The sequence below is a fragment of the Ahaetulla prasina genome, chromosome 9, assembly GCF_028640845.1.
Source record: "Ahaetulla prasina isolate Xishuangbanna chromosome 9, ASM2864084v1, whole genome shotgun sequence".
Classification (NCBI taxonomy): Eukaryota; Metazoa; Chordata; class Lepidosauria; order Squamata; family Colubridae; genus Ahaetulla; species Ahaetulla prasina.
This window is the reverse complement of record NC_080547.1, coordinates 19,270,264-19,414,442: the sequence shown is the minus strand read 5'-3', so window position 1 is coordinate 19,414,442 and position 144,179 is coordinate 19,270,264. Positions and strand designations below refer to the sequence as shown.

Genomic DNA, 144,179 nt, shown 5'->3' with positions numbered 1-144,179 from the left:
AAACAAGTTTGAAGCGGTTGACATTAAGTTTGAATCTATTGTTTGCTCTTGTTTTACGCTGTGCTCTATAGCATTGTTTTGAGGGTAAGAGTTGAAACATTTTATGTCCAGGATGTGAGAGGTCTGTAGATATTTTCACAGCCCTCTTTTTGATTCATGCAATATTCCATATACCAGCCTTCTTTAACTATTTATTACCTTCCTGGTGTTTTGGTTTTTTTAATGCCTTTGAGACAATGTTGACTGCTAGAAAATACCTGGACAAGTCCCTGCAGTTTAATTCTAGGTTGCTTCTCTCTTTGATTAGTTTTCAACCATTGTTTCTCGTACTGCAATCTGGTGCTTTGGAGAATAGCTTGACTCCCTCTTCTTTGTGGCAGCCCCTCAAGTACTGGAATCATGTCACCCCTAATTCTTCTTTTCTTTAGATTAGCCAAACCCAAATTCTGCAGCCGTTCATCGTATGTTTTAGTCTCCAGGCCTTTGATCATCTTAGTTGATCTTCTCTGAACTTTTTCCAAAACTCTCAACATCTTTTCTGTAGGATGGTGACCAAAATTGGTTGCAGTATTCCGGGTGTGGTTTTATTAGAGTTTTATAAAGCGGTACTAATACTTCACGGGATCTTGATTTTATGCCTCTGTTTATACAACCCAGGATTGTATTAGCTTTTTTGGCTGCTGCTGCACACTGCTGGCTCATATTCAAGTGATCATCCACTAAGACTCCAAGGTCCCTCTCACACTGTTTCTGAGCCAGGTCTCACCTAATCTGTACTTATACCTTTGATTTTTCCTGCCTAAAACTTTGCTTTTCTCTGCATTGAAATTCCTTTTGTTGGATAGGGTAATATTGTTCATGTTTGTCAAGATTTTTTTGGATCTTAAGCTTGTCTTCTGGAGTGTTGGCTCCATTCCTGCCAGTTTAGATGGCAGATGACCTGAATGAGTTTTACTGCAGGTTTGAAAGGAAACTACAGCCACCTATCTCCACAACCCCCATCTCAGACACACCAACAACAGCCAAACCTCCTACAACTGACCCCATTTCATTGGGTTCACAACCCCTAGTGATCACAGAAAAGGAAGTGCAGGACCTATTTCACAGACAAAAGCCAGGAAAAGCGCCAGGCCCAGACAAGATAACTCCTTCCTGCTTAAAAGTCTGTGCTGACCAATTGGCCCCCATCTTCACCCATATTTTCAATAAATCACTAGAGATGTGCTATGTTCCTTCTTGCTTCAAACGCTCTACCATCATCCCAGTGCCGAAGAAGCCCACCATCAAGGAACTGAATGACTACAGACCAGTTGCTCTAACATCTGTAGTCATGAAAACCTTTGAAAGGCTAGTGCTTTCCTACCTGAAAACCATCACGAATCCGCTTTTAGACCCCTTGCAATTTGCATACCGAGCAAATAGATCAACAGATGATGCTGTTAATATGGCTCTGCACTACATCCTACAACATCTTGAGTCTCCAAAGACCTATGCAAGGGTCCTTTTGTAGACTTTAGTTCAGCATTCAATACCATCATTCCAGACATTCTTCTAACTAAGCTAAACCAGCTACAGGTACCGGAACAGACTTGTAAGTGGATCACAAGCTTCCTAACAAACAGGAAGCAGCAGGTGAAGCTAAGCAAGATCACATCAAATACCTGTACAATTAGCACAGGGCCCCCAAGGCTGTGTGCTCTCCCACTTCTCTCTCTGTATACCAATGACTGCATCTCCAATGATCCATTTGTTAAGCTACTGAAGTTCGCAGATGACACAACAGTGATTGGTCTCATTCGAGACAATGACAAATCCGCATATAGACGAGAGGTCGAACGACTAGCCTTGTGGTGCAACCAAAACAATCTGGAACTGAACACACTCAAAACCGTAGAAATGGTGGTAGACTTTAGGAAAACCCTTCCATACTTCCACCTCTCACAATACTTGACAACACAGTATCAACAGTAGAAACCTTCAAATTTCTGGGTTCTATCATATCGCAAGATCTCAAATGGACAGCTAACATCAAAACATCATTAAAAAGGACAACAAAGAATGTTCTTTCTGCGCCAACTCAGTAAGCTCAAACTGCCCAAGGAGCTGCTGATCCAATTCTACAGAGGAATTATTGAGTCTGTCATTTGCACCTCTATAACTGTCTGGTTCGGTTCTGCAACCCAACAAGAAAACACAGACTTCAGAGGATAATTAGAACTGCAGAAAAAATAATTGCTACCAACTTGCCTTCCATTGAGGACCTGTATACTGCACGAATCAAGAAGAGGGCCGTGAAAATATTTGCAGATCCCTCGCATCCTGGACATAAACTGTTTCAACTCCTACCCTCAAAACGACGCTATAGAGCACTGCACACCAGAACAACTAGACACAAGAACAGTTTTTCCCGAAGGCCATCACTCTGCTAAACAAATAATTCCCTCAACACTGTCAGACTATTTACTGAATCTGCACTACTATTAATTGTTTCATAGTTCCCATCACCAATCTCTTTCCACTTATGACTGTATGACTATAACTTGTTGCTGGCAATCCTTATGATTTATATTGATATATTGATCATCAATTGTGTTGTAAATGTTGTACCTTGATGAACGTATCTTTTCTTTTATTTATTTATTTATTTTATTTATTATTTAAATTTATATACCGCCCTATCTCCCAAAGGACTCAGGGCGGTTCACAGGCATATAAAACATCGATACATAAAATTAAAATAATCTTTAAAAAACTTATTCCAATGCCCTATCATTAAAAATAGAAATATAAATATTAAAATCAATTAAAACCCCTATAGAATTTAAAATCTAAGCCAGTCCTGCACAGATGAATAAATGTGTCTTGAGCTCGCGACGGAAGGTACGAAGGTCCGGAAGTTGACGGAGTCCTGGGGAGCCTGCTCCAGAGGGCGGGAGCCCCACAGAGAAGGCCCTTCCTGGGCGCCGCCAGACGACACTGCCTAGCTGACGGCACCCTGAGGAGTCCCTCCTGTGAGAGCGCACGGGTCGGTGAGAGGTATCTGGTCGCAGGCGGTCCCAGAGATAACCCGGCCCTATGCCATGGAGCGCTTTAAAGGTGGTCACCAAAACCTTGAAGCGCACCGGAAGGCCACAGGTAGCCAGTGCAGCCTGCGCAGGATGGGTGTTATGCGGGAGCCACGAGGGCTCCATCTATCACCCGCAGCCGCATTCTGACTAACTGTAGCCTCCGGATGCCCTTCAAGGAGCCCCATGTAGAGAGCGTTGCAGTAATCCAGGCGAGACGTCACGAGGGCGTGAGTGACCGTGCATAGGGCCTCCCGGTCCAGAAAGGCGCAACTGGCGACCAGGCGAACCTGGTAGAACGCTCTCCTGGAGACGGCCGTCAAATGATCTTCTAGAGACAGCCGTTCATCCAGGAGGACGCTAAGTTGCGCACCCTCTCCATCGGGGCCAGTGACTCGCCACCGATGGTCAGCCGCGGATTTAGCTGACTGTACCGGGATGCCGCATCCACAGCCACTCCGTCTTGGAGGATTGAGCTTGAGCCTGTTTCTCCCCATCCAGACCCGACGGCCTCCAGACACCGGGACAGCACTGATAGCGCTTGGGGTGGTCCGTGTAGAAAAGTACAGCTGGGTGTCATCCGCATACAGCTGGTACTTCACACGAAACCACTGATGATCTCACCCAGCGGCTTCATGTAGATGTTAAACAGAAGGGCGAGAATCGACCCCTGCGGCACCCCACAAGTGAGGCGCCTCGGGGCCGACCTCTGCCCCCCTGTCAACACCGACTGCGGCCGGTCGGAGAGATAGGAGGAGAACCACCGATAAACGGTGCCTCCCACTCCCAATCCCTCCAATCGGCGCAGCAGGATACCATGGTCGATGGTATCGAAAGCCGCTGAGAGGTCTAATAGGACCAGGGCAGAGGAACAACCCCTATCCCTGGCCCTCCAGAGATCATCCACCAACGCGACCAAAGCCGTCTCCGTGCTGTACACTGAGAGCATATGCACCAAGACAAATTCCTTGTGTGTCCAATCACACTTGGCCAATAAAATTCTATTCTATTCTATTCTATTCTATTCTATTCTATTCTATTCTAGTGTCATCTGCATTTCTAATGGAATAAAGCAGGGATGAAATGCTCTGAAATCTGCTACCGATTTGCTGTGCGCGCACATGCGTGGTGCACACCAAATACATGCTTTGCACGCAGGTGCACCACAAGCGCTACCGTGCAGCGCTGAAAAAGGAGACTTAAAAAGCCTTTTCTTAGGTAAGTAGAACAGCGAGGGGAGGGGAACAGCTGTGCCGCGTGATGTAGATTTGCTAAAAAGCAGGATTTATATTTCCTGAATATAAATCATGTGGCACAGCTGATCATTGGAAACACCGGTTTGTCTGAACCGGTAGCATTTTTTTTCCTACCAGTTTGCACAAGCTTTTATTGCTATCGGTTCAGACGAACCGGTCCAAACCGGTAGCATTTCACCCCAGAATAAAGGATATTGGGCAGTTGCTTTGGAACTCTATCTTTCAGGCAGTAGTTGAGCGAGGCAGGTAGGGATAAGATGGGTGGGCGAAATACTTCAGTGGAGGCATCCCTTTGTCTGCTTCCTTTCCGTTTTATTGCTTCTCCACCTCTCCGTAATGTGCCATCCATCTGGCTTTCAAGCTAGGATTGCCAGACAGGTATTTTAATTAAAATATTTTTTTTAAAAAAAGTTTAATAGTGGCTTACGTTAGCTATTAGACTGATGGATTATGATGATTCTGTCTCAGCAAGCAGATGTTTCTCAGCCCAGCCACTGCATTCTTATTTCCAGCTACCAGCAAAACTGGAAGTCCTTTTTGTTTTTCTTCAAAAGCACTAAGAGGTGGAGAGGAGGGTGCGTGGATGGTGTGCATATATGTGTCGTTGTGTATCTTCTGGGGCTGGCTTTCCATTGCAACACTGCCAGGGTCTGGCCTTCGAAGAGGGGCATAAGGTATGCAGTGTGCAAATAGTACTTAGACACAATGGTGAAATGTAAAATTTGTTACTATCGGTTCTGGCTTGGTGGCTTGGTGGGGGTGGGGGTAATGTGACTGGGTGGGCGTGGCCAACTTTTTTTTTTTTACTTTTAAAAGCATTTTTCCTACAACCTCTTCGGACGAAGAGGTTGTAACAAACTGCCTTTAAAAGGCTCCTCTGACGATCCCAGCTAAGCTGCGTGATCATCAGAGGCTTTTTTTTTTACTTTTAAAAGCATTTTTTCGGCCGAAGAAAAAATGCTTTTAAAAGTAAAAAAATCAAAATCTCTGATGATTGCACGGCTCAGCTGGGCATGGGGGGGCCCAGGGATTTTTGCTACCGGTTCTCCGAACCACCCACCGCCATTGCTACTGGATGGAGGAATCCGGTCCAAACCGGGAGCATTTCACCCCTGCTTAGGTAGCAAAGTCCTAAACCAGCCTTTCTCTGTGAAAGAGACTAGCTTTCCTTTGTTCTATTTGTTACACTATAAAAATATAATCAGGAAATAGAAAGTTATAGAGAACAAAGGGCATTTTGCATATGAATGCATGGGGGGAAAAAATAGCTTTTCCTTTGTTACCATCACATTCCTCTATCTTTCAATCCCTGTATTCCAACTTGTAAGCTACTGGGGGGTAGTAGCCAGGGATGAAATATATATATATATATTTACTAACGGTTCTGTGGGCGTGGCTTGGTGGGTGTGGTGTGGCTTGGTGGGCACGGCAGAGGAAGGATACTGCAAAATCCCCATTCCCTCCCCATTCCTGGGGGAAGGATATTGCAAAATCTCCATTCCCTCCACACTCTGGGGCCAGCCAGAGGTGGTATTTGCCGGTTCTCCAAACTACTCAAAATTTCTGCTGCCGGTTCTCCGAATTGCTCAAAATTTCCACAACAGTTCTCCAGAACCTGTCAGGATTTCACCCCTGGTAATAGCCCATTGTGTTAGGAATGAGCAGATTGGGGGGCGGGGGGGGGGGTTGTTAGATGGTCCGCTGGGATCTGAAGCCAAAAAATAGGAAGGTAAAACGGAAGGTATTGTAGGAAGTTAGCACTCATCCCTCTCCTAGAAAAATGACATATTTTAGGAAATATTAAAAGGGCAGAATATTTCCCCTAAAGGGAGGTAGAAATTCACCTCCCCCATCTTTTGTTAATAGGCCATTAAAGCCTGGGCCAATCTATTCAATATAACAAAGATCAACCTCCTTCAGGCAGAGCCATAGTAGGAATTGCCCAAAGCCCTTTCATTACGTCATCACCCAGCAAGAGTCAACCAATTTTGGGACTCAAAAACATAACCTACAAAGTTACCCTTGCACGGTCCCATGGGAGTCTGACAACCAATCAGAATCCAAGCTCAAATTCAAAAGCCCAGAGAGGGTATAAAACTCAGGCACTCTCAGCATCTTTTCCCTTTTTTTCTCTTTACCCAGGATCTTAATACTGATACTAATACTAATACTAACAACAACAACAGAGTTGGAAGGGACCTTGGAGGTCTTCTAGTCCAACCCCCTGCTTAGGCAGGAAACCCTACACCACTTCAGACAAATGGTTATCCAACATCATCTTAAAAGCTTCCAGTGTTGGAGCATTCACAACTTCTGGAGGCAAGTTGTTCCACTGATTAATTGTTCTGTCAGGAAATTTCTCCTTAGTTCTAGGTTGCTTCTCTCCTTGATTAGTTTCCACCCATTGCTTCTTGTCCTGCCTTCAGGTGCTCTGGAGAATAGTTTGACTCCCTCTTCATTGTGGCAGTCCCTGAGATATTGGAACACTGCTATCATGTCTCCCCTAGTCCTTCTTTTCATTAAACTAGACATACCCAGTTCCTGCAACCGTTCTTCACATGTTTTAGCCCCCAATCCCCAAATCATCCTTGTTGCTCTTCTCTGCACTCTTTCTAGGCATCTTCAAGGCATGTGATCCTGTCCACCATTAAAACCATCTTTCCAAGCAGCCATCATGTTTCCAGTGTCTTTTTCTCCCCACTTGGAACTGAACCCTGAAGGATATTTCTTCCAACAGTACTAAAAATCACAATTTTCTTTTCTGTGTCAGAAGACCAGAGTAGAGATGGGATAGTCCAATCTCTTCCACTCCATTTCTTCATTTCAAGACTACAATCTTCAGGGAACCATTGCTGAATTCACATAAGTTATGAAGGCAAAATGGTTTCTTTGTTGATGGCTTCCAGCATTTCTTGAATCTTTTGTAGTTGGTAAACCATATCTGGAAGTTGAGACGTGCTAACTGGACTTCTTTCCTTTTTTGTTTGAAACATTTCACTGCTTATCCAAGTACTGTAGCTTCTTTAGACTGAGCGAGTTGAGTAGGAGGAACCCATGAAGCTATTTGGAAAAACACTGAAATATTTTGAAGCAACAAGTCATCCAAGAGTTCAATATTAGTATTGTAAAATTAGAGAAGTATTATTAATGTAGTGAATACTGTTGTAGATTTTGATTATTGCTGCACAAAGATGTACCCAGATGATACACTGTTTAATTGAAGATAGAACTATTATACTAAAAAGTAAAAAGTCATTCAAGCTATTTATTTATATATTTATTTATTTTCTTCAATAAAGTCTGCCCATAAAATGGGGAAGAAAAAGCTGAAAAAATGAGTCAGAGAGTAGAGGCTGAATTTGCATAACTTACTGAATTATACACTCTAGAAAAACAAAAGTTCAATTGCCCAACCAAGCATGACCAAGAACAGTTTTCAGTTTCAGCAGATGTAAACTCTGAAAATTGGAGTCATTCATGTATAGGTTAACTGTTGGAGTCTCACCCAGGGCATTGAGTAGATCTCTTTGTAGAAACCCAAACTTACATCAGGTACTAGGAAGAAAAGTTAAGGGCAAAGCTCAAATAGAGAAATTGATTTTATTCCTATCAGGGATTTCTCTCCCTATCAGGGGGAGAAAATATGAATGCCAAAAAAAAGGGAGGGAGGGAGGGAGGGAAGGAAGGAAGGAAGGAAGGAAGGATCTGTAAAAGAAGAACAACTTTTGTTTTTATATGAATATATATTTGATGGATGAACACAAAAAGATCAATGAATTTGTGGTGAGATGGAATTGAAAGCTCAGAAAGCTCAAACTGCCCATGGAGCCACTGATCCAGTTCTATACAGGAATGATTGAGTCTGTCATCTGCACCTCCATAACTGTCTGGTTTGGTTCTGCAACCAACAAGACAGACACAGACTTCAGAGGATAATTACAACTGCAGAAAAAACAATGGCTACTAACCTGCCTTCCATTGAGGACCTGTATACTGCACGAGTCAAAAAGGGGGCTGTGAAAATATTTATAGACCCCTCGCATTCTGGACATAAACTGTTTCAACTCCTACCCTCAAAATGAGGCTATAGAGCACTGAACACCAGAACAACTAGACACAAAAACATTTTTTTTCCGAATGCCATCACTCTGCTAAACAAATAACTCCCTCAACACAGTCAAACTAGTTACTAAGTCTGCATTACTATTAATCTTCCCATCACCCATCTCCTTCCACTTATGACTGCATGACTGTAACTTTATAATATAATATGACTATCATTAAGTGTTTTACATTATGATTCTTGATGAATGTATCTTTTCTTTTATGTACACTGAGATCATATGCACCAAAGACAAATTCCTTGTGTGTCCAATCACATTTGGCCAATAAAGAATTCTATTCTATTCTATTCTATTCTATTCTATGAAAAAGAAAATGAGATTGCCATGGGCTCGGGAGTAGAGATAATTGAAGAGTTAGGATTTTATGGGTTTCAGTGAAAGAGTTATGGTATGAAACTTGTAGAAGTCTCATGAAGATAGCATTATCTGACTCTGGATTTTATAATATAATTCCCAAAAGGGTTAGATCGCCATGGAGATAAGTTATCTATGTGTCCAGTAGTAGTTAAAAAAAAAGTCTCACTGGCTAATGCCTTTTCTTTTCCAGGAATGCAAATTAAGATGAGCATCCAATAAATTAATCTAATATTAAATTATTATTCAGTTAAAAAGACAAGAGGGACATTTATGAAATTGGAAACCCTCAAACACCAAAAAGATTTTAAAGAAGAAAAGCCAATGGATGAAGTGATGGACCAGGTGGAGGAAGCAAGGCGCCTTTTCAAAGATAGAAAAGTACACCGAGACATAATATTTCCTGCTATGAATTTAAAAAATTGGGCGGGGGCTTTACAATTTTTGCTCCTTTTCTGTGCTTTGCCTAAGGCCGCTCCCTTGACAAGCGGTAGCATGATGGATGTGCCTGTGCGCTTGTACATACATTTCCAAAATGCAGAAGCTGCAGATGACGGGGAGTTTTTGGGGCGTGGGGACTTTTCCCCGGAAGACACACAGACACAAAGACACACATATACAATGCTTTCTTGCCCTCCGGTTATGGGAAAGTTCCTCAAAAAGGCGAAGTGGCATGAATCATTTCAGCTTTCCCAAAGGAAACCGCAACACACCCACCTACCTGTGTGGGCGAAGTATTGTATTTTTTTTTTTAAAAAAAATATTGATGGTTTTCTTCTTGCTGGGTGTGAAGTCTTTTGTAGCTGGGAAGGCTAACAAAAAGGCCCCCTAAGCACAGCTAATTGTTGAAGAACCGTATCCTGGGAGGATGGTTTTTCAGGGACCACTTTTGCTACTACATAGATCGGTTGTTCTCAACCTGTGGGTCACGACCCCTTTGGGGGTCGAATGACGATTTGCCAGGGGTTGCCTAAGACCATCGGAAATATGGGAAGTATACTTGTGAGTCAAAGAATCGCGCTCCAATGGTTGACTCCACAAGCCAGCTGCAGGCTCTTCAAATCGCTAGCCGAATTCGGCTTCAGGCGCGATGAATTAAAAAAGAGAGAAATCTTTGCTCTGATGTCTCCCTCTCACTCCCAATCGCTAGCCTAATCTGGCTTCAGGTGCGATAAATTTAATAGGGGAGGAGTCTCCGCTTTAATGCCCCCGTCCTCAAGGCAATCACAAGCAGTTCAGATCGCTAGCCAATACAGCTTCAGGTGCAATAAATTCAAAACGAAAATAATTTTACGGTTTGGGTCGCCACATCATGGGGAATTGTATTAAAGGGGTCGCAGCACTATAAAGGTTGAACCACTGACATAGATGATGATAAGTGGTGATAAGAAATAGGTAACCGGGAGTAAGGTGGGAAGGGGTTAGTAGTAACCTCTTTTAGGAGAAAGAAGAGGGGAGGCGGCTCCATTTTTGAAAACAGGAATTGTAATAGGATATTAGACTGAGGAACTGGCTGTGGGGTAGGGTTGCTGTAAAAATGAATCTTGGTAAAACTCAAACCAGGGGTGAAATCCAGCAGGTTCTGACAGGTTCCGGAGAACCGGTAGCGGAAATTTTGAGCAGTTCAGAGAACCGGCAAATACCACCTCTGGCTGGCCCTAGAGTGGGGTGGGAATGGAGATTTTGCAATATCTTTCCACTGGAGTGGGTTGGAAAGGAGATTTTGCAGTATCCTTCTCCTGCGACGCCCACCAAGCCACGCCCACCAAGCCACACAACGCCCACCAAGCCACGCCCACAGAACCGGTAGCAAAAAATAATTGGATTTCACCACTGGCTCAACCCTTCTTCCCTAACCTGTTGACGTCTATAAGAACAGAACAGAACAGAACAGAATTAGATAGGGAAGGGAAAGGGAAGGGAAGGGAAGGGAATAGGGAAGGGACCTTGGATATAGATATAGAGATAGATGATAGATGATAAATGATAGAGATAGAGAAATAGAGATAGAAATAGAAATAGAAATAGAAATAGAAATAGAAATAGAAATAGAGATGTAGAGATGATATCGATATCGATAGATGATATGCGATAGAGATGATATAGAGATAGAGATAGAGATGATAGAGAGAGATAGAGATGATATAGAAATAGAGATAGAGACAGGGACAGAGATAGAGATGATAGAGATGATATAGAGATAGAGACAGAGATAGAAATGATATAGATATCGATATAACATAACATAATAACAGAGTTGGAAGGGACCTTGGAGATCTTCTAGTCCAACTCCCTGCCCAGGCAGGAAACCCTACACCATTTCAGACAAATTTCCACTGTTGGAGGATTCACAACTTCTGCAGGCAAGTTGCTCCACTTATTGATTGTTCTAACTGTCAGTAAATTTCTCCTTAGTTCTAAGTTGCTTCTCTCCTTGATTAGTTTCCACCCATTGCTTCTTGTTCTACCCTCAGGTGCTTTGGAGAATAGTTTTACTCCCTCTTGTTTGTGGCAACCCCTGAGATATTGGAAGACTGCTATCATGTCTCCCCTTGTCCTTCTTTTCATTAAACTAGACAGAACCAGTTCCTGCAACCATTTTTCATACGTTTTAGCCTCCAGTCCCCTAATCATCTTTGTTGCTCTTCTTTGCACTCTTTCTAGAGTTTCAACATCTTTTTTACATCGTGGCAACCAAAACTGAATGCAATATGCCAAATGTGGCCTTACCAAGGCATTATAAAGTGGTATTAACACTTCACATGATCTTGATTCTATCCCTCTGTTTATGCAGCCCAGAACTGTGTTGGCTTTTTTGGCAGCTGCTGCACACTGCTGGCTCATATCTAAATGGTTGTCCACTAGGACTCCAAGATCCCTCTCACAGTTACTACTATTGAGCAAGGTACCACATGTACGGTACCTGTGCATTTTGGTCTTTTTGCCTAAATGTAGAACCTTAGTTTTTTCACTGTTAAATTTCATTTTGTTAGATAGCGCCCAGTGTTATAGATGATAGAGACAGAGACAGAACGAGAGAGAGAGGTAGAGAGAGAGATAGAGAGAGATGATAGAGATAGAGATAGAGATGATAGATAGATGATAGATGATAGATAGAGATAGAGATAGAGACAGAGAGAGATAAAGATGATATCGAAATATAGATATCACTATAGAGATAGTTAGCTATGTCCTGGATACCTTATTTTTTGTAGAGGGTTCTGTTCATTTTACGCTATTTAGTTGAGCTCCATAACATCTGGCTGCAGAGGTCCTCTTAAGGCCCTAATGTCTTACGAAGATCGGGTTTCATAACAATCTATTTAAAAAACCGCTTTAAAAACATAATGAATTCCACATCTGCTGTGCAAATGAATGATTCACCGGAGGCCTTTTAGTTGCTGAGTATCAAATATTTTACGGCTATTTGCAAAGTATTCTTTGGGCGCCATTTATGAAAGATTGATTTCTACCAGGCAAACCATACGGAATAGATTCAGCACGTCAGAAGCCTACATCACTCACGCCCTCGTCACTTCTTGCCTGGACTACTGTAACGCTCTCTACATGGGGCTCCCCTTGAGGTGCACCCGGAGACTTCAGTTAGTTCAGAATGCAACTGCGCGGGTGATAGAGGGAGCCACTCGTGGCTCCCATATAACACCGATCCTGCGCAGGCTGCACTGGCTACCTGTGGTTTTCTGAGTGCACTTCAAGGTGTTGGTTACCACCTTTAAAGCGCTCCATGGCATAGGACCGGGATATCTTCGGGACCGCCTTCTGTTACCACATGCCTCCCACCGGCCAGTACGCTCCCATAGAGAGGGTCTTCTCAGGGTGCCATCAGCCAAACAGTGTAGGCTGGCAACCCCCAGGGGGAGAGCCTTCTTGGTGGGGGCACCTACCCTCTGGAATGAGCTTCCCCCAGGACTTCGACAACTTCCTGACCTCCGGACCTTTCGCCGCGAGCTTAAAACATATCTATTCTTCCGAGCAGGACTGGCTTAATAGGGTTTTTAAACATGGATTTTATTGGGGTTTATTTTATATTTTGTATTGCATTTTAAATTTAGGCTTTATTGAATAAGTTTTTTAAATAGTGTTTTTATTGTAATGTATTGTATTATTTTATTTGCCTGTTCACCGCCCTGAGTCCTTCGGGAGAAGGGCGGTATAAAAATTAAATTATTATTATTATTATTATTATTATTATTATTATTATTATTATTAATATTAATATTAATATTAATATTATTATTATTACATGCACCCTAACAGAGGTAGTCCTGGACTTATAACAGTTTGCTTAGTGACTGTTAAAGTTAGAACGGCACTGATAAAAATGAGTTATGACAGTTTTCATACTTACAACCTTTGCAGCATCCCCAGGGTCAACTTGATAAAAATTCAAACATTTGAAAACTGACTCATATTTATGACAGTTGCCGTTTCCTGGGTCATGTGATCACATTCTGTTATCTTCTGACAAGCAGTCAATGGGGAAGCCAGATTCATTGAACAACAGTGTCACTAATTCGGTTCTGTTCTGTGAATAGAATAGAATAGAATAGAATAGAATAGAATAGAATAGAATAGAATAGAATAGAATAGAATAGAAGGGACCTTGAAGGTCTTCTAGTCCAGCCCCCTGCTCAAGCAGGAGAACCTATACTATTTCATCTTATGTGACTGTCCAGTCTCTTCTTAAAAACCTCCAGTGATGAAGCGCCCATGATTTCTGGAGGCAAGCTGTTCCACTGGTTAATTGTCCTTACTGTTAGGAAGTTTCTCCTTAACTCCAGGTTGCTTCTCCCAGTATCAGTAATTTAACAACTGCAATGGTTCACTTAACAATCGTGGAGCGAAAAGTCGTAAAATGGAGCAAAATTCACTTAATAAATGTCTCACTTACCAACAAAAATTTGCAGCCCTATTGCAGTTGTAAATCAAGGACTACCCTCTTTATTATTGATTGGATTAGCTATCTTCTACTTTTAACCTACTTTTTAATCTACTTTTTACTGCAGGTTCCAGTCCCACCAGGCCCAAGGTTGACTCAGCCTTCCATCCTTTATAAGGTAGGTAAAATGAGGACCCAGATTGTTGGGGGCAATAAGTTGACTTTGTATATAAATATACAAATAGAATGAAGACTATTGCTAACATAGTGTAAGCCGCCCTGAGTCTTCGGAGAAGGGCGGGATATAAATGTAAATAAAATAAAAAATAAATAAAAATAACCAGTATTTATCGAGCTACAATGACCTAACCATAACACTAGACCAAAATAGCTTGAATTCAGCTAATTATTCCATAAACAATGATTAAACAAACTGTAGTTTAGAATGACATTTGACCCAGTCATGGTATACATCTATATTTAATTTAATGGCGCCTAGCTTCCTAGCCCCCTGGCCTCATTCATAAATAGTATACTTTTTATAGAATGTTTATTCACTTTCTTAATTTAGCATGAGGTGTGAATTCGTATATTGTGGCTTAGAACGAAATGCACACCACTCTTGTTCATAGAAGTGTTTACAAATCTTAGCTTAACGTTATATTGGCATGACATATATACATTTTAGAAATCGTAATGTTGGACTCAATTGTGTTGGTACCTTTTGTTACAAAGGGTAAATGCTTCAAGGAGGCATAAGTTTAAGCATTAATCATTAAGTAAATGATTTCTGAATGCTGCTGGCAGACTTAGGTTTACTGAGTTCAGGACAACTATTTAATAAGGCGATCAAACCGGTCAGTCCTAGAGGAGATCAACCCTGACTGCTCTTTAGAAGGCCAGAGCCTGAAGCTGAAACTCAAATCCTTTGGCCACCTAATGAGAAGGAAGGACTCACTGGAGAAGAGCCAAATGCTGGGAACGATTGAGGGCAATCTATCAATGACTACTTCAGCTTCAAGCACAACAATACAAGAGCAAACAATAGACACAAAGTCAAGGTAAACCGCTCCAAACTCGATTGCAGAAAATATGACTTCAGTAACAGAGTGGTCAATGCCTGGAATGCACTACCTGACTCTGTAGTTTCTTCCCCAAACCCCCAAAACTTTAAGCTTAAACTGTCTACTGTTGACCTCACCCCATTCCTAAGAGGTCTGTAAGGGGGCGTGCATAAGCGCACCAGCATGCCTACCGTCCCTGTCCTTATACTTTTACCTGTTATCTTATATATGATTGACAAATAAATAAATAAATAAATAAATAAATACATAAATAAATACATAAATAAATAAATAAATAAATAAGAAAAAGGGGACGACAGAGAATTCGGTGGTTGGGTGGAGTCACTGAAGCAGTCGGAGTGAGCTTAAATGGACTCCGGGGGATAGTCGAGGACAGGAAGGCCTGGAGGAATGGAGGAATATTGTCCATGGAATCACGACTTCGCAACTAATGACAGCAACAAAATTTAATAGTTCTTGAACTGACCCTCAAGAAGAGGACTGTGAAAATATTTACAGATCCCTCACATCCTGGACATAAACTGTTTCAACTCCTATCCTCAAAACTACGCTATAGATCACAGCACACCAGAACAACTAGACACAAGAACAGTTTTTTCCCGAAGGCCATCACTCTGCTAAACAAATAATTCCCTCAACGCTGTCAAACTATTTACTAAATCTGCACTACTATTAATCTTCTCATCGTTCCCATCACCCATCTCCTTCCACTTATGCCTGTACGACTGTAATTTTGTTGCTGGCAATCCTTATGATTTATATTGATATATTGACCATCATTTGTGTTGTAAATGTTGTATCTTTTTTTTTTTTTTTTTGCATTTATATCCCGCCCTTCTCCGAAGACTCAGGGCGGCTTACACTATGTCAAGCAATAGTCTTCATCCATTTGTATACTATATACAAAGTCAACTTATTGCCCCCCAACAATCTGGGTCCTCATTTTACCTACCTTATAAAGGATGGAAGGCTGAGTCAACCTTGGGCCTGGTGGGACTTGAACCTGCAATATTGCAAGCAGTTGCTGTTAATAATAGGCTGCATTAGCCTGTTGCACCACCAGAGGCCCTTGATACCTTGATGAACGTATCTTTTCTTTTATGTACACTGAGAGCATATGCACCAAGACAAATTCCTTTTGTGTCCAATCACACTTGGCCAATAAAAAATTCTATTCTATTCTATTCAAAGTAAAATCGGGAGTTTTCCAAGGTCATAAGAGAAAGTGATAAACCATTGAAAAGACTTCAGGAGTGGAATGGATTGATATATATTTGGTGTTAATTGATGAAGATTGGATATTAAAAACTATGTATTTTATTGATGAATTGGAAATACTAATTTAATTGGAAGATTCTGAAGATTTTAGGAGTGGAATGGACTGATATATAATGGACTGGAAGAAGAATGTACTTTTTTGTTTCTGGAAGGGGAGTTAAGATCTTAGAGAGAGGAGTGACTATGGATTATGACTTATGTTGTATTTTAATTTATGATTGTTAATCTTATACCCTGTACTTTGTTCTGGGAAGTCTCGGGGGGAGAGGGAGGGGGGGGAGGGGGGGGGAGATGAAGGATCAATGTAAAGGAATGATTGAAGATATGTAATTAAGAAATAGAAATAATTTGAAATGAAATCAGGCTGCTCAGCTGCCATTTCAGAAGGAATGGAAAGGAGAGGAGAGAGTGAAGGAAGAAAGTAGGTAGGAAGAGAGAGGTAGAAAAGGGGAAAGGAGAGGAAGGATGAAGAAAGTAGGTAGGAAGAGAGAGGTAGAAAAGGGGAAAGGAGAGGAAGGATGAAGAAAGTAGGTAGGAAGAGAGAGGTAGAAAAGGGGAAAGGAGAGGAGAGTGAAGGAAGAAAGTAGAGAAGGGAGGAGGAAAGGTTTCTTAAGGAAGGAAGTGGTAGCTGGGCAGGTCCGAATAAGTAACAAATGAAAGTTAATGACTAATGTTGAATAAGAGACTGTATATTGAATAGGTTGTTGGAAAATGGAAATAAAACTTTTTTACTAAGAAAAGAAACACAGAAAGTTTGCGTGCAGGTAGTCTTCGACTTACGGCTGCAACGGAGTACAACATTTCTCTTGCTAAGTGAGACTTTCGTTAAGTGAACTTTGCCCCATTTTATGACTTCTCTGGCCACCGTTGTTAAATGAATCATGGCCGTCGTTCAGTTAGCGACATGGTCGTTAGGTGACTCTGTCTTCCCCCTTGAATATTGCTGGTCAGAAGGTCGCGAAAGGGGATCGTGTGACCTTGGGACACTGCGTCTGTTATAAATATGAGTCAGTTGTCAAGCCTTCCAATGTAAATCTTGGGACCAGGGGGATACCGTAATGGTCATGCGTGTGAAAAAGGGTTATAGGCAGAGATTGTATTCAGCAGGTTCTGAAAGGTTCTGGAGAACCGGTAGCAGAAATTTTGAGTAGTTTGGGGAACCGGCAAATACCACCTCTGGCTGGCCCCAGAGTGGGCTGGGAATGGAGATTTTGCAGTATCCTTCCCCTGGGGTGGGGTGGGAATGGGGATTTTGCAGTATCCTTCCCCTGGGGTGGGGTGGGAATGGGGATTTTGCAGTATCCTTCCCCTGGGGTGGGGTGGGAATGGGGATTTTGCAGTATCCTTCCCCTGGGGTGGGAATGGGAATGGGGATTTTGCAGTATCCTTCCCCTGGGGTGGGGTGGGAATGGGGATTTTGCAGTATCCTTCCCCTGGGGTGGGGTGGGAATGGGGATTTTGCAGTATCCTTCCCCTGGGGTGGGAATGGGGATTTTGCAGTATCCTTCCCCTGGGGTGGGAATGGGGATTTTGCAGTATCCTTCCCCTGGGGTGGGGTGGAAATGGGGATTTTGCAGTATCCTTCCCAGTGGTGGGATTCAAGTAATTTAACAACCGGTTCTCTGCCCTAATGATTTCTTCCAACAACCAGTTTGCCAAACTGCTCAGAAAGTTAACAACCGGTTCTCCCGAAGTGGTGCGAACTGGCTGAATCCCACCACTCCCTTTCCCCCTCCCCCTCTACCCCTCCTCCCCCCTCTCTTCAAAACCCCCCTCCCCGTCCCCCCCCCACTTCCCGGAACAAACACAAGTTATAGTTAAGAATAAAACAAGCATATGCTAAAAATTTTCCCTCCTAACTCAGTTAATTCCTGCAATTCTCATCAAATCCTAACCTCCCCCAAGCAATCAAAAATAATACATCCTAATCATTCAAAGGCGGTCTGATATCTCTTAGTCTGATATCTGTTTTGAATATAGTCAATCAATTTTTTCCATTCCTTTAAGTATCTTTCTTGCATATTGTCTTTCAAAAAGGCTGAGATTTTTGCCATCTCAGCCAAATTGGCAACTTTCAATATCCATTCTTCTATTGTAGGTAGTTCTTTTTTTCTTCCAATACTGTCCTATCAGTAGTCTTGCCGCTGTTACTAAATTTAAAATCAATTTAGTCTAAGCAAAAGATTATTAAATGGAGGCAAAGCCATTTCCGAACCTGTTGATGCGTGGATGTTTTTGGGACTTGCACAACATTCACTCTCAAAACAATTTTTTAATGAATGTGTTATTAAGCCAACCGCTCCTTGTCTTCCTATTTAGAAATCTTCGCCATCTCTCCAAGCGTTTGTGGGTTATTCCGATTCAATAGGAATTTCAACAAAATATAACCCCAAACTGGCTGTACCGAAACGATGCTTTCGGTAGTTTTGATACATTCAGCTTCCTGGCTGGACGTATCCTGCAAAATCTCTTGACTTCTGCTTGAGCTACAGACCAGAAGAGCTTGTAGTTGTGGCTGAAAATACACTAGATTCAAAAGGATGGCGTTTAGAACGCAGCTTTTAAAAATACACCTCGGCGGTAGCCCGGTGTAAAATAATGCACCGCGTGGGATTTTACACTCATCATGTGCATGTTTTTATCCATGGAAGATTTATCTATGCACCTAATTAGAGATTTCTGCAGAGTGACGTTCTGCGCAGATCTAACCGAAAGGAAACCCTGCCGAGATCAAACCGCCGTGTGTGTTTGGCACATCACATTCCAGAGACGGAAAGCTTTGGGGAGAAGCTAGAAACCCACTTTGCCAAGTGAGACAACAAGCAGAACCTTATCTGCTTTCCCCCATAAAGTGACCCCCGCTTTGTAGCTTCAAAGAACTCCCAACCACGAGAAAACGTCAGAAAGATTTTCTTAATTCCGATTTGGTTTCTCCTTGGCGCTGCAGGAATTCCACAGCAGCCTTCCAATAAAAAAAAATTGTTTTAAAAAAAAAAGCAGGCTTGACTAAATACAAAGAACAGCAGTAAAACACTGTAATCTGAAAATAATAATAAATGAAAGCCCCCTAGTGAGAACCTAAAGCTGGGATTTGTAAAGCCCCCCATTAAGCCATTCTGAAGGACGTGTCTCCTTGGCTTTTTGAGGCACATCCATCTCAGGCAACTCTGCTTTGAAGGTGCAAGAAAGTCTTCTTAAATCAAGGTTGGCTCTTTAGGAGGTGAGATATTGGAAAAAGGAAAAAAATAACCCTGGCAAGTTGATTGTGTGTTCGTGGAGTGGGTCGTTCCATTTGTGCAACGTTAGTGGGGCGGGCCATACCAATGAAGGGTGGAAGGCTGCTGTTGAAGTTGTCTTTATCATCTTCCAGAAATTATTTGGAGAGTCTCCATCATCCAGATCGTGGTTGTCCCAAAGGTTCTTTTCCAAAAGGCAAACTGGACTTTCTTGTTTTGTTTTTGTTTTTTCCTTTGACGACTGAAGAACTGAAGAAGCTTCTTGGATAAGAAGCAACGTATTTTCAAAGGGGGGGGGGGAAAGAATGTCTACTTTGCCTTTTGGAAAAGAACCTTTGAAACCATCTTCTAGGAGTCTATCCAAGATGTAACCCTAACCCTAACCCCTCTGAGCCCGCAACCTGGGTCCTTGAGTGGCGCAGGCTGCTAAACAGCCTGTTATTAACAACAGCTGCCTGCAATTATTGCAGGTTCAAGTCCCACCAGGCTCAGCCTTCCATCCTTTATAAGGTAGGTAAAATGAGGACCCAGATTGTTGGGGGCAATAAGTTGACTTTGTATATAATATACAAATAGGATGAAGACTATTGCTTAACATAGTGTAAGCCGCCCTGAGTCTTCGGAGAAGGGCGGGGTATAAATGTAAATAAAAAAAATAAAAATAATAATAAAAAAAACCCTTTAATTGCCCACAACCTTTAATTGCCCAAGCGCTAGCTGTCAGGGTTCCAAGTAATAAATCCATTGCAAGCAAAAACTCTGAGGCAGATGAATTCAGGGGTGGGATTCAAAAATTCCAGTAACCGTTTCGCTGCCCGGTTGCTGGGTGGATGTGGCCATGGGGGCGTGGCCTACTTGGTCTCCTGCACCATGGTGGAGGGGGCGTTTTTGCCCTCCCCAGGCTATAGAGGCTTTCCTGGAGCCTCAAGGAGAGTGAAAATGGCCTCCCCCAGGCTCTGGAGGCCCTCCGGAGGCCCGATATGGGCCGTTTCCAGACTTTGGTAGGCCCATTTTTCTCTCTCCCAGAGCCTCCACACACACCCTGAGCTTACCTGGCATCCAAAATGGGCCGCGTGGAGACTCCTGGCAGGGGCGGAGTGGGGTGGGCAGGGTTAGCCAGTTCTTTGGAACAACCGGTTCGGCGAACCAGATTAAAATTAACATCCGGTTCGCCCGAACCGGCTGAATCCCACCCCTAGATAAATTCCTCAAAGAATAGCTTTATTGGAAATATCATATTGGCACATATTTGGTGAATACTAATTCTGAGAGGCCCTTTGGTTTTCATATAGTTAAAAGTAGAAGGTTTTTTCCTTCAACCCCAAACAATCAGTCACATGCCCCAACTATGGTAGCCTCCACAGGTCTGGTGACATCACTCCTCCTTCCTCTGGCCAGATGTGAGAACGTCCTTGATTCCCAGGAGAAAGTCTTGAGAAAGTATTTTGTTTTGACTACACAAGCCCAGCTATCTGCAGTCCCCCCTTCCTATCCCTCACTCCCGTATGAAGCTCCAAGACAGTTTTACCCAGGTCAGTTTCAGGGTTGACACTAGTCAGCTTTTAGTGCAGAAGAAGGTCTCGTGTTCAGGTCCTCGGTCCTTGTTGTTGGTAACCCCTGCTCTCATTGTGGTTTGTGCTTCTGCCAACCTGAGTGCGGATGTATCTCATGTTCAACCTTCCATGATTTTTGACTTACTGTTTGGTTGACAAGTCTCCCTGAGTTACCTAGAGAAACATTAGTGGAGGAACAATATTTCATCAAATCATCAACAATCCAGAACAGTAAGATAGCAATAGTTGTTTTCCTCTGCTCTTGAAGTACATGTATATACATGCATATGTATAAGCATATACATATACATATACATATACATATACATATACATATATGCAGTGGTGGGATTCAAATAATTTAACAACTGGTTTTCTGTCCTAATGATTTCTTCCAACAACCAGTTTGCCAGACTGCTCAGAAAGTTAACAACCGGTTCTCCCGAAGTGGTGCGAACTGGCTGAATCCCACCACTGCATATACGGTAAAGGTAAAGGTAAAGGTTCACCTCGCACATATGTGCTAGTCGTTCCTGACTCTAGGGGGTGGTGCTCATCTCCATTTCAAAGCAGAAGAGCCAGCGCTGTCCAAAGACGTCTCCGTGATCATGTGGCCGGCATGACTAAACACCAAAGGTGCACGGAAGGCTGTTACCTTCCCACCAAAGGTGGTCCCTATTTTTTCTACTTGCATTTTTTACATGCTTTTGAACTGCTAGGTTGGCAGAAGCTGGGACAAGTCACGGGAGCTCACCCCGTTATGCGGCAGCACTAGGGATTCGAACCACTGAACTGCCGACCTTTCAATTGACAAACTCAATATCTTAGCCACTGCGTCCCATACATATACATATACATATACATATACATATACATATACATATACATATACATATACATATACATATACATACTTGACAACACAGTATCAACAGTAGAAACCTTCAAATTTCTGGGTTCTATCATATCGCAAGATCTCAAATGGACAGCTAACATCAAAACATCATTAAAAAGGACAACAAAGAATGTTCTTTCTGCGCCAACTCAGTAAGCTCAAACTGCCCAAGGAGCTGCTGATCCAATTCTACAGAGGAATTATTGAGTCTGTCATTTGCACCTCTATAACTGTCTGGTTCGGTTCTGCAACCCAACAAGAAAAACACAGACTTCAGAGGATAATTAGAACTGCAGAAAAAATAATTGCTACCAACTTGCCTTCCATTGAGGACCTGTATACTGCACGAATCAAGAAGAGGGCCGTGAAAATATTTGCAGATCCCTCGCATCCTGGACATAAACTGTTTCAACTCCTACCCTCAAAACAACGCTATAGAGCACTGCACACCAGAACAACTAGACACAAGAACAGTTTTTTCCCGAAGGCCATCACTCTGCTAAACAAATAATTCCCTCAACACTGTCAGACTATTTACTGAATCTGCACTACTATTAATCGTTTCATAGTTCCCATCACCAATCTCTTTCCACTTATGACTGTATGACTATAACTTGTTGCTGGCAATCCTTATGATTTATATTGATATATTGATCATCAATTGTGTTGTAAATGTTGTACCTTGATGAACGTATCTTTTCTTTTATGTACACTGAGAGCATATGCACCAAGACAAATTCCTTGTGTGTCCAATCACACTTGGCCAATAAAAAATTCTATTCTATTCTATTCAAAGTAAAATCGGGAGTTTTCCAAGGTCATAAGAGAAAGTGATAAACCATTGAAAAGAGTGCACCAAGACAAATTCCTTGTGTGTCCAATCACACTTGGCCAATAAATTCTATTCTATATACATATACATATACATATACATCAGAGGTGGGTTTCAACAGGTTCTGACTAGTTCTGGGAAACTGGTAGCGGAAAATTTGAGTAGTTCATAGAACTGGTAGTAAAAATTCTGACTGGCCCCACCCCCATCTATTCCCTGCCTCCCAAGTCCCAGCTGATTGGGAAGAAATGGGGATTTTGCAGTAACCTTCCCCTGGATTGGGGACGGAAAGGAGATTTTACCGTATCCTTCCCCTGCCACGCCCACCAAGCCACACCCACAGAACTGGTAGTAAAAAAGTTTGAAATCCACCACTGATATACATATACATACACATATACATATACATATACATCAGTATTGGGAGGGCTGCAACAAAGAAGAGGGGGTCAAATTCATCTCCAAAGCACCGGAGGGCAGGTCAAGAAATAAAGGTTGGAAACTAATCAAAGAGAGAAGCAATTTGGAGTTAAGAAGAAACTTCCTAACAGTGAGGACAATTAACCAGTGGAACAGAAGCTGTCTTCAGAAGTCATTGGTGCTTCCATCACTGGAGGTTTTTAAGAAGAGATTAGAGAGTCACTAATCTGAAATATATATATATATCTATAAGAAGAAAAAAAGAAAAACAATAGGACAGGAACGGTAGGCACGTTTGTGCTCTTATGCACGCCCCTTATGGTCCCCTTAGGAATGGGGTGAGGTCAATAGTAGAAAGTTTTTGGTTAAAGCTTTTGGGATTATGGGAAGAGACCACAGAGTCAGGTAAAGTGTTCCAAGCACTGATGATTCTGTTACAGAAGTCATATTTCTGCAACCTAGATTAAAGCGGTTGACATTAAGTTTAAATCTCTTGGTTGCTCTTGTATTATTGCAATTAAAGCTGAAGTAGTCTTTAACAGGAAGGACATTACAGTAGATGATTCTGTGAGTTAAATTAGGTTCTTCTGCTTGAGTAGGGGGCTGGACTAGAAGACTACCAAGGTCCTTTCTAGCTTTATTCTATCCTAGATTCTAAATATACATATACAGGAATGGTACCAATTGGTCTCAATGATTCATTTTTAGCTGTTGAAAACATTGTTAATTCACTCACATTTTCATTCACTCACCATGCCGATTAATCAATCTACTCCCCTCCCCCACCCCGCCCCGCAACCTGGCTTCTGAACCAGAAGTCAAAATATTTAGCTGCCGAGAAGATTTTTAATTAGCTAACCGAACCGATTAATCAATCCACCCACCTTGCAACCCCACTGAAGTAGAAGTCAAAATATTCGCCTGTATTGTCTGTGCAACAGGAAGCAACGGATGTTAATGGTTTCCAGCCCTGCCCACGTTCCTTGAGTGTTTTTCTCCCCGCAAAAGGTCAGATGCAAATAGCTGCACCATCATCTACATACATACGTACATATAGCATCGACAAAATGAACGGGGAGAAAAAAATTCTGTCTAAAAGATATAAATATATGTGTGTATGTATGTATGTATGTATGTGTGTGTGGGAGTGTATATATATAGAGATATATGTATATATGCATGTGTGTGAGCCTGTATACACATGTATATATGTGTGTGCATATGCACACACATGAATATGTTTATATATATGTACATATATGTGTGTGTATATACACATACATATACATATACATATACACATACACATACATGTGTGTGTGTGTGTGTGTGTGTGTGTGTGTAGGTCTTTGGTTGTTTGGGTTTTCTCCCGCGTAAAATTGGAAGTGTCTTGGCAACGTTTCGACGAAATCCCATTCGTCATCTTCAGGCTAGGTGTTTACAGCTTCATGCTTCTAGGAGAAATGTGTGATCACAGCTGTTTCTTCCTTTTACCTGCTAGTGGAGGTTTGAACTGATTGGGTGGGAGCTTGGCTGTGCTCTGATTGGATGGGGGTTTTGCTCCCAGAAGCACGAAGCTGAAGCCTGAAGGTGACGAATGAGACTTCGTCGAAATGTCGCCAGGACACTTCCAATTTTACGCGGGAGAAAACCCAAATAACCAAACACACACACACACACACACACACACATATATTTGTTTTCGTAGGTTTTCACGGGTATATATATGCAGGTTTTGGTATGTTCGGGTCTTTTCCCGTGTAAGTTTGAAAGTATTTAGGCAACATTTTGACGAGGTCTCATTCGTCATCTTCTGAACATTTGCTCACATGTGAACATTTGCTCACATAAGAACAAAGCCAAAAACTCCAGCCTGAAAATGACGAGTAACATTGCCTAAATACTTTCAAACTTACACGGGAAAAGACCCGAACATACCAAAACCTGCATATCTATCTATCTATCTATCTATCTATCTATCTATCTATCTATCTATCTATCTATCTATCTATCTATCTATCTATCTATCAGGGGTGAAATCCAGCAGGTTCTTACAGGTTCTGGAGAACCGGTAGCAGAAATTTTGAGCAGTTCGGAGAACCGGCAAACACCACCTCTGGCTGACCCCAGAGTGGGGTGGGAATGGAGATTTTGCAGTATCCTTCCCCTGCCACGTCCACCAAGCCATGCCCACAGAACCAGTAGTCAAAAAATTTGGATTTCACCACTGATCTATATGTGTAGATATACACATACATATATATGTATACCTATACATATACATGCAAACACACACACAAATACACACACACACATACATGCACACACAGTCAGAAGTACTTTGGCTTATAAAACATAAAGGTTTCCCTTGCACATATGTGCTAGTCATTGCCGACTCTAGGGGGTGGTGTTCATCTCCGCTTCAAAGCTTATATATATATATAAAATCAATATTCATTCCGTGTTTCCCCGAAAATAAGACCTTGTCTTATATTTTTTTGAACCCCGAAATAAGCGCTTGGCCTTATTGCCATGTGCTCAAAAGCCCAATTGGGCTTATTATCAGGGGAGGTCTTATTTTGGGGAAAACCGACTGAATACATATTTATATATATTATTCATTCAGAAGTACTTTGGTTTAAGCAAGGTAAGAGTTTTCAGTGAATTAGCTGAGGACTATTAAAGCAGACTTTCAGCCGTAACTGCCTTAATGATGTTTTCTGATTGATAATGCTAATATAATTAATATTCTTTGCCAAGAGGAAAGATAAGTACTTGAATGAAAATTTGAGGCTGATCTAGGAGAAAAGCTTCATTTGCTTTTATAGCTCTTGTCCTAATGTTTTGTGGGGTGGGGTCGGGGGGGGGGAGAAAGAAGAAAGAAGGTTGAGCTATCTGCCAAATGAACTTCCCACTGCAGAGAGCATCGCAAGAGACTAGCAAGGTTTTTTAAATCTGCTGTGGATGGTTTACAACGAGCTCTTCTAATGGAGGAATTAGCAAACGGTTGGGAAAATTTATTTAGCCGCCTACTCGCTCACGGCGACTCTAGGTGACTGACAGAAAATACAAAACACAAAGGTAGAAGAAATAAAAATAATAATAAATAATAAAACAATAACTCTCCCTCCCCCTCGGAGACAACACGCATCCATATCAGGCATTTAATAGACTCCATCCCACTCTGGGTTCCCCAGGCCCACTGGCAGGACCACGTCTTCAGGGCCTTCCAAAGGAGTGGGGGGCCAGTCCAGGGGTGGGCTGCTGGGGGTTCGCAGGAGATCGGGAGAACCTCTAGCTAAGATTCTGTGCAGTTCGGAAAACCCCCAAATCCCACTCCTGGCTGGTCCTGCCCACCCCGCCCCTCCAAGCAGTCCCCACATGGCCCATTTTGGATGCAGGTAAGTGCAGGGTATGTGCGGAGGCTCGGGAAGGGAAAAAAATGAGCCTAATAGAAGTTCGGGAACTTCCAAAGGCCTCCAGAGCCTGTGGAGGCTGTTTTTGCCCTCCCGGAGGTTCGAGCAAACCCTTTGAAGCCCGTGGAGGGCAAAAACCACCACCGTGGTGCAGAAGGCTGACTAGGCCACGCCCAATATGGCCACACCCACCCAGCAACCGGGCAGAGAACCCCTTGCTAAAATTTTTGAAGCCCACCCCTGGGCCAGTTTAATTTCGAGTGAGATGATGTTCCAAGGGTGTTTTCATATAACGGGATGGTTGCTTCAAAAGGCACAACTCAGAAGACACACTGCTTAGACTGCCCTCCGCTATTCTTTCAATAATCCAAGAAGTTCTCTTTTTTTGGAACAAGTTGTGCCTCCTTCCAAGCAAAGCAAAATTCAACGTATTTTTATTATTTGTTGAATGACCACCGGATTGATTAACTACTGCAGTGAATCACGTTAACAACGGTGGTAAAAAAAATATTGGGTGTGACTCAACAACCGCCTTACTTAACAAGGGAAATTCTGGTTCACTGATAGTCATAAAACAAGGTCTACCCAAAACAGAAATGGCAGGTTCCCCTTCTTGAAAGAAGGGAGGAAAGCATTCGAAGCAGTGCTTCTTCTGAATTGGGTGTTATTTCCATGATTAATGGACTCATGGCTGGAATCAGGTAACGGACAAGAGACTTCTGAATGGTGAACGTCTCATTTATTATTATTATTTATTTATTTATTTACATTTTTATACCGCCCTTCTCCGAAGACTCAGGGCGGTGCATCATGCACAGGGCAGCTGTCTCAGTTCTGGTCTAGGATTATCATCCTAAAAGTGACTCATTTCCACATTGAACAGAATATGCTTTAGTAAGCCCAAAAGCATAGCCCCAGAAAATACCAAAAAGATGAGTGGTGTAGTATGCATTGATCTGAACTGAGATGCTGCTTGTTCTGTTTCTAAAGACCTACTACTTGATAAGTTAGAAAAATGTGGGCTAGACAGAATCCCCATCAGGTGGATTTATAACTGGCTGACCAACCGCACTCAACATGTGGTCCTTAATGGAACTATTTATTTATTTATTTATTTATTTATTTTGTCACAACAATATATGTAACTATCATACAGAAAGGTTATATAGTATATAAAGGTATAGAAGAAAAGAAAAACAATAGGACAGGAACGGTAGGCACGTTTGTGCGCTTATGCACGCCCCCTTATGGTCCTCTTAGGAATGGGGTGAGGTCAATAGTAGAAAGTTTTTGGTTCAAGCTTTTAGGATTATGAGAAGAGACCACAGAGTCAGGTAAAGTATTCCAAGCACTGATGATTCTGTTACAGAAGTCATATTTTCTGCAATCTAGATTAAAGCGGTTGACATTAAGTTTAAATCTATTGGTTGCTCTAGTATTATTGCAATTAAAGCTGAAGTAGTCTTTGACAGGAAGGACATTACAATAGATGATTCTATGAGTTAAACTTAGGTCTTGTCGAAGGCGACGGAGTTCTAAGTTTTCTAAGCCTAGGATTTCAAGTCTGGTGGGATAAGGTATTTTGTTGTTTTCAGAGGAATGGAGAACTCTTCTTGTAAAATATTTCTGGACACGTTCAATTGTATTGATGTCAGAGATATGGTGAGGGTTCCAAACAGGTGAGCTGTATTCTAGAATTGGTCTAGCAAATGTTTTTTATGCTCTGGTTACTAGTATAGTGTTTTTGGAAAAGAAGCTACGCAAGATTAGGTTTACAACTCTTAGAGCCTTTTTTGCTATGTATTTGCAGTGGGCTTTGGCATGGAGGGAACTACATGGAGGGAAGTATGCAGTGGGGTACCCCAAGGCTCTGCCCAGTTTTCTTCAACATCTTCATCAATGATTTAGATCAGTGGTTCTCAACCTGTGGGTCGCGACCCCTTTGGGCGTCGAATGACGATTTGCCAGGGGTCGCCTAAGACCATCGGAAATATGGGAAGTATACTTGCGAGTCGAAGAATCACGCTCCAATGGTTGACTCCACAAGCCAGCTGCAGGCTCTTCAAATCGCTAGCCGAATTCGGCTTCAGGAGCGATGAATTAAAAAAGAGATAAATCTTTGCTCTGATGTCTCCCTCTCAAGCCAGCTGCAATCATTCCCAATTGCTAGCCTAATCTGGCTTCAGGCGCGATAAATTTAATAGGGGAGGAGTCTCCGCTTAATGCCCCCGTCCTCAAGGCAATCACAAGCAGTTCAGATCGCTAGCCAATACAGCTTCAGGCGCAATAAATTCAAAACGAAAATAATTTTACGGTTGGGGTCGCCACATTGTGGGGAATTGTATTAAAGGGGCCGCCACATCGTGGGGAATTGTATTAAAGGGGTCGCAGCACTATAAAGGTTGAGAACCACTGATTTAGATGAAGGAATAGAAGGGGAACTCATCAGATTTGCAGATGACACCAAGCGGGCAGGAATAGCTAACACTCCAGAAGATAAGCTCAGGATACAGAAGGATCTTGACAGACCTGAACAAAATGTAAATTCAATGGTGAAAAAAGGAAGGTTCTACATTCAGGCAAGAAAAACCAAATGCACAGGTATTGAATAGATTATATCTGGCTCAGCAGTAGTAACTGAAAGACGGACCTTGGAGTCCTAGTGGACAATCACTTAAATATGAGCCAGCAGTGTGCTGCAGCCCCCAGAACAGCGAACGCAGTCCTAGGCTGCATTAACAGAGGGATAGAATCAAGTTCACATTAAGTGTTAACACCACTTTATGCTGCCTTGGTAAAACCATACTTGGAATCCTGCATCCAGTTTTGGTTACCACGATGTAAAAAAGATGTGGAGACTCTAGAAAGAGTGCAGAGAAGAGCAACAAAGATGATTAGGGGTGTTGTGACCGAGACCCAAGTAGTGATTACCAAACACAATTAGTCCTGAACAAATATATTTGATTAAAACAACTGAGAATTAATTCATTCTCAGCTTAGCCCAAAACAAATTCTTCATAAACAGTCCTTCGGCCTTATCACCAACCTCTGTTGTCTTTGGCAACCTGCCAAAGGCTTTTCTTGGCAAAACCCCCACAAAGATCAAGAGACACTGACAAGAAGCAATGGAATCAACGTTGCTTTTCTGTTGTGTCTCGCCCGCTTTCACTGCAGCCGGGGCCTTCTTATCTGCTTCCGAACGCTGAGGAATGTCCTAGTATGCCTCCCGGCCCCAGCCCTGGCTCCATGCCCAGACAGGCTGAGGAGGAAGAAGTACCTCCAGCCCCCAGCTCTGGCTCCATGCCCAGGCAACAGAGCAACTAGACCCCTCCCCCTCCTCCACAGCATGTGAGCCTGAGGAAGGTCAATTACCAACAGCTGCAGACTGGAGTGACCCTCGCTTCAGAAGAATTGATAGGCGGCGGCGACAGAAGGAAGGGAGGGGCAGGCCTGGATAAGTGCTGAGTCATGGAGCCACACCCCATGGCCTATATAAAGGATCTGCTTTCTGGCATTCTCTGAGTCAGGCAAAGTCTAACATATCTTGCTGAAGTCACTTTCTGGTCTCCTGCCTGCCTTGAGAACTTTGCTAGGACTTTGGCAGAGCTGCAGAGGCACGCCTGATTCGGATTTCCCTGACCCGGTCGTCAGCAAAGGAGTGGGACACGACATTTTCCACAAAGAACCCAACAGCTCATTGTTGCTCTTTTAAGCCTTATGGGAATGGCCAATCATCTTCTGGCCTTACTCTCGAGTCATCCTTTTTGTTTCAGCTGCTCTTGCCTTCTGGCAGCTCTATGCATGCGTGCATTAGGAACAGGCTCCTCCTGTTCCTCTGCCTCACTACTGTCAGCCTCTGGAAGCTCTAGAGTCTGTGCATGGCTCCCAGATGGCCCTGGCCTCCGACGCAGAGCCCTCATCCGGGCCTTCCCCTGATTCCAGGACTGGCCCATTGTCCTCCACAGCCTCCTCACTGGCCGACTCCACTGCCAAATCTGCAGGCTGCTGGTGGACCACAACAAGGTCTTTAGCTGGAGGCTAAAACATATAGAGGTTGCTGGAATTGGGTATGTCTAGTTTAATGAAAACAAGGACTAATGAAAGGTCTAGTTTAATGAAAACACAATAGGAGTGTTCTGATATCTCAGGGGTTGCCACAAAGAAGATGGAGTCAAGCTATATTCCAAAGCACCTGAAGGCAGGACAAGAAGCAATGGGTGGAAACTGATCAAGGAGAGAAGCAACCTAAAACAAAGGACAATCAGAGGACAATGAGAACAATTAGTCAGTGGAATGACTTGCCTCCAGAAGTTGTGGATGCTCCATCACTGAAGTTGTTTAAAAAGAGATTGGACAACTATTTATCTGAAGTGGGGTTGAACTCTAAGACCGCTTCCAACTCTTGTTATTCAGTTAAAATACATTGTGTTAAGAGCAGCAATATGGACACAGAGTAAGAAGTAAACAGATAAATAAGAGGGAAGGAGAGAGATTAAAAGCAAATTGCATCAGCGTCCCTTAAAACCTGGTAAATGAGATGTGTCTTTGGGTATTTTTTTTTCGAAGCAGAGAAAATTAAATGGATGCTCTTTCAAGGGTAAGATAATCAGACAGAAACAATAAGAAAATGACAAACAAGTGATAAATGGTATAGTTTTAAAGCTCATCCTCCAGAACTTCCTTCATCCAAATAACAATTACGTACAGTACATTAATAGCCCCAGTGAGCAGTTATTAAATGAAGAATTGGTAGAACCAAAGACCGCATTAGTTTCAAGAAACGCTTACCAATCATTTAAATGCAAGGCCTGGATCCTGGTAAACTGGAGACTGTGATGGCATGTAAAATCAATTTAAACAGAGAATTTAATTTGTATATCAAAGGGGTTTGCAAAGTATTTTTCTTTAGATGCTCGATTTCTGTTCAGTTTTCTTTCACTAATCAAGGAAGGGAGCACAATTCGGCTTGACATATTTAGCTGCTGATACACACTGAAAAATAATTTATTGGATGCTAGTAAATTCTGCTTATGTCTTCCTAGGAAAAGAAAATTATTTTGTCTCCTGAGAGGCATGTGTATCTCCAAAGCTGGTATGCAACTTTGAATGGATATTTTTCAGTGCAAATTTCATTCTATATTCAGGTTTTTTTAAAAAAAAATATTGCACACTTCGTGTTTGGAGCTCTTAATTGCTTAATTAAAGACACCCTCAAATTTTAAACACTGCAAGCACCATAGATATCAAATTTAATCAACCTATGAACTTTTATTTTTATATGCCAATTTACAATGTGCGTGTGTGAAAGATTAGAATTTCTAGGGAAAAAAATGCAACCATTCTTTTCATTTTAAACTCTTGTCTACGCCATCTCCACCAATTTCCCCATCTAGCAAATAATATGCACCAACCCACCTGCCTGCTAAGTTTTAGATTTTGGGTAGTGCAGAAAGATTCCAACAGTGCTCATACTGTACAATATGAAAACAATATTGTGGGGTTTTTTTCCAAATTGTACTTGCAGCTTTTTATCCGTTTGGTTTTGTCATAGCAATTTTCAGAAAAAGAATGGTTGGTTTTGTGTTTTCATGTAAATCACACACAATAAACTTCAAAGCTTTCATTCAGCTGGAAAGCAGCATCTGAGAATCAAAGCTGGAGATTGTATTCGACATAAGAAAAGTATTCAGTTCCTGGATTCATACAGTGGGTGAAGCCATGGATAGTTTTAATTATGGTTTGCGGGATAAGTTACATCAAACGTTAAATTTCTGCTGGCTTCACCCATTGCACCAAGTTCAAGTGAAAGAGAACACTGTCTCTCTTTCACTTGAAATTCTGGGTTTAGAAAATTTAGAACTACGCCGCCTTCGACGTGACCTGAGTTTAACTCATAGAATCATCTATTACAATGTCCTTCCTGTCAAAGACTACTTCAGCTTCAATTGCAATGATACACGAGCACACAATAGATTTAAGCTTAACGTGAACCGCTCCAATCTTGATTGCAGAAAATATGACTTCAGTAACAGAGTGGTTAATGCTTGGAATACACTACCTGACTCTGTGGTCTCTTTTCAAAATCCCCAAAGCTTCAATCAAAAACTGTCACTATTGACCTCACCCAGTGGTGGTATTCAAGTAATTTAACAACGGTTCTCTGCCTAATGATTTCTTCCAACAACTAGTTTGCCAAATTGCTCAGAAAGTTAACAACCGGTTCTCTCGAAGTGGTGCGAACTGGCTGAATCCCACCACTGACCTCACCCCATTCCTAAGAGGTCTGTAAGGGGCGTGCATAAGAGCACAAGCATGCCTACCGTTCCTGTCTTATTGTTTCCTTTCGTTATATCCAATTAATATAGTTATTACATACTCATGCTTATATATATGCTTATATATTGTATAGTTATTTCATGCTTATGCTTATATATACTGTGTGACAAAATAAATAAATAAATAAACTGTGGCTGGAAGAGATCTGGAAATGCAGCCACTTAGGGTTACTGAGCAGAAATGTAGAAAGTGTAAAATGAATTCCGTTTTATGTACAAGTTAAATGAAACAGAACGTACTCTTTATTACCACGTAAAGAGCAAACTCACACGAACAAAACAGGACAGTAATGAGAAATTTGCGGTGAAGAGGTTGAAGGGAGCGGAGAATCAATGCAGCTACAGCAAAAGGTGAGGTGATGAAGGGAATTTAATGAAACCATGTTTTAGCAAGCTATTTAACGGAATACTGGCCATCTGTCTAAAAGTGAAACAGCTAGACTTGCTTTCGTTTGTAAGGGAAAAAACTGGAAAGGCAGAGGTTTTGCCCCATAGCCCATTATTTTTCAACAACCAAGATATATGGAACAGGTTTCCTCCAGCAAATCGGTTTAGACAGAAAAAAAAATGGAAAGCTGGGTTAATAGGTCCACGCCCTGAGAAAGGGGTTCATTGGGGATTTAGCCTGTTGGATAAAATAATAAATTAGTGTCTTCTGATTGACATTTTTCATTTTCATTTTATTTTCTACAGTGGAATTATTGAGTCTGTCATCTGCACCTCTATAACTGTCCGGTCTGGTTCTGCAACCCAACAAGACAGACACAGACTTCAGAGGATAATTAGAACTGCAGAAAAAACAATGGCTACCAACCTGCCTTCCATTGAGGACCTGTATGCTGCATGAGTCAAAAAGAGGGCTATGAAAATATTCACATCCTGGACATAAACTGTTTCAACTCCTACCCTCAAAGTGATGCTATACAGCACTGAAAACCAGAACAACTAGACACAAGAAGTTTCTTCCCGAACACCATCACTCTGCTAAACAAATAATTCCCTCAAACTAGTCAAACTATTTACTAAGTCTGCACTACTATTAATCTTCTCATCGTTCCCATCACCCATCTCCTTCCTCTTATGACTGTATGACTGTAACTTTGTTGTTTGTATCCTTAGGATTTATATTGATATTGTTTCCTGATTGCTTATTTGTACCCTATGACTATCATTAAGTGTTGTACCTTAGAATTCTTGATGAACGTATCTTTTCTTTTATGTACACTGAGAGCCTATGCACCAAAGACAAATTCCTTGTGTATCCAATCACACTTGGCCAATAAAAAATTCTATTCTATTCTATTCTATTCTATTCTATTCTATTCTATTCTATTCTATTCTATTCTATTCTATCTTTTATGTATTCCATGCACCAAGACAAATTCCTTGTGTGTCCAATCACACTTGGCCAATAAAAAATTCTATTCTATTCTATTCTATTCTATTCTATTCTATTCTATTCTATTCTATTCTATTCTATTCTATTCTATTCTATTCTATTCTATTCTATTCCAGATAGTCCTCGACTTGCAGCCATTTGTTTAGTGAACATTTGAAGTTACAACAGCACTAAAAAAAGTAACTTATGATTGTTGATATGTTAGCAGTGTTCCAATATCTCAGGGGCTGCTACAGAGAAGAGGGGGTCAATCTATTCACCAAAGTACAGGTACCTGAAGGCAGGACAAGAAGCAATGGGTGGAAACTAATCAAGGAGCGAAGCAACCTAGAACTAAGGAGAAATTTCCCAACAGTGAAAACAATTAATCAGTGGAACAACTTGCCTCCAGAAGTTGTGAATGCTCCAACAGTGGAAGTTTTAAAGAAGAGATTAGACAACCATTTGTCTGGAATGGTGTAGGGTTTCCTGCTTGAGGAGGGACTAGAAGACCTCCAAGGTCCCTTCCAGCTCTGTTGTTATTCTGCAGCTTCCCCATAGTCACATGATCAGAATTTGGGCACTTGGCAACTGGCATGTATTTATGACAATTACAGTGTCTTGGTAGCCTTGTGATCACCATTAGTAACCTTCTCAACCAGCTCCCAACAAGCAGTCAAAGGGGCAGAGTGAGGGGAAGAGTCAGATTTGCTTAATGACCGCATGATTCGCTTAACTGCAGTAGTTTACTTAACAAATGTGGCAAAATGATGGTAAAATGGGGAAAAACTCAGTTAACAACTGCCTCGCTCAGCAACGGAATTGTTGGGCTCAATTTTAGTCGTACGTTGAGGACTATTCCTTTACACTGCGGAAACAGCTGAAGGGTAGATACATATTAGCCTTGCCCACCAGCTGGAGAAATGAGAATGACTGGTTGGTTGGTTCCCCCCTCCTCATAAATAACATCTTAAATAAATAAATAAATAACAACAGAGTTGGAAGGGACCTTGGAGGCCTTCTAGTCCACCCCCCTGCCCAGGCAGGAAACCCTACATCATCTCAGACAGATGGTTATCCAACATTTTCTTAAAAATTTCCAGTGTTGGAGCATTCACAACTTCTGCACTTATTAATTGTTCTAACTGTCAGGAAATTTCTCCTTAGTTCTAAGCTGCTTCTCTCCTTGATCAGTTTGCACCCGTTGCTTCTTGTTCTACCCTCAGGTGCTTTGGAGAACAGCCCGACTCCCTCTTCTTTGTGGCAGCCCCTGAGATATTGGAAGACTGCTATCATGTCTCCCCTAGTCCTTCTTTTCATTAGGCAATCTTGGCAAGGGGAAGGCTGATTAGCCTTTTAAGTCTGCCAAAGAATAAGTTTCTGCAAGGAAATGGCTTTGTCCACGTTCTAATATTTGCTACTGAGATAGCGTAGTGGTGGTAGAAGCCAGTTATTCTGGTCTGATGTTAGCCAAAGGTCCCACTCTTGCTATTTATGCAAGACCACCACCAAACCAGGATCCTCTAAGCCCAGGGCTTCCCAGACTCTGAGGTGGAGCTCCTTGGGGAAGGTACAAACAGTAGGAAGTTAGCACCCACCCCTCTCCTAGGAAAAGATATTTTAGGGAATATTAAAAGGGCAGAATATTTCCCCGAAAAGGGAGGCAGAAACTCAGCCCCACCACCTCTGTCAATGGGCCACTAAGGCCTGGGCCAGTCCGTTCTACATAACAAAAGATCAACCTCCTTCAGGCGGAGCCATAGTAGGAATTGCCCAAAGCCCTTTCATTCCGTCATCACCCAGCAAGAGTCAACCAAGCCTGGGACTCAAAAGACAACCTACACACTAGTTACCCCTGCGTGGCCCCATGGGAGTCTGACAACCAATACAAGCTCAAATTCAAAGCCCAGCTCTCTCTCTCTCACCCATGTGCTTTCATGCCCAGGATCTCAAAACCACATGGTCCTGTCCACCATTAAACCAACTTTCCAAGCAGTCTCCATGTTCCCAGTGTCTTTCCCCCCCCCCACTTGGAACTGAACCCAGATGGACATTTCTTCCAATAAGACAGAGGAAGGAAGAACCGTTCAGTTACGTTGCTACAGGAAAGCCACTTTTTCCAAAGTTTCACTGTATTGTTTTCATTGCTCATGTTTTAAGGGAGGTATGCACATTCAGGTTACAGGAAAGGGAGGCGTGATGGCAAAAAGTTTAGGAGTTCTTGCTCAAGTCCCAACTTTTAAGACCTGTGGCCTTCAACCTCACAGATGGAATCCTGGGAGTTGAAGTCCACAAGTCTGAAAGTTGCCAGGGTTGGACATCCCTGCTCTAGTCCCAAGCCGGACATCAATCTTTTCTTAAAACTTTATTTTTCTAGACCAGTTTCCTTCCTGTGCTTTTCTGAGCCGCGTTTACTTTGTCTCTTGTCCAAGCGCCAGCCTCTTTTCTCTCTCGCTCCCTTCTCTTTGCTTCTGCAGTATTTATTTAAGCTACTGTAGACAATTTTTTACCCTAAAATAAACTCCCTCTTTTGGCCTGCTGATACTATTTATTTTATTATTTATTTATTTATTATTCGAATTTATATACCGCCCTATCTCCCAAAGGACTCAGGGCGGTTCACAGGCATATAAAACATCAATATCAATATACAAATTAAAATAATCCTTAAAAAACTTATTCTAGCGCCCGAATTAATTAAAAATAGAAATATAAATATAAAATATAAATATTTAAAATCAATTTAAAACCCCTCTAAATTTAAAAATCTAAGCCAGTCCTGCACAGATGAATAAATGTGTCTTGAGCTCGCGACGGAAGGTTCGAAGGTCAGGAAGTTGACGGAGTCCTGGGGGGAGTTCGTTCCAGAGGGTGGGAGCCCCCACAGAGAAGGCCCTTCCTGGGCGTCGCCAAACGACACTGCCTAGCTGACGGCACCCTGAGGAGTCCCTCTGTGAGAGCGCACGGGTCGGTGAGAGGTATCTGGTCGCAGGCGGTCCCAGATAACCCGGCCCTATGCCATGGAGCGCTTTAAAGGTGGTCACCAAAACCTTGAAGCGCACCGGAGGCCACAGGTAGCCAGTGCAGCCTGCGCAGGATGGGTGTTATGCGGAGCCACGAGGGCTCCTCTATCACCCGCGCAGCCGCATTCTGAACTAACTGCAGCCTCCGGATGCCCTTCAAGGGAAGCCCCATGTAGAGAGCGTTGCAGTAATCCAGGCGAGACGTCACAAGGGCGTGAGTGACCGTGCATAGGGCCTCCCGGTCCAGAAAGGGGCGCAACTGGCGCACCAGGCGAACCTGGTAGAACGCTCTCCTGGAGACGGCCGTCAAATGATCTTCTAGAGACAGCCGTTCATCCAGGAGGACGCCTAAGTTGCGCACCCTCTCCATCGGGGCCAATGACTCGCCACCGATGGTCAGCCGCGGATTTAGCTGACTGTACCGGGATGCCGGCATCCACAGCCACTCTGTCTTGGAGGGATTGAGCTTGGGCCTGTTTCTCCCCATCCAGACCCGTACGGCCTCCAGGCACCGGGACAGCACTTCGATAGCTTCGTTGGGGTGGTCCGGTGTGGAAAAGTACAGCTGGGTGTCATCCGCGTACAGCTGGTACCTCACACCGAACCCACTGATGATCTCACCCAGCGGCTACTATTCCTCTTTTCTATCCTATTTGTATAGGAGTGGGTATGTGGGAGAGGGGAAATTAAATGTGCTGTTTAGCTGCTCCCTCCCTCCTGAAATGGCTGAGTGCTGGAAGGATTAGACACCTTTCTTTGAACTGCCAGCAGAAGCCAGCTCAGTGATAAGAATTGCAGAAAAATTAGCACTACCCTCATTTATTAAACACAGGTTTCGTTTTGCAGACAAAAACAGAAACAATCTGGATTTTTCTTTTCTTTTTTTTTAATCAGGAAAGATTTCTTATAGCTGAGATCACCCTCTTTCCATATGGTCCTGCAAATGGGAAATGAAGCTTCTGATAGAGAGGGTTGGCCCAGGGCCAATTCTTCTTCTTCTTCCTCCTCCTCCTCCTCCTTCCGCCACCGCTGCCTTCCAGCATTCCTGAAAGCAAAAGCCTGCAAAGATGGCTGAGTAGCACAGCCGCCCACAAACCAACATGGCTATCCTTCACCACCGCGAGAACGGTGCAATTCTGAATTACAGGATACAGATTTGAAAGTTGGGAAGCCTTTTATGTTCGCACCTTAATTGGTAGCACTTAAAAAAAAAAAAAAGACAGATCAGCGTGGTTGCCATGGGCTCATTCATACGGTTCCTAGCAAAATAAAAATAAAATATAAAAAATAAAAAATAAAAAAGGGCCTCTGGTGGCTCAACAGACTAATGCAGTCTGTTATTAACACAGCTGCTTGCAATTACTGCAGGTTCTAGTCCCACCAGGCCCAAGGTTGACTCAGCCTTCCATCCTTTATAAGGTAGGTAAAATGAGGACCCAGATTGTTGGGGGCAATATAAGTTGACTTTGTATATAAATATACAAATAGGATGAGACTATTGCGTTACACAATGTAAGCTGCCCTGAGTCTTCGGAGAAGGGCAGGATATAAATTCAAATAAAAAAAAATATATCCTTAGACATCTCTCAGATAACTTGAATTATCTGATGATGATCCCAAAGGTGCTTTTTTTCAAGAGGCTGTAGGAAGTTAGCACCCACCCGTCTCCTAGAAGAATGAGATATTCTAGGAAATATTAAAAAGGCAGAATATTATACCTCCCCGGATGAAAAATGGGGGAAACATGTTTTTTAGGCAGGAAGCAGACTCGCTCTTAATAGTCTCCACCTTCCTCAATAGCCCACAGCAGATGTCAGCACTTAAGAGATAAAGAGATAGACAGCTCTATTCATAAGCAAATGCCCTCAACGAAGATCCAACAAAGGTAGGATTAGCCCTCAGCCATAATAGGAATTGCCCCAAACCTTCTTCGTTACATCATCACCTGGCAAGATTCAACCAGGCCCGGGACTCAAAAGACAACCTATAAAGTTACCCCAGCATGGTCCCAAGGGAGTCTGACAACCAATCAGAATACAAGCTCAAATTCAAAGCCCAACAGAGGGTATAAATCTCTCACCCATGGGCTTTTTTGCCCAGGACTTCAAAACCATGTGATTCCTGTCCACCATTAAACCATCTTTTCAAGCAGTCTCCATGTTTCCAGTGTCTTTCTTCCCACTTAGAACTGAACCCAGATGGACATTTCTTCCAATAAGGCAACTGGACTTTCTGGTTTTTCTTTGAAGGCGTTTCGCTTATCATCCAAGAAGCTTCTTCAGCTCTGACTGGACGGTGGGGAATGAAACGTGTTCAAAGAAAAACCAGGAAGTCCAGCTGCCTCTTGAAAAAAACACCTTTGGGAATTCCATACTCTGGCAGGCAGAAGAATGAATTTAAAAAAGGAACCAGGAGCACTGCTCAGGTAATCCTGAGGACACAGATGAACCTCCAAGTGCTTCAACGACCCTCTAAAAGGATGCAGATGACCAGCTGTCTGCAAGGAATATAAATCCTTCATTCCCTACCATCCAGTCAGAGCTGAAGAAGCTTCTTGGATGAAAAGTGAAAGGTCTTCAAAGAAAAAAACAACCAGAAAGTCCAGTTGCCTCTCGGAAAAAAAAGCACCTTTGGGACAACCATGACCTGGATGACTGGGAATCTCCATTGACATTTAGCACCGATGATGTTACCTAATTGGAATAATCAATAATAATAATAATAACACCTAGCCTGGCTAGGTAGTTCAGTGGCTAAGAAGCTGAGCTTGTCGATCAGAAAGGTTGGCGATTTGGTGGTTCGAATCCAGAGGTGGGTTTCAGTAGATTCTGACCAGTTCTGAAGAACCGGTAGCGGAAATTTTGAGTAGTTCAAAGAACCGGTAGTAAAATTTCTGACCGGCCCCGCTTCCCTCTATTCTCTGCCTCCCAAGTCCCAGTTGATCAGGAGGAAACGGGGATTTTTGCAGTAACCTTCCCCTGGAGTGGGGTGGGAATGGAGATTTTGCAGTTTTCTTTCCCTGGAGTGGGGTGGGAATGGAGATTTTGCAGTATCCTTCCCCTGGAGTGGGGTGGGAATGGAGATTTTGCAGTAACCTTCCCCTGGAGTGGGGTGGGAATGGAGATTTTGCAGTAACCTTCCCCTGCCCAAGGAGCTGCTGAACTGCCCAAGGAGCTGCTGATCCAGTTCTACAGAGGAATTATTGAGTCTGTCATTTGCACCTCTATAACTGTCTGGTTCGGTTCTGCAACCCAACAAGAAAAACACAGACTTCAGAGGATAATTAGAACTGCAGAAAAAATAATTGCTACCAACCTGCCTTCCATTGAGGACCTGTATACTGCACGAATCAAGAAGAGGGCCGTGAAAATATTTGCAGATCCCTCACATCCTGGACATAAACTGTTTCAACTCCTACCCTCAAAACGATGCTATAGAGCACTGCACACCAGAACAACTAGACACAAGAACAGTTTTTTCCCCAAAGGCCATCACTCTGCTAAACAAATAATTCCCTCAACACTGTCAGACTATTTACTGAATCTGCACTACTATTAATCGTTTCATAGTTCCCATCACCAATCTCTTTCCACTTATGACTGTATGACTATAACTTGTTGCTGGCAATCCTTATGATTTATATTGATATATTGACCATCAATTGTGTTGTAAATGTTGTACCTTAATGAACGTATCTTTTCTTTTATGTACACTGAGAGCATATGCACCAAGACAAATTCCTTGTGTGTCCAATCACACTTGGCCAATAAAATTCTATTCTATTCTATTCTATTCTGGAGTGGGGTAGGAATGGAGATTTTACAGTTTCCTTCCCCTGCCACGCCCACCAAGCCATGCCACACCCACCAAACCACACCCACAGAACCGGTAGTTAAAAACTTTTTGAAACCCACCACTGTTGGAATCCCTAGTATAGGTCTCCTGCCTGAGCAGGGGGTTGGACTAGATGACCTCCAAGGTCCCTTTCAACTCTGTTACTGTAACGAAACGTCTGCAAGAAAACAGCCAAGCTCAGAGAGCATTCTTATCTGGTGGTGCGCTTGAATAACTGCAGGAAATGGAATGGGGATTAAAGCATGCATGTGGACTAGCCTCTTCCCCCAACGATGGAAATAAAATCCGGCCGAGCAACAGAGGACGCCAAAGAGCGAATTTCAGTTCTCTTTACAGCCACCTAGCGGCACTCTGAAGTTTTGCAGCCCAGCTCGGGGTCGCCCCACCCAATAGAGACGTTGCGGTGGAGGCATCCGCGCTAGGCATGCTGGGAGCTGTAGTCCAATTACGTCTAGCGGACATCAAGTCGAAGCGCTCGTCCCGACAGTCGTTTTTGCCGACAGGGGTCGCTAGTTTGTTTCACGTTTATTCAGCCTGCCAGGACGAGAGGACGCTCGGGATTGGTGGATGGCGCCAATGCAATGCGGCGACGGGATGAAAGCTGTGCTGCGATTGGTCGGGTTTGGTTCTCAAGCCACGGAGGCCCAAATCTAAGGCGTGTGCCTTCCCTCCACCCCCTATTTTTTTTCCCCCCTCTAAAGTTTCCGCTCAACGCTGTTAATGTGGCTTGCATGGAAATATTTTTGGAATCTTTCCTTTAGACAAGCTTGGAGTGTCGACCAATCATCTCATGACTTTGGTAGCTGTTGCTAAGCAGATTATTCTAATGACTCATGGGCGGTCTTTCTTTTCCCCCCTCCCCCCCCGTTCTGCAGCTACCATTGTGAGGTGAGGACAGGTGGGCGGGGATGGTCTGTGGTGAGGCCCTAGGAACCGGTCTGGACTCGAAACCGTCACCGAACCCCTTCAGGTAAAACGATGGACCGTCCCGGAGAATGAGTTTGGCTGAGGGTTTCGGCAAGGCCCCATGAAGGGTTTTTAGGGGTTGTTGTTTTAGTCGCACCCAAGATGGCGCCGGGATCGGGACAAACCGTTTGCTCCCGCGGGTGGGGAAAGAGGTGTAGGGCGCTGCCATACCCCCCCCTCCCTGCCGGAGAGGTACAGTCCGCTTCCCCCTCCCTGCCCTAATCGGGATACCCCATCCGCCCCAGACGGGGGGGGAGAAAGAGCTGCCCCAGCTGGCCCTCCCCCCTCCCTGCTTGGTATAGTCCGGACCCCGGCACCTCACTGGACTGGGGGGGGGTTGTTGAAGCCATTTTAATGCCCCCTCCCCAGCGCTGTGGGCCTTTCCCTCGTCGAGGGCTACTCTTCCTCTTTTCCGGCCTGCAACTTTCCCCCTCAGAGCGGCTGTCGGTTTCCCTTCCCCTTCGGCAACGTCGCGACCCGCGTCGGCCTGCGTTCTCCCCCCCTCACTCCCGTGGGCCCGAGTGGTTGGGGCGGCCGGGAGTGACCGTTTTGGACTCGGGCTCTCGGGACTCCTCGCGGCGTCTCCTTTTGATTGGCTGGCTGGTGGGGCGAGCGCGGCGGCGGGCGGGGGGGGGGGGAAAGTCCCGAGCGCCCTCTGGGTTCGCTGGCCCGGGTCGCGCTGCGCGTGCGCGTGAGCGCCCGGGTTGCGTTCCCACGTGCTAATGCGGGCATTGGCAGGTCAAGCCCTGGGATGGCAAGGAGCGCTTTGCAAACGGCCGGGTTAAGGGTTTTGGACAAGACCCGGGCATTAGGCGCCGTTCCTTCCCCGTGCAAAAGGATTGGGCGCGGGGTTCAAGTGGGAGACCCGTGTTTCTTTGCAGAAGGGGCCATGAGTTGAGTGCACGCGTGGCTTGCCTAGTGCAGGTAGTCCTCGACTTACAACAGCCCGCCTACGGACCCTCCAAAGTTACAAAACGGTGCTGGGGAAAAAAAGGGGGGGACTGATTACAGTTTTTCACACTTGTGACCGTTCCTCACACTTGTGACCGTGGCCACGCGATTGATATTCAGGTAGCAATAACACTTTAGACTTATATACCGCTTCGCAGTGCTTTTAGAGCCCTCGCTAAGCAGTTTTACAGAGTCGGCATATTGCCCTTCCCTGAACAACTGACTCGCATTTATGACCGTTGCAGTGTCGTGGGGCTGGGGGGGGGGGAATTAGGGTTTGTATGATCCCCTTTTGCAACCTTCTGATGTGAACCAGATTCACTTAACAAGCATGTGACTAATTGAAGGATTGCCAGTTAACAAAATGCGGCCTGGAAAATGGGGGGCAAAAGGTGCTTAACCGATTTCTCACTTAGCGACGTACATTTGGGGCTCGGTCGTAAGTCATGGACTACCTGTAATAAGATGCCCCAGTTGCAGGGAGCTTGAAAAGCTGAACGTGCTGCTCCTCCGGCCTATAATGATGGATTGTGCGGTTGTGTCATTGTGCATCGCTGTGTCTTTCCACCCGCGTGATTCCCAATGGCCAAGTTGGACGGTATTGGAAATCCAGTAGAGTTGCGGTTAGAAAATTAAAAGCTCTTTGCATTTTTTTGTTAACTTATGGGTTAATGTTAAAATTTGATCAACAAATGTTTTTTATGTCCTAATTGGGTTATTTATTTATATATATTTGTTTTCTGAGGTTTTCACGGGTGTTTGTATGTAGGTCTTTGGTTGTTCAGGTTTTCTCCCGCGTAAAATTGGAAGTGTCTTGGCGACGTTTCGACGAAGTCTCATTCGTCATCTTCAGGCTTCAGCTTCGTGCTTCTGGGACGAAGACCATATATAGACCATATATATATAAGTCTTTGGTTATTCGGGTTTTCTCCCACGTAAAATTGGAAGTGTCTTGGCGACGTTTCGACGAAGCCTCATTCGTCATCTTCAGGCTTCAGCTTCGTGCTATAACCAAAGACCTACATACAAACACCTGCGAAAACCTCAGAATATATATATATATATATATATATGTATGTATGTATATATGTATGTATGTATGTATATATTTGTTTGTTTTCGTAGATTTTCATGGGTATAGGTATGCAAGTCTTAGTGTATTTGGGTATTTTCCCGTGTAAGGTTGAGAGTATCGAAACGTCAAAACGTCACCAAGATACTCTCAACCTTCCATGGGAAAAGACCCGAATATGCCAAGACTTGCGCGCACACACACACACACACACACACACACACACACACATATGAGGTTTTTATATTTTATATATTGAGTCACCCCATGTGCGAATAGGCGATATAAACTTCCTAAAATAAATAAATATCTTGCCTTTTCACTACAGTGCTATAAAAATCAAGGGAACTTACATTAAAGGAAAAAAAAAGCACCCATTTCATAATCTGACACCTTCTTGGTGTTAAAGAGGATAGACCAAATACTGCCCGTCCATGCCCAAGTGGGAAGCACTATATAGCAGTTTCCTTTGTGGCTTATGTATTTTATGTATTGCTGTAATTTGCATAAGATTGTTAGCAATGTGCTAACGATTAAAACTATCGAAACGAAGACAACGATGCAATAATAATGTGCTGCCATTGATAGTCCTCCAACATCTCCCAAATGTTCTGCAAAAAATTATTTTATTAGCTTCTGAAAGGTCGTAGAAAGCTGGGGGGGGAGGGAGCTGATGTGAGCTGGAGGAAAGCCCACAACAGCATCTTGCACAAAAGCCCCTGCCCTCTTAACTTCTTGGCATTGGTGAGGAAGGGTCATTAAGAAATTTTGCCAGCAAACCTACCCCTGGATACATGGGGAAGGTTGTCCTGAGGAATCTTTGCCAGATACGACACTATAGGTTAGGCTCTTGGAGTTGCATTCAGAAAGCCATCACGGTTTCTAGCACAGAGTTACGTAGCTATGACAACCTCTTATTCTCCAGCAGACGAGCTATTATGTTTTATCCCAATTACAGTTCCCAGAGGTTTTCAAAGGCAATTCTTTGCAGCCTGCACTACAGTACAGGTTGTCCTCGACTTACGACCTTCATGGAGCCCAAAATTTATGTTGCTCAGCGAGTTAAGTCCCCCCTCCCCCATTTTGCGAACATTCTTCCCCCAGTTGCTAAATAAAACACTGAAGTTGTTAAATTGGTAACAACTTATTATGTGTTATGTGAATCTAGCTTTCCCTTTTGAAAAGGCGATCACATGACCCTGGAACTGTCATAAATAGGAGCCAGTGGCCAAGAGTCTGAATTTTGATCATGTGACCACAGGGAACGGTCATAAGTATGACCGTGACTTTTCAGTGTCGTCATAACTTCGGACAGTCATTAAATGAACTTGTAAATCGGGGACTACCTGGAGTTGAATCACTTGGCCATAAACATGGGCTTGCCAGGGTCTCCCATTCCAGGTAGGGCTACAGGAAGCACATCAGCCAAAGTTGAATGAAGGTTCTCTGGTCCAGCCTCCGTCTACTTATCAAGGGATAGCAACAGGGGTGAAATGCTACTGTTTTGCACCTGTTTGGGTGAACCGATAGTAATAAAAGCTATGTAACAGTAATAAAAATTCTACCGGTTTGTCCATACTGGTATTTCTGATGATAAGCTGTGCCGTGCAATTTATATTCGCTAGAAAGAAGGAAATCCTGCTTTCTAGCGAATCTAAATCATAGCGGTTCCCCCTCCCTCGCTTTTCTACTTACCTTCTTAAACCTCCTTTTTCCACGTGAAGTGTGCGTTTGATGTGCACTGTGCATGTGCACACGCACATCTTGTACTTGATGTGCATTACGCATACACTTGCAGAGTGGCGTGCACTGCGCATGTGCCACAGTGAACCAGTGGCAAACTCGGAGGATTTCACCGCTGGCTAGCAGTGAATCCAAGATGTCACTCAAATTGACAGACCTGCTTCACAGGGAATGCAGTCCTGTCCGGAGTTAACTGGCATCTTGCTTGGGTTCAGCTTCAGACTGATTTCTGCCATCCAGATCCTAACTGCTTCCTCTCAAGGTATCCGTGTTTTCATGACATCTACAGCTGGATGTAAAAAATTGTGTACAGGTGAACTTCAACTTAACAACCAGTCGTTAAGGAAATGAAGGAGCTACCTTGGGGCTAAGTACAGACTGCATTTGGAGTTCCCGCAGCCCCCACGCCACCCCACACCACCCTAAATTTCAGATGCTAAGCAATATGGCTGCATTTATGTCTGCAGCATCATGTGGTTGCACAACCATGTTTTATAACAGTTTTGTAGCAAACCAGATTTCAGGCAGAACTGCTTCTATAGCAAACCATTGGTTTGTTTAAAGATTGCCGCAAAAAAAAAGGGTAATACTTTACACAACCGTCATGATTTACAATTGATGGTCAGGCTCTGTTACGGTCGTTAAGTCGAAGGCTAACTATCATTAGCCAACAACTGTCCTTTAATGATGTAGGGTAGGGTAGGAGGAAGGAGATTATGCCTTGGGGTACACCTCAAGTGAGCCGCCATTGAGCTGAGTTCTACTCCCCTTAACACAATTGATGGAAACTACCAACTCAGTAAAGAGTAGAGCCACTTTAGCCTAACTTAGAGAACCGCAAAACGTAGGAAAAAAAACCTCTCAAAATAGCCAAATCTGAAATCGTACTGTGGGAAGAAATATCCATCTGGTTCAGTTCCAAGCTGGGAGAAAGACACTGGAAACATGGAGGCTGAGTGGAAAGACGGTTTAATGATGAAGCAGGACCACGGGCAGCTGACCACATGGAGTTGAGAGAGGGGGGTGCTATTTATACCTTCTCTTGGGTTTTGCACTTGAGCTTCCTATTCCTGTGCAAGAACATGTATTCTATTGGCTGTTGTAGGGGTCATAGCCGGTTCTGTAGGTCGTCTGAGCTCCCAGGTTTGATTGAAGTTTGGTCTGATACAATGTCCTTTGGAGATTGTGCAGTGTACTGAGCTCTGCTGCTAGATGGGTTAATCCTATTATGTCCTGAAGGGTCATGTCTTAATCCCATCTTCCTGGAGCTGAAGGTCTTTTGTAGATAGGATGGCCCAGTCTTTCTTAATGGGTACACAATATCTGCTGGAGGCTATTAAGGAAGGTGGGGGCTGCTTTCCAAGAGCATGTTTTTCCATTTCTCACCCAGGGAAATATAATAGTCTGTCTTCTTAATATTTCTCAAAGTATTTCATTCTTCTAGGATAGGGGGTCTTCCCTTAATACTGATTATAATAAATTCATTTATCAAATAATCCATTTTGCCACAGATGGAAGCGACAAAAGCTGTTTGCTCATACCACCCACCTTTTCTGTGGGTTGGGATGTATCAAGTGTCACTCAGCTAATCAAACCAACATTTTGTTCCAAGGTAACAGAAACTATGTGACAGGTAGCATCATCTCTGGCAAGCAGACCCTATTCCATGAATGGAACAAACGTGCCAAGATCGACAAAGAGTAGATTTAAAATCTGCCTTTCTAATAATATTTACCTTTCTTTTTCTTCTTCCTTGGCAAAGCCTGTGCAAATAAGATAGTTAGCCAACCAAATTAATTCTGGAGTAATTGAAAGCGTTTGACTCTTAAGAGATAAATTTCATTTTTCATTATTGCCAGTTCTAGAAATTCTAATAACCTGAGCAGTGTGGAGCCTTTCACAATCATGAACTCGCCTGAAACTAATTAAGGCTTTACGAACGTAGTAAGTAGTGCAATTGAACAGAACATAACCTAATCATGTATCACTTTAGTGGCTTAGAAGAGAGTGGTTTGTGTGTGTTTGAGTGTGTTTTGAATGGCTGAGTAGCTTGTTTTATAACTGGCAGTTATTTCATGTTGGTGACATAAAATAGTGGGCTTTTTTTCATGGTTCGTTTTGACAGAACCTCAGAACAATGACTCTACATTTGATTGCAGGTAGTCCGTGACATGACCACAATTGAGCCCAGAATTTAGGTTGCTGAGTGAGAAATTTGTTAAGTGAGTTTTGCTCTATTTTACGACTTTCCTTGCCACGTTTGTGGTTGGTTTTCACCGAATTGAAAGTAAAAGTTTGTCACTTTCTCAAAACAGTCACATGGTCCAATGACGGCGCTGTCTGGTTGCCGGATGACATCACTCCGCCTTCCCCCGACCAGGTGTGAGAATGTCCTTGGTTCCCAAGAGAAAGTATTTTGTTTTGGCTACAAGATCCCAGCTATCTATAATCTCCTCTCCCTGTCCCCCAGCTGCAGTGTGGCAACACTGAAGCTGTCAAAAATCGCTTTAGTCAGGTCAGCTTCAGGGTTCAGTAGGTCCGTGAAAATATTTTGGATCCCTCCCTCCCAAATGATTTTGCAAAATTTTAGTGCCGAACTAAAAACAAAAAACAAAAAAAATACCATCGTGATCAGAGGCACCTCGTGAGATGCTGAATATAATAGCTAAATTTAAAATAGAAACCCTCTGGGAGGGAGCTGTGTCATCGCTGCATTTCCTAACGTTTCCAGACTGATCCAGCAGTTGCTCTTTGTGGCCGCGTTTCGAACAAGTCTGCAATAATGTTGAAGCCAAAGACTGTAATGTTTTAGCGCATCTCTTTTTTTCCTGAACGCATTTCATTCCTCCACGGCTCTCTGCAGATTACAAATACCAACATTTGCAGAAGCCTAGCGTATATCACGAGGATGAGGATTTAGTGAGAGGACAACCCAAGCCTTTTGCATAGCAGTGTATTTAAACATACACACACACAAGGTTGATCTCCACTATCCATGGTTTATATATATTTCTACAGGCAGAAAATGTCTATTTCTACTGATTAGTGTTATGCAAGCCAGCAGCTTGCAAAGCTGGCAATGGAGTCAGACAGCGATGAGGCTGAGGAAGAACGTGCGCCAGTCCTGGAGGTTGGGGAAGGCCCAGATGAAGATTCTGCGTCAGAAGCAGAGGTGGGGCCAGGGCCATCGGGGAATGATGTGCAGACTCCAGAGCCCAGAGGCTGACAGTAGTGAGGCAGAGGAACAGGAGGAGCTTATTCCTAATGCACGCATGAGAAGAGCTGCCAGAAGGCAAGAGCAGCTCAAGCAAAGAGGACGACTCGGAAGTAGCGCCAAGGGATGATTGGCCCCTCCCATAAGGCTTAAAAGACCAGCAACGGCATTTGGGCTCTTTGCCGGAAAACAACATTGATAGCTTTGTTTGTTGCATTTGTTTCATATTGGTGTCTTCTGAACTTTTGCCAAGAAAGGCCTTTGGCAGTTTGCCTAATTGGATCAAGGTTGATGATAGGACTGAGGAATGGTGTTGGGAGGAATTTGCTTTAATTTAGTTGGGCAACGCTGAGAATGAAGTAATTCTCAGCTGTTCTAATAAAGTTTGTTTGTTTTTACACTGACTGAGTTTCCTACTACCTACTTGGGGCTGGGTCACAACAATTATCTATCTGCCACCATGCTTTTATTATGGCACACTTTTCTTCCTCTTTGTGTACAATTAATTACATTATAAAGCCTATGGTCATACACAGATGGTCCTTGACTTGCAACAATGCATTTTGTGACCCTTCAAAGTTACAAAGGCGCTAAAAAGCAATTTACAACCAATTCTTGCACTTATGACTGTTCCAGCATCCCCGTGGTCATGTGATCGAAATTTGGTGTGCATTGACAACAGTTGGAGCATTCTGGAGTCATGTGATTGCTATTTGCAATCTTCCAAAGTGGTTTCTGACAAGCTGGCAATAGGGAAGTCAGATTGATTCGTTTAGCAGTAATTTGCTTAAGAACCGTGGCTAAAGAAGTCCTAAAATTGGGTGTGACTTGCTTAGCCTCGCTTAGTGACAGAAATTTTGGGCTCAGTTGTGGTTGTAAATTGAGGACCAACTGTACCGACTACAGGTAGTCCTCAACATACAACCATAACTGAGCCCAAAACTTACGTTATTAAGCAAACTTGTTAAGTACGTTTTGCCCCATTTTATGACTTTTCTTGCCACAGTTGTTAAGTGAATCACTGCAGTTGTTCAATCAACAATGCAGTTGTTAAGTAAATCTGGTTTAGCTTGACAGAAGGTCGCAAAAGGGGACACTCCAACCATCATAAATGTGAGCATCAGTTGTCAAGCATCCGAATGTAAATAACGTGACCGTGGGGATGCTACAACCGTCGTAAGTGTGAAAAATTGTCATAACTCACTTTGTGCAGCGCCGTTGTAACTTTGAACGGTTGCTAAATGAACCTGTTGTAAGTCGAGGGTGTCCTGTATTACATGCAGCTGTCAGGGTTCCAAGTAACATACCCGCAGGAAACAAAACTCTGAGGCAGGTAGGGTCCTCAAAAGAATAAATTTATTGGATATGTCACATTGGCACAGGCTGGTGAAAACCGACTCTGATTATTCCCGCAGTTTTCACCTAATTAAAAGTAAAAGTTCTTCACTTTCTCAAAACGATCAGTCACATAGTCTAATTAGGATACTGTCCAGTTGCTAGATGACTTCGGTCCCCTCCTTCCGAGCACCTGCAAGAATGACCTTGGTTCCCAAGAGAAAGTATTTTGTTTTGGCTACAAACACCCCAACTATCTTTATTCCCTCCCTCCCTATCCCTCTTCTCCAGGGTGCCAGTGCTGAAGTCTCAAAACTGCCTCAGTCAGGCCAGCTTCAGGGCTGATAGCAGCCTTAAGCAACAACCCTGGAATTCCTTGAACCATATAAGCTTAATGAATGAATGAATGAGAATGTAGAGAAGAAGTGGGCCGGCATGAGCCAGCAGGCAGTGAGGTTTTAAAACCCGCCAGCAAGAGTTTTCAGCCCTTCTGCTGCTATGAGACATCATCTTGCCGAAAGCTCTCCCATACATAACACAATAATTAAATAAAACGTGGGATGTACCTCTTGTAAGCCATTTGTACAGCCGCCTCTAAACCCAATTAACCACTTTCGGCTGAAAGACTGAACGATAACCCACAATGTAATTCCACCTATGAAAATCATCCTATAATAAAATATGCTGTTGTTGCATCTGATCGCTCCCGGGGAGAGAAAATATTCTAGTCTCAGCAGAAGAAAATAAAATTAAAATAGTCATTTGCTATGGGGAGCCGTAATCTTTGTCGCTGCTCTTTGGCACCCCTGCGTTCCGACGGACGACCAACTATCTCGTGATGTGGTTGCTAACCACATGTGGAGCTGGTGCTTTGAGTATTGTAAACTTATTAAGAAAAAGAAATGGTTTTACTTAACAGGGCAAGTGGAGATAGTCCAAGTCATAGTATTTTTTGCAAAACCGATCAATCCAGTCTTCTGTTGCTTATTCTACCCCACATGTGTTACTCTGTTTGCTCTAAAAGTGCTCTAGGTACTTTTTTTAGCGACTTTTTTTTTAGCTTGTTCATCAAGCAAATGGGTCGCTAAGTGAAACGGCGACGGTGCTTATGATTTTACTTCAGCTTTCCTTCTCTTTACCGACCTGTGAAGGTCATAAAAGTGAGGATCGGGCATAAAATTACGTCGGCGTGGCATTCAAAACCTTGCGGTGTTTCACCTTTGACAGGTGTCCCAAATTCAATTTAAGAGGATCAAAGGCCTGGAGACTAAAACATACGAAGAATGGCTGCAGGATTGGGGTTTGGCTAGCCGAAAGAAAAGAAGAATTGGGGTGACATGATAGCAGTATTCCAGCATTTGAAGGGCTGCCACAAAAAAGAGGGGGTCCAATTCTCCAAAGCAGCAGAGGGCAGGAAAAGAAAGAATGGTTGGAAACTAATCAAAGAGAGAAGCAACCTGGAATTAAAGAAAAACTTCTTAACAGTGAGGACAATTAACCACTGGAACAGCTTGCCTCCAGAAATCATGGGTGCTCCATCACAGAAGGTTTTTAAGAACAGACTGGACAATCATTTATCTGAGATGGTATGGTGGCAAACCTTTTCCATACCGCATGCCCAAATCGAAATGTGCGCATGCATGACTGGCCACCTGGTCTTCGCATGGGCCGTACACAGTGGTGAAATCCAAATTTTTTTACTACCGGTTCTATGGGCGTGGCTTGGTGGGTGTGGCTTGGTGGGCGTGGCTTGGTGGGCATGGTGGGGGAAAGATACTGCAAAATCTCCATTTTGGGGCCAGCCAGAAGTGGAATTTGCCGGTTCTCCGAACTGCTCAAAATTTCTGCTACTGGTTCTCCAGAACCTGTCAGCACTTGCTGGATTTCATCCCTGGCCATATGCCAGAAACCTGAAAACCAGCTGTGCACCGGCTATCTGGTCTTTGGATTTCCAGTTGGTCTTGCACACTAGCCAGCTAGTCTTCGGGGTTTCTGGCACTCTGGCGTGCATGTGCACACTGGAAAACCAAAGACCAGGTGGCCGGTGTGCATGCCCACAGAGAGGGCTCCGTGTGCCACCTCTGGCACGTGTTCACCATCACGTGTATAGGCTCTCCGGCTTGAGTAGGGAGCTGGACTAGAAGACCTGCAAGGTCCCTTCTAGCTCTATTCTTGTTGTGGTCTGCCAGCAGCCTGCAGAGCTGGCAACAGAATCGGACAGCGATGAGGCTGAGGAAGAACATGCGCCAGTCCTGGAGGCTGGGGAAGGCCCGGATGAGGACTCTGAGTCGGAGGCAGAGGTGGGACCAGGGCCATCTGGGAGCGATGTGCGGACTCCGGAGCCTCCAGAGGCTGACAGTAGTGGGGCAGAGGAACAGGAGGAGCCTGTTCCTAATGTACGCATGAGAAGAGCTGCCAAAGGCAAGAGCAGGTAAAGCAAAGAGGACGACTCGGGAGTAGGGCCAAGAGATGATTGGCCCCTCCCATAAGGCTTAAAACACCAGGAACAGCATTTGGGCTCTTTGCTGGAAAACAACATTGATAGCCTTGTCTTGCTGCATTTATTTCTTGTCGGCGTCTTCCGCTTTTGCCAAGAAAAGCCTTTGGCAGTTTGCCTAATTAGACCAAGGTTAGTGATAAGACTGAAGAATAGTGTTATGAAGAATTTGTTTTGATTTAGTTTGGACTACGCTGAGAATGAGTTAATTCCCAGCTGTTCTAATAAAACGTTTGTTTTTGAACTGATTGCGTCTACTACTACCTACGTGGGCCTGGGTCACAACAATGCTACTCTAAATCCCAAAGTCTTACCACCCTTCAACCTCATCATATTGTTAAGTCCAAATGCCAGCCTCCTTGTAGGAAGGATTCCTCTAAACAATGCAGGATAAAGCTTCAAGGGCATCACGGCATTGAGTTTGGAACAGATGCTTCTCCACACAAGGCAGAGAAAGTGTGCTTTCTCTGGTGTCACAGAGGGTTATTTATGTTGCCTTCTGTCAGGTGTGAGTTGCTTTCCTCTCCACAGCGTGGACGTGAAGCATTCATATCCGCCAGTTCGCTTGCCTTTTTAGCCCTTCTTGATGGCATAGTTATATTTTCAAGCTGTCTTGCTCTCCTCACACCCACACAGCTACCTTGAGCTCGCCTGGAGGATCCTGCGGCGATCCGAGGAATTGACTAATGGCCTCACATTGCAGCTTCCATGCGCTTCTTCTGACATAACACCAACTGACACTAGCATACTGCTGCAGGTACGCTACGTTCTGCCAGTGGTAGCTGTCAGGCACACTCTAGGATTATGAAAGAGGAAAGAGGCACTCACGGTCTTGAAAAGATGCTGCATTCCTGTTTCTGCCATCTCGGGAGGGAGCAGATATATTCTGCATTGTTTTTTTTTCCAGAAACCACAGCAAATGCCGTAGTTCAGTGAAACATTGATGCTTCAACATCTTATAAAACAAGTTTTGTCGCTTAATCTGTCCTGATCATCGTCGACGTTTCTCCTCTCCAAAATTTGGCTTCATAAGGCTGCTGTTTTGAAGGGACCAAGTGACATGGTGAAAACAGGGTTGGGGAGCATCCGTTTGCAAAATCTCTAATCATTTCTCTCTTTGTGTCTTGCCGTTTCTCGTGAAAACCTATAACGTCCTTCCTTGACCCTTGGTTGTATAAACTGAGGCATAGAATCGAAATCATGTGACGTATCAGTAGCGCTCTATAAAACCTTAGTAAGACCGCGCCTGGAATACTGCATCCAGTTTTGGTCACCGCATTACAAAAAAGATGTTGAGACTTTGGAAAAAGTGCAGAGAAGGGCAACTAAGATGATTAAAGGCCTGGAGATTAAATAAAACACATGAAGAATGGATGCAGGAACTGGGAATGTCTAGTCTAGAGAAAAGAAGGACCAGGGGTGACATGATAGCAGTGTTTCAATATTTGAAGGGCTGCCATAAAGAAGAGGGGGTCAATTTATTTTCCAAAGCACCAGAAGGCAAGACAAGAAACAATGGGTGGAAACTAATCTAGATAACCAAACTGGAACTATGGAGAAATTTCCTAACAGGGAGAACAATCAGTGGAACAGCTTGCCTTCAAAAGTTGTGGGTGCTTCACCACTGGTGGTTTTTAAGAAGCCACTGGACAATCACTTGTCTGAAATGGTACATGGTCTCCTGCTTGAGCAGGGGGCTGGACTAGAAGACCTCCAAGGTCCCTTCCATCCTTGTTCTGACTAATTGATTGACTGACTACCTATAAGGTACAAATATCTGTTGAAAGCGATTATACATGTGTATGCAGTATGGGTTCAATTCATTACAGTCCATATTCACACAGAGTAATATTGTAAACCATTACAGTACCAAGCAGGCATTATTACTTAGCGTGATGTTCGAATCTGGTCAATATTGATTTAGAGTTCAAATCTTAAATTAGCAAGATAACTTTCCAGCAAAAGGAATGAGCCCAGTTATGGTCTTCTATTGATCTCAATAGTATCAATTAAAAAAAAGAGGTTACTTTTCCTGTATTAATTCAAGGAGCTTGATTTATATTTGTGTCTATGCATGTGATGAGGTTCTTCAACAAATGAAGGCGAGTATACGTGTCCCAGGATAATGTTGCAGGATCCAATCTCTCTAAAACTGCTAAAGTGAGCTTTCCTAAGGATGGGCTCCAGCATGAGTCTGATGTTGTGACCCAGGCCCAAATAGGTAGTAGGAAACTCAGTCAGTGAAAAAACAAACAAACTTTATTCGAACAGCTGAGAATTGCTTCATTCCCAGCGTAGTTCAACTAAATTAAATCAAATTCCTCCCAATACAAATTCCTCAGCCCTATCACCAACCTTGATCCAATTAGGCAAACTGCCAAAGGCCTTTCTTGGCAAATGTTCAGAACACACCGATAGAAAAATAAATGCAAGAAAACGAAGCTACCAATGTTGTTTTCCGGCAAAGCCCAGATGCCGTTGCTGGTCTATTTTAAGCCTTATGGGAGGGGCCAATCATCTCTTGGCCTTACTCCTGAGTCGTCCTCTTTGCTTGAGCTGCTCATGCCTTCTGGCAGCTCTTCTCATGTGTGCATTAGGAACAGGCTCCTCCTGTTCCTCTGCCTCACTATTATCGGTCTCTGGAGGCTCTGGAGTCCGCACATCACTCCCCGATGGCCCTGGCTCCACCTCAGCCTCTGAGGCAGAGCTCTCATCCGGGCCTTCCCCAACCTCATTGCTGTCTGACTCCGTTGCCAGCTCTGCAGGCTGCTGGTGGACCACAACATCTGAAAGTTCGGAAGGCTAAACCTCTGGTCCTGGTAACCGAACCAGATTGGATGCAACCAGTGGTGAAATTGAATTTTTTTTACTACCGGTTCTGTGGGCGTGGCTTGGTGGGCATGGTGGGGAAAGGACACTGCAAAATCCCCATTCCCTCCCCACTCCTGGGTGAAGGATATTGCTAAATCCAGAGGTCATATACTCAAAATTTCCGCTACCGGTTCTCTGAACTCAAAATTTCCGCTACCGGTTCTCCAGAACTTGGCAGAACCTGCTGGATTTCACCCCTGGATCCAACAGGTTGGATCCAACTTCCGCCAATAGTGTGCGGCGGAAGGCAAAAAAGCCAATGCAATCCTAAATTGCATTAAAAGAAGGATACAATCAAGATCAAGGGAGGTACTAATACCACTCTAGAAAGCCTTAGTAAGACCACACCTAGAGTACTGTATCCAGTTTTGGTCACCACACTATAAAAAGGATGCTGAAACTCTAGAAAGAGTGCAGAGAAGAGCAACAAAGATTATTAGGCAACTGGAGACTAAAATATACGATGAAAGGTTGCAGGGACTGGGCATGGCTAGTCTAGTGAAGAGAAGGACCAGGGGAGACATGATAGCAGTCTTCCAATACTTGAGGGGCTGCCACAGAGAGGAGGGGGTCAAGCTATTTTCCAAGGCTCCCCGAAGGCCAGACAAGGAAGAATGGATGGAAACTGATCAAGGAGAGATTCAGCTTGGAAATAAGGAGGAATTTTCTGACAGAATAATCAACCTATGGAACAGAAGTTGCCTTCGGAAGTTGTGGGAGCTTCATCACTGGAAGCTTTCAAGAAGAGCCTGGACTGCTACCTGTCAAAAATGATGTAGAGTCCACTTGAGCGGGGGTTTGGACTAAATGACCTATCGGGTCCCTTCCAACTCTTTTAATCCTAATTTGGATCCTGTGGAGATACTTCCTTATACATACATGGTAACAGGGAAGCATCACATCTTTGTGCTGAATGCTAAATGTACTGTATTTTGACAATTTTCTGTCATTATTGCTCTGCTGCAGATTATACTGCATTGACTCAAGGTACAACAGACGTATGAATCTCTTCAGACAAGCTTAGTTGCACCATTAACTACCTCAGAATGGAGTCCCATGTCCAAGATGACCTGGATTTGAAAGCAGAAACTGCTCAAGTGTGGACTGAATCAGTTGACCAGGACCAGAACACTACTCAGGTGACCAAAAATGATTATAAAATTCTTTCCTTCCTCACCTGTGTGAGTCTATGAATCGGGTTTTTCTGAATTAGTTTAACACATATTTTAAATCAATTTTTTTTTTTTTTTGGGAGGGAGGTGGGAGATGGATTTGCATTGGATTTGCATCACAGGGTTTTTTTTTTCGTAGTTCAACCATCGTTTCAAAGCTTCACTTGATTGTGTGAAATTTCCCAATATGCAGATTTCCCTAAGAAAGGGCTTTGATTACCGTAATTCAGCGGTTCTCAACCTGTGGGTCGCGACCCCGTTAGGGGTCGAATGACGATTTACCAGGGGTCGCCTAAGACCATCAGAAATATGGGAAGTATAAGTGCGAGTCGAAGAATCGCACTCCAGTGGTTGACTCCACAAGCCAGCTGCAGGCTCTTCAAATCGTTAGCCGAATTCGGCTTCAGGCGCGATGAATTAAAAAAGAGAGAAATCTTTGCTCTGATGTCTCCCTCTCAAGCCAGCTGCAATCGCTCCCAATCGCTAGCCTAATCTGGCTTCAGGCGCGATAAACTTAATAGAGGAGGAGTCTCCGCTTTAATGCCTCCGTCCTCAAGCAGTTCAGATCGCTAGCCAATACAGCTTCAGGCGCGATAAATTCAGAAAAACAGTTTGCCGCTTTCCCCCCCCCTCCTGCGGCTGCTGAGGCGCACTGAGATCGGTTGGGGTCGCCACATCGTGGGGAATTGTATTAAAGGGGTCGCAGCACTATAAAGGTTGAGAACCACTGGCTTAGATGAATCAGGATAACTTTTCAGCTTAGCTAGAAAATATCAGAAACAGCTGATGACTGCCTCATGTGGCAGGTTGCATCATTACATTTTCTTATTGAAGAAAATTTTGGAGAAAAATCGTATGTAGTTGTTGGATTTTTCTTTGCGGGAGAAAAGCATATGAGAGCTTCCTGTTTCAATAAATCAAACCTACCAGATTACTGCTGTATGTTTATGACTTTGACTGATACGCAGTATTTATAAGCATTTCAATTTTTTGTATAATTCGTGTAGTTCTCTGGTCCATTCTTTTTCAACCTTAAACGTTACAGAACAGGGAACAAATTTATTAATATGCCAAATTCCGTCTGTATTTTGGAATCGTGTATCATTTTTGAAGCTAATAAAAAATAAGGCAGCTATATCCAGTGGCAGAGGAAATAAATTGCTTCCATCAAATATTCTGATTTAACTGAGTTTTGAACTGGATTCTATATTTCCCCCTTCTTCTGGTTTTCTTAAAAAGGAACTCTGTAGCTTGCAATTTCTCATTTGAAAGCGTTGGATTATCTTTGCCCTATTTTTCTGTCTATCTTGGATAGACGGTTGTAACTGTGTCCCGCACACTTTTACATATTACTTATTAATTCAATTTTTACCCTGCATTTATTAATTTATAAGTAACCTAAGGCAGCAAACATATATATTATTCCTTCCTCCTCATTTCCCCTCCTACCTCCGCAACAGCCATGTGTGGTGAGTTGACCTAAGAGAGAGTGGCTGATTCAAAATCATCCAGCCAGTTTTCATGTTTAAGACGGGTCTAGAACTCAACCTCTCCTGATGTTAGGTCCAAAGTCACTCAGCCGGCTTTCATGCCTAAGGTGAGTCTAGAATTCACCCTCCCCTGGTGATAGGCCCAAAGCCACCCAGCTGGTTTTCATGCCTAAGGTAGAACTAGAATTCACCATCTCCTGGTGATAGGCCCAAAGCCACCCAGCTGGTTTTCATGCTTAAGGTAGAACTAGAACTCACCATCTCCTGGTGATAGGCCCAAAGCCACCCAGCTGGTTTTCATGCCTAAGGTAGAACTAGAACTCACAATTTCCTGGTGATAGGCCCAAAGCCACCCAGCTGGTTTTCATGCCTAAGGTAGAACTAGAACTCACCATCTCCTGGTGATAGGCCCAAAGCCACCCAGCTGGTTTTCATGCCTAAGGTAGAACTAGAACTCACCATCTCCTGGTGATAGGCCCAAAGCCACCCAGCTGGTTTTCATGCTTAGGGTGGGACTAGAATTCACAGTTTCCTGGTGATAGGCCCCAAAATCACCCAGCTGGTTTTCATGCCTAGGTGGGACTAGAATTCACAGTTTCCTGGTGATAGGTCCCAAAACCCAGCTGGTTTTCATGCCTAAGGTGGGACTAGAATTCACTGTCTCCTGGTCTCTAGGCCAGCATCTTAACTACTGCACCAAACTGCCTGTTCTCTGTCTCCCTCTCCTCTCCTCTCTCTCAGTCTCCATTTCTCTTCCTCTGTCTCTTATCTCTATCTCGTCTTAACGAGTATTTTCTTCCTTCCCGTACTCTTCCAGGTCCACTTTGTCCCTGACAATGGAACAGTGGCGCAGATTGTGTACAGTGATGACCAAGATCACTCTTCCCAGCAAGTGGTCTACACAGCTGATGGGACGTCTTACACTTCTGTCGACACTTCAGAGCATACATTAGTTTACATCCATCCTGTGGAAGCCACTCAGGCAAGTGATTACTCCCCCTCCCCACCTGTGTTTCTGCTTATTCGTGACCGCTGAGAGAAATAATGTCATTTTAGGACGAGGGCCAGCTACCTACGCAGCTTTCTAAACCCTAAGGGTTTAGAAAGGCTGTGCATAATCCTTCCCCTTGTTCACTCCAAATAACGGCAAAGAGGTTGTAAACAAAAACCTCCAGTGGCTATGGAATAAGCGGCTGATCCATTTTGCTTTGGTGAAACTGCAGGAAAAAAAAATAATTTCAGCCATCATTGCCCCGGGCAGACAAAGGAAAGGTTCTTTACATGCGGCTTCCTGAGTCATTAGTGGTGCATCGAATTGGGACAACTCATTAGTTCACCAAAGCATGGTTGTTTCTGACAGTGCCTTAGCTTACATTTGGTAAATTTTAAACCTATTGATTTTAAATTGTGGCCTTTTGTCTTGGATTGCTGTGTATCCTCTAGGCAAGCTTCATGTACTATGCACGAACGGGGCCCTACACTTAATGATACTAGATTTATGGAGAGAAGAAGAAGAAGCTAACTATTATAAACCGAGTAGTCGGATTGGATGGCTTAATACTGATTAAAATCCAACCTCCATGTTTAATCGTTGTTTATGGAATTAACCCAACGACACATTGAATTATTTATTTAACCCAATGTTCTGGGTTGCGTGGTCTTAGAAATGTGTGTCGTGTCCCACTCCTCCTCTGACGGCCGGGTCGGGGAAGTCTGTATCAAGCGTGGCCACAAAGCCTCTGCAGCTTTGCCAAAGTTCTGTCAGAGTTCTCAGGGCAGGCAGGAGTCCAAGATGTGACTTCAGCAATCCAAATTAGACTTTGCCTGACTCAAAGAATGCCAGAAAGCAGATCCTTTATATAGGCCATGGGGTGTGGCTCCATGACTCAGCACTTAACCAGGCCTGCCCCTCCCTTCCTTTTGCTGACATCGCCTCTCCATTCTCTGGAAGTGTGGATCCCTCCACCCTCCAGCTGCCGGCAATTCCATCTTGAAACTGGTTTCATATTCCTCATGTTCACATGCTGTGGGGGAGGGGTTTATTTGCTCAGTTTGTCCGGGCATGGTGCCAGGACTGGGGGCTGGAGGCATGCCAGGCCGTTCGTCTTCATTATCCGTCTCTGGCTGAGATAACAGGAGATGAGAGGGGCCCGGCTGCGGAGAGGGGGGGCGAGGGAGGCACAACAATGTGGTTCCAATGAGTTTGTTAAATCAGCATTTTCTGAATATAGTAATGCCTTCACTGTGCTTTCCAAGATTTCTGCTGCAAATTTTTTCTAGGGGAGGCCAGGCCTCGAGTATTTTTCATTCAAAGTGGCTGTTCTACCACTAAACTATGCCCTTCCCCTACTTACATAGGACATAAAACAGCCTTGTTAGGGTTTTCAGTTGGCTCCTATGAACTGGAAAACCAATTTCTGTAGGACAGGGATCTCCAAACTTGGCCACTTTAAGACTTGTGGACTTCAACACCCAGAATTCCCCATGGCTGGCTGGGGAATTCTGGGAGCCGAAGTCCACAAGTTTTAAATTTGCCAAGTTTTGAGACCCCTGCTGTAGAACATACCAATGCATTTGTACAATAATGGGATGGTCGATCAATTGTCTTTCAGAGAAATCTATCTTAATAAGTTTTAAATGCGATTGCTTTCAGTCTTAAATTTCAAATATTCATAGCTATGCTTTGAAAGATACGTTAGTACCTTCTAGATCAGGGGTCTCCAACCTTGGCAACTTTAAGCCTGGAGGACTTCAACTCCCAGAATTCTTTGCTGACTGGGGAATTCTGGGAGTTGAAGTCCTCTAGGCTTAAAGTTGCCATGAATGGAGACCCCTGCTCTAGATGAAAGCTGCTGTCTTAACAATATCTCACGCTTTTGAGAACTCCGCTGCAGTTTAGATGCTGAAACAAGATGTATTCTCATATAAATGTATAGAATATTAACGTATAAAATATTTACCACATATTGTGGCAAAGGTATTTGGCATTATCAAAAATCAAAATAAATTAGTTCCGATATCAGTTCCTCAGCAGCAGTATATATTTTTTTATAAACTTCCAATAACCAAAGAATATTAAATTATTTTGATCCTTTTTAACTTATTTTTTAAGACTCTTTTCACAGACCCGTCTCAAGTCACATATGTTCAGCAAGATGCCGAGACGCAGCAGGTAAGGCTTAACCATTTCCTTGATTTATAAATGCATCCTTTGAGTTATTTTTTTTTTAGGGGGGGGGGAGCTAGATCTTGCTAATAAACACACATGCGTGCATACACATATACACACACCTCATTTCTGGTACTTCCTCAGACTGAATTCATCTATTTTGATTTGATGTGGCAGGAAAAGCCAACAATAGAACAATTAAGTTTGAAAATGAATGAGATCTGGCTGCAGTCTGCTGAGATGAACATACTGGAAAAGATTTACCGTATTTTTCGGAGTATATAAGATGCACCGGAGTATAAGACGCACCTTAATTTTTGGGGAGGAAAATAAGAAAAAAGCTGTTTGGCAGGTGGATTGGCCTCCCAAAATACCCCCAGTCAGCTGTTCCCAGAGGTGAATTTTAGCAACAGATTTCTTGGTTGTGAGCTCTGTGCCTTGCCTTTTTTTTTTGCTTTTTTTTTCTGCCTCTGAAACTCCTTTTCAGAAAAAAAACTTTTTTCTGCCTCTGAAAGCCTCCAAAACAGCTTCAGAAAAAAAGCCTCTGAAGCTCTGTTCGGAGGCTTTTTTTCTGAAGCTCTGTTTGGGGGCTTCTTTTCTGAAGCTTCTTTTCTGAAGCTTCTTTCAGCCTCTGAAACCTCCGTTTGAGAAGCTGAGCGGGGCTACATTCGGAGTACAAGACGCACCCAGATTTTCACCCTCTTTTTTGGTGCGTCTTTGATAAGTGGTGCAAGTTGATAATGCTGCCAACCCTTTTGTTCTAAGCTCACCATTTCTTAGAGAGCCATGGTGGTGCAGTAGTTCGAATGCAGTCTTGCCCTTATCTTTGAAAAGTCCAGTTTGCAAAGGTAAAATGTGTAATGTTCTTTGCCATTAGGCTTTTGGTGATTATGAGGTAGTTTTTGTTGTTGTTCAAAAGTTCAGAAATTAATTAAGTTGTTTCTGAAGTGCATTGGGGTTGTTGTTTTTGTTTTGCTACATGGAATGAGAAAATCATAGGCAGAATTGTTGTAAGGTACATTTTAATGTCGAACTAATAGCAGTTGGAATGGAGAAACTGAGTGGAATCCTTTTTAAGATGAAATAAATATGAGTTAGGGATGCGGTGGCTCAGGGGCTAGGACGTTGAGCTTGTCGATCGAAAGGTTGGCAGCTCGGCGGTTCAAATCCCTATGCTGCTGTGTAACGGGGTGAGCTCCCGTTACTTGTCCCAGCTTCTGCCAACCCAGCAGTTCGAAAGCACATAAAAATGCAAGTAGAAAAACAGGTGGGAAGGGAACAGCACTCTGTGTGCCTTTGGCGTTGAGTCATGCTAGCCACATGACCACGGAGACGTCTTCGGACAGCACTGGCTTTTCGGCTTTGAAACGGAGATGAGCACTGCCCCCTAGAGTCGGCAACGACTAGCACGTATATGCGAGGGGAACCTTTATCTTTAAATATGAGATACACCCAAGTTGCTAAAAACCTTTCTGATTTAATGCATTCTTTTTGCAGCTCATCTTATTACTGCCGTGCTAAATACTTTCTCAATAATAAATCCTCTTCATGAGGCTAAACACAAGCAAGTCTTGTAAACTGAAGTCCTTAATGTATTCTCACGGTGGGTAATTAGCCTAAAGCCATCGTTGAGATTCTGGATCTCTGGAGGCTACTGAGAATGGAGAAGGTTGCCATATTGTATATGCTAGAAGCAGTAATAGTGAATTCTGACATTTGCAGGTAACCCTTGACTTACAACAGTTCACTTAGTGACCGTGTGAAGTTACAACGTCATTGAAAAAAGCGACTTATTTTCGCATTTTTCACAACCATCGTAGAATCAGATTAACAGGTTTAACAGAGTTGGAAGGGACCTAAGAGGTCATCTAGTCCAACCCCCTGCTCAAGCTGGAGACCCTATACCATTTCTGACAAATGGCAGTCCAATCTTTTCTTGAAAGTCTCAAGTGATGAAGCTCCCACAGCTTCCGAAGGCAACTTCTGTTCTACTGGTTGATTGTTCTCAATCAACCAATTGTTAGAAATTTCTCCTTATTTCCAGGTTGAATGTCTCCTTGATCAGTTTCCATCCGTTATTCCTCGTCTGGCCTTCGGGTGCCTTGGAAAATAGCTTGACCCCCTTCCTCCCTGTGGCAGCCCCTCAAATATTGGAAGACTGCTATCATGTCTCCCCTAGTCCTTCTCTTTACTAGACTAGCCATGCTTAGTTCCTGTAACCATTCATTGTATGTTTTAGTCTCCAGCCCCCTCATCCTCCTGGTTGCTCTTCTCTGCACTCTTTCTACTCTCAACATCTTTTTATTAACAGATTGTCTACTCCTGCTTGCATCCAGATCAAGAGCTGAAGAAGCTTCTTGGATGAGAAGCGAAATGTCTTCAAAGAAAGATCTGTTAAAAATGAGGTCCACGTTCCCGCAGCAGTAACTTGTTAGGGGATGCAAGTGGCTATAGGAATATCAGAGCTGAAACTAAGTGGGGGCACTTTTTTCTTTCCCTCTTGTTTTCTGGTTCTCTGTTATCCATGTTAGGGATTAGAAGAAAAGAATGGGAATTTTGCTTTGTTTTTCCTAGCTGACTGTGTCTTATTCTCCCCCCCCCCCCACCTCTGTGTTTTCCAGGTATCAATACCAATTCACAGCCAAGCGTTGCCTCCTATGGAGGCGGTGGATGACTCTGGCTCTCTCGAAACTTTGCACAACCCGATGGATAGTATGGAAGAAAAAGAGCAAAACGAGGAGGAGGGGGACGAGGAGGAAGAGGAGGAGGAAGACGACGACGAGGAAGACGAGGAGGAGGAAGACGAAGAGGAGGAGGAAGGGGAAGACACAGACACGGATGAATGGGACCCAGATCCACCTCGTCCCTTTGACCCAAATGACCTGTGTAAGTCAAAACCTTGTAACCCTTCCAGAAGTTGTGAAACCTTTGGTGACATGCAAATTCAATTCATCATTTTGATCAGAGGTGGTATTAAGCCAGATTGGACCGTTTTCCCGAACTGGTAGCAGAAATCGCGGGTGGGAAGTTATTGCCTCCCAGTGTTGGCTTCAAAGTTTCTAGGCTCATTAGAAAGGGGCTGTCACAAAGAACAGAGGTCACATCCTATTCTCCTAAGCACCTGAGGGCAGGACAAGAAGCAGTGGATGGAAACTAATTGTGACCCAGGCCCAAGTAGGTAGTATTAAACACAATCAGTTCAAAAACAAAACAGACTTTATTAGAACAGCTGAGAATTAACTCATTCTCAGCGTAGTCCAAACTAAATCAAAACAAATTCTTCATAACACAAGTCTTATCACCGACCTTGGTCTAATTAGGCAAACTGCCAAAGGCTTTTCTTGGCAAAAGTTCAAAAGCAGAAGACACCGACATGAAATAAATGCAGCAAGACAAGGAGCAAGTCTTATCAATGTTGTTTTCCGATAAAGAGCCCAAACGCCGTTGCTGGTCTGTTTTAAGCCTTATGGGAGGGGCCAATCATCTCTTGGCCCTACTCCTGAATCGTCCTCTTTGCTTGAGCTGCTCTTGCCTTCTGGCAGCTCTTCTCATATGTGCATTAGGAACAGGGTCCTCCTGTTCCTCTGCCTCACTACTATCAGCCTCTGGAGGCTCCAGAGTCCACACATCACTCCAGATGGCCCTGGCCCCACCTCTGCCTCTGACGCAGAGCCCTCATCCGGGTCTTCCCCAGCCTCCAGGACTGGCCCATGTTCTTTCTCAGCCTCATCACTCGTCTGACTCCGTTGCCAGCTCCGCAGGCTGCTAGCGGATCACAATACTAATCAAGGGGAGAACCAATCTAGAACTAAAGAGAAATTTCCCGACAGTGAGAACAATTAATCAGTGGGACAACTTAGCTCCAGAAGTTGTGAGTGCTCCAACACTGCAGGTTTTTAAGAAGAGATTGGACTGCCATTTGTCTGAAATGGTATAGGGCAGTGATGGCAAACCTTTTCAGCAGCGAGTGCCGAAAAGGTAGCGCAGAAATGTCATGCACGCTCATCAGCCAAACTTCTGGGTTCTAGCACCATGTGTTCCTGGCCATCGGCTGGTGAACGGGCATGCGCAGGCTGGTTTTCGGCACTGCCGTGCGCGCAAAGGGATCGCGCTCCAGAAAACCTGAATTTCCAGCTGGCCAGCGTGCATGCGCGCGCCGGTTTTCGGCACTGCCACGCGCGCGAAGGACAGCTGATTGCTGTGCGCTCATGCGGGTCCAAAACCCGGAAGTCAAACAGGCAAGGCCGGGTGACATGGCTTCACGTGCCATTTTGGGCACGCATGCCATCACGGTTATTGGGTCACTTGCTTGAGCAGGGGGTTGGACTAGAAGCCCTCCAAGGTCCCTTCCAATTCTGTTACTCTGTTCTTAAAATTCCGTGGGCTAACCTCGTGTCTCTTCTCTCTCTATCTTTCAGGGTGCGAGGAATGCAATAACGCACACCCCTCGGTTTGTCCAAAGCACGGGCCCTTGCATCCCATCCCTAATCGGCCTGTTCTGACCAGAGCCAGAGCCAGTCTCCCCTTGGTGCTTTACATAGACCGATTCTTGGGAGGGGTCTTCTCCAAGCGACGCATTCCCAAGCGCACACAATTTGGTCCTGTGGAAGGACCTCTCGTTAGGTTATCGGAGCTGAAGGACTGCTATATTCATCTGAAGGTAATCCCCTATCTTCTATTTTCCTCCATGTTAACTTTTCAGAAATGAGTTTTCATTCTGAAAACTGTCTCTCTCTCTCTTTCTTTCTGTCTCTCTCTCTTTCTCAGTCTCTCTCTCTTACCCTCACTCTTTTTCTCTCTCTCTCTCTTTCTTTCTCTCTTTCTCTCTCTGTCTCTCTCTTTCTGTCTCTCTTTCTCTGTCTCTCCCTTTCTCACTCTCTCTCTCTCTGTCTCTCTCTCTTTCTCAGTCTCTCTCTCTCTCTCTTACTCGCACTCTCTTTCTCTCTCTCTCCCTTTCTCTCTCTCTCTCACATACACTCTATCTCTCTTTCTGTCTCTCCCTTTCTCATTCTCTCTCTTTCTCTTTCTGTCTCTCTGTCTCTCTTTCTCTCTCACTCTCTTTTCACTCTCACTCTGTTTCTCTCTCTCTCAGATACACACTCTCTCTCTGTCTTCTCTCTCTCTCTCTCTCTCTCACACACACACACACTTCTCTCTCTCTCTCTCTCTCTCTCTCTCTCTCGTGTGAATTCGGGTTGACTTTGTATTTTCCATCTTTAATGCAAGCTTTTATCTCTGGAGAAAACTGGGAGCAGAGTCTCTGTCACATCTTCCCACAGACCATGCTGGTCTCGAGGGGATTCTTTGTATATCTTCAGGCCCCCGTACTCGATTTATAAACACCGCTTGCCATTACTGTTTAAATATGGACTCTGTAACAACTTAGCTATTTATTGTGTTGATCAATTAACAGACTGAAAAAAATATTCTCCCATCTGCTGCGATTCATCACCTTTATGGCTTCTCTGCTCCATTAACACTGTCTTCCTACTTTTCAAACAGTTCTATGGTAGATAAACAGTGAACATGCAGTCCTGAGCTGATTGGGGGTCATATGCGTGTTTCTCTTTTTTTATTTTTGCTACAGGTGTCCCTTGACAAAGGTGACAGGAAGGACCGGGATCTACAGGAGGACCTTTGGTTTGAGTTGTCCAGCGAAGCTCTGTGCAACTGGATGATGTTTGTGCGCCCTGCCCAAAATCACCTGGAACAAAATTTAGTAGCCTATCAATACGGTCATCATATTTACTACACTACAATTAAAAATGTTGAGCCTAAACAAGAACTCAAGGTATGAGGTGACTATCTTAATAGAACTTCTTTTGCACAAATCTGGTTGGTATTTCACACACACACACACACACACACACACACACACACACCCAAAAAAGTCTGAAAAAATATTACTAATTCCGTTCTCTGCATCTCACATTCTTCCTTTTAACTTCTATTTGTAGCAGTGTTTTTCGACATTGGTAGCTTTGGAAAATAGTGCTTCATAGTACAGATAGTCCTCCACCAATGACTACGATTCATCATCATCATCATCATCTTTTAAGATCCCCATAATCCCTTGCAGGGTGCAGTCTGGGCAACTAAATGGAGCTGAGTGTTTTAATGGCCGGATGCCCTTCCTGTCGCCAATGCGGAGTTTTGTTCAGCAGATAGATTCTCAGTGTGCCCAGACAGAGAAATATCTGCCTCTACCTAGGATCGAACTCACAGTCTCCAAATTGAGAGGCAAGAGCTCCGCTTCTAGGCCACCACTCCACTCCAAACCAATGACTACAATTGAGACCACAATTTCCATTTAGACTAAACAAAGTGGTTTTTAAGTAACTCACGCCCGATTTTATGATTGGCTTTTTTTTTTTTTTTGCAATGGTTATTAAGTAAATCACTGCGGTTAATAAGCGAATCACACACTCCTGATAAAAGCTCCAAGGTGGAGCAGCTTGGTTTGTTTGTTTGTCTGTTTGTTTATTTATTTATTTAAATTCCCTCTTTCAGTTCTGTTGGCTAGCTGTTTGTCCTACCTGTCCCAAAATATGGGATTTTTGCCCTTGTCTTGTCTGGGTTAATAATTAGTTACCGTATTTTTCAGAGTGTAAGATGCACCTTAGTTTTTGGGGAGGAAAATAAGAAAAAAACTGATTGGCAGGTGGATCGGCCTCCCGGAATACCCCCAATCAGCTGTTCTTAGAGGTGAATTTTAGCAACAGGTTCCTTGGTTGTGAGCTCTGTGCCTTGTTTTTTGTTGCTTTTTTTTTCTGCCTCTGAAACTCTGTTTCAGAAAAAACTTTTTTCTGCCTCTGAAAGCCTCCAAAACAGAGCTTCAGAAAAAAAGCCTCTGAAACTCTGTTTGGAGGCTTCTTTTCTGAAGCTCTGCTTGGAGGCTTTTTTTCTAAAACTCTGCGGGCTTCTTTTCTCTTGGGGGCTTCTTTTCTGAAGCTCTGCTTGGGGGCTTCTTTTCTGAAGCTCTGTTTAGAGGCTTTTTTTCTGAAACTCTGGGGGCTTCTTTTCTGAAGCTCTGCTTGGAGGCTTCTTTTCTGAAGCTCTGTTGGGGAGCTTCTTTTCTGAAGCTCTGCTTGGGGGCTTCTTTTCTGAAGCTCTGTTTGCGGGCTTCTTTTCTGAAGCTCTGCTTGGGGGCTTCTTTTCTGAAGCTCTGCTTGGGGGCTTCTTTTCTGAAGCTTCATTTCTGATGCTTTTTTCAGCCTCTGAAACCTCTGTTTGAGAAGCTGGGTGGGGCTACATTCGGAGTAATGATGCACCCAGATTTTCACCCTCTATTTTTGAGGTGGGGGAAAAGGTGCGTCTTATACTCCAAAAAATATGGTAGTAAGGTATCATTTTTGTGCTTCTGAAAGCCTCCAAAACAGAGCTTCAGAAAAAAAGCCTCTGAAGCTCTGTTTGGGAGCTTCTTTTCTGAAGCTCTGCTTGGGGGCTTCTTTTCTGAAGCTCTGCTTGGGGGCTTCTTTTCTGAAGCTCTGCTTGGAGGCTTCTTTTCTGAAGCTCTGTTGGGGAGCTTCTTTTCTGAAGCTCTGTTTGGAGGCTTCTTTTCTGAAGCTCTGCTTGGGGGCTTCTTTTCTGAAGCTTCATTTCTGATGCTTTTTACAGCCTCTGAAACCTCTGTTTGAGAAGCTGGGTGGGGCTACATTCGGAGTATATGATGCACCCAGATTTTCACCCTCTTTTTTGGCGGGGGGGGGGGGAAGGTGCGTCTTATACTCCAAAAAATACGGTAGTAAGGTATCATTCATTCCAGTTGGCGTATCTCTAAGGTTTACAGCTTGGCTTGTGTGGGTGATGATACGATATCGCAAGCAGGAAAAATCAGTCATCGCCGAGTTATTTTTATTTTTCATTTAGAAGCAAATCAAATGGAGTTTAGAGAGAACAGTTGTGGGGGGGGGGAGCTGCAAGCTTAACATTAAAAACAAAACAAAACAAAAAAATCCTGGAGGCATTCACAAGAAAAGTGCTACCATCTGGCAATTCCTGTTCCCTGGAGAGAGCGCTGCCTTCTCTGCCCTATTTCAAAGAGCAGACGGAGAATGCAAAAAATCCCAACGTGAAAAAAAGCAGGATCTGTGATCCAGAGTCGGTCCCTGTCAAAGCAACCCTGAAACAAAACAACACATTCTCCATTTCCCATTGCACGTGTGATATCTTTAAAATGTGTGCCTGTGAGTTATTGTGGCAGTCAGTAAACGAGGGTTTGTATACTTTCGGTATACAAAAGGGATGCGGTGGCTCAGTGGCTGAGACGCTGAGCTTGTCGATCGAAAGGTCGGCAGTTCAGCGGTTCGAATCCCAGTGACGCGTAATGGAGTGAACTCCCGTTACTTGTCCTAGCTTCTGCCAACCTAGCAGTTTGAAAGCAGGTAAAAAATGCAAGTAGAAAAATAGGGACCACCTTTGGTGGGAAGGGAACAGTGTTCCGTGCTCCTTTGGCGTTGAGTCATGCCAGCCACATGACCACAGAGATGTCTTCAGACAGCGCTGGTTCTTCGGCTTTGAAACGGAGATGAGCACCGCCCCCTAGAGTCAGGAACGACTAGCACGTATGTGCGAGGGGAACCTTTACCTTTTTATACTTTCAGTCAAGCTGTTTATACTAGTTGTTGAGTTGTTGATCACACAGAATGGGAAATACAATTTTAAAAACCCTTCTATGAATCATCATCTTATGGATTAACTTGCATAAAAGACCTTCTGATAGGTGGGTAGAAATTCACACTTGCATATGAAGATGCAATACTTGAATCTATTGCCCCCCCACTTTCAACAAAACACAAAAGGGCCTGGATAAAATAATAGCATGCTAGAAGTTGTGGATCAGTTTGGCTCAGTGAATAAATTGGAAAGAGTTGAGCTGAGAAAGCCTGGAGCTGAATCACGGTTTGACCCAAAATTGATTCTCTCCAGTTCCCTCTCCAGTCTGCAATTCTGGAGGAATGGCACAAATTCTATTTCACTTTTTTAAAAAATCCTGCTATGAATTTCTTTTACATTTAATATCTGTTTTAGGTATGGTATGCTGCCTCCTATGCAGAATTTGTCAATCAGAAAATCCATGATGTATCGGAGGAGGAGAGGAAAGGTAAAACGTTCGAAATAAAATTTTCGGGTTGCAAGATATTTATTGTTTTGATAGCAGATGCCCTTTATGTGCTTGGCTTCTTGCAAAAGGATGGGCTCCAGCGTGAGTCGAAAGTTCAGAAAACTAAACCTCTGGTCTTGGTGGCCGAACCAGATTGGATCCAACAGATTGGATCCAACTATTGGAGCCAATAGTGTGTGGCGGAAGGCAAAAAAGCCAATGCAATCCTAAATTGCATTAAAAGAAGGACACAATCAAGATCAAGGGAGGTACTAATACCACTTTAGAAAGCCTTAGTAAGACCACACCTAGAGTACTGTATCCAGTTTTGGTCACCACACTATAAAAAAGATGCTGAAACTCTAGAAAGAGTGCAGAGAAGAGCAACAAAGATTATTAGGCAACTGGAGACTAAAATATACGATGAAAGGTTGCAGGAACTGGGCATGGCTAGTCTAGTGAAGAGAAGGACCAGGGGAGACATGATAGCAGTCTTCCAATACTTGAGGGGCTGCCACAGAGAGGAGGGTGTCAAGCTATTTTCCAAGGCTCCCCGAAGGCCAGACAAGGAAGAATGGATGGAAACTGATCAAGGAGAGATTCAGCTTGGAAATAAGGAGGAATTTTCTGACAGAATAATCAACCTATGGAAGAGAAGTTGCCTTCGGAAGTTGTGGGAGCTTCATCACTGGAAGCTTTCAAGAAGAGCCTGGACTGCCATCTGTCAGAAATGATGTAGGATCCGCTTGAGCGGGGGGTTGGAGTAGATGACCTATAAGGTCCCTTCCAACTCTTTTTAATCTTTGTATAACTTACTTGAAATGCAGCATTTCTGCTCAGTCCACCGAGACAGCTCATTGGTTAGAAGGAGGAATAAAGTAATAAAAAAACGATTGTGTAAACTTTTAGGTGCTTTTTCTTGGGTCCACTGACTTAATGTATCACTCTATTTCTCCTTCCGAGACTGCTCGGAAGGAGAGGATAAAATATAACCTGTAAGCTGAAATTGTGGGTAAATAACTGACAAACCTGAAAAGCTTGGGGCGGGTGGTGGTTTCTGAATATTTACTATTGATTGGTTTATCTTGAAAACACAGTTCTCCGAGAACAAGAGAAAAACTGGCCATGTTATGAGTGCAATCGACGGTTCATGAGCTCCGAACAGCTCCAGCAACATCTCAACTCCCATGATGAAAAGCTGGACTTCTTCAGCAGGTATTCTATCATTCACCTAATGGAACTGTTCCATGGGAAGTTCTGTCCAAGAGAAACAGGAAGTGCCAAGACTTCTGTCCAGGTCTTGGCATATGCGCTCCTTACTATTCAGGTTTTCCAATAAAGCAGGTTACAGTAATTATTTAAAATTGACTCTTTATTCAGGTGCATCCCTTTTTCCTTAAGAAGGAAGTCCTTCAGCGCTATTTAGGAGAGTGGTCACCAACTGGTGGTCCATGGACCAGTGGTGGTCCATGAGAAAATTTTGGTGGTCCACAGAAAAATTATTTGCATTTTTTATATTGCACTAAATTAGGAGTCCTCAAACTAAGGCCCCTGGGACGGATGTGTGCAATGAACATTAGTGTTGCTGCAGAGAGTCTCCCTCTTCGGGGTCTTTTTGTGTGGGTTAGAGGGGGTAAGAAATTCCGACCTGGGGTCTGTATCAGCCTCCTGGTGCGGGGCTTTGGGCAAAGGCTGGAGGGAAGCGCCGCTGATGGTGAAGAACCGGAGGGCCTCGTTCCAGTGGGACTGCCTCATGGCCTGGAACTGGCTGACCATCTTAACCCCCTGAGCCTCTAGGCGCCTGTATCTGGCCTTGTACTCCTGCAGGTCTACCCTCTGCTTGGAAAGCCTATGCTCCTAGTCCTCAGTGAGGTGCTTCTGCTGAGTCTCCGTCAGATCCAATTTGAACTGAGCTGTTTTGCCAACTCTTTCTCATGACGGCTGCTTAGCTCCAACAACTGCTTCCTGTTGGGGCCCTAAGGAGCCCGGGTGGGGAGACGAGGAGTGGCTGGGAGGGGCAAGTAGAGGCTGGCGAGGCATCCGTCGACATGAGTGACATCAAGTTGGCCACGCCCACCCAGACACATGACCACCTAACCACGCCCACCCAGCCGGTCATTAGGCAGATCATATTAGTGGTCTGCGGGATTTAAAATTATGAATTTAGTGGTCCCTGAGGTCCGAAAGGTTGGTGACCCCTGGTTTAGGAGACAGGGCAGCATTTCTACATTTCATAGTCTTGGAGGACCAAGGTGGCAGCTGCCCATTCAGCGTCCTCAGCCTTTAGCTCCAAGCCCTCTTTATATTCTCCCCTTCCACCGTCTACAAAAGCTGAAAACCCATCTATACAGGAGATTCTATAAGAAAGATGGATGGACAACCCAAGAGAAGGTAGATGGACATCCTGTTGTGCCTCGTCCGCTTTCCCCGCAGCCGGGCCCGTCTTATCTGCTTCCGAACGCTGAGGAATGTCCTAACATGCCTCCCGGCCCCAGCCCTGGCTCCATGCCCAGACAGGCCGAGGAAGAAGCGCCCCCAGCCCTGGCTCCATGCCCAGGCAAACGGAGCAACTAGACCCCTCCCCCTCCCCCACAGCATGTGAGCCTGAGGAAGGTCAATTACCAACAGCTGCAGACTGGAGTGACCCTCGCTTCAGGAGAATTGATAGGCGGCGGCAACAGAAGGAAGGGAGGGGCAGGCCTGGATAAGTGCTGAGTCATGGAGCCACACCCCATGGCCTATATAAAGGATCTGCTTTCTGGCATTCTCTGAGTCAGGCAAAGTCTAACTTGGATTGCTGAAGTCACATCCTGGTCTCCTGCCTGCCCTAAGAACTTTGCTAGGACTTTGGCAGAGCTGCAGAGGCACGCCTGATTCGGATTTCCCTGACCCGGCCGTCAGCGGAGGAGTGGGACACGACACATCCACTAAAGGTGGTTGGGCATCTCAAGAGAACTCAGACATGGAATTAGAACTCTGATAAAAGAACAAGATGCTGACTGACCCGAATCCTTCCTATATCATCACTCCTGTTCCTTCCACCAGAAGATATAGTTTCTCCTTGGTGATCGTTTTTATAGCTTAGGCCCATGACGGCGAACCTATGACACGCGTGCCCAAAGTGGCATACGAAGCCATGTCGCCCGGCACGTGCAGCCTTGCCGGTTTGTCCTCTGGGTTTCTGGCATGCATGAATGCGCAACAATCAGCTGTCCTTCGCACACGCGGCAATGCTGAAAACCGGTGGGCGCATGTGCACCGGCCAGCTGATTGTTGGGTGCCCATGCGCGCCAGAACCTTGAAGTTCGGCTTTTCTGGAGCGCGATCCCTTTGGGTGCGCAGCAGTGCCGAAAACCATCCTGCGCATGCCAGCTGATCGTCGGGCGTGCAGATGTACTAGAACCTGGAAGTTCAGATTTTCTGGCGTGTGCACGATTTTCTGGAGCGTGCACGGGCGGGACATTTCCAAAACAGTTAGCCATCACTGGCTTCGGCTATAAAAAACTGTAGGCTAAAGACAGGGAGACTACAATTCTCTATAGATGTGGTTAGGCTACAGCAGAGTTCCCCAACCTTTCTGGTTTTGCTGACCGGCGGGCGGGGGGGAGGGGATTGTTCCGCATGAGCATGAGTGCATGCACTGCTCCATTTGCGCAAATAGCAGGCAGAAGCACACGTGAACGGACCGCACACGTCCACACTCTCCCACCGCTTTGGGCAACCCGGTTCAGAACAGTTCATGGCCCAGTAGTGGGCTGGGGCCCTGGAGTTGGGGCCCCCTTGACTACCATGTTTATCATTCCTAAATGATAAAGCCATGGCTCAGGACCGGGTTATTTACGGGACCGCCTGCTGCCACCGTGTGCTTCCCATCGACCTGTGCACTCCCATAGGGAGGGCCTCCTCAGGGTGCCGCCAGCCAAACAATGTCGGCTAGCAACCCCCAGGGGGAGAGCCTTCTCTGTGGGGGCACCTACCCTCTGGAATGAGCTTCCACCAGGACTTCGACAGCTTCCTGACCTCCGGACCTTTCGCCGTGAGCTGAAGACATACTTATTCTTCTGTGCAGGGCTGGCATAAAATTATTAGTAATTTTAGTTGGGTTTTTTAGGGTTTTAGTGTGTATTTTAACTGATGGGCCAAATTGAATAGGTTTTTTAATGGGTTTTTTAACTGTATATTGTATGTCTTATTGTTTTTTACTTGGCTGGAAACCGCCCTGAGTCCTTCAGGAGAAGGGCGGTATAGAAATTAAATTATTCTTATTCTTATTCTTATAAGTTGCTGACTAGGGCTGATGGTAAGTGGGAGTCTAACCATGGAGAGCTGCAGTCTCTGCTACTTTTCTTAAACTGATGCTTCCGAAGAATGACAGTGGGCATCACTGTCTTCTAATCCAGAAATCTGTATGTTTTGTAGAGCGAGAGGCAGAGGTCGTGGACGAGGGAAGCGAAGGTTTGGTCCAGGAAGGAGACCCGGCCGTCCTCCAAAATTCATGCGCTTGGAAGTAACCAACGAAAATGGGGGGAAGTGTGCAGAAGAGACCCAGGTATATTTGCAGGGAGGGGGTGAATTGAGTTTTGCAGAAAGGAGGAACTGAGTTTGGTTGGGTTCCTTGAAATTTGATGTAATGCCATTTTCTGGTAAAAGAGCCAAGTGTCTTCAACAGCTGGAACAGCTGCTCAGCACCTTTTGTATCATCTACATTTTGGTGGCATTAAAAAACAAACAAACACTTAAATGTCAGTGTTTCAAGTAATGCACCCACAGAAAGTAGAACTCCAAGGCAGATAGATTCTTCAAAGGACAACTTTACTGGATACATCAGATTGGCACAACTGGCGAAAACCGACTCTGAAAGTTCCCGCGATTTTCACCTAATTAAAAGAGAATTTTTCCCCCTTTCCCCAAGTCATCAGCCACATGGTCCAATCGAGGTGCTGCTCAGTTGCTTTGTTACTTCGCTCTTCCTCTCTCAGCCACTTGTTGGAATGACCTTGGTTCCCACAGGAAAACTTCTAATGTTGTCTACAACACCCACCCCAGTTAACTATTTCCCTCCCGCTCCCATCTAGTGGCAGCCCTGAAGCCAGGAAGATGGCCCCAGCCAGGTTCACTTCAGGGTTGACACCTGTTTTGCAGTTTTGGGGGGAAAAAATAAGACTCTTAACTGTCGAGTACCAAGGAAATCAGAATATCCAGGCAATCCAAATGAGCATAAAGATTTATTGCAAGCTTAAGTTTCTCTGCAAGAATCTGAACTACTAAACAGTCAAAGCAAATTGGCATTAGGTAACAGTCAAAGGAATTGAAGGCGGGTGGGACTTAGATCTCTTGTGGGCGCAAAGGGACTCGAGACTGATGACACGTTTGACTCCTCCCTCCCTTAGGCTCAGTCTGGTCATCTCCTAGAATATCCTTGGGTTTATAATTTCAGGACTTGCTGCCCTTTGCCACTAAGGGGCAGTTTGATGAAGCCGGCCAAGCTACCCTAAATGGACTCGACCAACCGGAGCAGACGCCAGTGGCCCCAGAGGCATCATCCTCCCTGGATCAGCTGCCTGAAAGCCAATCCCTGCAGCTGCAGCCGCATGAGCAGACCGTGGTGGCTACCCCAAGCCTGATGACAGCGGACGACATGCGGCGAGCGAAGCGTATCCGGGTAAGTGAAGAACTCAACCCCTGGCCGACCTCGCCCCTCGTGGGAATCAGGATTTTAGAGATGCTTAGGTGGGGCATAGCCAAAAAAAGGTTGGGAACCATTGGTCTAGACTAGTGGTAGTCAACCTGGTCCCTACCGCCAGGTTGGGACCAGGTTGTATCACCCGCGCGTAAGTTTTGTTTAGTTCACGTTACGTAAGTGAAACTAAATGGCGCTATAGTGCGACCTGCTGAAAGAAACAAAAAAAACTTGTCCCAGAATAGCTCGCGCATCTCCCCCCACACTACCCAGCTGTAACAGACAAACAGAGCTGATAGCCGGCGCCCTCCCCCCAAACCCAATCCACGATGCACGAGAGCCATGCGCAGACGACGATACACGGCGCATTACTGTGGAACCGGTGGGCGGTTAGAAAATTTTACTACTAACAGAGATAAAAAAGTGGGCAGTAGGTATAAAAAGGTTGACTTCCCCTGGTCTAGACAGTCATTTTTTTATTTTTATTTTATTTTATTTATTTATTTTGTCAATCATATATAAGAAGTAAAAGTATAAACATAATTTGGATACAGGAAAAGAGTAAGTAAAAAGGAATATTAGGACAGGGACGGTAGGCACACAGATGCACTTATGCACGCCCCTTAATTTATCTGAAATGGTATAGGGTCTCCTGCTTGGGCAGGAAGCTGGACTAGAAGACCTCCAAGGTCCCTTCCAGCTCATTCTCTTCAAACGAATGTGAATTTTGTGAACCTTTCCTGGGCACCTTGGTTTTGTACAGGCTGGCTGGCAAGCAGGCGTATTCTGAACAGCTGGATGAGGTGATGTGTATTAATGGTTTGTTGGCAGCACCATCTGTACATATGTCATTGTTAGAAGACATAGCCAGAGATGTACGGTGACCTTGACTAATCCACTACATTTTCTGAAAGGCACGGATTTTGAGATGAAGGCAATTCTGCTAAGCTTTTATATATGAGCAGCGGGGGGGGGGGGAAGGATCAGCTAAGGGCAGGTAGGTGCTGCTACCTACTGTGCCCTTGTTGCTATTTAGTAGAGGTTTTTCAAGCTCTCACAGCTGGACAGCTCCAAGCATCTGATACGCATTTCCAGACTCTAGCCAATGCCCCCCAGCAGCTTAAACCTTTCCTTTTCCCAGCTTCTACAGTGCAGACTTGGATAAATGAAAGCATTTCCAGTAAAGAATGCTGCCCATTGCGTGATGTGGGTTGTGGGAATTGTACTACTAGTCGGTGTTTTTTTTTTTTAAAAAAATTACAATTGTACTTTCTACCTTGCCTGGATTTCTTTCTCTTAAAGTCTGAATAGGAACTACTGCATTTTTTGGTGTATAAGACGCACTCCCCCACCCCAAAAAAAAGTGGGCGGAAATGTCTGTGTGTCTTGTATAGCGAATGTTGCTGAAACCCCGCCCACTTGCCGGCCCCCAACCTTCGGGCTCTGCCTCCCAGCAATTTACCTCCTTGCAGCAAACAGCAAATAGCCTGGTCAGCTTCAGCACAGCCTCATTTAGCCCATCGCTGCTGCCGCCTATCGCCGCCTCCATGCACCCCAGTTTTGGCCTCTGCGTGTCCCGTTTTTGGCCTGTTTCTAGGTGGTGTGGATAGGTGGCAGCGATCCCCACTGCCTGGAATGGGCCAAAAATGGGATGCACGGAGGCTGAAAACGACACGCAGAAGCCGAAAATGGGGCGCACGGAGGCGGTGATAGGCAGCAGCAGCGATGGGCGGTGACAGGCGGTGGTGATCCCCGCAGCCTGGAACAGCTGATAGGCGGTATTCCGGGAGGCCGATCCAACCGCCAATCAGCTGCTTGTGCTAAATCAGGCTGTCCTGAAGCTGACCAGGCTATTTGCTGTTTGCTGCAAGGAGGTAAATTGCTGGGAGACAGAGGCAGATTTTTTCCCCCTTCTTTTCCTCCCCAGAAGCTAGGTGTGTCTTATACTTCGAGCGCCTTATAGTCCGAAAAATACGGTAATATTTCATGCTTGGGAAACAAGCCATGTTTAATAAGGGAAGAGAAATGGTAATTCGTGTGCGAAAATTTTCTATAGGGTTTTCTTCTACTCCATAGGGGTGTACAAAGTCCGTGCTGCCTTTTCCATCTTCTGCTGGGTTGGTGTCCTGTAATTGGAGATTTCCTGTAAAACAGTGGAGAAATAGCTCCCGCCCAATTCTTTGCTGACATCAAACACTCCTGTTTAATTACTGAAGCACGCAGGACATTTGAAATTAAGACTGCCACACCAGCTGCGAACTGCTCCTACCCCAGTTTAAAACGGAATGATTCCAACTGAAATGAGTTAATCTAGGTGGAGATGAGAAAAATTTGTGGAATATTTTAGTTTCGGGTATGTGTACAAAGAAATAACTGCAACTAAGAATGAAGTCCCGTAAGAAGAATATTTGAAGGTCATATGCTAGAATCATTGTGTCGTGTCCCCCTCCCCCTCCGACAACCGGGTCTAGGAAGTCCGTATCAAGTGTGGCCACGAAGCCTCTGCAGCTTTGCCAAATTCCTTTCAGATTTCTCAGGGCAGGCAGGAATCCAAGTTGTGACTTCAGAAAACCAGAGGAGACTTTGCTTGACTCAAAGTTTCTTGACTCAAGCTGATCCTTTATATAGGCTGTGGGGTGTGGCTCCATGACTCAGCACTTATCCAGGCCTGCCCCTCCCTTTCTTCTGCTGACGTCGCCTCTCAGATCTCCAGAAGCGGGGATCCGTCCACTGTGGATTCCCTTCCTCTGAATCTGCTGCCGGTAATTCTAGCTGTTGTGTCTTGCCCGCCCTCAGAGCAGCCGGGGCCTTCTTATCTGCTCCCAAACACGGAGGAATGTATGCCTCCCAGCCCCAGTCTTGGCTCCATGCCCAGACAAACTGCAGAAGAAGGAGCATCTCCCTGCCCCAGCCCTGACTCCATGCCCAGGCAAACGGAGCAGCTAGACCCCTCCCCCTCCTCCACAGCATGTGAGCCTGAGGAGGGTTTACTCCCAACAACAGCTGATTGGAGTAATCCTCGCATCAGAAGATTGGATAGGCGGAGGCAACAGAAGGAAGGGAGGGGCAGGCCTTAATGAGTGCTGAGTCATGGAGCCACACCCCATGGCCTATATAAAGGATCTACTTTCTGGCAGTCTCTGAGTCAGGCAAAAGTCGAACTTATCTTGCTGAAGTCACTTACTGGTCTCCTGCCTGCTCTGAGGACTTTGCTAGGACTTTGGGCAGAGCTGCAGAGGCAAGCCTGATTCGGATTTCCCTGACCCAGCCGTCAGCGGAGGAGTGGGACACGACACTAGCACATGGCTGGCTCCCTGCTCATACGCTGTAGGAGTGAGGTTTGTTTGTTCATTCCTGACATTCTGTCCGGGCATGGTGCCAGGGCTGGTGGCTGGAGGCATGCCAGGCCGTTCCTATTCATTATCAAACTCTGAATCTGATAGCAGGCCTGGGACAAGGCGGGAGGGGCCCGGCTGAGGAGAGGAGGGAGGACGAGGCACAACACATTGTTACTTTCTAATATTTGACAGTAAGATGCATGGCATATAAACAGTGGTGGGATTCAACCAGTGTAACAACCGGTTAGCTGAGCACACACTTCATGCTTCGCATGCGCAGTCCATTTGAAAACAGCTCTAAAACTTACCTTCTACTGCAGCCCTGGTGAGTAAAACAGCTAAACCGCGGCAATCCGTTCTGCCACGCTGATCAGCTGGGCTTCAAACAAAGGAAATATAGGTCGCTATAGCGCAGGGGCAGGCAGGTGGACCCAGCTGATCATCGGAGCGAATGCTCTCAGCTGATTGTCGGATCTACCGGTTTGCCCGAACCGGTCTGAACCAATTTAATCCCACCCCTCGATATAAATTTAATAAAATGAACAAATGAGTAAATAAATAAATATTACCATAAGTGATACTGTACGGTCTTTTGTTTTGCTTTCCTGTTCTGAGTAAATAACAGGGTCCTGCAAATTTGAGCACATTTTTGTACATTTTGTACATTTAAGGGGAAGCATCCTTTCTCATAAAGGGAAACTATGTTAAGTCTCCAAACAGTTGCACAAAGGGCTATTCTTTCCAATAACTGTTGTGACCCAGGCCCCAGTAGGTAGTAGGAAACTCAGTCACTGTAAAACAAACTTCATTCGAAGAGCTGAGAACTACTTCATTCTCAGCGCAGTTCAACTATATTAAAGCAAATTCCTCCCAACGCAAATTCCTCAGTCCTATCGCAAACCTTGATCCAATTAGGCAAACTGCCAAAGGCCTTTCTTGGCAAATGTTCAGAAGACACCGATACAAAAATAAACGCAAGAAGACGAAGCTATCAACGCTGTTTTCCAGCAAAGCCCAAACGCCGTTGCTGGTCTGTTTTAAGCCTTATGGGAGGGGCCAATCATCTCTTGGCCCTACTCCCGAGTTGTCCTCTTTGCTTTCACTGCTCTTGCCTTCTGGCAGCTCTTCTCATGCGTGCACTAGGAACAGGCTCCTCCTGTTCCTCTGCTTCACTACTGTCAGGCTCTAGAGGCTCCAGAGTCTGCACCTCACTCCCCGATGGCCCTGGCCCCACCTCAGCCTCCAACGCAGAGCCCTCATCCGGGCCTTCCCCAGCCTCCACGACTGGCCCAAACTCTTCCTCAGCCTCATCGCTGTCTGACTCCGTTGCCAGCTCTGTAGGTTGCTGGCGAACCACAATAACTAGAGTCCAATTGTTCATTCATGTGTTATATTCTCCTTGCGACTATTTTTGAATATTGCATGTTGTATCTTTGGGCAGATCTATTGACTCTCTTCTCTTCTCTTCACACCACAGATAAGATGGTTTACAGGCTTTGCAGATGTTTGTTGCCGTGTAACCTCCTCGGTATCCTGGCTCGTTAACCTCTCCCGTTCTTGGACGTATCATTTCAGAATGCAGCCCTCCAGCACTTATTCATCCGGAAGTCATTCCGTCCGTTCAAATGCCTGCATTGTGGAAAGGCGTTCCGTGACAAGGACAAATTAGACCAGCATTTAAGGTTCCATGGACGGGAAGGAAACTGTCCTTTGACCTGTGACATCTGCAACAAAGGTTTCATTAATAGCAGCGCCCTGGAAAGCCATATGAAGTTCCACCTGGACCAGAAGACTTACTCTTGCATTTTCTGCCCAGAGTCCTTTGACCGTTTAGACCTGCTGAAAGATCATGTGGCCATCCACATTAACGATGGCTACTTCACTTGTCCAACCTGCAAAAAACGCTTTCCAGATTTTATCCAGGTGAGTTTGCTGGAGGGTCCATGAAAACGTCATTTATGGGTGCCGTTCCGTGCGATTCGTTCCTTTACGCTGGAAACTGCAATAAGATCGCAGTTTGTAAGCTACATGTTTCCTTCTATTGAGATCTTTTGGACATGGGAAAAATCATATGTGTAACTTTTGAAATGGATTTTTCCCTGTTGCCTGTTCCCAACCAGGTGAAAAAGCACGTGCGCAGCTTCCATTCAGAAAAGATTTACCAGTGCACGGAATGCGACAAGGCTTTCTGTCGGCCTGACAAACTGCGACTTCACATGTTGCGGCATTCGGATCGCAAGGACTTCCTGTGCTCCACCTGCGGCAAACAGTTTAAGGTAGTTGTTCTGACCTAGGCTTCCCCAAAAAGCATGAAGCAGAATCCTGGTCCTGGCAAAACCCCTTTTATTAAACAAACAGTGAATTCCTCTCATTCACCTTCAGCGATGTCTTTCCAGGGAGAATTTACAGTCACAGACCTTATTTGGCTTGGAGAGCTGCCAGGCCGATATCTTCAAAACTTGGCAGAGTCTTGGAGAGTCACAAACCAATTAGGGGAACTAATTGTCGCCTGAAAACTCCCCTCCCCTTTCGCTCCTCTTTTATTCCCTCTGGGAGGGGCCATTCATCGTCCACCTGTGGCCTTACTCCCAAGTCGACCCTTGTTCTTTAGCTGTTCCCTTCGTCCGGCACACTGGGAACAGGCTCCAGCTGTTCATCTGCCTCACTGATGTCTGACTCCTAAGGCAGTTGATAACAGGCATCCGGCCCTGGCCCCCTCTCTGCCTCCGATGCAGAGCCCTCATCAGAGCCTTCCCCAGATTCCAGGATTGGCCCATGTTCCTCCCCAACCTCCTCACTGTTTGAATTTGCTGCCAGCTCTGCTGGCCACTGGTGGGCCACAACAGATAGTTCCTCCGAAGATCAGGGACGGGCAGCTGTGGCAACTTTACGACCTGCTGACTTCAATTCCCAGAATGCTGTCTCAGGAATTCTGGGAGTTGAAGTCCGCAGGTCTTAAAATCGATGAAGTTACCCACCTCTGTTACAGGTTCTTCTTATGCAGGAAACAATAATAGGTTGACATGGCTCCCAAGGCTCTTTTCAGAAAAGTAACCATCTGTCAACTCCCAACTGAAGCTGAATTTGGCACAAACGTTAATGCGCCTTCTTGCCTGATGCATGTGCACAAGCGTGTGGGTCGTGTTTTGGTTCAGCAAATGGGGAGTAAATGGTTTGGCGTAATGGAAAGACACATTTAAAATATATATATTTTAAATATATATATTTTAATATATATATATATTTTAATATATATATATATATATATATTTATATATATATATATATATATATATATATATATATATATATATATATATATATATATATATATATATATATATATACATACATACATACATACATACATATATATATATATATATATATAGGTCTTTAGTTGTTGGGTTTCTCCGTGTAAAATTGGAAGTGTCTTGGCGGCGTTTCAGCGAAGTCTCATTCGTCATCTTCAGGCTTCAGCTTCGTGCTTCTTGCTCCCAGAAGCACGAAGCTGAAGCCTGAAGATGACGAATGAGACTTCGTCGAAACGTTGCCAAGACATTTCCAATTTTACACGGGAGAAAACCCGAACAACCAAAGACCTACATACATATATATATATATATATATATATATATATATATATAGTAATATATAGTAATATATTTACAGATGAGTGAGTCAACAGTGTTGTGAAGCTTCCAGTGGAAGGCACAATCCCAGACCTGTTTGCGTTGTTGCAACGCTTAGGATTCTTACTGTGAGATTAAACCAGGAATGGGAAATTTCAATGCTCAACAGCTTTGTGAAGCATGGACAACAATGGGGAATTCTGGAAATTGGATTTCTAGACATATCTGAAGCACCACAGGTTGATCTTTTCTAAAACAGAGACAGGGGTGAAATCCAGTAGGTTCTGACAGGTTCTGGGAAACCGGTAGTAGAAATTTTGAGCAGTTTGGAGAACCGGCAAATACCACCTCTGGCTGGTCCCAGAGTGGGATGGGAATGGAGATTTTGCAGCATCCTTCCTCTGCCACGCTCACCAAGTCACACCATGCCCACTAAGCCACCTCCACAGAACCAGTAGTAAAAAAATTTGCATTTCACCACTGATCAGAGATATCTTAACAGTGAACTGAAATTTGCAAAGGAAGCATTTGCTATACATTTTAATATCTTTTGAAGATTTAAATGTATCTTTTTCTATACAATTCCCCTTACAGTCATAATCGTCTCAATTTATATTCCTCTATGCTTAATATATTATTGTAAATATTCTTTAATTTATCTTGTATCTTTACAAATGGAAGGATTCCGGTCGCAAATCCGGTCACAATGTCTTTAATATTTTTGTGAGCATCGTGGATCGGTTGATAAAATTCTGTTATCCGTCACTGAACAAATTCAACGAAAGTTTTAACGAACACATTTTCTTGCTTTTATTCATAATTAATTTACTTTAGAGCAGGGGGTCTCCAACCTTGGCAGCTGTAAGCCTGGAGGACTTCAACTCCCAGGATACCCCAGTCAGCAAAGCTGGCTGTGGAATTCTGGAAGTTGAGGTCCTCCAGGCTTACAGTTGCCAAGGTTGGAGACCCCTGCTTTAGAGCCAGAGGTCAACTTGCTCTCTACATGGGGCTGCCCTTGAGGTGCACCCGGAGGCTGCATTAGTCCAGAATGCGGCTGCGCGAGTAGTAACGGGAGCCGCTCGTGGCTCCCACGTGACATCGCTGCTCCGTAGCTTGCACTGGCTTCCTGTGGTCTTTCGGGTGTGCTTCAAGATTTTGGTAACTATCTTTAAAGCGCTCCATGGCTTAGGACCCGGGTATTTACGAGACCGCCTGCTGTTACCCTTTGCCTCCCACCGACCCGTACGCTCGCACAGAGAGGGTCTCCTCAGGGTGCCGTCCGCCAAACAGTGTCGGCTGGCGGCCCCCAGGAGTAGGGCTTTCTCTGTGGGGGCAGTGACGCTCTGGAACGAACTTCCCCCCGGCCTGCGTCAAGTGCCTGATCTTCGGACCTTCCGTCGTGAGCTCAAAACATATTTATTCATTAAAGCGGGACTGGCATAATTAGTGATGTATTTTAATTGGGTTTCTTAATATTTTTAACTTTTTAACTTAAATTTTAATAATCAGCCTTTAAAATTTGCTCTTTTTAAATGTTGTTTTAAATTGTATACATCTTTGTTTTTACTCTGGCTGTACACCGCCCTGAGTCCTTCGGGAGAAGGGCGGTATAAAAATTTAATAAATGAAATGAATGAAATGAAATGAAATGAACTTGTACATTTTCTATGTGGCCACACATTTTGATTTTCTCTCTACTCATTCTTCTCTCCGATTATTTTGATTCTTCCCCCCCATCTTCCCCCCCCCCAGAGAAAAGACAAGTTGCGAGAACACATGCAGAGAATGCACAATCCAGAAAGAGAAGCCAAGAAAGCGGACCGAATTAGTCGCTCCAAAGCCTTCAAGCCCCGGATCGCCTCTACGGATTATGAGAGTTTCATGTTCAAGTGTCGCTTGTGCATGATGGGTTTCCGACGACGAGGCATGCTGGTTAGTTAGACATTCCAGACTCCTCAAAATCCTAGCCTATGAAGGTCCATTAATGAAAGGTGATCCTTTCCGTGATTGTCGGTTTTCCAAGTAATACACCCACTGCAAACAGAACTCTGAGGCAGGATGATTCCTCAAAGAACAGTTTTATTTGGAGATATCATATTGGCATAGACTGGTGAAAACCGACTCTTGAGAGTTTTCCATCTCATTAAAAAGTGAAAGTTTCCCTATCCCCCAGACAATAAGTCACAATGTCCAATCAGGTGCTAGCCAGTTGCCTGGTGTCGTGTCCCACTCCCACTCCGACGAACGAGTCAAGGAAGTCCGTAACAAACTTGGCAACAAAGCCTTTGCAGCTTGCCAAGTTCCTTCGAGGTTTATCAGGGCAGGCAGGAGTCCAAATTGTGACTTCAGCGATAGAGTCCGATATCAGCAAACTAGATAAGACTTTGCTTGACTCAAGGTTGGAATGCCAAAAGCAGGTCCTTTATATAGGCTGTGGGGTGTGGCTCCATGACTCAGCATTTATCCAGGCCTGTCCCACCCCTCCTTCTGCTGGCGTCGCCTCTCAGATCTCCGGAAGTGAGGGTCCTCCTACGCTGAATTGTCTTCAGCTGGATCTGCTGTCAGGGAAAGGGAGGGGTCAGAGGGAGTAGGGCTGAGTAATTCCAGCACCTGGCTGGCTTCCTGCTCTGACGACTGAGCCAAAGGAACACACGCCGTATGAGTGAGGTTTATCGGGCTTGTCCTTTCACTCCTGGAATCCTCTCCGGGCATGGGGCCAGGGCCGGGGGCTGGAGGCATGACAGGCCGTTCATCTTCATTATCAGACTCGGAGTCTGATAAAAGGCCCGGTTGGAGACGGGAGGGGCCCAGCTAAGGAGAGGAGGGAAGACGAGTCACAACACCTGGTTACTTCTCTCCCTATCTCCAGCTATACCCCATCCAGGCAGCATATTGTTTATTAAAATCAGATTCTCTTTGCCCGAGAAACACAAGAGGTACTTGACTTATAAAAGAAGTATTATTTGTAGCATGATGTGAATAGGTTCACAAGGGGATGAAAACAGCCATGAGTTCATCTTGTTCATCAAACAAACAAGTTACCTGAAAATCCAGTGTATGCCCAAACCAATAAAGGATTATATGTTTAGCCGTAAATCATTTGATGCTCGGAGCCCACCCTCTTCTGTTGGTGTTTTAGTTTTGCTGACAGCTTGAGTGGGGATAAGACAGATGTGAAGTGGGTAGGTTAGCGTGAGGTCCATGAACAGGGCAGAGATGTTTTAAAAACTTTTTGAAAAGGGGATTTTTTTTTTCTTATCCTGTTAGCTTTTTAAAAACCATTAGTATTTATTCCAGTGGATTTATGCATTTCTTTTGTCTTAAATGGGATCGATTTTTTTTCAATGCTGGTGCTTCTGAATTTGCAAAGCACATTCAGAGTAGACTCCATTCAATGCAGGAGTGTCAAACTCAAGGCCCACGGGCCGGGGTGCTTAGCTCTAGCCCGCGGGCCTGCCCTGAAAACATTGAAGGACCGGCCTGCGGTGTCTCTGCAGCAAAAACAGAGCTCGGGAGGGGCTCTGTTTTCGGCCACGATGGCCTCCTGCAACCCTCTGCCAGTGAAAATGGAGCTCTAGGAGGCCGTGCACGGCTGCCCCAGATTCCGTTTTCAGCCACAACTGCAACCCACTGCCAGCGAAAACACAACTCCATTTTCGCTGGCATAGGGCTGCAGGAGGCAGTCGCGACCAAAAACGGAGCCTCGATGAGTGACGTTGAGCTGGCCACGCCCCCAAGGTCAAACACAACCCCGATGCGGCCCTCAATGAAATAGAGTTTGAGAGCCCTGATTTAATGACTTCTTGATGGTCGATACTATATTGACTGTTGAGTGGGAATTCGTATTTTTTGCAGTAGATGGACCAACACCTCCTATTGGTCTTCTTGCTTTAGGATTCCTGGATCTCTACGCCTTATTGTTCCAAGAAACTAAATAATTGGTTCTTTGTTATAACGTAAGAACCATGGTTCATTTTGTAGCTCTAAAGCTTTTTTTTTTTAAAGTGCTTTTTGTCAGGCCTGGAAACCATACTAGACTTTAGGGTTCCAGACGCTGCCACATTTTTCCCCTGAGGGGAAGAAGGGGGGCTGAGGGGTATGGTAACATTCTTCAAGCGGTCAAGGTCGGATGGTGTTCACATCTGCAGGAGGAATGGCGAGGAGATATTCGAATGAACTGGGAGAACGTGGGACCATGTGACCATCAAAGGGGTCAGGGGGGTGGGACTCTTGGGGTTTGTATAACTGGGAAAAGAATCCGGAAGTTCAGTTTTGGAATTTCACTCATCGTGTGCCAGTTTCCTCATGCTAGTAAAGAACTCTGGAAAACAATGGCTTCTGAGTTTTTTTTATGCAGAAGAGGTTTTTCTGGAATCTTGACATTATTCCAAAACTGAACTTTCGGATTCTTTTCCCAGTTATGCAAAACCCCAATGTAGACCATTGACACTCTTCTTTATCAACTCTTTGTTTTCTTTCCTAGGATATAGCTTCTTTTCCAAGGGGGGACAGGCCTGTCAGGCCTGGAAACCATACTAGACTTTAGGTTTCCAGATGCTGCCACATTTTTCCCCTGAGGGGAAGAAGGGGGGCTGAGGGGTATGGTAACCCATCGTGTGCCAGTTTCCTCATGCTAGTAAAGAACTCTGAAAAACAATGGCTTCTGAGTTTTTTTATGCAGAAGAGGTTTTTCTGGAACCTTGACACTTTTCTTTCTTTTTTTAATCTTAGGTGAATCATTTATCAAAGAGGCATCCCGATATGAAAATAGAAGAAGTGCCAGAGCTAACACTGCCTATCATCAAACCAAACAGAGATTATTTTTGTCAGTACTGTGATAAGGTAGGAACTGAACCCACCTCTTATCTCGGCTGTATACGGTTAGTCCTCGACTTACAACAGTTCACTTAGAGACCATTCAAAAAAGTATGAAAAGTGGTTGTAAGTCACTTTTTTCAGTACCGTTGTCATTTCGACGTCGGTCACTAAGTGAACTGCTGTAAGAACTGTTGCGGCATCCTCTGGTCGCGTGATTTACATTCAGTTATGTTTGGCAACTGATTCACATTTATGACGGGTGGCCGCGTCTCGGGGGTCCTGCGATCCCCTTTTTGTGACCGTCCGACGAGCAAGAGTCAACGGGGAAGCCAGATTCACTTAACGGCCGGGTGATTCATTTAACGCCTGCGGTGACTCGCTTAACAAATGTGGCAAGAAAAGTCGTAAAAAACGGGACAAACTCACTTTAGCAACCTAAATTTTGGGCTCAGTTTTTAGTCGTAACTCGAGGACTACCTGTCCATGGAATTAAATGTAACTGATCTGGGGATTTTCTTCCTTCGGATCGATTTGTTGTTTGCTCAGAAGACCCAAAAAGAGAAATTTCTAGGAGGCACACACGCACACACATTAGTGGTGGGTTGCCAAAGACAACAAAGGTTGGTGATAAGGCCGAAGGACTGTTTATGAAGAATTTGTTTTGGGCTAAGATGAGAACGAATTAATTCTCAGCTGTTCTAATAAAATAAGTTTGTTCAAGGACTAATTGTGTTTGGTAATCACTACTTGGGCCTCGGTCAAAACAGTCCTATTGCACCAGTGCAGTGCCAGCCCTGCAGTCCATCAAACTATGTAGTTATGACGATATTTTTCATTCTGGAGCCTGACAGCCCACGGATAAAAACTGCTCTTCAGCCTGTTGGTGCGGCTGGCTATGCTTCTATATCTCCTTCCCGATGGTAGGAGGGTAAAGAAGTGGTGACCAGGGTGAGAGTCGTCCCTGAGAATATCTATCATCGGTTCATCTTCTCTTTCTCTTGTTGTGACAACCAATGATAATTCGAAAGAAGTTAACTGTCTCAGAAGAAATAACAGCCAATTACAATTGTGGGAAAGACTCCTTCCTTTTTATCTTGTACCTCTCCTCTTGTCGTGTCCCACTCCTCCGCTGACGGCCGGGTCAGGGAACTCCGAATCAGGCTTGCCTCTGCAGCTCTGCCCAAAGTCCTAGCAAAGTCCTCAGAGCAGGCAGGAGACCAGAAAGTGACTTCAGCAAGATAAGTTCGACTTTGCCTGACTCAGAGACTGCCAGAAAGCAGATCCTTTATATAGGCCATGGGGTGTGGCTCCATGACTCAGCACTCATTAAGGCCTGCCCCTCCCTTCCTTCTGTTGCCTCCGCCTATCCAGTCTTCTGATGCGAGGGTCACTCCAATCAGCAGCTGTTGGAAATAAACTTTCCTCAGGCTCACATGCTGTGGAGGAGGGGGAGGGGTCTAGCTGCTCCGTTTGCCTGGGCATGGAGCCAGGGCTAGGACCAGGAGGTGCCCCCTCCTCTTCAGCTTGTCTGGGCATGGAGCCAGGACTGGGGCCGGGAGGCATACATTCCTCCGTGTTCGGGAGCAGATAAGAAGGCCCCGGCTGCTGTGAGAGCGGGCAAGACACAACACCTCTAGATACAAATGGGGAGATACAAATAGGTGAATTTGGGTGGCTGGGCAAGAGAGAAGAGAAGTTAGAAATCCACCATCAAATTCCATGTAAGAAGGAGAAGAAAACTCAGGTCATGTCAAAGGCGGTGGAGTTCTAAATTTTCTAAACCCAGGATTTCAAGTCTGGTGGGATAAGGTATTTTGTTGTGAACAGAGGAGTGGAGAACTCTTCTTGTAAAATATTTCTAGACACGCTCAATTGTATTAACGTCCGAAATGAGGTATGGATTCCAGACAGGCGAGCTGTATTCAAGAATTGGTCTAGCGAATGTTTTATATGTTCTGGTTAGTAGTGTAGAGTTTTTGGAGAAGAAGCTAGGCAAGATTAAGTTTACAACTCTTAAAGCCTTTTTTGCGATGTAGTTGCAGTGGGCTTTGGCACTTAGATCATTTGATATGAAAACTCCAAGGTCTTTAACAGGGTGGGGGTCATCTACAAGGTAATGTCCATCAAGCTTGTATTTGGTGTTCAGATTCTTTTTTCCAATGTGTAAGACAGAGCATTTGCTGGTTGAGATTTGGAGTTGCCAAGTTTTTGACCAATCCGACACAAAGTCAAGGTCTTTTTGAAGGGTAGCTGTATTGTTGGTAGTGTTGAATAGTTTAACATCGTCAGCGAAGAGTACAGTTGTGGCACAGCTACGGATACAAACCAGAACTAGCGTGATCGCACCTCTATATTAATTCAGGCCAAGAACAAATGTGAGACCTTGTGTTATTACAAGAAATACCGCTCCAGAACTCATTATTTTCTTGCTGCTTCATAGCTTCCTAACACGTCTATCGGTGTAAACACAGGAACAAAGCAAACAACCCATCTGTTTCTGAGTTGCCACATAATAGCTGGTGGAAGTAGAAATTGTATCCGGGGGTGTCTCCATGCTGTTGGCTGCAGGGGTGAAATCTAAATTTTTTTCCTACCAGTTCTGTGGGCGTGGCTTAATTGGTGGGTGTGGCTTGATGGTCAGGTGACTGAATGGGCATGGCCAATAATAATAAATAATAAAAATAATAAACAAAGTATACAAAACTTGGGAGCGCACTGGTCTACCTTCCTTAAAAATAGAGGCACCGGTCTACTAATTGCCTTTTTTTGGGAGCACACCGGTCTACCTTCTTTAAAAATACTACTAGCCGCCTACAGCGCTGATCAGCTGTAGTGCGGCCCTTGGAAGTGCCGCAGCAGTAATTTAAGACCGTTTGCAGCTATATCACCACCGAGAGCTTCAGGGACAGAGAAGGGGAACAGCAAGGCGTGGGCAGAGGGGGGTGCAGGGATTTTTGCTACCGGTTCTTCGAACTACCCACCCCCATCGCTACTGGATTGCGCGATCCGGTCCGAACCAGGAGCATTTTACCCCTGTTTGGCTGGGAGGCTAACACCAGACTCTTTTAAAGTCCGTGCCTAGGGGTTATTGATTCATTTTTCTCTTCTAGGTTTATAAGAGTGCCAGCAAACGGAAGGCCCACATTTTGAAAAACCACCCGGGTGCAGAGCTTCCTCCCAGTATTCGAAAGTTGCGTCCAGCGGGACCAGGAGAGCCAGATCCAATGCTGAGTACGCACACCCAGCTGACTGGAACAATCGCCACACCGCCTGTTTGCTGTCCTCACTGTTCCAAACAATATAGCAGTAAGGTACTGTGGATATATGCCTTAACACCCAGATATTTTCACCTTGTTCTTGTCAGTTGTGAAATCGTGTCCGACCCATCGCGACCCCATGGACAACGTTCCTCCAGGCCTTCCTGTCCTCTACCATCCTCTGGAGTCCATTTAAGCTCATGCCTACTGCTTCAGTGACTCCATCCAGCCACCTCGTTCTCTGTCGTCCCCTTCTTCTTTTGCCCTCAACCATTCCCAGCATTAGGCTCTTCTCCAGCGAGTCCTTCCTTCTCATTAGGTGGCCAAAGTATTTGAGTTTCCTCTTCAGGATCTAGCCTTCTAAAGAGCAGTCAGGGTTGATCTCCTCTAGGACTGACCGGTTTGATCGCCTTGCAGTCCGAGGGACTCGCAGGAGTCTTCCTTCTCCAGCACCAGAGTTCAAAGGCCTCAATTCTTTGGCGCTCAGCCTTCCTTATGGTCCAACTTTCACAGCCATCCATTGCAACTGGGAAAACCAGAGTCTTGACTATACACACTTTATTTTCACCTTAGATATTTTTTAAAAATTTCTGTACCAATCGCATACATACTTACGTAATATGAGTATTCATTGGGATGTCCCTCACCACTTCTGATTTTTTTAAAATTAGGCTACAGCTGAGCATATATTAAGCAATATCCCTTTTGAAGCACGGCTGTCATTTCCTCCCATTGTATAGCCTCGTTTTCTGAAAATACAATCGCCTCGTTTAAAGTGGTCCATCCAAGTTCACTTAATTTTAGAAGATCGTCTTCCTTGGTTTACACTTCTCACATTCCATATTCCAAGTTGTAAGCAGTATTATTATTATTTATTATTTATTATTTATTTACATTTATATCCCGCCCTTCTCCGAAGACTCAGGGCGGCTTACATTGTGTAAGGCAATAGTCTCATCCTATTTGTATATTTATATACAAAGTCAACTTATTGCCCCCCCAACAATCTGGGTCCTCATTTTACCTACCTTATAAAGGATGGAAGGCTGAGTCAACCTGAGTAGACCTTCTTTCAAGATTAGTATCCTCAAGAGCTAAGATTTCCTTGTGAGCTTGGACTTTCCATAGAATTGCTTCCGCAACTACTTGTTAAAGTTATGTAACTTTTTTCTAGTAATTAAGCCCTCTAGTCTTCTGCGAGGGTTCCTGTTATTTAGCACCCAAATCATTTCTTTATAGCTCTTTTGACAGCAGTTGAGAAGTGGCTACCGGAGCGTCTTCTCGTCGTGCCTGAGCTAGCTTTAGAGATTTATCTGGTCTGTCATCTGTCCGTCTAAGACTATTTATAAACTGCCCCCAATTCTAATGTTCTCTGGGTTACCATGCAGCAAAACGCAGAAAATGCAAAGACAGACAATAAAAAGATTGATAGACTCGAGAAAGACAGTCCTAAAACATTTCCTGTGATGGATACCAAGGGTGGGTTGGTGGGGGTTCACAGGGGTTCGGGAGAACCTCTAGCTAAGATTCTGTACGGTTCGGAGAACCCCCAAATCCCACTCCTGGATGGCCCCACCCACCCCACGCCGGAGTCCCTACGCTGCCCGTTTTGAATGCAGGTAAGTGAAGGATGCGCATGGAGGCTCGGGGAGGGCCAAAAACAGGCTTGTTTCCAGCCTCCAGAGGGCCTCCGGAGCCTGGGGAGGCAGTTTTTGCCCTCTTGGAGGCTCGAGGAAAGCCTCCAGAGCCCGGGGAGGGCAAAAACACCCTCCCCCGCTGTGGTGTAGGAGGCCGACTAAGTCACGCCCACCATGGCCACACCCACCCAGCAGCCAGGCAGAGAACCGCTTGCTAAAATTTTTGAAGCCCACCCCTGGTGGATACCCACATTCATCTAGGGCCAAAGTCTTAGCGAAATATTAACAGTTTTTCACCTGCTTGCAAAATGCAAGAGGGCTCTGGGAAAAATGTATTTCAGGGTGTGGGGCTACCGTAGAGTAGCACTATTGTCTAGCCCTGGCCTTATGTACTTCTTAAAGGGAGAGGGGGAATTCCCAGCAGCTTCACTGTAGATCAGTGGTTCTCAACCTTTATAGTGCTGTGACCCCTTTAATACAATTCCCCACGATGTGGCGACCCTAACCGTAAAATTCATTGTGGTGATAGTCAGCGATCTGAGTGCGCCGCAGCAGCCGCAGAAGCAGGAAAAAAGCGGCAAACTGTTTTTTTGAATTTATCGTGCCTGAAGCCGTATTGGCTAGCAATCTGAACTGCTTGCGATTGCCTTGAGGACGGAGGCATTAAAGCGGAGACTCCTCCCCTATTAAGTTTATCGCGCCTGAAGCCAGATTAGGCTAGCGATTGGGAGTGATTGCAGCTGGCTTGAGAGGGAGACATCAGAGCAAAGATTTCTCTCTTTTTTAATTCATCGCGCCTGAAGCCGAATTCGGCTAGCGATTTGAAGAGCCTGCAGATGGCTTGTGGAATCAACCATTGGAGCGCGATTCTTCAACTCGCAAGTATACTTCCCATATTTCCGATGGTCTTAGGCGACCCCTGGCAAATCGTCATTCGACCCCCAACGGGGTCCCGACCTACAGGTTGAGAACCGCTGATGTAGATGTCTGGATTGGATAGACTCATTCAATCCTGGCAAGACAGTGCCTTTAAGGCAACACTTTAAAGTTCAGTAAAGTAAAACGATTTCCCAAGTTTGTTGTTCAGACAAGCTGAGAAATCTAGACCTCATGCCAGGATAAGAGAAACAGTAAGTTTAGGTTGTGCTTCCATGTATGGACTGTGGACTATATTTTGACCTGACTAAGGAAGATGTCCATAAACCAAGCTGATATCCTTTCCGCCTTCTAACATTTCCTTCTTTCTACTTCTGCAACAGACCAAGATGGTGCAACACATTCGCAAGAAGCACCCGGAGTATCCTCAGATCCCAACGAACACAATACACGTGCCACTCACAACCGCAGTAATTAGTGCCACTCCTGCTGTCCTGACTGCTGACAGCACTTCGGGGGAGACCGTGGTGGTAAGAATTCAGGGATATTCAGTATTTGGAAGATCCAATGAAATAAAATAGCCAGAAAAGGCCAAAAGATTAGGGTTTTAACCAGTGGTAAAATCTGAACCAGTTTACTACCGGTTTGCTGGCTGAGTATGTGTACTGTGTGCGTGCATGCACAGTGCGCATCATGTACCAAATGCGAGGTGCACACAAGTGCACGGTGCACCCCAAAAGGAGGCATGGAGTAAGTAGAACAGCGCCAGGTGGGTTGATCAGCTGTGGCGCGTGATCTTTTTTTTTTTTTTACTTTTAAAAGCATTTTTCTTACAACCTATTCGATCGAATAGGTTGTAAAAAAAATGCTTTTAAAAGTTTTTTTTAAAAAGGCTCTGATGATCGTGCGGCTCAGCTGTGATCGTCAGAGCCTTTTTAAGGTTTTTAAAATGCTTTTAAAAGCGGGCGACTGGGTGGGAATGGGCAGGGTGGGCGGCAAGGATTTTTGCTACTGGTTCTCTGAACCACCCGCTGCCATCGTTACCGGATCAGTTGACCCGGTCCAAACCGGGAGCATTTCACCCCTAGTTTTAACAGGTTAACACAGTTGGAAGGGCCCTTATAGGTCATCTAGTCCAACCCTCTCCCGCTCAAGCAGGAGACCCTACACCATTTCTGACAAATGGCAGTCTAATCTTTTCTTGAAAGTCTCAAGTGATGAAGCTCCCACAATTTCCGAAGGCAACTTCTGTTCCATGGGTTGATTGTTCTCCCTGTCAGAAAGTTCCTTCTTATTTCTAGGTTAAATCTTTCCTTGATCAGTTTCCACCCATCATTCCTTGTCTGGCTTTCAGGTACTTTGGAAAATAGCTTGACCCCCCTCCTCTCTGTGGCAGCCCCTCAGATATTGGAAGACTGCTATCCTGTCTCCCCTGGTCCATCTCTTCACTAGACTAGCCTGGCCCAGTTCCCGTAACTGTTCTTCATATGTTTTAGTCTCCAGTCCCCTGATCATCCTGGTTGCTCTTTCATCTTTAGATACTAGGGTGTATATGTACAATTTAAACTATATAACAATCTTCCTTTCCTTGTTTTCCCCCTTGTAAAGACATCAGATTTGTTGACTCAAGCCATGACGGAGCTGTCCCAAACACTGACCACTGACTACCGAACCTCGCAGGGTGATTTTCCACGAATTCAGTATATTCCCGTATCACAATCCACAGCTGGCTTGCAACAGCCCCAACATATACAGTTGCAGGTTGTGCAAGTGGCTCAGGTGAGTGGTGTTTTGAGTTTGGATTTCCTAGAACAGGGGTCTCCAATAGGCTCCATTCACTCCCCACTCCAGGGGAAAGATACTGCAAAATCTCCATTCCCACTCCACTCTGGGACCAGCCGGAGGTGGTATTTGCCGGTTCTCCAATCTACTCAAAAATTCCGCTACCGATTCTCCAGAACCTGTCAGAACCTGCTGAATTTCACCCCTGTGGTTGACTTTTAAGACTTGTACCACTGAGACCACAATTCTAAAGTCACATTGGATGTTACGTGTTTTATTCTGATCCCCAGGCTACCTCACCTCATCAGACTCAGCATTCCACTGTAGATGTTGGTCAGCTACATGACCCTCAGTCATATACCCAGCATGCCATCCAGGTACAGCATATCCAGGTCACCGAACCAACCTCTGCAGCCCCATCATCTTCACAGGTAGGTCATGCAGTTGTGTGTAATATGTGCATGCTGCTCTAAGATGCATGGACAGCTTGAGGTAGCAGATAACATGGTCCCTAAAGGTAAACAGCTTAGAAAAGGGCTGTAAAGCACTGTGAAGCGGTATATAAGTCTTAAGTGCTATTGCTAGCAGTGGTAAAGCCCAAAGTCCTGTGCGCAAAATTTTATTTCAGAGATAGCAATAACAGGGCCTCTGGTGGCTCAGCAGACTAAGTCTGTCTGTTATTAACACAGCTGCTTGCAATTACTGCAAGTTCAAGTCCCACCAGGCCCAAGGTTGACTCAGCCTTCCATCCTTTATAAGGTAGGTAAAATGAGGACCCAGATTGTTGGGGGCAATAAAGTTGACTTTGTATATAATATACAAATGGATGAAGACTATTGCTTAACATAGTGTAAGCCGCCCTGAGTCTTCGGAGAAGGGCGAGATATAAATGCAAATAAAAAAAAACATGTAATGCTTTACAGCCCTCTTTAAGCAGTTTACAGAGTCAGCACAATCTGGGTCCTCATTTTACCAGTCTCAGAAGGATGGAAGCTGAGTCAACCTTGAGCTGGTCAGGATCGAACTGCTGACAGTCAGCAGAAATAGCCTGCAATACTGCATTCTAACCACTGTGCCACCACAGCTCAATGAGATGATGCAATGTTATTTCTGCATTTCGGTAAATGCAGAACCTTGACCCTAAGTTCTAAATTGCTTATTTAGAAATATCCTAGCCAACTATTTGGATGTTCTTCTGTGCACTGGCTGTGAAGTTGATTAGAACTTTTCTTTTCTTGATTAGGAATGAAATATATCAAGAGTTTCTTGCAAAAATCAAATCCAGAAGTACACACAGATAAACTGATTTGGCAGGATTTGTTAACTTCTTTATATACATAATAACAGATGAAGTACATTTTACAATACCAATAGTTGATTCTTCCAACGTGGTAACAAGTAGAGACGTATTTCCAGTTTCATTTCAGCAGACAGACCAGGCTAGTTTCATTTTAGAGCTGAGCACACAGCAGGCAAACAAGTCCACACTGATTTAGTTTCTCTTTCAGAGCTTCTGCACAGACTCAGTTGCTTAAGCCATGCCCAGGATTCTTCCTTAAGTTTCTAAATTTCCAAAACAAGCCCCATTGGCTGTCTCCATTCAGTCCCCATTGGCTGCTGTATTCCAGCCCATGAATATTCACACTCTGACAAAATGGTTTTATTTGGGGCTTTGTAGTTTTATTTTTCAATCATTCTTTTTAACAGAAGAGCATGAAATAAAATGCTATCAATGAATGAATTAGGACATTATTAGGACTGCCTTCCATTGAGGTCCTGTATACTGCACGAGTCAAAAAGAGGGCCGTGAAAATATTTACAGACCCCTCACATCCTGGACATAAACTGTTTCAACTCTTACCCTCAAAACGACGCTATAGAGCACTGCATACCAGAACAACTAGACACAAGAACAGTTTTTTCCCAAACCTCATCACTCTGCTAAACAAATAATTCCCTCAACACTGTCAAACTATTTACTAAGTCTGCACTACTATTAATCTTCTCATCGTTCCCATCACCAATCTCTTTCCACTTATGTAACTTGTTGCACAACTGTAACTTGTTGCTTGTATCCTTATATTGACTGTTTCCCTACGACTGTCGCTAAGTGTTGTACCTTATGATTCTTGATGAATGTATTTTGTCTTTTTATGTACACTGAGAGCATATGCACCAGATAAATTCCTTGTGTGTCCAATCACACTTGGCCAATAAAGAATTCTATTCTATTCTATTCTATTCTATTCTATTCTATTCTATTCTATTCTATTCTATTCTATTCTATTCTATTCTATTCTATTCTATTCTAAATTATTGATTGAAACGCTCTGTGTACGAGTGAGAGATGGGAATTTTAGACCAGTAACAAGTAACTTTAGTTCTTCAGTTCCCAGAATGTCTTTTCCTTTGTTACTCCAGGTGGGCGGCCAGCCCTTAAGTCCTTCCCAACCAACTCAGCAGGAACTCAGCCCCTCCCAGATACAGACAACTCCCTCCTCGCAAAGTCAACCACAGGCAGGTTCTTCAGTCCAGCAGGCCTACCTTCCCAACACCTGGAACTCGTTCCGCACTTACCGTACGTACCAAGTATGCTCAGTGACGCTCTTTCGCTTCCCTGTAAAAACCACTTGCACCTCATTCCCAATTCCTGAGCTAATGATTTGATTGAAGTATCCTTGAAGACATCCGAAGAGAAACAAAACCTCTCAAGTTCATTGACATTTGATGCAAGATTTCCTTTTTTCAGCTTTGGGCTCCACCCTTGCATTTGTACTCGTCTGATCCACGGGGCAATTTTGGAGTGGTACAGTGGCCTAGAGGTGGAGCTCTCGCCTCACAATCAGGAGGCTGTGAGTTCTATCCTAGGTAGAGGCAGATATTTCTCTTTCTGGGCACACTGAGAATAGATCTGCTGAATAACACTCGGCATTGGCGACAGGAAGGGCATCCAGCCAGTAATCACTCTGCTCCATTCAGTTGCCCAGACTCCACCCCGCAAGAGATTATGGGGTCGTTAAAAGAGGAGGAGGATGATCCATGGGGCAATTTTGCATTTAATTATGCTAATACATGCTGACCCTATTTCTGGGAGTTGAAGTCTATGGGTGTTGTGACCCAGGTCCAAGTAGCTAGTAGGAAACTCAGTCAGTGGAAAAACAAACAAACTTTATTCGAACAGCTGAGAATTATTTCATTCCCAGCGTAGTTCAACTAAATTAAAGCAAATTCCTCCCAACACAAATTCCTCAGTCCTATCACCAACCTTGGTCCAATTAGACAAACTGCCAAAGGCCTTTCTTGGCAAATGTTCAGAAGTCACCGATAAAAAAATAAATGCAAGAAGACGAAGCTACCAACATTGTTTTCTGGAAAAGCCCAAAGCCATTGCTGGACTATTTTAAGTCTTATGGGAGGGGCCAATCATCTCTTGGCCCTACTCCCAAGTCATCCTCTTTGCTTTAGCTGCTCTTGCCTTCTGGCAGCTCTTCTCATGCTTGCATTAGGAACAGGCTCCTCCTGTTCCTCTGCCTCACTACTATCAGTCTCTGGAGTCCACACCTCACTTCCTGATGGCCCTGGCCTCACCTCAGCCTCATTGCTGCCCGACTCTGTTGCCAGCTCCGCAGGCTGCTGGCGGACCACAACAATGGGTCTTAAAGTTGCCAAGGTTGGACACCCCTATTTTAGCATGTCAATCGTGTCTTGCTAGAGATTTATTTATTTATTTATTCGAATTTTTATACCACCCTATCTCCCGAAGGACTCAGGGCGGTGTACAGCCAAATAAAAACATAAGAATAATACAAGTAAAACAACAATTAAAAAACTTATTAATTAGGCCGAAATTAAAATATCACTAAAATAGTATAAAACCCCATTAAAACTAACTTTAAAACTGAAAACCCTAGGCTAGCCCTGCGCAAATAAATAGATGTGTCTTAAGGTCGCGGCGGAAGGTTCGGAGGTCGGGAAGTTGGCGCAGCCTTGGGGGAAGCTCGTTCCAGAGGGTGGGAGCCCCCACAGAGAAAGCCCTTCCTCTGGGTGTCGCCAGTCGGCACTGCCTGGCGGACGGCACCCTAAGGAGTCCCTCTCTGTGAGAGCGTACGGGTCGGTGGGAGACAATCGGTGGCAGTAGGCGGTCCCGTAAATAACCCGGCCCTATGCCATGGAGCGCTTTAAAGATGGTAACCAAAACCTTGAAGCGCACCTGAAAGGCCACAGGTAGCCAGTGCAGTCTGCGCAGGATTGGTGTAACATGAGATAATGAATGGAATTCTCTCATCTCCCTCTCTCCCCCCCCAGCCTCCGAGATTCAGATGATGACAATCCCTCAAGGCCAGTATGTGATTGCAGAGACAGCTGTGGGTCCTCCTGTCACAACGGTGACCTCAGGGCAAGTCAAAGCAGTTGCCCAGGTAAGAAGCAAAAGAATAACCGCGACCGAAATAATTAAATATGTCAAGGCTTTTGAATAGGAATATTTGGAAATCGGCATCTGAGCTGCCCAGAGTTGCTGACAGCGGCGTATAAATTTAACGAACGAAATAAAATATTGGAAACGTGTCTTCTGTTCCAAACGATGCATGTTTTCATCAGAGATGGTTCAAAGAATTTATTTCAAAGCGCCGACTTTATTGAATTATTTGCAGCAACGATCGATAAAAGAGCATGTTTTCATTATTATGGCATAACAAATTGGCCTCAACTTACCACCGTAACGGAGGCCAAAAGTTCTGTTTTTCCACCAGCAACAGCAAAGCAATTCTTGGTGACATATCTAAGTTTACATTCAAAAGTGCTCTAATGCAGGGGTCTCCAACCTTGGCAACTTTAAGCCTGGCGGACTTCAACTGTCTGGCTGTGGAATTCTGGGAGTTGAAGTCCACCAGGCTTAAAGTTGCCAAGGTTGGAGACCCCTGCTCTAATGTCTCTAAACACTGTCTGAAAACAGTGTCTGAATTTTGATCACGTGATCCTGGGGATGCTGCAGTGGTCGTTAAGTGTGAAAAACGGTCATAAATCACTTTTTTCAGTGTTGTTGTAACTTCGAGTAGTCACTAACAAACTGTTGTGTACCATTCCCCCTCCGACGACCAGGTCTAGGAAGTCCGTATCAAGCGTGGCAACGAAGCCTCTGCAGCTTTGCCAAATTCCTTCCAGGTTTCTCAGGGCAGGCAAGAGTCCAAGTTGTGACTTCAGCAAACTAGATGAGACTTTGCTTGACTCACGGTTGGAATGCCAAAAGCAGGTCCTTTATATAGGCTGTGGGGTGTGGCTCTGTGACTCAGCATTTATCCAGGCCTGCCCCACCCTTCCTTCTGCTGGCGTCGCCTCTCAGATCTCCGGAAGCGAGGATCCTCCCACCCTGAATTGTCTTCAGCTGTCTCTATTGTCAACATCTGGGAAAGGGAGGGGTCAGAGGGAGCAGGTCCGGGTAATTGCACCACTTGGCTGATTTCCTGCTCTGACGGCTGCGTCGAAGGAACACACACAGTATGAGTGAGCTCTATTGGGTTTCTGTTTTCACTCCTTGACTCCTCTCCGGGCATGGGGCCAGGGCTGGAGGCATGACAGGCCGTTCATCTTCATTATCAGACTCGGAGTCTGATAACAGGCCTGGGAGGAGACGGGAGGGTCCCGGCTGAGGAGGACGAGGCACAACACAAACGGTTGTAAGTCAAGGATTACCTCTGCTAGCTGAAGGCTTTAAAAATAAATAAATAAAATGAAATATATGTGTATAACGAGAGTGAATTTATGTGGGTTTCTTTTCCCCCTAGACGCATTACGTCATTGCTGAAAGTCAGCCCGAACTGGAAGGCAAGCCAAGCCTGTCTCTTTCTAGCGGCATGGAAGTAGATTTATCTCAGACACCTGTCCATGCCGACTCTTTGGACTCGCAAACGGCCAGCGAGCAGCAAACGACACAATACATCATTACGACCACCAGCAACACCAACGGAGTCGGCGACCTGCACATCGAAAAGCCATGAACCCGGGTTCGCAGCAAAGAACCAGAACACTAGCGGCACGAGGGATGTTTTGAAGTCTTCATCCCGAATATCGGAGGCACCCCGAGAGCTCTTTGACAAAAGTATATCTGCACCCCTTGAAGTTCTACCTTACAAGCTGAGGCTTTGCGGAGCTTCAGATCGAAATGAAACCCAGGCAGGACATTTCAGGATGCCACCATCTCACTGAACCTGGTGAACAAAAAGGGACACTAAGCCTCTTCTGGATCTCTCCCCCAATTAATTCTCCTCCCCCCCCACCCACTTTGAACCCCCCCAATTGTGGGCAGATTTTCAGCAGCGGAAGCCAAGTTTGCTGAACCCACAACCATTGGCAGAGTCTTTATCTATATTTCCCCCCCTAAGTTGCCTGTGAAAGAAGACAACACGGAGTTTGATAAAGGGAGAATTAAAATAAAACACGCAGCCCGGAACCGAGACTCAAATTACAAGCCATTCTTTCCTGACTTTTGTATGACAGAGAAGACGGTGAAACTGTGAAGCTGTGCGGAAGCAGTTAAATTATTAAGAATTGGGTTGTTGGTATTGTTGGGATATCCCGTGTTTACATAACCATCTGCACTGCCCAAATAGTCGGATCCTAACGAGGGTGAAGGAAACTACCTTGGAGGCCTCCCCGTAAGCCTAATGAAATCAGAGGAGTATAAAAAAACACACAGCGTCTGAGCCTTTATGTCTTTGATTGTGTTGTTTTTATGAAACAGGGATACTTGCATTTTCTCCTCAAAACCAATAAAAAAGGCTCAGAGATGGTTTAAATGTGTGCGGTGGCTTTCAGCGTGTTGATTAACGGTGGGTATGAGAAGGAGGTGAGTGCAGAACAAGGCAAAACTTGTTCCTTAGGCTTGTGATAACTCAGTTTCTACCCACAAGGAAACTCTTTGCTTTAGTGTTGGAAGATAAGCTCTGACCTCTTTCCGTTTTGGAGACATTTCCGTGCTACAGTTTCAAATCTTAGCCCTTCCTTCCTTCCTTCCTTCCTTCCTTCCTTCCTTCCTTCCTTCCTTCCTTCCTTCCTTCCTTCCGTCTGCTTCCCTCTTCTTTCTTTCTTTTTCTTTCTTTCCTTCCTTCCTTTTCTTTTTGTCTGCCTCCCTCCCTCTTTTTCCTTCCTTTCTTTTCTTTCGTCTGCCTGCCTGCCTTCCTTTCTTCCTTCTTTCCTTCCCTTTTGTCTGCTCCCTCCCCCTCCTTCTTTCTTTCCTTCCTTTTTTTCTTTCCTTCCTTCCTTCCTTTTCTTTCTTTTCTTTGTCTGCCTGCCTGCCTCCCTCCCTTTCTTCTCTTTCCTTCCTTCTCTTACTTTCTGTTATCTGCCTCCCTCCCTTTCTTTCCTTCTTTCCTTCCTTCCTTCCTTTTCTTTCTTTTGTCTGCCTGCCTGCCTTCCTTTCTTCCTTCCCTTTCTTTCGTCTGCCTCCCTCCCTCCCTTTCTTTCTTTCTTTTCTTTCATCTGCCTGTCTCCTTCCTTCCTTCCTTCCTTCCTTCCTTCCTTCCTTCCTTCCTTCCTTCCTTCCTTCCTTCCCTTTCTTTCGTCTGCCTCCCTCCCTTTCTTTCCTTCCTTCCTTCCTTCTTTCCTTTCTTTTGTCTGCCTGCCTGCTATTCCCTCCCTCCCTCCCTCTCTTTCGTTCTTTCCTCTTTACTATAAGCTGGATGAAACATTGCCATGGCCTGTTTCATTAACTGAGTGCTCTTTTTGCATTAGTGAAATCACTGGCCGAGGTTGTAAATTATTTTCACAAGACAACAAACAAAAGCTATCTCAACATATGGTTGAACAGAAGCCACCAATAACTTACGTAAATAAGATTTATTATTCAGATAGACAAGGCTGCAGGCTTCACACGCATTTTATTGTGGCTTGTGCTGCAGAAAACATAGGAAGGGTGAGAACAGACTTCCATGTTGGATAAATGGTAGACTTTGAAGGTGGTTTCTTTGAGATCTGTTCCTATTCAAACTTAGCAACATGCATTTATTTAAAACCAAGTGGAAAAAATAATTTTTCCTGTTGGCAAAGCCAAAGAGACCTAGAGTGCAGTTTTCTTACTGAAGGGTATAGACCATATTTTTCGGAGTATAAGACATACTCTCCCCCCGCCTCCAAAAGGAGGTGAAAATTTGGGTGCATCTTATACACCGAATGTAGCCAAACACACGAGGCACAGAGAAGGTGATGCTCTGTGGAAATCCCTGCAGCCTGGAACAGCTGATTGGGGGTATTCCGGGAGGCCGATCCATCCGCCAATCAGCTGCTCGTGCTGAATCAGGCTGCAGTAATGTGCTGAAGCTGACCTGGCTGTTTGCTATTTGCTGCAAGGACTGTCAAGAGTTTGCAGCAGCAATCACATCCAGAAAGCACACACAAGTAACCAATTCAGCAGGATTCTCTTTATATATAATATAAAGTAAATATACAATACCAAAAGCAGGTTTTCCAACACAAGCAAAACACAAGCAGAGGAGAGGAGTTTCAGTTTTAGTTTCAGAGATCAGCACAGCATGCAGCTTTAGAACAGTTGAGCTAAGCCACACCCAGGCTCCTTGCTGTCTCCTTCCTTGTTGCTCACACAGCAAATACTGTTTCAGTTTCCAAACAGCCCTCAAGTCTCACACACTGACAGGGCGCTAGCCAGATGAATACCGATGGATGCTGGTAGGCAGAGGCAGAATTTTTTCCCCCTTATTTTCCTCCCCAAAAACTAAGGTGCGTCTTATACTCTGGAACATCTTATACTCTGAAAAATACGGATATACCACGTTATCCCGAAAATAAGACATGTCCGGATAATAATCCCAACTGGGCTTTCAGCACATGCGATAATATAACACACACACACCCAAAATAGCTCCCCCCAACTACTTACACGCATGCGCAGCCAGTCCCACCATTTCCTCTGGTTGCTTGCTATGCAACCAAAATGAGTTGAGGCGAGGCGGGAGTGGGGGGAAGGAGGGGACATGCCCTCCCCTTCCTGTTCTTCGCACCAGCCGAGGGGCCCAACACATCCCACCCCAGCCCAATGGCAACAGCAGCCTGACTGCTTCCCTTCTCCGTTGTCTCTTTATCGAGAGGGGTGGCAAGTGGGGCAGGGGAGAAGCAAGACATGTGGAGCGAGATGTGGCCCCCCCCCTTGCCGTTTCTTCTCACGAGTTCGAGAAGTTTGATTGAACTCGCGAGAAGCCTTTCTTTTACAGCGTGTTTCCCTGGACACAATGGCAAGGAATGTGACGGAGTTGGAAAGGTAAGACACGCATCCCGCTTCTCACCTGCCCCACCTGTCACCCCCCAATTTTTTTTTTTGTTTACATTTATACCCCGCCCTTCTCCGAAGACTCCGGCCGGCTTACAGTGTGTAAGGCAATAGTCTCATTCTATTTGTATATTTACAAAGTCAACTTATTGCCCCCCCAACAATCTGGGTCCTCATTTTACCTACCTTATAAAGGATGGAAGGCTGAGTCAACCTTGGGCCGGGCTTGAACCTGCAGTAATTGCAGGCTTTGTGTTCTTAATAACAGGCTTTACCAGCCTGCGCTATTCACCGGCCCTAAAGGGGGCGGGTGGCCAAGCGAGGGGCAGGAGCCCTGTCATGCCTGGTGATAGGGGGAGAAGAGATGGCAAAGAGAGCCACGTCTCGCTCCATGCGTCTCGCTTCTCTCCCGCCCCGCCTGCCACCCCTCTCAATAAAGAGACGGCGGGAAAGGGAAGCAACTGTTGCCATTGGGGTGGGACGGGACGTGTTGGGCCACTCGGCCGGCGCAAAGAACAGTTCCATCCTCGCAGCCTCCTGCACCCCCAAAATAATGACCCCCCCCGATAATAAGACCAAGCCCTTATTTGGGGGGGAGTCAAAAGCAAATAAGACCCTGTCTTATTTTCGGGGAAACACGGTACTAAATTTTTATCAATCCCCTGGCATTTCTTCTTGGGATGCTGTTGAGAAATACCGTAGATTTATTCCAAGCACTAAATGTATTTTCTCCAACCTTTATGATGCAATAAATGGCGTATGGCACAGAGCAGTTTTATCCTTTTATTCCAAGGAAGAAATTGATTTAAATTTAAATAAAGGGCCTCTGATGGCTCAGCAGACTAAGTCTGTCTGTTATTAACACAGCTGCTTGCAATTACTGCAAGTCCAAGTCCCACCAGGCCCAAGGTTGACTCAGCCTTCCATCCTTTATAAGGTAGGTAAAATGAGGACCCAGATTGTTGGGGGCAATAAAAGTTGACTTTGTATATAATATACAAAATGGATGAAGACTATTGCTTGACATAGTGTAAGCCGCCCTGAGTCTTCAGAGAAGGGCGGGATATAAATGCAAATAAATAAAAAAAAATAGCAATAGACACCCAGCAGTCATACACAGTCAAACTGATTGCTCCAAAATGGGCTTGACAATGTCTCCTGTAAACTAATTCCAGTGAGACATCATCCTGCAATAGAAACTGGAATGTGGGGGGGGGAGAATAGACATTCCTTAAAGTGGCAATAATTCTGACTTATTTTGTAGCAAAGGGCTTTTATTATTGCTAGTTTATCCGCTCTACAAACAGGGACAGTTCGTTGTAATCACTTGAACGCTGTGTAACTATAACTTGGGGAAGTTTCAGTAATTTAAATGGTTCAAATTTTACGGCCTATTTACCAAGAGATGGATACTAGTAAATAAATGAAACAATAATAAGTAGAAAACTTAAAAAAAATAAAACCACACAGAATTTGTTTGCAAAACTCTTGCCTCCAGAAAGTAAACACTTGTACTTGACACCAAAGCAAGACTGACAATGTTGTTATTCTGACCCAAGTCATGCTGGCTAGGTAGATGTAAAGACAGTTTATTGCACACTAACACAGCGCCAAATGCTCATCAATGGTGCGGGTTAAGTTCCACTTCGAATTCCTTGTACCACAGTTCCCCTCAGTTGAGGTTTCCTGGTTTCTCAAACAAGGTTAAGTCAAGGCACAAGACAAAGAGGGAAGTCACAATGCCCCCAAACACTGAGTCCGCAACACAAGTGCAGGGATTCGAAATTCCAAGATTTGGAAGACAAAGCCAAGTCCCTAGTCCACAAGCAAAGTCCAAGGTTCAGAGCTGAAAAACATGACAGCAACATCCACAGAAGCCAGGAAGGTGCCATGCCAAAGCAAACAGGTGTTGCCAACGAACACACCTTCCCCCAGTGTTTGGCTAAATCACCCTCAGCGGTGGTGGGTTGGTACTGGTTCGTCCCGGGTTGGTACTGGTTCATCCCGGATTGGGTGAACTAGTAGCAGCGGTGGCGGGAGGCTCCACCCACCCGCCTCTGCACATGCACCGAAGTGTCGCGCGTGCATGTCCACGAGCAAACCCGTAGCGACGGGATTTGAAACCCACTAGTGTTCCTCAGGTGTTCTTTGTGAGAAGGGCCTGGGCTGCTTCCTCGCAAACAATCTCGCCGACCTCCTTTGTCCCTACCTCCGCTCAGCTTTCCGTGGCCACGAATCGACCTGCAAGAGCAGGTGTTCCTTGGTGAGCTGTAGTTCGTTGTCACTGTGGCCCTTGGTCGCTGATCCTCTCCAACAGGCGGTTCCTCATCTGCTCGGCCGCCCCTCCCAATGCCAGACAGGGCATGGACTTCATTATCCTGCAAGGGTCCCATAGGGGGACAAATTCACTTAGGGCTACAGTTAGGTCTCCATGAATTTGGAGAGCAAAATAGACATCGCCAATGGATTCGAAGGGCATAGGTATTGTTGTGGCCCAGGTCAAGTAGGTAGTAGGAAACTCAGTCCATGAAAAAACAAAACAAACTTTATTCGAACAGCTGAGAATTACTTCATTCTCAGCGTAGTCCAACTAAATTAAAGCAAATTCCTCCCAACACAAATTCCTTAGCGCTATCACCAACCTTGGTCCAATTAGGCAAACTGCCAAAGGCCTTTCTTGGCAAACGTTCAGAAGTCACCAATACAAAAATAAATGCAAGAAGACGAAGCTATCATCATTGTTTTCCGGCAAAGCCCAAACACCATTGCTGGTCTGTTTTAAGTCTTATGGGAGGGGCCAATCATCTCTTGGCCCTACTCCCTAGTTGTCCTCTTTGCTTTAGCTGCTCTTGCCTTCTGGCAGCTCTTCTCATGCGTGCATTAGGAACAGGCTCCTCCTGTTCCTCTGCCTCACTACTATCAGCCTCTGGAGGCTCCAGAGTCCGTACCTCATTCCCCGATGGCCCTGGCTCCACCTCAGCCTCCGACACAGAGCCCTCATCCCGGCCTTCTCTGGCTTCCAGGACTGGCCCATGTTCTTCCTCAGCCTCATCGCTGTCTAACTCCGCTGCCAGCTCTGCAGGCTGCTGGTGGACCACAACAGGTATGCTTAGGAGGACGCTGACTTTTCAAGGCTACCTTATCAATGTTTCCTGGTAAAATACATCTTGGGTAAATGCATTTAAGATTAGGGTTAGGTCTCCATGAATTCGGAGAGCAAAATGGGCACCGCCAACATATTCAAAGTGCATGGGTATTGTCGTGTCCCACTCCTCCGCTGACGGCCGGGTCAGGGAAATCCGAATCAGGCGTGCCTCTGCAGCTCTGCCAAAGTCCTAGCAAAGTCCTCAGGGCAGGCAGGAGACCAGGAAGTGACTTCAGCAAGATATGTTTAGACTTTGCCTGACTCAGAGAATGCCAGAAAGCAGGTCCTTTATATAGGCCATGGGGTGTGGCTCCATGACTCAGCACTTATCCAGGCCTGCCCCTCCCTTCCTTCTGTTGCCTCCGTCTATCAAGTCTTCTGACGCGAGGGTCACTCCAGTCTGCAGCTGTTGGCAATTGATCTCCCTCAGGCTCACATGCTGTGGAGGAGGGGGAAGGGTCTAGTTGCTCCGTTTGCCTGGGCATGGAGCCAGAGCTGGGGGCTGGAGATACTTCCTCCTCTTCAGCCTGTCTGGGCATAGAATAGAATAGAATTTTTAGAATAGAATTTTATTGGCCAAGTGTGATTGGACACACAAGGAATTTGTCTTGGTGCATATGCTCTCAGTGTACATAAAAGAAAAGATACGTTCATCAAGGTACAACATTTACAACACAATTGATGATCAATATATCAATATAAATCATAAGGATTGCCAGCAACAAGTTATAGTCATACAGTCATAAGTGGAAAGAGATTGGTGATGGGAACTATGAAACAATTAATAGTAGTGCAGATTCAGTAAATAGTCTGACAGTGTTGAGGGAATTATTTGTTTAGCAGAGTGATGGCCTTCGGGGAAAAACTGTTCTTGTGTCTAGTTGTTCTGATGTGCAGTGCTCTATAGCGTCGTTTTGAGGGTAGGAGTTGAAACAGTTTATGTCCAGGATGCGAGGGATCTGCAAATATTTTCACGGCCCTCTTCTTGATTCGTGCAGTATACAGGTCCTCAATGGAAGGCAGGTTGGTAGCAATTATTTTTTCTGCAGTTCTAATTATCCTCTGAAGTCTGTGTTTTTCTTGTTGGGTTGCAGAACCGAACCAGACAGTTATAGAGGTGCAAATGACAGACTCAATAATTCCTCTGTAGAATTGGATCAGCAGCTCCTTGGGCAGTTTGAGCTTACTGAGTTGGCGCAGAAAGAACATTCTTTGTTGTCCTTTTTTAATGATGTTTTTGATGTTAGCTGTCCATTTGAGATCTTGCGATATGATAGAACCCAGAAATTTGAAGGTTTCTACTGTTGATACTGTGTTGTCAAGTATTGTGAGAGGTGGAAGTATGGAAGGGTTTCTCCTAAAGTCTACCACCATTTCTACGGTTTTGAGTGTGTTCAGTTCCAGATTGTTTTGGTTGCACCACAAGGCTAGTCGTTTGACCTCTCGTCTATATGCGGATTCGTCATTGTCTCGAATGAGACCAATCACTGTTGTGTCATCTGCGAACTTCAGTAGCTTAACAAATGGATCATTGGAGATGCAGTCTCCAACAAATGGATCATTGGAGATGCATGGAGCCAGGGTTGGGGCCGGGAGGCATACTAGGACATTCCTCCATGTTCGGAAGCAGATAAGAAGGCCCCGGCTGTGGTGAGATCGGACGAGACACAACAGGTATGCTTAGGAGGGCACCGATTATTCGAGCCTGCCTTATCCCATTGGAGACCAAATCCATTTAGGATTAGATCTCCATGAATTTGGAGAGCAAAAACTGACATTGCCAACAATTAGGATTATCTACCTTTTCATTTTGCAGGCTCGAAAAGCTATGTTTTCATTTTGTAGACATCCCTAAGCACACCCATGTACTCTGAACCTATTAGCGATGTCTGTTTTGCCCTCTATAGTCAGCTTTATTTACATTTCCTGGTGAAACATCTTGGGAAAATCACATTGATGGGTAAATCCACTAAGGATTAAGTCTCTGTGAATTTGCAGGGAATCTCTCAGTGATGCAGTAATTAACTACTGAACCGAAAACAAACCACATCAATTCCCTCTGGATCAGAGTCACATTCTAGTTCGATAAAGGCAGGCCAACCTCCAAAGCACCTGAAGGCCAGACAAGGAATAATGGATGGAAACTGATCAAGGAGAGATTCAACCTGGAAATAAGGAATTTTCTGACAGTGAAAACAATCATCCAAGGGAACAGAAGTTGCCTTCAGAAGTTGTGGGAGCTTTCTGGAAGAGACTGGACTGCCATCTGTCAGAAATGGTGTAGGGTCTGCTTGGGCAGGGGATTGGACTGGATGACCTATAAGGTCACTTCCAACCTGTTCTGTTCTCTTCTATTTTCTATTCCGTTCTATTCCTATTCCTATTCCCTCCTAATTTCATTCTATTCTATTCTATTCTTCTATTCTTATTCTAATTTTATTCTAATTGAGTCTGTCATTTGCACCTCAGTAACTGTCTGGTTTGGTTCTGCAACCCAACAAGACAGACACAGACTTCAGAGGATCATTAGAACTGCAGAAAAACCATTGCTACCAACCTGCCTTCCATTGAGGACCTGTATATTGCACGAGTCAAAAAGAGGGCTGTGAAAATATTTACAGATCCCTCACATCCTGGACATAAACTGTTTCAACTTCCATCCTCAAAACGATGCTATAGAGCACTACACACCAGAACAACTAAACACAAGAAGTTTCTTCCCGAATGCCATCACTCTGCTAAACAAATAATTCCCTCAACACTGTCAAACTACTTACTAAGTCTGCATTACTATTAATCTTCTCATCCTTCCCATCACCATGTCCTTCCACTTATGACTGTATGATTGCAACTTTGTTGCTTGTATCCTTACGATTTATATTGGTACTGCTTGTTTCCTGATTGCTTATTTCTACCCGATGACTATCATTAAGTGTTGTACCTTATGATTTTTGATGAACGTATCTTGTCTTTTTATGTACACTGACAGCATATGCACTAAAGACAAATTCCGTGTGTGTCCAATCACACTTGGCCAATAAAAAATTCTATTCTATTCCTATTTCTATTCCTATTCCTATTCTATTTGCACTTGCACAACCTGCAAGCCTTGGATAAGCATTGATCTTAGACACGCATCGTGCAAAGCCAGCCAGTTTAATGAGCTCGCGGGAGAGAGGGCATTAATTGCTGGTGCCCAGAATGCTGGATCAATTCTGGACGTCCGCCAAGCGCCCAGTTTGCGCTGCCGGATCGTCGCTTTCTGCACCAAAGCCCCGCAAAGCAGAGCGAGAGAAAGCTCTTTAAAGCCCGCGCCTGCGCAGGGGAGACCGACTCACGCGGAAAGCGAGTCCGAGTATTCGGCACGTCGCGCATGCGCGCATTGCGGGGCGGCCCTCGCGAAGAGGCGGAGAACGGGAAGGAAGAGACGTTTCCGCAGCAGGGGGCGTCTCCGACTGGAAGGGCCTCCGGAACTCCATCGCGCATGCGCCCTCCGCGGCAGGCGCTGTCTGCGACTGGGAAAAAAAGCTTGCGGAACTCCAGCGCGCATGCGCCCTCCGCTCTCCGTCCACGCCTCACACACATACAAACACAGCCGTTCCGCGCGTGGACGACGACGACGACAACGACCGCGCCGTCTTTCCCGCCGCGACCTGGAAGCGGAATGCGGGAGGCGGGGCCAGGCGGAGGAAGGCCGCGCAGTCGCGGTCGGGCTGCTGAGGTAACTCGGGTCGCAGGAGGAGAGGTGGGATTTGGGGAGGGGTAGATCCGGCTGGGGTGAATTGTATGGAGGGGGGGGGGGCGAAGGTGTTAGTCCCGTCCTCGCCCCCCCACTCTGCTTTTCCCACGTGCAAAAAAGACCCCCCCCCGCCTGTCAGCTGAGAATAGAATAGAATTTTTAATCACACTTGGCCAATAAAAATTCTATTCTATTCTATTCTATTCATTTCTATTCATTTCATCATCATCATCATCATCATCATCATCATCATCATCATTATTATTATTATTATTATTATTATTATTATTATTATTATTATTATTATTATTATTATTACTACTATTGCTACAATGATCTTCTGAGAAAAAGGCTAAGTTTCCCTCAGCAGTGGGTGAAAAATAACGTACTTGCATCCCAAAGGTGTTTTTTTTTTCAAGAGGCAAATGATGAGAAAAAATAATGTACTTAAGTAGTCATTTTTTTTGGGGGGGAGGAGGGTTTCTGCACGAAGACACCCCCCCCCCATCGCCCTGAGATTGGTTGGGTTGACCCCACGGTTGCCAAAAAAAAAAAAGGAGGAAAAAAAGATTAAAAGAGGAAAAAAGAACAAGAGAAGGAAGAAGGAGCAGATAGGAAGGAAAAAAAAGAAAAACTAAAGGAAGAGGAAAAAGGAGGAGGAAGAGGAGAAGAAAAGAAAAAGAGAAGGGAGAAACTAGAGAAAGTGGAAGAAGCATATGGGAAGAAGAAAAAGATAACAGATGCTAGAGAAAGAGGGAAAAGGTGAGACGAAGGAAGAGGAGAAGGAAAAAGAACGAGAAAAAGGAGGAAGTGAATAGGAAGAAGAGGAAGCAAATGATAACAGAAAAACTAGAGAAAGAAAAGAGGAAAAGGCAGGTGAGAAAGAGGAAGGAAAGGAGAAGAAAAAAGAAAACGAGAAAGGAAGAAGATAGAAGAAGAGGAAGAAAAAGTTAAGAGGAGAAATTAGAGAAAGTGGAAGAACAGATGAGGAGAGAAGAAAAATTTTAAAAAGATACAGTCAAAGAATAATCTTTATTTGAGACTTTAGAGGGGGTTTTCTCATGCAAGATGGCTTATCATTAAATTGTTCTCACTGAAATACAGTCATTTATTTATTTATTTATTTATTTATTTATTATTTAAATTTCTATACCGCCCTTCATTGATGGAACACTTTCTTTTACAATATGAGTGAAGTTACAGAGCTTATTTTTAAGCGGCTGATAATTGTTTTTCAGAATCAAGTGAGTTCTTGTTCTGACAAATGAGTAGTTTTGCAAAAAAAGAACATAAAATCTTCATTCGAAATAGAATTGTATGGACCCTGATTCAGTCAATGAAAGAAAAAGCTTTAGAGGAGACCGTTGCTAATGAATCCTAATTTTATTTTTCCAGCATCGATGTATTTCAGATGGCAGCTATGAGCCTTTTTCTTCCCTCTTTACCTAATGTTCGTGGGTTCTAGTGTACATCAAATAAAAACTCCAAGGTAAGAAATCTGTTTTCAGCCATTATTTATATGTTTTTGCTTCAAAATAAGCACTGCACGTATGGTATTAAATATATTAAAGGTAAAGGTTCCCCTTGCACATACATGCTAGTCGTTGCCGACTCTAGGGGTCGGTGCTCATCTCCGTTTCAAAGCCGAAGAGCCAGCACTGTCCGAAGACGTCTCCATGGTCATGTGGCTGGCATGACTAGACACCAAAGGCGCATGGAACGCTGTTACCTTCCCACCAGAGATGGTCCCTATTTTTTCTACTTCATTTTTACGTGCTTTCGAAACTGCTAGGTTGGCAGAAGCTGGGACAAGTAACGGGAGCTCACCCCGTTACGCGGCAGCACTAGGGATTCGAACCGCTGAGCTGCCGACCTTTCGATCTACAAGCTCAACGTCCTAGCCCCTGAGCCACCGTGTCCCTTATATTAAATATATTACACATGCATAAAATTAACCTTTGTCAACTCCCCGATCTGAAGTCCTTCCGCCGCGAGCTGAAGACGTTGCTGTTTCGAAGAGCAGGACTAGCTTGAATGTAGTTTTAAATTGGGATTTTTTTAAAAAAGGGGTTTAAATGAGGTTTTAAATTTGTATTTAAAAGTTAGAGCATCAGTTGAATTTAACTATCTATTCTTTTAGCTGTTTTTTATGTATTATATGTTTTCTGTTGTTGTTTTTTGACTGTGAACCGCCCTGAGTCCTTCGGGAGATGGGCGGTATACAAATATAATAAATAATAATAATAATAATAATAATAATAATAATAATAATAATAATAATAATAATAATAATAATAATAATAATAATAATATTCCAATTTAAATAATTATGTTCATATTCTTAATCTTGGATCAGTTGGGTACTTGGCATTTTGCTGTTTTCTCTCTTGTTTTTCTCCCCTATCAATGAGGGAAAGCGAACTAGGACACTGGAAAACCCTCAAAGGCATACTCACGGTTCGCTTTTTTATTCTTATTTAACACATTTTTATCTCGTTTATTTGGAAAGTCTTATCTCTCAAAGAAACTCAAATGGTCATCTCATTTAAAAAAGAGATAGAGTGATCTGCAAACATTGGGGAGTATCAAGAAAAAGCAAAGGGAGAAGATCGATTCTTTTATTTATTTACTGCATTTTTTCTATTTACATATCTCTATTACATATTTAACAGATCTATGACATTCATACAACTAGAATCAATATTCAGTACATTATATAGATTTTATTTCTAAACATTCTATACCTTTATGTACATTTCCATTCCTTATTTTTATTATCTATCCATTTATACCATTTCTCCCATACCGCATAATATTCCGACTCATCTTTTCCCTTTAACTCTAATGTGAGTTTATCCATTTCCGCGCAATCAAATATTTTTTGAATAACTAATCCCTCTGGCGGTATACTATCTTTCTTCCAATATTGCCCAAAAGCAATCCTGGCCGCCGTTAATATATGTAACATCAAATATTTTATCTTTTTATTATATTTCGTCCTAAATATCCCCAGAAGAAACAATTCAGGTTTAAGTTCTATTTGACACTTTGTTAGATCCTGCAGCCATTCCTGTATCTTCGTCCAATATCTTTTCGCTTCGGGGCATGACCACCTGCTTACATTTCTAACATTTTAGATTTAAATTTGGATACATCTTGGCCCACCTCGCTGGTGCTAAATGGCAATGATAAAACTTCTTATATTAGTTTTCCTTATAGGCCATGGATTTAATTATTGTATAATCCTCCTGGAGCTTGGAATAAAGAGTCATAAAGAAAAAGTAATTTATGCTGGGAAAACTTTGGAAAGGAGATGAATAATGAATTCAACATTTACAATGCACTGCAGCAAGGAATATGCACCTTTATTCCTGTTTTAGTAGGTTGAATTGCAAAAATAACTTTTGAATTAATGTTTCTTTTTGTTCAAGTGGTTCGCTGGTGTATGAACGATGGACACTCTGGATCATATGCTCACTGATCCATTGGAACTGGGGCCAACTGGGGAAGGAAATGGCACCCAAATTATGGAAGATTGCATGCTGGGATCCATACGCATTAGCCTTCCTGAAGATCTTTTGGAAGATGTGAGTAGACATCCAAGTAACAAAACAAAAATATTAACCAAACAAAAATATTAACCAAATAGTTATCATTGTTATCTTCAGAAACTAAATTAGAAAATGTAATCATGATATATTCTGTAATTTAGTCAGGAAATACATATTTTTTGTATCAATAACTGGATCAGGATCATTTATTGAATGAGTATCACTTCCTTCCTCTTATCCAGGGGTGTGAAACTCGCAGCCCGTAGGCCGGATGCGTCACATGCCAGCTTTGTCCCCACTCGGGTTAGTGAAGGGGAAAAAAGTCACGTGACGTTCCCATGATGACATGAGTTTGACACCCCTGCTCTTGTGTCATTCTTCTTAGAATCATTTGCAAATTCAGGGAAATGGAGCAGACGTTAGAATAATCGCTTGAGTAAAAAAGTACCTATAAGAGACCAAGTGTCTATTTCCTTAGTATAATTCTTTGACTGTTTGGCTGACTCTTTTGGTACCTCTAAAAAATTCAGATAGGGTACAAATGGAAAGTTGTTACCTGTGCAGAATGTCCAAAATGTAAATACACTGCTGTTGAATTGATCATTCAAAAAAGTAATGTGATGGCTTTTTCTTTTCTTTTTTTTACAAAATGAATAATTGTGCTACCAAAGGTTCTTTAGGAAACCTTCTGGCTTTTAGAAGGGGAAGTTGTTTAAATATGGATTTTGCATACAGTACCACCTTTCTCTCTGCCATAAATTAGAGACTCAACCTAATGACCAAATTTCCTATCTTATCTTACCACCTCCCCCCCCCTCCTCCTTTATGTGTCCTGCCACAGATAATGTTGGACATTAAGAATTGATTCTGTTTTCTCCATTGTGGAGTTCATACCGTGGAACAAACTAACTGAAGCAGGCCTCTCCTAACCACTGCTTAGGAATGAGTTCAAAACAGATTTTCCCATGTATTTTACCCGTAATTCTATCATTCCTATTTTAGTTGATATTTGTCATGTTTTAATTGTATCATTGCAAGCTCTCCAGAGCTGCTAAGGGAATAAGCAGCATATATATATATTTAATGAGGGGAAAAAACCCTTTTCTGATCTTTTATTCTATCTGTTATATTTTCTGCAGCCTGAGATCTTTTTTGAAGTTGTCAGTCTTTCAACCTGGCAGGACGTGTTGGTGGATTCACAGCGAGAACATTTAAAAAAGTTTTTGCCCCGCTTCCCAGAGAACAGTCCCGATTTCCAGAATAATCTTATCCTGTCCCTATTTAATGGAGAGAACTTCCGATTTGGAAACCCACTTCATATTGCCCAAAAACTCTTCCGAGGTCAGTGACGCTTTTAACACATGTTTTTTAAAACTCAACTTTGTGCTTACCTTTAATGGCTGGTCCTGTTTTGTACTGCATGTTAAAATTACACTTGCTTATGAACCAGTCTTAGATGAGACAGCTATATAAATAAATCTAGCTTCATAAATCTGTGTAGATTCTCAGTCACCCAGGTCGTGGTTGTCCCAAAGGGGCAGCTAAAAGCTCTCAGCTAAAGAAGCTTCTTGGATGAGAAGCGAAACGTCTTCCAATAAAAACAAGAAAGTTCAGTTGCCTCTTGGAAAAAGCACTTCTGGGACAAATCTAGCTTCAGAATCATTAAAGATGCAAAATGATGAGTTGTTATTAACTAAAAAAAGTTAGTTTCCTTGAATAACCTTTATGTGAACTGCTGCATAAGGTTGAACATATTGCTTAATGTTTCAAGGGTTTCCAGGTGCTCTATGTCCAGATGATATATGCTGCTCATTATTACACATTTGTGTTTCATCTTTATTCCGGGAATTCAAGATGGCTTTCATGAGAATTCTCACTTAATTTTATTTCCACCAGAAACACTCTGGGACACATATAAAAACAATTGGTGTTTTAGTCACATTGTCAATAGAGCTATCATGACTTTTTTTAATTGTACACTGCAAACACCCTATTTGTGAAGGTTGGCTGAAAAAGTTGTAGACTTAAACTTGAAGCTACCCAGTCTCGTATGTTTACTCTTACACTGACAGTGAGCAATCATGGGTATCTCTAAAGTCATATCTCAGACATGTAATAATAAAATGTCAAAATTTCAGCAGCAGAATGTTTGACACATTCCTTGGAATTTAATGGTGATTTTTATGATGGGAATGGGAGTATTCCTATTTTTTTTCTCAAAACTCAACAAAACAACATGGTCTAAATAGACCAGCTCCTTCCAGTAACATCAGTGCTGATGAATCTGGCTCTTCTACAGGATGGGAGATCTGATTTGGAGAAACCTCAAGTCACTTTTGTCCTTGTTTTACATATGCAGAAAATTTGAAGTATGCTTGGAATCCTTAAAAATTGCCAGTTTTCTTTGTAATGTAGCCTTTTCTTCACTGCTTGCTAGGATTAAACAAAATAAAGGAACAACTTGTATGTTTTTCTTATAGATGGACATTTCAATCCTGAAGTGGTGAAATACAGACAGCTTTGCTTCAAGTCCCAATATAAGCGCTACCTCAGTTCCCAGCAGCAGTATTTTTATCGATTGCTGAAACAGATTCTTGCCTCCCGGAATGTGAGTATTGGAAGGCACAATTGTGGGGTGTAGTGTAGATCTTAAACTCTGCGTCTGCAGTTAGGCTCAATCACCTGTTGCCTCGTAGAACTCTAGATCTCAAGAACAGTAAAACTTGATCTGCGGACTTAATAAGGATGTAGCATCTGAATTTGCCTTCTTCATGGTGTCTGTTTCAGCATCTGTTAGAACTCGCTAGGAAGGGAGGATCGGATCTGGCTGTGAAGAGAAAATACTCAGCAGCTGCTTATGCTGCTGAAGAACGAGACAGACGAACACATCGGCGATACCTTAAAATCCTCAGGGAAGTTAAAGAAGAATGTGGAGACACCACCCTATCCTCTGATGAAGAAGGTACTACCAGTGTAGATTTGATGGATTAATTGAAACCTTCAGGTGGAGAATAAGACAGTATTTCTCAACTGTGGCAGCTTTAAGATGGGGGGACTTCAACTCCCAGAATTCCTCAGCCAGCAAGACCTAGAGTTGAATTGTCAGCAACATTGGATATATTCAGGGCTAAATTAATTCTCAAGTGCGTTTGCAGAAATTTCTCTTGCTGCTGTGTTGCGAAGTTGTGTCCGACCCATCGCGACCCCATGGACAACGTTCCTCCAGGCCTTCCTGTTCTCTACCATCCTCTGGAGTCCATTGAAGCTCATGCTGACTGCTTCAGTGACTCCATCCAGCCACCTCCTTCTCTTTCGTCCCCTTCTTTTGCCCTCCATCGTTCCCAGCATTAGGCTCTTCTTCAGTGAGTCCTTTCTTCTCATTAGGTGGCCAAAGTATTTGAGTTTCCTCTTCAGGATCTGGCCTTATAAAGAGCAGTCAGGACTGATCTCCTCTAGGACTGACCGGTTTGATCTCCTTGCAATCCAAGGGACTTGCAGGAGTCTTCTCCAGCACCAGAGTTCAAAGACTTCAATTCTTCGGCGCTCAGCCTTTCTTACGGTCCAGATTTCACAGCCATACATTGCAACTGGGAAAACCATAGCCTTGACTATACACACTTTTGATGGCAGGGTGATGTCTCTGCTTTTTAGTATGCTGTCTAGATTTGCCATAGCTTTCCACCCCAGGAGCAAGCGTCTTAATTTCTTGGCTGCAGTCCCCATCTGCGGTGATCCTGGAACCCAGGAAAACAGTGTTCTTCACGTGTTTAAGGCAGAAAGTGCTTTTTGATCAGGGTTCTTCATGTGCTGCCACTCTTCAGTAATGTCCCCTTAAATTTCCTGTTCAGCTTGAGAAATAAGCCCAAATCTCTCTTAACATTTTTTTCAACCAAAGTTAACTGTTATAGAACATTATTTATGTTGAAGATTGTTACTTTTTCTATTTTTGCACTCAACTTACTAAAATAACATTGTTTCCTTAGAATTAGAAATAGATTTAACGTCACATTCCTTATTTCTTTGTGGCCTTCTTAAAGGTATTTATATGGTTCTAACATTTTTTTATTGAAGTGAAATTGTCAATTGTTACTTAGATAGCTGATTGTGTCTACTGGTAAAAAAACCACACAGTTGTGCAACCCAGCATCTCTCTAGAAACCTGACTGTTTTATATTTCAGATCTGAGTTCCTGGATTCCAACCTCTCCAGCCCACTGTTCGAGTCCTGCTGTTCCTCTCAGAGTGATACCCACTTTATCAACCCAAGACATGAAAACAGCAGGTATTGTATTCTTAAACCATCTTGAAAAAATTTTCCATAGTAAAATTGTGCGAGATATTTTTATTTTTTATTGGGAAAACTAGTTTTTCTAGATTTTTCTTTTTCTTTTTTTTAAAAAAGCTGTTTCGCAAAAAAAAAAAAAATCTATTTTTTACTCTATGAGGGACAGTGGACAATTTTAATAGAAATATGTAGGCAATAATTATGAGACCTGACTTTTGAAGAAGATAGATGTATAAAAGAATAATTTAAATAGTTATATGTTTGATGGGATAGGATATATTACATTATATTATTCATTGTGGTATAATTTTATGTAAATATATTCATATTGTTTTAACAACATTGGGTTTGTTTGCCACCAGATAAATTGGATTTCGGTGAGAATAGCTTGAAGATGATGCTGAAGAAACACCATGAAAAGCGCAAGCGGCAACCAGTAAGTTAAAAGGCAGTGAGATGGCTGCTCTTTAAGATTTAGTTATTACTACCATTTAAAGTAGCCAAGAAGGATACTAATAGGCCTTTGGAATTCCTTTCTCTCATGCTAATATGTACTCAAAACATCTTAACTGGTTGAATGTGTTTTATTCCTACATGTTCCAACCTAAATTTGGTTTGAGGACCAAAACTCGGAAGGGCTGTGCTTTTTTCTATAGACCTGTGATCCTAGGTCTTTGTATGGCCCTTACCTGAGCTGGACATTTGTCTCATCCCATCAAAGGGTGCTACTTCTTGCTGGTTTCTTTTTGCGGTAAACCTGATTTTTGTTTGCTCTCCTCTTTTCTTCTGCATAGAATCACCCTGATCTGATGACAGGGGATCTGACCCTGAATGACATCATGACACGTGTGAATGCTGGCCGGAAGGGATCTTTGGCAGGTCAGTGAATCAGATGCAGCAAACTTGTGCCTTATCAGTGATTCAAATGAAACCTTTTGCATTGCTCCAAAAAGATCCATGAGAATTAAAGGCTATATATCTTCAAGCAAAAAGGCAGAATGCCCAATACATGTAGATGTGTACAACTACAGCTGTTATGTACAACTAGAGCTGCATCTATTTGCATGTTCCTTTGGGATAAGTGCCACTGTACTTAGAATCTGCTTCCTGATAAGCATTCAAGTGTACAGTTATATAATTAAAGGGATTTTTAACTCTCGATCCATAGCAGCAATATTTATATTTCTAAATTATAAATTGTTTTTAAAAACTTTTGTAACTAAGCACATCTTTTGTCTCTCTTGTTTTAAAAAAAGCCTTGTTTGACCTTGCAGTCCTCAAAAAGAAGGTGAAGGAAAAGGAGGAGAAAAAGAAAAAGAAGCTAAAAGTGATTAAATCTGAGGCTGAAGATTTCTCTGAAACCCTAGGCAACTCTGAAGGGATCCCTCCTGTTTCTCAAAACCCCTCCCCCATCCCTCCCCTGTGGGATTCGCCCTCCCTCCCATCCGTTAAAGAAGAGTAAGTCACTTCCAAAGGGAATGGCAATTGTACATGTAACTCCCCAAAATGTAAAATAAATTAATAGTTGTAATGAAGCCAGTTCTAGCCACATAGAAATTGATCAACATGGAAAATATTTTGCTCCCACTAGCAAAGTTTCAAACTCAAGTCTGCCATACATCAATTAATCTGTTTTAGGTTGCAACCTTGTCAGAGAAATATACTATTTACAGTAAGGCACAGATACAGATTAGGTCAGCTTTCAACACACATTGCAACAAGTCCAATAAGCGAGAATTATTTGTGTGTGTGTGTATGTATGTGTGTATACATATGTGTATGTATGTATGTGTATACACACACGCACGCACACACATTGACTTCATATAAGGAAGCATAACAAATTTCTCTTGTTTTAAAGCTACAAATTGTGACTCAAAAAGCATCTAAGCCTGTTGGGGATAAGTTTGGGATAAGTAAGGGAATGATATTCAGATAATTGGATCAGTCAAAAATTTATTAGATAACCTCTTAGGTTTAATAGTTCTCCCAGATTACATTATTGAGATACCTTATCTCATATTTGGGTATCTGGAATAGTGTAAGTGAAAATTTGAACACAGAATGATATAGCTGAGTGTGATTGCCATGGTACTTGTTTAATGAGGTTAAAATAAACATATTTTCTTTCTTCAAGGCCTCTTGAAGACATCAAGCCTTGTCTTGGAGTGAATGAAATCTCCTCCAGCTTCTTTTCTCTGCTTCTTGAGATCCTGTTGTTAGAAGGTCCTGCTAGTCTCTCAGTGGTAAGAGTTTGTTTCCAGTTCTCCTCTCGGTGCCTTTCTAGATTTGAAATTATTCAGGCTAGAATGCTATCCTTCCAAATTCAGTGGACTCCTTTTGTGTTGGTCGCCTTTCCTCTTTTCTTTGCATTGTGGTTTCCCCTTACCCAATTGGAATCGGGCATTATCAGAAATTGAATTAATCAATAATATTCCCATGTGGAGATGGGGGAAGAAGGGAAAAATTATACATGGTTCCAATATGGACAATTACAAGCTAGATGGAAATTAGATCAAAAAATAGGTGTTAAGCAAACTGAGGATAATTTGTTAAAACAAATGAGAGATCAAGGCCAACAGCATATTAAGAGGTTGTATAATGTATTAGTAGAAATAGACTCAGAGACTGAATTGGTTAAGGATTGTATGATTAAGTGGGCACAAAATTTTCAGCAACCAATAATGTTGGAAACTTGGGAAAGAATTTGGGTGAGGAATGTTAAATTTACACAAGCGCAAAATATGAGAGAAAATTTTTATAAGATGTTTTATAGATGGCATTTAGACCCCAAAAAGTTGTCATGTATGTATCCTAATGTACAGGCTAAATGTTGGAGATGCGATTGTGAAGATGCCACTTATTACCATATATGGTGGACTTGTAAAAAAGTTAAAGCATTTTGGATTAAAGTATGGTGGATCATGCAGAATATTTTGAAAAAGAAGATTAAGTTTACTCCGCAGTTCTTTCTACTAGGAATAATTATGGATTGTACAGCTATAGAGACTAAATTGATTTTGAACTTAATAACAGCCACAAGACTTTTGATTGCTCAATATTGGAAGAAAGAAGAATTACCTACAATTGAAGAATGGACACTCAAAGTATCAAATCTGGCAGAAATGGCAAAAATCTCTGCTTACTTGAAAGACTATACACAAGAAAAATATATTTTAGAATGGAAAATGTGGATTGATTATATTCAAAATAAGTATCAGATAAAAAAATATCGAATAGCATATGAGTAAATTTAGGAAATATTTTGTATTAGATATATTTCTGAAGGAGAGGGGAATTGAGAGTGTGATTAAGTGTGGAGTGACTAGAGATTATAATTTAGGAATTATTTTAGATTATGATTGTTAGTTTTGATACCCTGCATTTTGTTCTGGGAAGTCGGGGTGGGGGGTGGGGGTAAGGGGAGGGAAATTGGGGGGTTGAGGCTAGAGATGGAGTGATGGTTAATGTACAGGGATTATTGAAGATGTATAAATATAATTAATGTAGGGTCGGGTCTGCCCAGTTACCATTTTAGAAAGGTGGGGAGGGAGAAAAGAGAGAGTAGGAGGTAGGAAAGAGGAGAAGAGGAAGGAAGAGGGGTAGAAGAGGGAGAAGGAAGGTGGAGGGTGGAGGGAGGAGAGGATGTAGATAAGAGAAGGAGAGGAAGGTTAGGAAAGTAAAAGAAGGTAGAAGAGGGAAGAGTGTTAAAAAGGGGGGTGGTGACTGGGCAAGCCCAACTAATTGTATATAACTGTACATTGGATGAGTTGTTTGACATGATTGTAAAAATAAAACTTTTTTATGAAAAAAAAATATTCCCATGTGGAGATAAGGGCCACTCTGATTTTATTTATTTGGCAGTTGAGTTAGCCATGTATGACTCTGAGCTTCACACTGAATGTCAAGCCATTCACAGTTTTTGTAAGGAGTATAAATTCTACCTGTCATCTTGTTTCCTTCAGCTGGAAGATAAAGTCATGGACTGGCAATCTTCCCCTGCCAGCACATTAAACAGCTGGTTCTCCTTTGCCCCCAACTGGTCAGAACTGGTTTTACCTGCCTTGCAATATCTCACTGGAGTCAGCAGAGGTGAGACAGGTGTTTTTTTTTTTTGTTATCATCCAAAATAAATCATTCCTTTAAAGCTGTAAGTGAGCAGTTACTTGGTGCTCATCAAAAATTTAAGCTAACTAAACAATTGTTAAACAAGTAATGCTTATGTACTTTGGTTGGAATTTGCTTATATCTAATCTGGCCTTCTTATTTGATTTTTTTTAATACAAGCCACTTAATGTCAAAGGTACTGTGTTTCCCTGAAAATAAGACTCTGTCTTATATTTTTTTGAACCCTGAAATAAGCCCTTGGCCTTACTGACATGGGCTCAAAAGCTCGATTGGGCTTATTATCAGGGGAGGTCTTTTTGGGGGGAAAACAGGGTAGCAGTTGTCAGAGTAAACACCTTGTTGATATCATACTTGTCTTTTTCTCAGATTCATTCAGTCAATCTTGAAGAAATGTATTCAAAAACTTTATTGCACATGATGAAAAATAGAGCAATATTTTTTTTAACTGGGTGTTTCATGTTGTTAAACCTGTGTGGCTTTAAATACTGTATTAAAGGAAATCTTTTATGCACAAAAAATTTCTTATGCCTGGAAGAGTTGTGTTACATGTTTCAAATGTTGTGTTGTACTATCAGTTTCATGCGAGGCTTTAAGTATCATTTTTTCTTGTGGATTGCTTTGCAATGGAAAGTCCAGATTTCCCAAGTGTAGTGATGCATCCAGCTACAGTTCATACGAGGATAGAAATCCATAGATTGAATTACAACATTTTTTGATAGGGCATGCATGACAGTTTATAGAAGAACACTAATGGGCAATGATCGAACTTCATATTTTCCATAGATTGACCTTTAATCTACAGTCTGAATGATTTAAAAATACATTACAGTCATACCTAAACCTAGCAAAATGTTTGTGTTACAGATGCTTCTTCCAGTTTTTCTCCTTTTGTTGAATTCAAGGAAAAAATTCAGCAGTGGAAACTGATAGGTAAAGTAGCTAAGCCTCCTTCTCCACTCTTCATATTAAATCTTGTCATCCAGATAGATTCGTATACATTTACTTTTATCTTTCCTAATTTCTGTTGTGGCGGAAATAAATATTGATATTATTTCCACACTTTTCCGTTCTTTATAGCAGAAGAATCAGCTGATGGAGGGTGGGGTATCCCAGCAGCTATTGTGTTGCTGTTGTAGTGTAAGTATTAGTGGTAGATGATAACCTGTGTGGCTTGTTTTCTTCTCGAGGCTCTTCCCAAGATCATGAGAAGGAGCTAGCAGCTCTCTTCCAACTTTGGTTGGAGACTAAAGACCAAGCTTTCTTCAAGGTGCGACCAATATTTATTTCAACTAGTATATGCCCAGCTGGTTTATCCATCATGCCTCATAGTCTTTTTTTCTCTTTGTCAGGACAACGAAGATAGTTCAGATGCTACCACACCAGTTCCACGAGTGTGAGTATTTACGGATTGCAGAAGTCTTTTTTAAAAAATTGAACTTTGCCTAAACCTTAAAATCAGCCTTGGTAGTCAACATTAAACATAGGTAGTCCTCGACTTACAACAGTTCATTTAGTGACCGTTCAAAGTTACGAAAACATTGAAAAAAGTGACTTGTGACCATTTTCCGCACGACCGTTGTGGCATCCCCATGGTCACGTGATCAAAATTCAGATGCTTCGCAACTGGTTCCTATTTATGACGGCTGCAGTGTCCTGGGGTCATGTGATCATTTTTTGCAACCTTCTGACAAGCAAGGTCAACAGGGAAGCCAGTGTTGCTAACTTAGCGATGGCAGTGATTCACTTAACAACTGTGCCAAGAAAGGATGTAAAATGGGGCAAAATAACAAATGTTTCACTTAGCAACATGATTTTTGGGCTCAATTGTGGTCGTAACTCGAAGACTATGTGTACAGTCCAAGAATATTCATGCTTGTACAGTTATTAATGAGTAATTCTTAGGTACATTTTGTGTGCAAAAGTAAAAATAAATTTTAAACAATTCAAAGAACTAGAACAATATTATTAGTGATTATCTTTTCTGTTTGTTGATTTTCTAAATGATTAATGATTTTCTAAAATTATGTTAATTTACAACCCCAGCATACGTAGAACACAGATGTCCAGTAAACTAAGAATAATTTAGAATTATATCCTTTGCATTTATTAATCCATCAAGTGTCCACATGAATTTTTCCCTCTTATCAGAGGTGCTTATAAATGATAGGCACTCCTATATTTATAATGCTCAAAATTGGTGACTTTCCTAAAATTGGCTTGCTTATATTTCCAATTGTTTTCTCTGACTTTCATCAATTTTTTTTTTATTCATATTAGTTTTAACAAGGTAGCCAGCATAGCTGGCAAAAAAATAAATCTTACCCTTTCTTATCATTATTAATTGCTGTTACTTGTTCTGAGTTTCTCTGTACAGCTAGTCTCATCTTATGACCAGTCAATAAGTGATAATTTGAAGTTAAGATCTAGTTATGACCCAGATACAAACTTCCAGTGCCTTCCCCCAACCCCAATAGTCATATACTTTCATTTTGGGCACTCAGCAACCGTCCCACATTTATGGCGGATTGCACAGTCTTGTGGTCATGTGACTGTGGTTTATAATTTTTTTTTTGGCGTTTACTTCCAGTTTCCTGCAAAAAACACCCATTGGGGACAGTGGATTTCATTATGATCACAGTGTTCACTTAATAACCACAGTGATTCACTTAATGACTGCCACAAAAAAAGGTTGTGAAATTGGGCATGGCGACCTGCTTAACAACCTGCACAACTTAAAACTGTAATTCTGGGCTCAATTAACGGTCCCAAATTGAAGGCTACCTATAGTCATTCTGATCACTGAGTCTCACACTGTTGTCTGTTTCAGAAGGACAGACTATATAGTCCGGCCTAGCACTGGAGAAGAGAAGCGCGTTTTCCAGGAACAGGTAAGGTTAGCAAGGATTTGGCCTCAGACATGTTTGGGAAAAGCTGCAGTTGGCAGGTACTGTTGCAATGGTTCTTAAGTGCTTTCGCCCCTTTTCCCAGTCTCCAATAATGTCATTATCCCTACGATAAAACTGGTCTCTGTTGCTTTGCACAAGTATCTTGCCAGCAACAGTCCAAAACACAATTGAGTCACAGAGAAGCAATTATAAATTGCTCTGTGATTCTCCAGAATATGCCCCAATTACTCCCAGTTTTAAGAACCATCACGCCATTGCTCTGCCTCCGTTCATTTTTTTCTCTGATTAATGGGATCATTGAATGTTCATTGTTCATCATCTGCATTGCACATACAGCCCGTGGAAATGCTAAATGCAGACCTTTAAATCCTGCTGATCACTGTCAGCCAAATCTTGGAATTTTCAGTGAAAACAAATGGGATATTTTCACGTTAGCACTTCCGATAAAATAGATTGTATAATTTTTTGAGGGGTTCAGAAGCATACTGGCAAGTACTTACTTCTTTTTCCTATGGTACTTGGTTTTCCCCCCTTCACTCTTTATTCATGGTTTGCTACATTTGTCAAGCAAACATTAAATCTCGAAGTGCTTCAGACCCATGTGAAAGTGTAACTTTTGTGGCAAAGAAAGGCTTCTACCTGCATATGCCTACTTATTATTGTTAATATATGTGTAATACACACACCGTACTTTTTGGAGTATAAGACTTTTTTCCTCCCTAAAAGAGGGTGAAAATTTGGGTGTGTCTTATACACTGAATCCCCGCTCACCTGCTGACCACCACCCTTTGCCTGTTTTCGGCCTCATCGCGTTTTCTGCCTCCACACGCTGTTTTAGACGTGTTCCAGGCAGTGGGGATCGCCACAGCACATTGCCGCCTCTGTGCCTCGCATTTTTGGCCTCTACGCATTGCGTTTTCGGCCTCCGAATGCTTCGTTTTAGACCTGTTCTAGGCTGCAGGGATTGCCACAGCACATCGCCGCCAATCACCGCCTCCACGCATTGCATTTTCAGCTTCCGTGCATCACATTTTCGGCCTCCATACGCTCCATTTTTGGCCTCCACGCGTCGTGTTTTCGGGCAGTTTCAGATGGCGATTGGCCACAGTGATGGTCTGTAGCAATCCCTGCAGCCTAGAATAGCTGATTGGAGGTATTCTGGGAGGCTGATCCACCCGCCAATCAGCTGCTCATGCTGAATCATGCTGCGATATTGTGCTGAAGCTGACCAGGCTATTTGCTATTTGCTGCAAAGATGCTAGCCAGATGAATACTGATGGATGCTATTAGGCAGAGGCAGATTTTTTTTTTCTTGTTTTCCTACCCAAAAACTAATGTGCGTCTTATACTCAGGAGCATCTTATACTCCGAAAAATTTGCTGTCCTATCTTTTCTTGTGAATCTCTTACTTGGGTGTCCTTCATCCTTTTATGTCTGCAGGAACGCTATCGATACAGCCAGCCTCACAAAGCTTTTACTTTCTGTATGCATGGCTTTGAGTCCGTGGTGGGCCCTGTCAAAGGAGTATTTGACAAGGAAACCTCTCTAAACAAACCCCGGGAACATTCTCTGTTACGATCAGATAGACCTGCATATGTCACCATATTGTCTCTTGGTAAGTTTTGTCTGCGTGTAAGAGAGAGAGAGAGAGATTCCATATGTGTCCATTGAATTTTGCAGTGGGGGGAAATGAGCAGTAACGTTGCAGGATAGACTTTAATTTGTTTCTAGTTTTAGAATAGAATAGAATAGAAAAGAATTTTTTATTGGCCAAGTGTGATTGGACACACAAGGAATTTGTCTTGGTGCATATGCTCTCAGTGTACATAAAAGAAAAGATACGTTCATCAAGGTACAACATTTACAACACAAATGATGGTCAATATATCGATATAAATTTTATAAGTTTTAAACTATGTTGTAAAGTCATCTTGAAAATTGTCTGTTGAAAGGTGGGATAAAAAGATCCTTGATATATTATGAGTTCAAGTTTAATTTTTGAAATCCGCAAATAAAAGAGCTTGGCTGCAAAGCCACCAAACACACACAGGAGATAGATATCAAGAGGAATGTATAGTTTGACAATGCAGAGTAGCCTCATACCATAGCTTTAAGAAAGCTTCAGAGGAAAGCCAGTTGCTTAATGTTACTTCATAGAGAAAAACAATATAAGTAGTCCTCGACTTATAACCTGTTGCTTTTCGACTGTTCAGAGTTATGATGGACTTACCTTCAGGGTACTTAACAACCTGGTTTTGAAACTCTGATGGCTACCTCCCACCCACCCACCCACCTAATTAAATGAATGCATTTTGGGTGCATGGAAATTTATGGCCATTTGCAGCATCCTGTGTTCACAAGACCACTTTTTACAATGTTTTTGCTAAAAACCAACATTTACTTCTGATTTTCAGCAAAACCGGCCCACACAAATCAATAGGATTGCTTAAGAACTGATACAAAAAATCATAAAATCGAATCGGTCACATAGGTGACCCCTTTACAACCGACGCTGTTATGTTATGTTAAATAAACCTGGGAGATGGTTGGCATATAACTTAAGGAAAAAACAGAAAGCACGTGTCATATGTTGGATAACCATCTGACTGAGATGGTGTAGGGTTTCCTGCCTGGGCAGGGGGTTGGACTAGAAGGCCTCCAAGGTCCCTTCCAACTCTGATGTTATGTTATGTTATGTTATGACGCAACCTATGACTATAATGGACAGATTCCATTGCAGTCATAAATTGTAAATACACGCACCTGTGTTTGTATATATATATATATATAGCTTAGCATTATCTGCTCTACCTGGCAATAGCTCTTCATTCCCTTAAACAAAGGTCTTTTCCAGCATAGCTTTTGGGGACTGAAGGTTTCAGGCATCAAACCTTGCTCTGTGTTGTAGAAAGCGTAATCCAGAAATAATTTTGTCTGCCAGGATTCACTGGCTCCTGAATAACAGACAGCAAAAGAAGGACATAAAGAGATTCACCCTCTTGTGTCACGTTAGTGTATAGCCTTAGGCAGCTTGAAAGCGGGAAGTCCCTTCTTAGCCCCAGAATAGGAAGATTTCAATCTTTTTATAGGAAACAGGTCATCTATTTGCATTTGAAGGAATGGAGAAGCAGGTAGAGAAGGAAGCTATCAGTTGAGATCATAACCGATCATAGCAGTACAGTGTTATTCTTGGAATCTGGATTGTCTGCATAACAAGAGGGCTGCCTGCAAAATTTCTATAGGGGAAAGGAGAAAAACTTAATGTTGTGGTCCGTCAGCAACCTACGGAGCTGGCAACGGAATCGGATAGCGATGAGGCTGAGGTGAGGCCAGGGCCATCGGGAAATGAGGTGCGGACTCCAGAGCCTCCAGAAACTGATAGTAGTGAGGAAGAGGAACTGGAGGAGCCTGTTCAAAATGCACGCATGAGAAGAGCTTCCAGAAGGCAAGAACAGCTCAAGCAGAGAGGACAACTCAGGAGTAGGGCCAAGAAATGATTGGCCCCTCCCATAAGGCTTAAAACAGACCAGCACTGGCGTTTCAGCTTTGCCGGAAAACAACGTTGTAGCTGTGTCTTCTGCTCTGTCTTCTGCTTCATGTACGCAACTTGGGCGTTCTCCTGGATGAACGGCTGTCTTTTGAAGACCACTTGACGGCCGTCTCCAGGAGAGCTTTTTACCAGGTCCGCCTGGTGCGCCAGTTGCGCCCCTTTCTAGACCGGGATGCCCTATGCACGGTCACTCACGCCCTCGTGACGTCTCGCCTGGATTACTGCAATGCTCTCTACATGGGGATCCCCTTGAAGGGCATCCGGAGGCTGCAGTTGGTTCAGAATGCGGCTGCGCGGGTTATAGAGGGAGCCCCTCGTGGCTCCCGTATGACACCAATCCTGCGCAGACTGCACTGGCTACCTGTGGCCTTCCGGGTGCGCTTCAAGGTTTTGGTAACCACCTTCAAAGCGCTCCATGGCATAGGGCCGGGTTATCTACGGGACCGCCTGCTGCTACCGAATACCTCTCACCGACCCGTGCGCTCTCACAGAGAGGGACTCCTCAGGGTGCCGTCAGCTAGGCAGTGTCGTCTGGCGATGCCCAGGGGAAGGGCCTTCTCTGTGGGGGCTCCCACCCTCTGGAACGAACTCCCCCCAGGACTCCGTCAACTTCCGGACCTCTGAACCTTCCGTCGCGAGCTCAAGACACATTTATTCATCTGTGCAGGACTGGCCTAGATTTTAAATTTATAGGGGTTTTAAATTGGTTTTAATATTTATATTTATATTTTAAAATTTGGCATTAGAATAAGTTTTTTAATGGTCATCTTAATTTGTATATAGATGTTTTATTTGCCTGTGAACCGCCCTGAGTCCTTCGGGAGATAGGGCGGTATACAAATATGAATAATAAATAAATAAATAAATAAATAAATGTACGTCTTTGTTCTTGTGGCTTCTGGACATTTGCCAGGAAGGGCCTTTGGCAGTTTGCCTAATTGGATTAAGGTTTGTTAGATAACTGAGGAATTTGTGTTGGGTAGCATTTGTTTTACTTTGAGTTGAACGAGTAATTCCCAGCTGTTCGAATAAAGTTTGTTTTTCCACGGACTAAGATTATTACTACCTACTTGGGTCTGGTAGTCCCAAGTTGAAGTGGGGAAGCCTAAATTGAAGTGGGGAAGCCTTCAAATAAACGGGACAAGAATAGCTCGAGAGTTACTACTTCAGTACTGGATTCTATCGGGACCCTGATTGCGCTTGGTCTTTTCTTGCTGTTTCAGTTCGGGATGCTGCAGCCCGTCTTCCAAACGGAGAGGGAACTCGTGCTGAAATTTGCGAGCTTCTGAAGGACTCCCAGTTTCTTGCTCCTGATGTCACCAGTGCTCAGGTAAGCTGTAGGTGTTCAAGCCGCCTTACTGGTGGCCTCCGAATCCCCATAAATGGGTGTTCCAACTGAAAATAGCAGCGCACTGCAACCATTTTTAAAGGCTGTAGTTTAGTAGAATGTGAGTAGAGCTGCAGATTAGCTAATAGAGTTGCAAAATATGCTTTTATAAATTTTTGACTATTGCACCTCAGACTAGAAGTGATAACATGCAGGGAGCTAAGTTACACTACTGCAACTGGGTTTTCTTAAAACCGAAGCATCCATTTAAAAATGTAGATATTAACAAGGGACATTTTCTATAGATTCTGAATATCCAGAGACTTTTTTGTGTTTTTTTCATCCATCTTGCCTCTTAGTTTCGAATGGTTTGGGTATCCCATTCCTACTTTTGGGGCATATTTCTCATCCCTCAAAACATTTTTTTCTGCACTTCCATAAGTCACTGATAGCTGGCTTCTAAATTAACAAAAAGTCTTTTGCACCCCTTAATTTCATGGCGACTCCTTTCCTTAGGTTAACACTGTGGTGAGTGGTGCTTTAGATCGATTGCACTATGAGAAAGACCCCTGTGTAAAATACGATATTGGTCGCAAACTATGGATATATCTACACCGAGACCGGAGTGAAGAGGAGTTTGGTAGGTATTGGCTGGAGGGATCTAACAGCGTTTAGTTCATTGTAACGTTGTCAGTTTGTTGCAAACGTGAAGTCAGCCCTGCATCCATCTTCTTATGTAACACACTCATTGCATTATAGAAATAAAAGAGGGAAAAAGCTGCTCTTTACCCCAGAGAAAGCCTTTGCTTCCTCAAATGGATTATGGATGTCAATATATGTTATAAGGTAAAGGTTCCCCCGCACATGTGTGCTAGTTGTTTCCGGCTCTAGGGGGTGGTACTCATCTTTGTTTCAAAGCCGAAGAGCCAGCGCTGTCCAAAGACGTCTCTGTGGTCATGTGACCGGCATGATGACGCCAAAGGCGCATAGAACATTGTTATCTTCCCACCTAAGGTGGTCCCTATTTTTCTACTTGCATTTTTATGTGCTTTCAAACTGCTAGGTTGGCAGAAACTGGGACAAGTAAAGGGAGCTCACCCCGTTACACAGCGCTAGGGATTCAAACTGCTGAACTGCCGACCTTTTGATCGACAAGCTCAGCGTCTTAGCCACTAAGCCACTGCATCTCCTAATTCTTGTTATAGGGTACCCCATATATAAAGAGTGTATAAAAATTGTATTCCTTCCTTCCTCCCTCCCTCCCTCCCTCCCTCCCTTCAAAACATATTTTGCCTCTGTTTACTATAAATTTTGCCATTGCTGAGGGGATGCCCACAATTTTTCTCTTGTTCTCTTTGAATAGCCATTGCTTGCTCATATTCATAATTTAAAGTGAAAGACTTATAAAAGCTGCCTACAGGAACGGGATTTCAGAGGATAGCAAGAAAGTGCATTAGAACATTAGCAGTTTTCATGTATGACTCATCTGTTCTAGGCTGGCAAATTACATCACCCAGCAGAGTGAGAATTCTTTGAACTACATGTGTATTTTTTAAGGAAAGGGCTGCCTAGGTAGTGCATGTCTCTCTCTCTCAGCATCTGTTTGAGAACTGCTGCTGATTCTTTCCTTCCAGAGCGGATTCATCAGGCCCAGGCAGCTGCAGCAAAGGCGAAGAAGGCTCTTCAGCAGAAGCCAAAGCCTCCTGCAAAGACAGTAAGTTGCCTTGTATAGTCTTTGGGGCAGAAATTTTCAGAAGAAATTTTTCTTCTGCTCTTCAGAAAGAAATTATCCTGCTCTAACTCTGGCTACAAACAAGTAGTTTGTATTCTCAAATATGTTGGACCACTTCTAATTTCGGGAAGATGAGTCTGCAGCAGAAGAGAATTCCAACAAGTCTCTGTTCCCTCACAGACTTGATTTGACACATAGGTAAAGTCCTAGAAAAACATCCCATCATCGTTCGTATCCATCTCAGTTCCTGGTCCAAGTAGTTACCTTTAAATAAAAGTTAAAGCGAGATTTTTTGAGTTACTCCTGAGCTACTTAGGATAAGGGGTAGGCAATAAAATTGGAAGCCACAGATGGTTCATTCAAATGTATGAATTGGTGGGACATAAATGGGATTGTTGTATTTTACTTCTCTCATGAATAATGTGGTAAGTTGCGGTCGAATATTATGTGCAAAACAGCCAGTGAAAAACCTTCTGTATATGATAAACAACAGACTAAGGATAGAAAGCTGTGGTTCCTTTTAGGAATTGTTGCTTTTCCACTGCATGGAGGAGTTGCTGCTTGTTTTTTGTTCTTCCTCTCAAACCTGTGCATAAGCAGCTCATAAAGACTGAGTCTGCTCATCTAGTGGAGCTCTGCCTATAACGATCAGCGGCACAGGGGTGGGATTCTACCAGTTCGATAGCTCTGATGATCAGTTGTGGTTCACTCCGACGATCAGCTGGGCCCGCCCGCCCCTCTGCTCTACTTACCTATATCTTCGCAGCTGATTAGCGTGGCAGAGTGGATTGCCGCGCCTCAGCTGTTTTAATTCCCTAGCACTAACGCAGAAGGTGGTTTTTTGTTCAATTGTGCACACACGTGTAGCATGCGTCTGGCGCAGGTGCATGCCAAGCGCACGAGTGCGCGCAAAGCATGTGATCACAGAACTGGTTGTTAAACCGATAGGATCCTACCACTGCAGCAGCAACTTTCTTGGTTTTCTCAGTTCCATCTGAAATTGTCCAGGGTTGCATGGCAGGCATTTTAAATTTGTTGTATCCTTGAAATGCAGAATTCTTTTTAGAAGATCCGGTGTTCTTTCATCATGTGAACTTGTCCAGATTGTCAGAGGTGAATGCAGTTTGTGTTCCAAGAAAAAAAACTCCTTTCTTGACGTTGTAGAAATCCAGCACCAAGGAGAGTTCGTCGAAAGGGGTGATCACCGGCATCTCCGAGCCCAGCCAGCTGAGCGTTAGCGATTCCAGCATGCCGCCAACCCCGGTAACTCCAGTGACGCCTACCGCACTCCCTTTGCCAGCAATGCCTATTTCACCCCCTCCTGTCACTGTGGTTAGCAAGAGTTTGTCTTGCGTTACAACAGAGCCAGCAAAATCCAGCCAGAGGTAATTCTCTTGTACATCTTAATAAAAAAGTTGGAGCGGATTGGAAATACCTCCAGGCAGAATAAGGATAAGGCAGGGGTAGGGATTAGAGAGCGTGCTAGACAGTTTAAACATGCAAAAAGGAGGGAAAATATAACCTGGTTTCTTGGTTACAATCTTCTGCAAGTGATTCCTCCAGAGCAGGGGTGTCAAACTCAAGGCCTATGGGGCCGGCCTGGAAATATCAAAGGGCTGGCAGCCACAAGGCCCGTTTTTGGCCAGCAGAATGCTGCTGGAGGCTGGGGAGGCCGAAAACAGGCCACATGAGGGCCCCACGGGGCCCGTCTTCAGCCAATTTTGGGCAGCAGAGTGCTGCAGGAGGCCATGGAAGGAGCCCCCCCTCATGCCCCGTTTTAGCCAGTAAAGTGCTGCAGGAGGCCGTTCAGGCCAAAAATGGAGCAGAAGGAGCCGCGTGTGGCCCCCAGTGCCCTGTTTTGGCCGGCAGGGTGCTGCAGGAGGCATCCAGTCCGTCTCCCCTCCCTCCTGCCCCCCCTCCACTGGCCCACAGAGAACCATGCTGATCCGGCCCTTGAAGAAATCCAATTTTGACACCCCTGCTTGCTCCAGGTGACCTAAGAATAGGGGCTGTTTGGAAAAACATTGTTGAGTCAGGTGGTCCGGTTTGTTTGAAGAACGTAGAAATATTGGCAGGCTTTCCAAGCAATTTTAAGTAAGTGTTTCAAATGATAAACTGTTCTTTGAACTATTGTTTTTTTTTTTTGAGAAAAGAAGGGCCTGTGTTGCATCACTGTGTTTTGAGCACTTGATCCAGTTGAAACTCTGTGTTCTAGAAGAAAGGTTCTCTTTTTTTTCCCTGTATACTCATGAGGATTTTCTTGTTTTGTTTCATGGTTGCATAGCATCCTTTTAGTATCTTCTCCCACCATGCCCCAGCTTGGGACGTTGCTCTCGACCACACAGAGCACACAGGCTCAGCCTGGATCTCAGCTGCCGACCCCGCGGAGCACTAGCCACGCTACTTCCTCAGGCCTTCCTCAAGTCCGAGTAGTTGCAGCTCAGACTAGCCTTCCCCCTCTGTCTCAGCCGGCCCAGGTGGTAGCAAAACAGCAGCCATCTCTCGCAGCCGTCCCTCAGATCCGGGTTCCTTCCACTTCTGTGCAAACCAAAGTATTCTCTCAGGTGAGTAACACATGCGAATGAGCACAGGTGTTAGTAAACTACCTTCAAGGTGATCTCTCCATCACTACTGAACGTAGATTCACCTCTGTAATTTCACATCGTTGAATAGCAGTTGTACACAGTATAATTCAATGCATCGGAACTAAGGTATCTAAATAAATTACTACCCCTTTACTAGTGCCTGCAGAAAAGGGGAACAAGTGTAGGTGCTTCCTGTGTAAATATTTACGGTAAATGACACCATACAGACTTCCATTTTCACGAAATCTTTGCTGGATCTTGCTGAGAAAGGCAAAATACTTTTGCTTGGGATTAGTAAGTTCTCTGGAGACAGGAGAATTCTTAACTTCTGTTGGAAGAAATCCCATCTCATTTTAGCCTTCTTTAACCTATGTTTTTCATGGATAGACTTCTCTTTCCATTCCATTTGGTAGAGAAAGGGACTCATTCTTAAACCTTGTGTTTTTTGAATGTCCAGACCATTGATTCTCAACCCTGGCAATTTTAAGATGTGTACCCTTCAATTCTTAGAATTCCCCAGCCAGCCAGTAAGACAGGCTGGGGAATTCTGGGAATTGAAATCCACACATCTTAGAAGTTGCTAAGGTTCAAAAATACTAGATCAGTGGTAGTCAACCTGGTCCCTACTGCCCACTAGTGGGCGTTCCAGCTTTCATGGTGCGCAGTAGGGATTTTGTCCAATACTGAAGCACTTTCCTTTTTTTTTTAATTTAATTGACTTTTTAAAAAAAATTCATAGCATTATTTAAAAACATTTCCATTAGGTTTTCATAAAATTCCCTATGACAATTTAAATTTCTGAAAATATACTATTTGAATCGCTTGCACATAAGTTTAGTTCACGTTACATAAGTGGAACTAAATGGCGCTATAGTGCAACCGCAAACAAAAGAGCCTCATCCCAGAATAGCTCACGCATCTCCCCCCACACCACCCAGCTATAACAAACAAGCAGAGCTGATAGCCGGTGCTCCCCCCAAACCCAATGCACAATGTGCGAGAGGCATGCGCAGACGACGATACATGGCGCATTACTGTGGAACCGGTGGGTGGTTAGAAAATTTTACTACTAACAGAGATACAAAAGTGGGCGGTAGGTGTCGTGTCCCGCTACTCCTCTGACGGCCGAGTCGGGGAAGTCCGTATCAAGTGTGCCTCTGCAGCTCTGCCAAAGTCCTATCAGAGTCATCAGGGCAGGCAGGAATCCAAGGTGTGACTTCAGCAATCCAGATTAGACTTTGCCCGACTCAGAGAATGCCAGAAAGCAGATCCTTTATATAGGCCATGGGGTGTGGCTCCATGACTCAGCACTTATCCAGGCCTGCCCCTCCCTTCCTTTTGCTGACGTCACCTCTCCATTCTCCGGAAGCGTGGATCTATCCATTGCATCGTTTCGTCTCCAGCTGTTGGTAATCCCAGCTCGTGGCTGGCTTCAGGCGCATATGCTATCGGAGGGAGGTTTGTTCGGTTTGTCCAGGCATGGTGCCAGGGCTGGGGGCTGGAGGCATGCCAGGACATTCTTCTGTACTATCAGCGTCCGGCAGGAGATAAGAGGGGCCCGGCTGCGGGGGGGGGGGGAGCGAGCGAGGCACAACAGTAGGTATAAAAAGGTTGACTACCCCTGTACTAGATCATACATGGGAGAAGATGGGGGATAATTTAACAATTTAAATGTCATCAGCAAATAGATTCCCTAAAGCAGAGCAACAACTATGAACAACTTCCTTTACAGAATGTGAGCAGTTTGTGTTTTCTGTGCTGCATCATTTGCGTTGCTAAAGAAAGAAAACTTGATTATGTGTGGGTCTATCTGACTGAATTTGGTTACATTAGCTGAATTGGGGGGAAAAAATAAAGGAAGTGAGTCATGGACTCCAATCATCTCTTAGACGTTTCCTCAAGTAAGTCATGAAACAGGAGAAATGTTCCAAGTGCATCTTCTTCTTATGCCTTATCTGTCATTGGACATTGGTGATCATGTTGGCGATCCTATTGTGTTTGGACATTTCTTGAAGAGTGTTGTGTGTTTTCCCAGATTCATATAAGCTGCTCAGATTCCACGTTCCAAATCATAGTTCTAGGTTTATCATGCTTCTAGCGGACAGGGACATTCTTAGCACCCCTGCCCCATTTAAAGGGCGCCCATATTTGGGGCCATTGTTTGGTTTTGCCGCCATTACCGTGATTTTCCTGGGAAATATATTACATCTCCCTCCTGTGCAAGAAAGGCTGCTACTGAGTTCCAAGGAGGGGAACCATTCTCGAGAGAGAGAGGAGGAAAGTTCTACATGCTGTTTGCTTTCAAGTTCAGTTTGTAAGTCCCATTCCAGAGTCATATAAATTAAATTTATCTGATAAGGCAACTACAGATATTAGAACAGACTATCTGTTTGCAGTATAATCTTCCATTTTCTGCTGCTTCAATGGCTTGGATGAATTTCGTGTTGCAGAGTGCTGTCTCTTTCTCCTTTCCCCCATTCTTAAAAATCCTGGCTTGTAGTATTGTTAAAATGTATCTAAAACAAATGGTAGCCACACTATATGTGCTTTATAGTCTGGTATAGGTTAAAAACAGATTAAAAATGAGTTAAAAATATAAAAAGAAAAACCTGATTTACTTTTGGAAGAGCTCTGTACACCCGTCGCTGCTTGTCCTCCATCTTGGCTCCACCCCTAGGAGAACCTATACTGTTTCCTCGGGAAATACATAACTTAGTAGTCTTCCCTCTGCTTTCTACACCGCTGTGCACACCCTTTCAAGTGGCTGCCACCACACTGTGTGCTGTTCTTCCGAAGCCGTTCTGACCAATATGGCCTCCACCTTCAGTCGATACTGATGAGCCAGCTGCCACTCACCAGGCCTGTTGATCCACGGGATGTATTTTGATTCCCTCCAACCCGCCGTTACAGCATAAAAGTCATACTAGATAGCCCCCCCCCCATCCGCCACCCCGTGGGATGCCCTCTGTGGGAGTTTCGGTCTCCTCCTGAGAGCAAATGCTTTCCCAGAGTCCAAGTGCATATTGGACTAGAAAGGAGTCCTGACAAGAATGTACATATTTCTGTATTTCCAAAAGTGATTCGGGGTAAGAGTGACAGCTACCTTGAATTTTTTTTGAGTTATGTGGAGCAATCGGAAACAGAAAGGAATGACATTCAGGCGTTATGCAGTTGTTATGATAATGACTTCTTCTCCCCCGCCCCCCTCTCAGGCTGTCATGACTGTTCCAGTGAAAGCTCAGACCAGCCCAGTCCAAGTACAGAGAACAACCGTTGCTGTAACTGGAGCAGCAAGTGTTACTGGGACAGGGATACCAGCAACGGCTACACCCATCCCCAAGCCAGCAAATAGTTCTCCGAACAGTGCAGTGCCCAACCCTTCCACCACTCCGTTGTCCTCCTCTGCCTCTTTATCGTCTTCCTCGTCATCCACCACTGTCCTCCAGAACGTCGCTGGCCAAAATATCATTAAACAGGTGAGGATCTGCACTCTGCTAAGGAATTACTGCAGGTATTTTACTGCTTACTGCGTGCCCCTAGGAAGTTCCCCAGTCACGCCTGATTTATTAAGTTCTTAATTTTATTGAAATAAAAACGCATAGCTCCATGTCCTTCTCACAGCCATAGCTCAAAAGGAAGGAGATGGTAGAATGGAAGAGGAAATTGAGCCTCCTGGCAGCTATGTTATAAATTAGGAAATAGATATCAGGAGGCTACTCAGTTTTGTGACGGGCCTGTTGCCCCGTTAATTTGCCTGGTTTTTAAAGACCTCTGAGCAAAAGTTTTATAATCACTTATGACCAGTTTGGCCTTCCAACCTTGTTTAGTTGGCATGGCTACACACAAGATTACCAGCATTGCTGGTATGGCTACGGACAATGCGACCAGTGTTTCTTAAAACAGAAGTTCAGATCAGTGCCTGTTTCTCTTTGCAGGTGGCTATTACTGGGCAGCTGGGCATGAAGAGCCAGACTGGGAGCAGCCTCCCCCTTACCACGTCCAACTTCCGTATTCAAGGCAAGGATGTTCTGCGTCTGCCTCCGTCCTCCATCACCACAGATGCCAAGGGGCAGACCGTTCTCCGCATCACTCCGGACATGATGGCCACCTTGGCCAAATCGCAAGTCACTACTGTCAAACTGACCCAAGACCTCTTCAGCACAGCTGCCGCCGGCGGAAGCAGCCCTGCAGGGAAGGGCATCTGCGCCACTTTGCGTGTGACATCAAGCCCCATCCAATCCTCGGACTCTCCCGCCAAGACCAGCACGCCCAACACCTCTGCATCACCCAGTCGTGCTGGACCAACTGTGGTCAAAGTGACACCGGACTTGAAAACGGTGGAGTCTGCCAGTTCCGCCTTCCGACTGATGCCTGCTTTGGGCATGTCCATGGCAGACCACAAGGGCAAAGCCATGACCACAATAGCGTCCTCGGAAGCCAAGCCAGCGGCCACCATAAGGATTGTGCAGGGCATGGGGGTGATGCCTCCCAAACCTGGCCAGACAATTACAGTGGCCACTCATGCCAAGCATATGCCCTCTTCTTCAGTCACCATACCTGGGGCTGGCCACACCTCAGCTGTTTCTCTGCCCACCATGACGGCTTCTGTCTCCAAGGCAGTCGCTGTGGTGTCAGCGTCAGGAACACCCATATCTATAGGACCAGGAACCTCCACTGTGCGACAGGTTCCTGTGAGCACCACAGTGGTTTCCACCTCCCAACCAGTAAGTAACGTTGATTGTCTAGAGACTCCCTGAGATGGGAAGGTCTCGGCATTGAAGATAATTCGTTTTGTTGCTATTCTGGTTTTGTCCGTTACTAGGAATTGTTTGCAAATGCGTATTTTTTGGAGTATTTTTTGGAGTATATATACCTTTCCCCCCCCCCAAAAAAAAAGAGGGTAAAAATTTGGGTGTGTCTTATACTCCGAATGTAACCCACGCAGCTTCTCAAAAGGAGGTTTCGGAGGCCGAAAAAAGTTTCAGAAAAGAAGCCCCCAAACAGAGCTTCAGAGGCTTTTTTCTGAAGTTCTGTTTTGGAGGCTTTCAAAGGCAGAAAAAAAAGCAAAGCACAGAGCTCACAACCAAGGAACCTGTTGCTAAAATTCACCTCTGAGAACAGCTGATTGGGGGTATTCTGGGAGGCCAATCCACCTGCCAATCAGCTTTTTTCTTATTTTCCTCCCCAAAATCTAAGGTGCGTCTTATACTTTGGTGCATCTTATACTCTGAAAAATATGGTATATATATATTGCGATGGTTTGGGTTTTTTGAAGAAAATTTGGGGAAGGGGGCTTGCAGGGGGAGAAGGTATCGCTTTCCTTTGGATATCTATCCCAAAGGTGCTTTTTCAAGAGGCAACTGGACTTTCTGTTTTTTCTTTGAAGACGCGCCTTCTCATCCAAGAAGCTTCGGAAGAGCTGAGGAAGCTTCTTGGATGAGAAGCGAAACGTCTTCAAAAAAAAAACCAGAAAGTCCAAGTTGCCTTTTGAAAAACCACCTTTGGGACTACCGTGACCTGGATGACTGAGAATCTCTATTGACATTTGGATAATCTATAGGGCAGAAGAAACGGTAAGAAATAATTTCTGCATATTATTTATTCGCCCAGGGGAAACTGCCTACCCGAATCACCGTGCCCCTCTCGGTCATCAGCCAACCTGTGAAAGGCAAGAATGTCATGACTGCTCCCCTCATCAAAGGCAACCTTGGGGCCAAGTGAGTAATGCAGGAGGAATTGGGAATCGTTCAGTAATGAATTTCTTAGAGCTGTAATTAGGCCACTGGAAATCCAACAAGAGGATTGAAAGTTCTGAAATGTGCTAATTCTTTTAGCCGCTGAAAACATAAAGCAAAACCTCTGCCTGTAGAATGGGTTAAACAAGTAGTGTCCAGTTTGGTGCTTTTTTAAGAAAAAAAATCTCCTGAATGATAGTGAATGTTGCCTACCATCTTTCTTTATTTGGCTATCTCCCCTCTAAATTGTTCAAATTCTAACCTGCTTCTATGGCTATTGAAATGTAATCCTCAGCTCCACAGAACACAACATTTTCAGAATGAAAAATTAAATACTGTATTTGTTATTTTTTCGCAAGTTCTTTAAAGCACAGGGGGGATTTCCTGCCTACCCCTTCAGCTATATGGCAACTGCGTTTCCCCATAAAAAGGTAGTGAAATGTGCAGAATTATTCTTTTTTTTTTTTAGCATTTTCCCCACAAATGCAAGGTCCATGTTTTGAGTTCAACGTTGATCCATTGGTTGTGACAGGAATTGACTGACCAGCTGTGGGCTAAGAATGATTGGCCCAATGGCACCCAGCCAGCTTTCATCCCTAAGTTTCCTGATTTTTAGCCTGGAGGCTTAAACCCCCGCCCCCCCCCATGCCAAATCAGCCTTCATAGTGAAATGGGCAGAATTCAACCGAGATCCTGGAAACACAAACTTTAAGGTAGAGGAAAAATGATGTTCCTTCCTAAAGCAGGTGAACATCAACTCCTTCCCTGCTAGAGATGGTACTAGTTTGATAAAACAACTGCTTTCGCTAGGTAAAACTTTGGGAGACACGCTTGTGAAATGGAATCCTTCCTGACGTTCTTGTAAAAACTATTGGGAACCTGGAGGCTGCAATAACTGATGCAAAAAGGCCTAGTCTTATCGCTTTCTGCTTCCAATCTCCCCCTGACTTCTGGATGGCTTTCTTTCCGCAGCATTAGCGGGTTGGGGAGGAATATCATCCTTACCACTATGCCAGCTGGAACAAAACTGATTGCTGGGAACAAACCAGTGAGCTTCCTGACTGCCCAGCAGCTGCAACAGCTGCAGCAACAAGGACAGGCTGCCCAGGTAAGGAACCCCATTCAATGTCTTCACGGCTTGGCTTTGAACTATCACCATTGCCTTGATGGTTGCAATTTATTTATTTATTTATTTGTGCCCTCAGAGAGTGCTTCGGTCAGAGATTTGAGGGGTGAGGCAAGCTTTCAGTAAGAAATTTGGTTTAATGACAGGCTTTTCCCTCTAGTACTGATATTTTCTGCAGTGTGTGGGAGGTTTCTAATCTCATTGTCCTGTTCTGTACAGGTGCGGATTCAGACAGTTCCAGCCTCTCATCTCCAGCCGGGAGCAGTCTCTGGCGCTACAAAAGCGGTATCCACTGTAGTGGTCACAGCAGCCCCATCTCCAAAACAGACCCAGGATCAGCCGTGAAAGCGTCAGCAGAATTATATATTTTTTTCCAACTGAGTCTTGAGTTCTCTCGCGCCATTTTCACCTGAGCGACATCTTGCTCAGGTGGGACTTGGCGATGTGCGGGTTGGTTCCCGATGTAACTAGCAGCATCTCCGGTGGTCTCTTGGGTTCTGAATAGGCAGAACCCACCAATACAAGCCCAGCTAGCGTAGGATGCTAGTGAAATCCACATTGAATTTTGAATGAGGAGGAGTCTCTTGGAATTATTGGCTCCTGTTGGTGGGAATGTATGTTTCTACAAAGGATTCTAAATAAGACAAGAAGAAGAAAGGGAGAGTTGGAAGTAGTGAACACTGGATTGGACTTTCTGCAGTCTGGACTGTTATTGTTTGTTCCCAATGTTTTTGTCTGTTCTGTGTGCGTTTAAGATTGTTTTTTGAGATCTGACACCACTTTGGGTTGATGGTCTTTCTTTCTGTGCGCAGGTGTTTCTCTCGCCTGCACCAGATTGCACAAGAAAATCTCATACATAGATGAAGTAGTTGTGAATAAAGAGAGTTAAATTCTTTTGTTCCCTCTAAACCCCATTTTGAAAAAATGTTGGTGGCCTTAATGGGACAGGAAAATCGCTTCTCAAAATCACAGGTGAAGCCAGCCTCACCCCAGAGCTTGGTGACCACTTACCTGCTCATTTTAGTGGAGATTTAGCCTAACTGTTGATTTTTATTGCTTTTTGAATAAAGATTACCAAACTTTATGAACAAATGTCTGATACCAGGTCGGCTATATTACCTGAACTTTTTTTGCTCTATAGTAAGCTATCATTTTTCAAAAGTGATGCTAAGCGCAGAAATGAATATTTTGTCTATATTTTTGCTAAGAGAAAAATGCCACTTCTATGAACCACGATAATTCTTGCATACCATGTTTGCAGTTTTGCATGGTCTTGTTTTTTTTTAAAGTCAGAGTTGCTAGCTATTAATGATGTCATCTGACATTAAAATCAGATGTTAATCAAGTGTATGGTACTTTATTGCCAAAAAAATGGGAATCCAAATCTAGCTTCTACTTTGGGGTGCAAGAATCAGAAAAGTTGGAAAAACGTAACAAACAATACACCCGGGGGGGTTTGAAAATGGCACTTCGTTTGATAACTAGC

General features: G+C 43.9%; 2 protein-coding genes across 4 annotated transcripts; both read left to right on the top strand.

Annotated features, from left to right (window-relative positions):
* The first annotated feature begins 41,827 nt into the window (after positions 1–41,827).
* Positions 41,828–102,406, top strand: PRDM10 (PR/SET domain 10). Its single transcript, XM_058194369.1, has 22 exons — positions 41,828–41,975; positions 56,621–56,793; positions 59,134–59,298; positions 61,429–61,488; positions 64,107–64,371; positions 65,904–66,145; positions 67,073–67,276; positions 70,516–70,588; positions 71,686–71,803; positions 75,008–75,137; positions 76,026–76,250; positions 81,182–81,529; positions 81,727–81,882; positions 84,991–85,170; positions 87,970–88,080; positions 91,167–91,367; positions 94,210–94,356; positions 95,435–95,605; positions 95,899–96,039; positions 98,030–98,186; positions 99,914–100,026; positions 101,392–102,406. The coding sequence occupies exons 2-22, from the start codon at positions 56,701–56,703 to the stop codon at positions 101,602–101,604; spliced, it is 3,513 nt and encodes a 1,170-aa protein (XP_058050352.1). The 5' UTR covers positions 41,828–41,975; positions 56,621–56,700; the 3' UTR covers positions 101,605–102,406.
* Positions 102,407–111,454: 9,048 nt separating this feature from the next.
* On the top strand, positions 111,455–143,363 carry NFRKB (nuclear factor related to kappaB binding protein). 3 transcript variants are annotated; one of them, XM_058194618.1, is made up of 27 exons: positions 111,455–111,751; positions 113,165–113,258; positions 115,201–115,356; positions 116,460–116,661; positions 117,801–117,928; positions 118,108–118,282; positions 119,500–119,601; positions 119,967–120,040; positions 120,399–120,483; positions 120,879–121,062; positions 121,742–121,850; positions 123,570–123,696; positions 124,597–124,662; positions 124,920–124,999; positions 125,082–125,125; positions 126,560–126,620; positions 128,079–128,253; positions 131,412–131,518; positions 132,032–132,155; positions 133,150–133,229; positions 134,412–134,632; positions 135,532–135,811; positions 139,045–139,308; positions 139,768–140,556; positions 141,443–141,549; positions 142,540–142,675; positions 142,913–143,363. In XM_058194618.1, exons 3-27 carry the CDS (start codon positions 115,222–115,224, stop codon positions 143,036–143,038), a joined length of 3,981 nt encoding a protein of 1,326 aa, XP_058050601.1. In that variant the 5' UTR covers positions 111,455–111,751; positions 113,165–113,258; positions 115,201–115,221; the 3' UTR covers positions 143,039–143,363. The 3 variants fall into 3 exon arrangements, with proteins under 3 accessions (XP_058050601.1, XP_058050600.1, XP_058050599.1); XM_058194617.1 differs by having other exon boundaries at positions 120,861–121,062; positions 126,563–126,620; XM_058194616.1 differs by having other exon boundaries at positions 111,456–111,751; positions 120,861–121,062.
* The last annotated feature ends 816 nt before the right edge of the window (positions 143,364–144,179 follow it).

Coding starts and splice junctions, on each gene's coding strand:
- NFRKB (XM_058194616.1), top strand. CDS start 115,222: ATGGACACTCTGGATCATATGCTCACTGATCCATTGGAACTGGGGCCA. Junction 119,602..119,966: donor CCAAGACATGAAAACAGCAG/GTATTGTATTCT, acceptor GTTTGCCACCAG/ATAAATTGGATTTCGGTGAG. Junction 135,812..139,044: donor AAACCAAAGTATTCTCTCAG/GTGAGTAACACA, acceptor CCCCCCTCTCAG/GCTGTCATGACTGTTCCAGT.
- PRDM10 (XM_058194369.1), top strand. CDS start 56,701: ATGGAGTCCCATGTCCAAGATGACCTGGATTTGAAAGCAGAAACTGCT. Junction 59,299..61,428: donor ATCCTGTGGAAGCCACTCAG/GCAAGTGATTAC, acceptor TTATTTTTTAAG/ACTCTTTTCACAGACCCGTC. Junction 96,040..98,029: donor CAGCCCCATCATCTTCACAG/GTAGGTCATGCA, acceptor TTGTTACTCCAG/GTGGGCGGCCAGCCCTTAAG.